At 51.4% G+C, this 127,300-nt stretch overlaps 7 protein-coding genes across 18 annotated transcripts; 5 read left to right on the plus strand and 2 right to left on the minus strand.

The window, feature by feature from the left end:
- The first annotated feature begins 15,940 nt into the window (after window positions 1-15,940).
- On the plus strand, window positions 15,941-24,916 carry Hdgf (heparin binding growth factor). 2 transcript variants are annotated; one of them, XM_076574389.1, is made up of 6 exons: window positions 15,941-16,277; window positions 21,916-21,992; window positions 22,132-22,270; window positions 22,870-23,049; window positions 23,289-23,515; window positions 23,715-24,916. In XM_076574389.1, the coding sequence occupies exons 1-6, from the start codon at window positions 16,191-16,193 to the stop codon at window positions 23,719-23,721; spliced, it is 717 nt and encodes a 238-aa protein (XP_076430504.1). In that variant the 5' UTR covers window positions 15,941-16,190; the 3' UTR covers window positions 23,722-24,916. The 2 variants fall into 2 exon arrangements, with proteins under 2 accessions (XP_076430504.1, XP_076430503.1); XM_076574388.1 differs by lacking the exon at window positions 15,941-16,277 and adding an exon at window positions 16,504-16,634.
- Window positions 24,917-28,260: 3,344 nt separating this feature from the next.
- Mrpl24 (mitochondrial ribosomal protein L24) lies at window positions 28,261-35,474 on the plus strand. Of its 2 annotated transcripts, none has more exons than XM_006976411.4 (6): window positions 28,261-28,412; window positions 33,814-34,042; window positions 34,120-34,215; window positions 34,401-34,504; window positions 34,930-35,060; window positions 35,249-35,474. In XM_006976411.4, the coding sequence occupies exons 2-6, from the start codon at window positions 33,863-33,865 to the stop codon at window positions 35,383-35,385; spliced, it is 648 nt and encodes a 215-aa protein (XP_006976473.1). In that variant the 5' UTR covers window positions 28,261-28,412; window positions 33,814-33,862; the 3' UTR covers window positions 35,386-35,474. The 2 variants fall into 2 exon arrangements, with proteins under 2 accessions (XP_006976473.1, XP_006976472.1); XM_006976410.4 differs by having other exon boundaries at window positions 28,407-28,549.
- A 395-nt stretch (window positions 35,475-35,869) lies between these two features.
- On the minus strand, window positions 35,870-46,422 carry Mettl25b (methyltransferase like 25B). 5 transcript variants are annotated; one of them, XM_006976409.4, is made up of 8 exons: window positions 46,081-46,422; window positions 41,266-41,390; window positions 40,905-41,097; window positions 40,406-40,468; window positions 40,071-40,214; window positions 38,834-39,318; window positions 37,567-37,751; window positions 35,870-36,157 (listed from the first exon to the last, which is right to left on the minus strand). In XM_006976409.4, exons 1-8 carry the CDS (start codon window positions 46,189-46,191, stop codon window positions 36,036-36,038), a joined length of 1,428 nt encoding a protein of 475 aa, XP_006976471.1. In that variant the 5' UTR covers window positions 46,192-46,422; the 3' UTR covers window positions 35,870-36,035. The 5 variants fall into 5 exon arrangements, with proteins under 5 accessions (XP_006976471.1, XP_015850781.1, XP_076430501.1 ...); XM_015995295.3 differs by having other exon boundaries at window positions 40,905-41,117; window positions 46,081-46,335; XM_076574386.1 differs by lacking the exon at window positions 46,081-46,422 and adding an exon at window positions 42,251-42,499 and having other exon boundaries at window positions 40,905-41,012.
- A 201-nt stretch (window positions 46,423-46,623) lies between these two features.
- Isg20l2 (interferon stimulated exonuclease gene 20 like 2) lies at window positions 46,624-55,805 on the plus strand. Of its 4 annotated transcripts, none has more exons than XM_006976408.4 (4): window positions 46,624-46,835; window positions 47,662-48,642; window positions 54,712-54,912; window positions 55,567-55,805. In XM_006976408.4, the coding sequence occupies exons 2-4, from the start codon at window positions 47,779-47,781 to the stop codon at window positions 55,678-55,680; spliced, it is 1,179 nt and encodes a 392-aa protein (XP_006976470.1). In that variant the 5' UTR covers window positions 46,624-46,835; window positions 47,662-47,778; the 3' UTR covers window positions 55,681-55,805. The 4 variants fall into 4 exon arrangements, with proteins under 4 accessions (XP_006976470.1, XP_006976469.1, XP_042135206.1 ...); XM_006976407.4 differs by having other exon boundaries at window positions 46,665-46,835; window positions 47,624-48,642; XM_042279272.2 differs by lacking the exon at window positions 46,624-46,835 and adding an exon at window positions 46,863-47,117.
- Window positions 55,806-68,499: 12,694 nt separating this feature from the next.
- Window positions 68,500-73,149, plus strand: Crabp2 (cellular retinoic acid binding protein 2). The gene is made up of 4 exons (XM_006976405.4): window positions 68,500-68,695; window positions 71,909-72,087; window positions 72,279-72,395; window positions 72,768-73,149. The coding sequence occupies exons 1-4, from the start codon at window positions 68,626-68,628 to the stop codon at window positions 72,816-72,818; spliced, it is 417 nt and encodes a 138-aa protein (XP_006976467.1). The 5' UTR covers window positions 68,500-68,625; the 3' UTR covers window positions 72,819-73,149.
- A 14,496-nt stretch (window positions 73,150-87,645) lies between these two features.
- Nes (nestin) lies at window positions 87,646-97,086 on the plus strand. The gene is made up of 4 exons (XM_076574390.1): window positions 87,646-88,564; window positions 89,567-89,691; window positions 91,498-91,571; window positions 91,798-97,086. The coding sequence occupies exons 1-4, from the start codon at window positions 87,779-87,781 to the stop codon at window positions 96,621-96,623; spliced, it is 5,811 nt and encodes a 1,936-aa protein (XP_076430505.1). The 5' UTR covers window positions 87,646-87,778; the 3' UTR covers window positions 96,624-97,086.
- Window positions 97,087-103,575: 6,489 nt separating this feature from the next.
- Window positions 103,576-116,615, minus strand: Bcan (brevican). 3 transcript variants are annotated; one of them, XM_042279276.2, is made up of 15 exons: window positions 116,446-116,615; window positions 115,957-116,058; window positions 114,109-114,207; window positions 113,350-113,721; window positions 112,916-113,090; window positions 112,530-112,657; window positions 111,852-112,145; window positions 110,387-110,605; window positions 109,099-109,692; window positions 106,755-106,862; window positions 106,264-106,422; window positions 105,152-105,234; window positions 104,751-104,895; window positions 104,317-104,507; window positions 103,576-104,028 (listed from the first exon to the last, which is right to left on the minus strand). In XM_042279276.2, exons 3-15 carry the CDS (start codon window positions 114,197-114,199, stop codon window positions 103,933-103,935), a joined length of 2,655 nt encoding a protein of 884 aa, XP_042135210.1. In that variant the 5' UTR covers window positions 114,200-114,207; window positions 115,957-116,058; window positions 116,446-116,615; the 3' UTR covers window positions 103,576-103,932. The 3 variants fall into 3 exon arrangements, with proteins under 3 accessions (XP_042135210.1, XP_006976465.1, XP_015850776.1); XM_006976403.4 differs by lacking the exon at window positions 115,957-116,058 and having other exon boundaries at window positions 116,446-116,610; XM_015995290.3 differs by lacking the exons at window positions 115,957-116,058; window positions 116,446-116,615 and adding an exon at window positions 114,562-115,173.
- Window positions 116,616-127,300: the final 10,685 nt, after the last annotated feature.

The raw sequence follows: 127,300 nt of genomic DNA on the forward strand, positions 1-127,300 counted from the left end.
CACGCGCTCTCTCTCTCTCTCTCTCTCTCTCTCTCTCTCTCTCTCTCTCTCTCACACACACACACACACACACACACACACACACACACACACACACACACAAATACAGAGCAGATTATGTTAGGGGCCTGCCCTCCTGCACATTTGCAGCTCGAGGTCTTGCATCTTAAGTCACCAGGGGGTGCTGGCGACTGCTTATGTGGCGTGGTCCCACAATCTGGGCCTTAAAAGCTGGATGCAGATCCCACGCTCTCTCTGCTCTCTGCTCTGCTCCCCTCTTCCCCAACCCCACCATCTTTCTCTCTCACCAGGCCTGGTCCCCTCTCCACCCACCCCTCTTTCCTCCTAATAAAGTTCTGAATACTGATACTGGGTTCTGTCGTGACCGTGACCGTGACCTTTCCACGCGGTAACCTGTGCAGCCACCAGTGCCAGTTATCATCCTTTCAGATTAGAGTGGCTCACGCTTGTAATCCCAGCACTGGGGAGGCTGAGCAGGGGGGATCATTCCTGATTTAGAGACCTGCCGGGCTACATACTAGGTTCCAGGACTATGAAGTGATTGACACATTGTCTGGCAAGGTGACGCCACAGGCAAAGGCACGTGCTGACGAGCCTTAGGACTTGAGTTCCGGAGTTGGACCCCACATGGCGAAAGGAAAGACTGACTCCTACAAGTCCACAAGTTGTCTTCTGTTTCTCACACGGGCGCCATGGCACACACATGTGAAATAAGTCAATACTGTACTCTGACCCAATAGCTTCCTACTGAGGATATGTGGGGTGGGGCCCAAAGTCTGGCTCTTCAAGAAATGTCTCAGTTGATTGCAAAGCAGGTATTCAGAAGATTATACTGAGAAACTGGACCATCAAGTTCTACCTCTCAGCTGATGTGGATTACACAATGCTGGCCTGTTTTTTGTTTGTTTGTTTGTTTGTTTGTTGTTTTTGAGACAGGGTTTCTCTGCGTAGCTTTGCGCCTTTCCTGGAACTCACTTGGTAGCCCAGGCTGGCCTCGAACTCGCAGAGCTCCGCCTGGCTCTGCCTCCTGAGTGCTGGGGTTAAGGGTGTGCACCACTGCTGCCTTCTAAGACCTGCTTTGAGATCCAGGCTCCTCAGCCTGATCATCTCTGGTGACCTGGGACCAATGTTTTTCTTCTCTCAGCCTCTCTCATTTTCCTCCTTTGGTTTTGTTTTGGTGGTGGCGGTTGTTTGTTTGTTTGTTTGAAACAGGGTCTCATCAGACAATGGTGGCCCACACCTTTAAACTCAAGAGGCAGAGGCATCTCTGTGAGTTCAAGGTCAGCCTGTCTATAGAGTGAGTTCCAGGACAGCCAGGGCTACCCAGAGACCCTGTCTTGAAAAAAAGAAGAGAAAGAAAAAGGAAGAGAGAAAGAAGGGGAGGAGGGAGGAAGAGAGGGAGGGAGGGAGGGAGGGAGGAAGGGAGGGAGGGAGGGAGGAAAGAAAGAAGGCAAGTGTTAGGATTAAAGGCATGTGCTACCATGCCTGGCTTCAACTTTGTTTTTATTTTTGCTTGTTAGTTTTTTTTTGGGGGGGGTATTTGTTTGTTTGTTTTTGTTGTTGTTTTTAGTTTGGTTTTTTTTTTTGAGACTTTTGAGACAGGTTTTCTCTGTGTAAGTGCCCTGGCTGTCCTGGAACTCACTCTGTAGACTAGGCTGGCCTCGAACTCACAGAGATCCGCCTGCCTTTGCCTCCTGAGTGCTGGGACTAAAGGCCTGTCCTTCAACTTTATTTTTTAATATTTGTGTGTGTGTGTGTGTGTGTGTGTGTGTGTGTGTGTGTGTGTGTGTGTATTTATATGAGGAAGTCAGAGGGGTGTCAGATTCTGTGGGTTAATCCTTCTGTACGCTGTAAATATGTATTACTCTCATTGGTTAATAATAAAGTTGATTGGCTAGCAAGGCAGGATAAAGTTAGGCTGGACAATCAAACTGGGGACTTGGAGGAAGAAGAATCAAGGCAGACGCCAGCAAACCGCCCAAGAAACAAGATGCTGGTAAAGCCATGAGCCACGTGGCAATACATAGATAAAGAAAAATGGGTTAATTTAAATGTAAGAGCTAGTTAGTAATAAGCCTGAGCCAAACATTCTATAATTAATATAAGCTTCCATGTATGTATTTGGGACCGGGCAGTCAGGACAAGAGAACTTCCATTTACATTCCGATTCCCTGGAGCTGGAGTGACCGCCAGTTGCAGGCTTCCTGATGTGTGTGCTGTGACTTGAACTTGGGTCCTCTGCAAGAACAGTATGTGCTCGCAACTACTGAGCCATCCCTTCAGCCTCTAATGTTGTATCCGGTGTGGGTTTACTGGGGTCCCTGGAAAAAGGCAGAGGCACTCTAAGGATGATTTTTTTAGCCGTTTCCAGCATCTGGTGGATTTGCCCCTGCCACTTTGCAAAGGGCCTTTTATTTATACAATTCCCACCTTTACAAGTCAATCTCTGTGGACCAAAACCTCTTACTTATGTTCCCCAGAGGCAAGGCCAATGCAAATTTTCAGTTCAGAGACATCTCAGTTTGAGTCCTCTTTAGGAAACTCTCAGGTGGCTCAGTAGTTAAAAGTACTGACCGTTCTTCCAGAGGACCCAGGTTCAATTCCCATCACCCACATGGCAGCTCACAACTCTCTGTAACTCCAGTTCCAGGGTACCAATGCCCATGGCACAATACCAATGCACATAAAATAAGAAATAAACTTTAGCTGGGTGGCGGCGGCGGCGGCGGCGGCGGCGGCGGCGGCACACGCCTTTAATCCCAGCACTCTGGAGGCAGAGGTAGGCGGATCTCTGTGAGTTCGAGGCCAGCCTGGTCTACAGAGCGAGACTCAGGAAAGGCGCAAAGCTACACAGAGAAACCCTGTCTCTAAAAACCAAAAAAAAAAAAAAAAAAAAAAAAATGTAGCAGATCAAAGCTAGGTGCTAACACTCCAGAATCAAACCAGCTTCAGAAATCTGCAGAACTCCACTAACACTCTTAAAAAATTGAAAAGATTTAAGAAAAGATTTAAACCTGCAAAGAGGCTTTTAGAAGAGGAGACACTCTGAAAAGTGGACAGTGAAACATCAGGAATGTGTTGAAGGTGACCGAGTGACACATTTAAAGAAAGCCATGCTGGTGGCAGGGAACACTAAGAAGCGAGCCCCTCCACACTGCAGAAACGCCCATATGTGTCCAGGACTGGTGCCATCAAGCGGCTCTTAAAAGGAATCGGAGAGAGGGGAACAAAGTGATGGTGGTGGCGCACACCTTTAATCCCAGCACTCGGGAGGCAGAGGCAGGCAGATCTCTGTGAGTTCGAGGCCAGCCTGGACTACAGAGCAAGTTCCAAGAAAGGCACAAAGCTACACAGGGAAACCCTGTCTTGGGGGAAAAAAAAAAAAAAAGGAAGAAAGAAAGAAAACAGAAACGTTCCAAGAGTGAGGTCCCAGTGTCACATGCTAGTGAACTCTAACCCCAGGAGAAATACAGTAGACAATTTCTTCTCCAAATTGGCAAAAATGAATGTTTCTTCAATAGGGAAACCCAGGCACCGTCAAGAGCAGGGCCATATAGATAGCAAGGCAAGTGAAGCAACATTCAGGGGCTGGGCTGGAGCCCTGGGATAGTGTACTTGCCTGAGATACAGACAGCCCAGGGTACCAGGCCCAGCATCAAAAACTAACTGAGCCAGGCGGTGATGGCGCACACCTTTAATCCCAGCACTCGGGAGGCAGAGGCAGGCGGATCTCTGTGAGTTCCAGGCCAGCCTGGTCTACAAAGTGAGTTCCAGGAAAGGCGCAAAACTACCCTGTCTCAAAAAAACCCAAAACAAAACAAAAAAAAAAAACAACCCTAAATAAACAGCAATATGTACACAAATACTGAAGCCTTCTCCCATATTTCTTCCAGAATACAAACTACCAGGACTTTATCCTCCAGAGAAAGTATTTTGAAAATCTCTGGAAAGTTTAGTCAACCTAAGAAAAAGAGCTTGGACACTCGGAATTCCCCTAGAAGCTTCCCAACCAGATTACCTTGACATAAATTTTTCAGTTGTCCAAGTAGGCTCATCCCATGGTGATATTTTGTTTGTGATCTAACAAATAAAGCTTGCCTGAAGATCAGAGTGCGGAGCTAAACCACTAGTTAGCCAGAGAGGCCAGGCAGTGGTGGCTCACACACCTTTAATCCCAGTTCTAGGTAGACAGATCTCTGTGAGTTCAAGGCCACCCTGGACTACACAAGATTGATCCAGTCTAAAAGAGAAACAAAGCCAGGCAGTGGTGGCTCACACCTTTGATCCCTTGAGATCTCATGCCTTTAATGTTATCACTAGGGAGGAGGAGACAGGAAGTGATATGGCTGCATAGAGAGAGGAATCTAAGGTGGGAGGAGACAGGAGCTCATCTCTCAGGCTGAGGATTCTGGAGTCACTGGCTGCTCTGCTTCTCTGATCTTTCAGCTTTCACCCTGGTATCTGATTCTGGGTTTTTACTAATAAGACCAATTAGAATTCATGCTACATCACCCCAGTCATCCCACCTCAGGAGACTGAGAGACAGGAGGATTGCTAGAACTTAGAGGCCAGCCTAGGTGCTGCATAGTGAGCTCCAGGCCAGCCTGGGCTCTATGAGACCCCATCTCAAAAAATTAAATAAACCTAAGGGGCAGGGATGCACTAGTTTGAAAGAGTGCTTACCTAACATACACAAAACCTTGGGTTCCACCCCCAGCACCAAACCAACCAAGCATGGTGGTGTATACCTGTAATCCCAACTCTCAGGAGGAAGGCGGGGAGACAGGATCAGAAGTGCAGAGTCATCCTCTTCTTGGCACGAAATCCAGGCCAGCTTGGGATACAGGACACACTGCTTTAAAAATAAAACCGAGCTTGGCATAGTGCTGCACGCCTTTAATCCCAGAACTCGGGAGGCCGAGACAGGTGGATCTCTGAATTCCAGGCTAGCCTGGTCTACAAGGAGAGTCCTAGGATGGGCAGGACTATGCAGAAAATCCTTGTGTTGGAAAAAAGAAAAACAACAGTCCAGCCTAAAATACCACATTAGGCCTCTACAGTTTAACTTCTCCATTGTGGAGTGGTAGGTAGGCCCAAGTGAGACCTTCTAAGATGTGACTGGGGAAAGGGCACTGCCTCTTCACAGACTGATGAGTGGGTTATCTTGAGAGTGAATTTGTCATACAAGCCAGTTTGACATCTGGGGATGTGCTCACTGTGGCAGCAAGAGGACCTGAAACCTGCATCCCTACCCACAGAAAGAGCCAGGCATGGCTGCAGATGCCTGCTTCCGCTACCCCAGTGCCGGTGAGTGGAGACAGGCAGGTCCAAGATTCCTAGAGCCAACCAGCCTAGGTAGTGGAAATGGCAAGCTTCGGGTTCAGTGTAAATCCCTGTCTCTAAAACTTAAGGTAAAGCCTGGAGAGAGGGTCCAGCTCTCACCATCCAATGTCTCTAACTCTGCCTCCAGGAGATCCAGGCACATGCATGCATGCATGCATGCATGACAGAGCATTCAAAATAAGAGTGAACATGAACAAACCAAGGTGGAAGGGACCAGAGAGACGACGCAGAGGGTAACAGCACTTGCTCTTCAAGAGGATCCGGGTTAGATTCCCAGCACCCACATAATGGTTCACAACCATCTGTAATTTCAGTTTTAGGGGGCCTGATAACCTCTCCTGACCTTCATGGGCACCAAACATGCATATGCTGCTCATACATGCTGGCAAAACCTTCACATATAAAATAAAATGAATAAATCTAATAATGACAACTATCACCGCCAACAACAAACTAAGGAGAGAGCAACAGATGAAGTCACCCGATGTCCTCTTTTGTCCCTCATGTATGTGCATGTGGGCACACACACACACCATTTTAATACTAACTCTTGAATGCTTGTTTGGGTTTTTTGTTTGGTTGGTTTGGTTTTTCTTTTTTCTTTTCTTTTCTTTTTTTTTTTTTTTTGACACAAACTTCTTAATTGCTACCTGATTATACAGACACAAGGAAACATAATGTCTAAGCTCTCTAGACTCATTAACAAAATAAAGACAATTCACCACTGGACATTTACTATGCAGATCCTAGGGACTGGAAATCCTTTCGGACGGGACAGGAACCTGTGTTGGCAATTTTTTTTTTTTGATTTTCAAGACAAGGTTTCTCTGTGTAAAAGCTCTGGATGTCCTGGAGTTTGCTCTGTGGACCAAGCTGGCCTTGAACTCACAGAGATCTGCCCGCCTCTGCCTCCTGAATCCTAGGATTAGAGGCAATGTGCCCTCACCACCTGGCCTTGAATACTTGTTTTTAAGCAGGATGATACGCCTTATCTTGAGAACTTTGGAATCACCAGGAAGGCCTTCACCAGCCCATGCCCCTTGACCATGGCTTAGGACCATGACCTAAAAATACCTTAAATTCTTTATCAATTACCCAGCCTGAAATATTCAGTTATACCAACAGAAAATAGATTTTGTTTATTTAATATTTTCACAGATCCCCCCTCCCCTCCCTCCTCCCACTCCTTAGCCTTCTCTCCCCAATACACCCCCATTCTCACCTTCTCCAAGGCAAGGCCTCCCATGGAGAGTCAGCAGAGCCTGATGCACTCAGTTGAGGCAGGTCCAATCCTCTCCCCCTGCACCAAGGCTATGTAAGGTGTCCCACCATAGGTAGTGGGCTCCAAAAAGCCCAATCATGCACCAGGGATGGATCCTGATCCCACTGTCAGGGGCCTCTTAAGCAGATCAAACTACACAACTGTCTTGCCTATGCAAAGGGCCTACCAAGCATCATTTTTAAAGAAGCAACTAACAGATATGCTTAGAAAAGGGTTAAATGCTGGGCTGGAGCTTAGCTTAAGAGACAGTACCTAAACCGGGCAGTGGTGGCGCACGCCTTTAATCCCAGCACTCGGGAGGCAGAGCCAGGCGGATCTCTGTGAGTTAGAGGCCAGCCTGGTCTACAGAGTGAGTTCCAGGAAAAGGCGCAAAGCTACACAGGGAAACCCTGTCTCGAAAAAACCAAAAAAAAAAAAAAAAAAAAGAGAGAGAGACAGTACCTAATCTATGGGAAATACTGGGTTCCAGGGGCCCCTCCCCCCCCCCCAAAAAAAATTGAACCATGAAGAGAAAGACCCAGAATTTAAAGAATACAGTCCACATGCTTTTGGGGAATATTACATTAACTGGGCAAAGATGTATTACATTTGTTTATGCTGCATTTGTTTAATAATGTAAAGATGTGGGTTAGGGATTTAGCTCAGTGGTAGGGCACTTGCCTAGCAAGCGCAAGGCCCTGGGTTCGATCCTCAGCTCAAAATAATAATAATAATAAAATGTTAAGATGTATTGCTTTGCCTGCCTAAAGCACCTGATTGGGATAATAAAAAGCTGAACAGCCTATAGCTAGGCAGTAAAGGGATAGGCAGGGCTGGTGGACAGAGAGAATAAAAAGGAAGAACCTAGTAGGCTCAAGAGGAGAGACTGAGGAAGAGAGAGAAAAGATGAGGGAGAAAAAGAGTTAGACACCTGGGGCCAGACAGACAGACAAGGAGTAGGACATACAGAATGAAAGAAAAGTAAAAGGCCCTGAGGCAAAACATAGATAAAGAGAAACTGGTTAATTTAAGTTATAAGAACTAGTGGGACAAGCCTAAGCTAAGGCCGAACATTCATAACTAATAAGTCTCCATGTCAGGATTTGGGGGCTGGCGGTCCAAGAAAGCCTGCTACAACATGCTATAAAGAAGTCGAAGGGAATCCCCAGGGCAATGGGGAGGGAGGCCGGAGGACAGCTAGTTCAAACGCAGTTTGAAGTAGGTTCGAATACGTCAGTGGCTTCAGAAAGGATAGGTGCAAGAACCAGAGTAGACGGGGTATCTGGTCTGTCTAAGTGTTTCTGGATTGAAATGGATCAGAGCCTGGAAAAGTGAGCAAGAGGAGAAGAAAAGGCTCTGGAAAAACAAAATGTCTATAAAGGACCAGGCATGGCTGTGCACTCAGGAGACTGAGACAGGTGAATCATAAATTCAAGACCAGGCTAGCCAAGGCTACACAGAGAAACCCTGTCTCAAAATAAGCAAACAAACAAACAAAAAAATAATATCTTCATGTCTATAACCACCTTCTTTGTCCTTGTATACTGCCAGTTTCCTATTTCTTTCTTTTTTTAAATTAAAGGTCCTGGGTTTCATCTCTAGTGATACATACATACATACATACATACATACATACATACATACATACATAAATGCAATAACAAGTAATATAAATTTTTAAAAATGCCAGGCAGTGGTGGCACATGCCTTTAATCCCAGCACTTGGGAGACAGGGGCAGGCAGATCTCTGTGAGTTTGAGACCAACCTGGTCTACAGAGTGAGTTCCAGGACAGGCTCCACAAAGAAGCCCTGTCTCCAAAAAACAAAAACAAATGTGTGTGTGTGTGTGTGTGTGTGTGTGTAGGTAGCTGTCATGTGTGGTCATATTTTATGTATGCTCTAACAAATAAAGCTTCCCTGAAGATCAGAGGGCAAAGCCAGGCACTTGTCAACTATAGAGGCCAGGTGGTGGTGGCACACACCTTTAATCCCCGTACTTAGGATCTCATGCCTTTGCTCCCAGTACTTAGGAGGCACACACCTTTGATCCCAGCACTAGGAGGTTGAGACAAGAGTGATACGGCTGGGAGGAGAAAGGAATATAAGGCGGGAGGGCACAGGAGCTCAGTCCTTTTCGGCTAAGGAGTTGGTGAGGTGAGAGGTGGCTGTGGCTTGTTCTTTTGTCTCTCTGATCTTTCAGCACTTACCCTGATATCTGTCTCTGGGTTTTTATTGACACCAATTAGGATTCGGGCTACCGTCATGGGTAAAAGATGATATTTGGAGAAAATCAGGAGCTTCCAAACCGGCCCACTGAGGTCAGGGTAAGGACAGAGTGTACCCAGGTGACTAGCAGAATGGAACTGAAGAGCATTCCATTTGTGCTCTTTATAGTTCTGGAAGCCAACTAACCCTTTCATCCTTTGTTTGTTTGTTTGAGACAAAGTTCTCACTATGAAGCCCTGGCTGGCCTGAAACTCACATTGTAGACCAGGCTGGCCTGGAACTCAGGAAGATCTACCTGCTTCTGCCTCTCAAGTGCTGGTGTTAAAGGTGTGCGCTACCACACCCTGCTGTCCCCTTCCATGGGATACCATGCTCCAGCACTGACCCAGGGCCTGCCATCCAGCAGGCCAAGAATAATTGTGGGAGGAATGAATTAATGACCAAGTGAATGAATAAAGCCCTTGAGCCCACGGGCAAAATGTGGTAACAGAAATGGCCTTTCAATACCCACCACTCCACCTGTCTTCAACAGAAACTACTTATCAGCCTTCTGCAGCAACACCAGACTTCTGGCCTGATGTCCAAAGAGGTTATCATCCTGGAGAGGGAGGAGGAGAACCCACCAGGGCTCAATATTATCACTCAGAAGGGGAGAGACAGTCCCTGTGCCTCTCACTTCCTGTCCCCAGGATCTCTACAACAACACCCTGTATGTAGCAGGCTTTCTTTCTTTCTTTCTTTCTTTCTTTCTTTCTTTCTTTTTCTTTCTTTCTTTCTTTCTTTCTTTTTTTTTGTAAAATAGAATTAGAAAAAAATTCAGGTTTTATTTAGAATGAATTTTGTAAGGATATTGTGCCTCACTTTTTTTTTTTCAATAATTGAGTAAAACCGAAATTTATTATAAGCCACAGTCGTCCTAGGGACCTCCATGCTGTATATATAGCCTCCATGGTTCTATGGGTTGTGGTCTGATTGTTCTTTATTTTATATCTAGAATCCACTTATGAGTGAGTACATACCATGACTGTCTTTCTGGGTTTGGGTTACCTCACTCAGGATGATTTTTTCTAGTTCCATCCATTTGCCGTAGCAGGCTTTCTTTTGGGCCACCAACCAGCTCCCAAGTCATGACATGGAGACTTATTGCTAGTTAGGAATGCTCAGCCTTAACTTGTGCTTGTCCCACTAGCTCTTATAACTTAAATTAACCTGTTTCTCTTTATCTATGTTCTGCCTTGGGGCTTTTACCTTTCTTTCACTCTGTATGTCCTACTCAGTGTCTGGCTGGTTGGTGGCTGCCTGGCCACCAACAGGCATCTATCTCCCTCTCCTCCCCCCTCGCTCCTCTTCTAGATCTCTTTCCTCAAAAGCCTAGATTCCTCCTCCTATTTATTCTCTCTGCCTGCCTATAGGAATGACCTCAAACCTTTCCTAGCTTAAAAGTAGAAAGGAAAATGGCAGGAAGTCTCACTCCTGAGAGGGAGAAGATGGATGGTAATAAATATTCACATCTACAGAATTGATGTTATCTAAAGGAAGTAAACCATTTAGTCCCAGTCGAGTGTGGCTGGGGAAGAACCTACAACAGAGACATGGTGTGAACCACTGCTACTAAGTGAACAGATGGCCTTCATATCATCACAGGAAGGAATCTCTTATGCACTGCTAAGAAGAAAAGAGGAAATGCAATGAATGTGCTGTAGTAAAAAAATGTGCAAAAGAGTTCAAGGCCACCCTGGTCTACAGAGCAAGTTCCAGAACAGCCAGAACTACACAGAGAAACCTTATCTCGAAAACAAAAGCAAAAAAACACAAACAAGAACAAATTTGCAAAAGAAACACACACACACACACACACACACACACACACACACACACACACACTGGTGGTGGTATTATATACCTTTAATCCCAGCACTCAGGAGGCAGAGGCAGGTGGATCTCTGTTAGTTCAAGGCCAGCCTGGTCTACAGAGCGAGATCCAGGACAGGCACCAAAACTACACAGAGAAACCCTATCTTGAAAAACAAACAACAACAACAACAAAAATGGATGGATAACATACAAATTGACATCAAGACAGTAGATTCTACCATGACCAAAGCCTTTTATTTGATTTTATTTTTTAGACAAGGTCTTACACTGTATAGCTCTGGCTGGCCTGGAACTTGCTCTGTAAACCAGAATAGCATTAAATGTACAGAAATCCACTTGCCTTTGCTGCTCCAGTGCTGAGATTAAAGGTATGACCACCATGCCTGGTTTGGGCCAAGAATGATGTCATCACCTAATCCCAGGGTCCCTTGAAACTATTGGTGCTGACTATGGTGATATCATTTATTTTATTGTTTTTGTTTTTTTGAGACAAGGTTTCTCTGTGTAGTTGAAGCCTATCCTGGAACTCACTCTGTAGCCCATGCTGGCCTTGAACTCACAGATCTGCCTCCCTGTGTCACCCAAGTGCTGGGATTAAAGGCATGTGCCACCACCACCTGGCCTCATATTTCTTTATTAGTTATTTAAAAAAAAATTTGTTGTTTGTTTTTGTTGTTGTTGTTATTTGATTTTTGTTGTTGTTTTGTTTTTCAAGACAGGGTTTCTCTCTGTAGCCATGGATGTCCTGGAACTCACAGAGATCCTCCTGTCTCTGCCCCCCAAGTGCTGAGATTAAAGACATAAACCACCACTGCCTGGCTAAGATTTTTTTTTTAAATGTGTACACGTGTTTTGTCTGTGCACCACATATATGTAGTGCCCCAGGAGTCTAGAAGACGGCTTCAGAATTCCTGGAACTAGAGTTACAGATGGTCATGAGCTGCCATGTGGGTGTTGGGAACTGAACTCAGGTCCTCTGAAAGAGCCAACAATGCTCTTAACCGCTGAACTATCTCTCCAGTCCTTTGTTAGACTTCTATAGGGTCTATCTTCTTCTTCTTCTTTTTTTTTTTTCCTTTTTGGTTTTTCGAGACAGGGTTTCCCTGTGTAGCTCTGGCTGTCCTGGAACTCACTCTGTAGACCAGGATGGCCTTGAACTCACAGAGATCCACCTGGCTCTGCCTCCCGAGTGCTGGGATTAAACGCGTGCGCCACCACTGCCCGGCCGATCTATCTTCTTAGAGACACAAAATACCTTAGACTCTCCCTGAGAACTCACTGAGAAGTTCAGCTTCTTCCATTGAAGCAGATGTTGATGCGTTAGTTTTCCAAAGCTCAAACATCTCCCTGGTCTATATTGCCATCTTTTCTGATACCTTTTTTGTTTTGTTTTGGGGATTTTATTTATTTTATTCATTTATTTTTATTTTAGTGCGTTTTGCACATATTTTATTTTGCCTTCAAGTGCATTTTTGTGAATGAGTCAAGTCCCCTGGAACCTGAGTTACAGACGGTTGTGAACCACCAGGTGGGTGCTGGCAATTGAACCCGGGTCCTCCAGAGGAGCAGCCAGTGCTCTTAACCACCGAGCCATCTCTCCAGCCCCGTTTTTAGGATTTATTTTTTATTTATGTGGTTGTGTATGTGTGTGTGCACATGTCCGTGCCGCACGTGCCTGCAGAAGTCAGAAGAGAGCACAGGTCCTGGGAACTGAACTCTTCGGCAAGAGCAAAACCAGTTTTTGATCGCTGACCCGTTTTTTCCCAGCCCCTTTTGTTTCTTCAAGTCAGGGTCTCATGCCTCTCAGGCTGGCCTCAAAAGTCTTTGTGGATGGCCTGGAACTTCTGATCCTCTGACCTCTACCATGGATATTCTATACCATTCCAGGCTTAGGAGGTTCGGGGGATCAAACCCAGGACCTCAGGTATGCTATGCACACACTCTACCAATCGGACTACATCCCCAGCCCTCTTTTACTTTTATACTAAAAAATTAAAAAAAAAAAAAAAAAAAAAAACAGGGTTGGGGATTTAGCTCAGTGGTAGAGTGCTTGCCTAGCAAGTGCAAGGCCCTGGGTTCGGTCCTCAGCTCTGGGGGAAAAAAAAAAGACCAAAAAAAAAAAAAAAAAAAAAAAAAAACCAAGAAATAACGGAAGTTTTATTACTTAGATATGTTCATTTTCCTTATTAGTGACCATAAACTTTGGACATGCTGTCACTTTAAGGAGGCTGGAAACAGGATCTCTACAGTTAGAATTAGTATGTGAGGACTTTTTTCTAACCTGTGATGGTCCTTGTCACAGGTTTGTTTATTTATAGATGAGGTCTTAACTGAAGGCCGGAGAAACCAAAAGGCTGGATACCCTGTCTCAGGTCCTCACTGCTTCAATGGTGGCAGAATGCAGGTGCGGCTGTGTATTAGAGCTTGTTAGAAATGTGCACACATCTGAAACCTGACAAGTTCAAATCTGCTCTTTAAGAAAATTCCCAGTCTCAAAGAACAACAGAAAGCCTGAATCCCCAAGGGTTCAGGCTTCTGCTCATGTTGTAACCGAGCCTGAGGTTCACGGCTTGCGGTAGGTTGGGCAGCTGGAGGGGTTGATCTAAGAACTTGGATATTAAATTGCAGCCAAAGCAGGGAAGGTTACTGCAACAAAGGGACATTGCTTGTGGCCTGCTGTCTCCACCAGGGAGAGGCCAAGGGGCTGACGCCATGACAATTTTTTCTTTGTTTTCATGTGTGGTGCTGAGGATCATGCCCAAGACTTCTTTCTCGATCTACCACTGAACTCTATCTAGTCTCAACCCCACCAAGGATTTAGAAGTCTTATTGACACCTTTCAACAAAGTGGAGAAAAGGGCAGAACCCTGAGTTTTAACTCAGTTGGAATGTGCATGATTTGAAAAGTTTAAAAACATGCAGAACTTCATACTAGTAGGACATGAAGGAAACTGTGGAATATTATTTATTTTATTTATTTACTTGTGTTTGTACATTTGTCTGTATGAGGGTGTCAGATCCCCTGCAAGAGGATTACAGACAGCAGCGAGCTGCCATGTGGGTGCTGGGAATTGAACCCAGGTCCTCTGGAAGAGCAGCCAGTGCTCTTAACCACTGCGTCACCTCTCCAGTCCCCGTGGAATATTACTTACCTGTGTAAAGGTGGGTTACTTTTGTTTATGCTGCATTTGTTTAACAATGTAAAGATGTATTGCTGTTTCACCTTGCCTGCTTGGGCTAATAAAAAGCTGAACAGCCAATAGCTAGGCAGAGAATAAATAGGAAGAGAAATCTAGGCTACAGGAGAAAGAGGAGAAAGAAGAACAGGCCCAGGGCAAGAAGTCAGGCATCTGTCAACCAGCCAGACATAGAGAGGGCAAGAAAGTAAGAAAAGGTAAAAAGCCCTGATGCAAAAGGTAGATAAAGAGAAACGGGTTAATTTAAGTTAAAAGAGCTTGCCAGAAATGTGCCTAAGCGAGGCCGAGCATTCAAAAATAGTAATAAGTCTCTGTGTTGTGATTTGGGAGCTGGTTGGTGGCCCAAAAGATAAAGCCTGGTACAGAAACCTGTTGACACTGGACTCACTCATGAATTTTTTTTTTTCCAACTCAGGGTTTCTCTGTGTAGTTTTAGAGCCTGTTTTGGAACTCACTCTGTAGACCAGACTGGCCTTGGACTCACAGAGATCCGCCTGCCTCTGCCTCCTGAGTGCTGGGATTAAAGGTGTGCGCCACCACCGCCAGGCTCATGAACCTTCTTTAAGAATTTGTGATTAGGGCAAGATAGATGACTAAGAAAGCTTGCTGCTCTTCCAGGAGATACAAGTTCAGTTCCCAGCAACCTTGTTAATGGGATCACGATAGCCTGCAACTCCAGCTCCAGAAGATCAGAAGCCCTCTTCTGCACACATGTGGCGTACATTCACAAACACAAATAAAAACTTAAAATCTCTTTAAAATGGACAGTAGGATGTATATCTTTAATTCCAGCACTCAGGAAGCAGAGGAAAGCTGATCTCTGTAAGTCCAGGCAAACCAGGGCTACCTAGTAAGACCTTGTCTCAGAAAATCCAAAACCAAACAACAAAGAAGCCATTCCACAAATAGAAATGTAATTACAACAAAAATCTTGTTTGGGTTGAGATCTGAGAACACATTTTGGGCCCATCGTTCCCATCACAATCTAAGAAGACAACCCAGGCCAAGCAGTGGTGGCTCAGGCCTTTAGGCATGCAGGTCTGAGTTCAAGGCCAGCCTAGTCTACAGAGTGAGTTCCAGGACAGCCAGGGCTACATGGAGAAACCCTGCCTCGAGCATTTCTCCCCCCAGCGCCCCTCCCCCCCCAAGAATATAATCCAGGACAGTATCCCAGAATTTGACAAAGTCATATTCATTCTCAAAGACACTGCTTTGGCAAAGCCCTCTCAGATTACCAGGATTATACATTTCCAAACTGGATTTAGTGGTATTCCACTGTCTTTTACCCTTTAGGACCTCCTCATTTTGGTGAGTTTAACTGGTGAAGTCCAGATCTTTGACTTGGCAGCCGCGTTGATTATTAGCATTTACTGCACCCCGAAAATGGCCACAATCTCTTGCACACCATGGGACTGGCAAATTTCAAACCTCTCCTCTACTGCGTCGGCTGACCTAGCAGGATTCGAACTCTTACACCCCCTGCCAACAGAAGCACGTGGAAGCCCAGGATGGACCCAACACTGCTGAGAGGTACCCACGCCTCTCGTCTTGGCCGTAAAGCCAGGGGCGCTGAGCAGATACGTGGGTTGGGACACGGCACTGGGTCGGGGCGGGGGGGGGGGGTGTGAGGTGGGGGACGACACTGCGCAACTAGGGCTACAGTAGGCCCCGCCCGGCCCTGGCTGGAAGCACCCCGCGGAGCCAGGGGAGGGGCACGTGCAGCCTGTCCAGCAGGCGCCCGCTCCTCGCCGCCTGGCACTCAAACCACCCACCCGCCCGCACACAAAGCCCGCTTGGCGAGCTCGGCGCTCGGCTCCTCCGGCCTGTGCCGCTGCGCTCCGCCCGCGGCTTCCAGGTTGGGCGCCCGGCCCGGGCAGGCAGCAGGCGTCGAGCGGCTGAGCGCATCGAACCGCCGCGGGCGGGAGCGCAAGGGGAGGAGTGGGCCGCGGGGTGGTGGTGGTGGGGGGGTGGGGTGGAGGAAGCGGCCTCGCGCCGAGGAGGGAGCAATTGAATTTCAAACACAAACAACCGCACGAGCGCGCCCCGGAGCCGAGCGGAGCCGAGCGTTTGCCCACCGCGCCCGCCCCGTCCGAAGCGGCGAGCGGGCGCAGACGCCGTGGCGGCTCCGGAGCTCGCGCCGGGGGCCACCCTCGAGGCGGGGGCCGCGCGAGGGCCGGAGCGCAGCGGCGCCACAACCGCCGCACGCGCAAACTTGGGCTCGCGCTTCCCGGCTCGGCGCGGAGCCCGGGGCGCCCGCGGCCCCGCCATGTCGCGATCCAACCGGCAGAAGGAGTACAAATGCGGGGACCTGGTGTTCGCCAAGATGAAGGGATACCCACACTGGCCGGCCCGGGTGAGCAGTGGGGGCCATCGCGGGCCCTGGTGCGGTTGCATAACGCTCGGGAGAGCACGGGCGCCCGGCGCCCGAGCGGGCGCAGCGGCAGGGGCATCGGGCCTGCTCGCCTGGTCGGCGCCCACCGCCGCTTACATAACGGAGGCGGCGGGGGCCGGCACCCGGCGGGCGGCGCCGCGTGCTCAGGCGGCCCGCAACCCTCCTCCCGGCCGAGGCTTTGGGCGCACGGTCGGGGAGCGGCCCGGTGATGGGTCGCCGCTTCGGCCGCGACTCCCAGCCCCTTCCGGGAGCCCCGTTGGAGCACCGAGTCTCCGTTGATAGTTGCCTCCAGTTCAGATCCCTCTGGCTGGGCAAACGGTTGTGAAGGGTCTCAGTCCACAGAGGGTTAAGTGGGGGGGCGGGGAGAGTAGAGCTGGCGTCTAGCAAACTTTCCTGGAGTATTTTGTAGGAAGTCTGGAGTTGGGAGGGTCGTGGAGGGAGTGGGGGAGACTTCAGATGGTCTGCCTGGCAGGGGTAACTCTCTACCACAACCCGTTAGCCCTCAGCCCTACGCGAACATCCCTCCATATGCCACCAGCTCAGATTTGGAACTGTAGGCAGCAGGGCCCCCCGTGTGCTTGGGACATGCAGTACAGATCACCTTAGTGAGGCGGGGGATTGTTGCGAGACGGAGTGGCCTCGGCATCCCACCCGTGAGCGTCTCCGGCCAAGAGGGCCGGTGTCAGCCATGTGGTGGTTGTAACCCGCCAACAGAAGGGCCTTCCCATTGCAGCACCTGGCCAGGTGGGAGGGTGGGGCCGAAAGCCCTGATGTGTTTATCATCTTTCCTCCAAGGAAAAGGTTAAGTGCGTGTGTGGGTGCTTCTGGCAACTTTTCAAAGTGAGTGTAGAGGGGCCCTTGGTACTGGGTGAGGGCATGACTCAGCCCCTTAGGGTGTGGGACTTGTGTAAAGTGAAATCTAGGGCAGAAAGACCTGAAGGAGGGGTCCCCGAGCAGGATTGCCTTAAGGCTTTGGCTTTTCCAGTATGGCTGACTGTTCATCTGGCTCGGTACTACTCTGAGCCTGGGAAGTTCCTCCATGCTCTCTTGGTTACTATTCAGGGTTTCGGGCCAAATGGATCATTGAGAAAACCCAAGTAGTCCTCCATACTCTGTCCCCCTCCCAAGGAGTGTGTCCAATCCCACTTGCCCCAGCTCCTTGCTCTCTGAAGCTTTCAATTGGGTCAAGTGAGGCCTGGCCTCTGGCTTGGGAGTGGAGTACAGAGAGAAGCCAGACTCTCCAGAGCGTTAGAAGGGCCTCAAGGGCCTGACTGAAGCTAGGCAGTGTGTGTGTCATGTGAACGCTCATGTACTTTACCCTGCACCCTGGGATCCACTGGGTTCTTGGCCCAGATGCCGAGGCATTAATGGTCAGGGCAAGCATTGAACCCAGGTCTCCACTGCTTCTCCTTGCTGGGGAGGAGACAAAGTTCAGTGGTAAGCCATGTCCGAAGAAGGAGAAATTGTTACGAAACGGGGATTTTGGGATCTTCTGGTATCTTACTCCCTGAGACCTATTGCCCCATGAGAGAGCCCCTCTGATTTCTGGTGGCCTTTGGATAGAAGACACCTTGGAGCAGAGATACCATCCATTTCTTTTCATTATGAACTTCTAGGACAGAAGGGGAGCACAGAGAGTCATTTTCTTTCTCTATTGAGGCCCGGATCTTTGAGATACAGTTGTGACTGGGTCTCAAAGAGATATGCACCCCAACACTTGGCCTGGCTTGGTTGTGACACTCAGGGGAGGGGTACACCCAGGCCTATCACCTCTCCAAGACATTCATTCTCCTTGGCTCCCAAAGGACAAAACCGAGTCTTTGTCTTCCCCACCCCCGACTCCTTAGAACCTGTCTTAGCTCTTCCTGAGTTGGAGTCTGAAGCCTGATGGCTGCCTGCTCCAGGGGGTGACCAGAATCTTCTGTCACGATGCAGGCCACCACGTGCACCTTGCTTCCTCAGTTGCTGCTTCTGGGGACTTCTGGGTGACTGAGAAAAGACTGAAAGAGCCCAGAGTTTGAGATTGAAGACATAGGGGCCACATGGTAGCAGGGCCTGGCTGGAAGACTGCGTTATGACCCCATCTTCCCTTCTTCCTGCCTAACTTCCTGAGGATCTGCAGGCACTTAACCAGGAACCACCCTAGCCCTGATCCCCCCCCCCTCACCCTGGGTGCCGTTCTCCGCTCTCCCAGTCCTGGAGAAGCAAGCTCCTGAGTAGCCTAGAGTCTCCCTCCGTTCTCCTGTCTCTTCCCTTTTCTGCCTTTGGGCTTGCCACACTTTCCAGCCCAATTGTCTGAGATGCCTGCTGTCCTGGACATTCTGGTTCCCCTAGGTCAAGTCAGCCAGGCCCTCCCTGGGTGTGGTGGTCAGCTGGTGTGTTCTTAGTTAGCTATGCTCTGCCTTCCTAAATGCCCGAGGGTCTTGGACCTGCTTGTGCTCTGAGCGCCGTGGGCATGGTGTTCTGTTCTCCCTGTCCTTCTGAACCCTGCAAATGGCTTCGAAGGCCTCTGACCCGGACTGAGTGGGATTTCTGATGCTTGGGGCCTGCCTGATGGAGGCGGGCAAATGCAGAGGAGTGGGCCGGAACGGTTAAGAAGTTTCAGAATCCTTCCAGTCGGCTAGAGGAGGAAGTGTGGTAGGGTCCTCAGCGTGGCTGGCCCCACCCTGACTGAAGTGAGGTAGGGTCCTCTGCATGTCTGGCCCCACCCTGACTGACTTGTCTTTGACTCACTGACTTTAGTCACAGTGTGGATATAAAGTCACCACCTGGGAGACAGATTCAGGACAGACTCAATAGCCTCCCTCACTGTGGAAGAACCGCCCTTCACATCCAAGTTCCAGAAAAGAGTTCCTTTGTAGCTGGAGGGGTGGGGGTGGGGGTGCCGCCCCTGAAGTGATTTCTCCTCTCTTGTGGGGGAGGAGGCTGGACATGCTGTTGAGCAGAAAGCACTCCATCCCCCAGCCCTACCTGTTACACCTACATAAAGTGGTTAGGGTTAAGGCTGGGGACTGAGCTCTTAAGGAAGAGGCCCATCCGTTCTCATTCCTCCACACCCAACCTTTATGTAGCTGGGAGTTGGCTGGACTGGTGGAGTTGGTACATCTCATTCCATCCAGTCTTGTTTCTGGGACTGGGCAGCTAGAGGCTTCCTGGGTCCCCTGCCCCACGATTTAGAGTCTGCCTCTTGTTCGCTCTCCTTGGGAAGCTGGGGTGTCCAGTTTCAGCCCGTTCTTGGGGAGAGCCTCGGGCCTCCTAACCCTTCCTCCATCCCTCTTTCTTTAGAGTCTCCTCTTCCCTTTCATTAACCGTGAGTTACCAGACTGGAAGCACAGTAATGCCCTGGCTTGGGTGTGGGCCCTTCTCCAGCACTAAAGCTTGGAAACACCCCCCCCCCCCCCTCCCCGGCTCCCTTCCGGGCATAGGTGTCAGGCCTTTGAGAGAGCCTTTGCTACCGTCATCCTTTGCTAGTCTCCTGGGATCTCTTAAGCCCTGGAGGGGCGCTCTCTCTCTCTCTTTCTCTCTCTCTTTTTTGGTTGTTGTTGTTAACCCCCTCTGAGAAGAGGGGACTGATATCCAGAGACAGGTATCCTGTCCAGCTCCTCCCCTGTCCCCACCCCTTAGAGCATGCGCCCCGCCCTGCCTCTCCCCCCACCCCCAGTCCTAGTTAGGTTTCACATACAGCCTAAAACCTGCGTGCCAGATTACGGGCCTGGGGGGTGGGGTGCGTGTTTAGTATCCCCTCCTCCCCAATCCTGGATGGAAGGCCTGGGGGGAGGGGTGGTCACATTCCTGGTTGCTGAGTGGCCTCCGGGGGAGGGGTTGAGTTGTCATAGTGATGGGGATCACGGTTGTGGGGGAACTGCATGCCTTTCCACCAGGTTCCCACACCCCAGCATCTCCTGATTGTTGGGCTGGGCCTAGTTTGAGTTGTGCCTTCCTAGGGGGAGGGGCTGGACCGAAGTCCCCAGAGGCCACGGGGCAAGGGGGAGGGGCCTAGCGGCCTAAAGACTTGCAAGTCTGGGGCAAGACGCTCTTCCGAGTCATGCCCACTCAGCTCTTTCTAGTCACTCAGCCTCCCCGTCTCCCTAGTGCTCCCACTTGCACCCTCTTCTCTAATCACTGCCTGTCCTGTCTCTTGGGTTTGGGTCTGCACCCCAGTCAACATGGCCACCTGGCCTCTGGGAGGAGGGCGGGCATCTGGGGTTGTTGCAAGGATTGCTGGGAGTTGTAGTCCCCTGTCCCAACAGCTTGGCTTGGCCTGCGCTTCCAAGACTTAATCTGAGACTGGCCAACGGTCCTCGCTTGATTTCAAACTTGACCTTAGACCTCAGCACTTACTGCCTTTACTGCAGAATGCAACCAGGATCATAGGGCAAGGGATCTCCTCAAGAAATTAGGCCGAGGTTGAAAAGATGTCTTGCTGATTAAGAGCACTGGCTGCTCTTCCATAAGGACCCGGGCTTCTATTCCCATCTGCACGGCAGCTCACAAAAACCTGTGCTTCAGTCTCAGGGGATCTGACACCCTTTTCTGGCGTCCTTAGGCATTCATGAGGTACACAGAAATAACATTTGGGGAAAACATACACAAAGACACACACACAGACACACACATGTATATATTTTGTTTTTTTTGAGACAGGGTTTCTCTGTCTTGGAACTCACTTTGTAGACCAGGTTGGCCTCAAACTCACAGAGTTCCCCCTGCCTCCATCTCCCAAGTGCTGGCATTAAAGGCGTGTGCCACCACTGCTGGGCAATAAATGATTTTTTTTAAAGAAAACTAGAGCTGGATGGTGGTAGCACAGATTTTTAATTCCAGCATTCTGGAGGCAGAGGCAGGTAGATCTCTGTTAGTTCGAGGCCAACCTGATCTACAGAGCTAGTTCCAGGACAGCCGTGGCTACACAAAGAAACTGTCTCAAAAACAAAACAAAAACCAAAAAAAGGAAGGTAATTGGGCTTGAATTCTGGTCCTTACTATAATGTGCCATGTTTTTCTTGGGAAGGACATTCTTTTCTGCACTCAGTCTCCCCATCTGTGAAAAAGGTTTGACTTATTTTGTTAGCTTTCAAAGTTTTCAGACTTATTTTAGCTGGCTTTCAAGGCCAGCTTGGTCTACAGAGTCAGTTATGTAACGGCCCGGGAGGAAGGGGGGGGATTCTGACTTTGTCATTGAGAAGAGGTGGGCTGTGATCATGAGAAAGCATTGGAAGAGCTGAGATGCTTTGATTGACATTTCATAATTGGAGGTGGGTATGCTGGCATGTTAGGAGTCGAGGTAGGAGGATCTTGAGTTGGAGGCCAGCCTGGGCTACATAGCAAGGCACTGTGTCAAAATATAAAAAGTGACAGTATCAGGCTTTGGCCAGGATTGGACACTGGAGAAGATGTTCTCTGGTGAAGGGGAGTGAAGCAGTCCTGGCTTAGGCTTTCCTGTCTAATTTCATTTGGACAAGTTGTACTATTAAGAATGTATTGCAAATTGGGTAATCTCTGAAGTCCGGTTGTGCCTGGCTTTATACAAATGTCACCTTGCCCCAGAATGAAGGCCTTGGGACTCCAGTTCACATTTTCTCTCCCTTCCTTGCCCTAGATTGATGAGATGCCTGAAGCTGCCGTGAAATCAACAGCCAACAAATACCAAGTCTTTTTCTTTGGGACCCACGAGACGTGAGTGAGGGGCCAGTGGGGGCAGGTGGGACACTGTGGGAACTCCATTTTGGGAAAGGGGGGCGACAGTTGTCCGTGTCTGGCGTTTAGCTTGGGAACAGCTTGGGGCTTGAGAGCACAGTCTCCTATCTCTCGCCAGGGCATTCCTGGGCCCCAAAGACCTCTTCCCTTACGAGGAATCCAAGGAGAAGTTTGGCAAGCCCAACAAGAGGAAAGGGTTCAGCGAGGGGCTCTGGGAGATCGAGAACAACCCTACCGTCAAGGCCTCTGGCTACCAGGTGAGCAGCGAGTTGCCCTCCACGCCCTGGAGAGCAGGTGTGTTGTGGGCTCCAGGAGCCTTGCCCACCGGCAACGCCTAGTCTTGAGAATCTCAGGGCCTTTGGGGTGGTGGAGCCGGGACATCTTGCCAGGGGGACCTGGGGGGTGCGGGGTGACTGGGAGTTAGGGGCCACTGTCAGTGGCTTTGAGGGCAAGAGTAGGATGGAGGCGGTAAGTAGGGTAAGCCTTTGTTGGGCCCATCATTAGGAAGAGGACATAGCCTTCCAAGAGGAGGTTCTCGTGAGCCGGGCAGGACAAGGCGGGAGGGCGGGGGGAGCGGGGGTCGTGGGGAACGGGTCCCAGATCCCTTTGGGAGAAGTTGACCCGAGGTTTTGCCTCCTGCTCCAGCCCTCCCCCCTCCTGCACAGAGCCCTGCCTGCCCGGCCTGTGGGTTAACCCCAGGGCTAATCCAACAGAGGTGGGTCTCAAAACACTTGTGAGACTGGGCACCTGGGTGGGGGTGGGGGAGAGGTGGGCAAAAGAAGGAGTGAGTGTCTAAGGGGGTGGTTGGGGGGGACTAGTCTCTGGTGCCACTCAGCCTCTGATGTCTCTGCCGCAGTCCTCCCAGAAAAAGAGTTGTGTGGAAGAGCCGGAGGCGGAAGTCCCGGAGGGTGACGGTGATAAGAAAGGCAATGCGGAGGGTAGCAGTGACGAGGAGGGGAAACTGGTCATCGATGAGCCGACCAAGGAGAAGAATGAGAAGGGGATGCTGAAGCGGAGGGCAGGGGACATGCTCGAGGTAACTGCCAGCAGGACGTGCCCTGCGGCACTCTGTGGCTCTGTCTTGGGGCCCCGAGTCTGAGGTATAAATCCAGCCCGCAGTTTCTGGGAATCCAGCTGAGAATGGGACACAGGCCTTCTGGGTAGCAGAGGGTAGCAGGACAGCATCACCCTGGGAAGAGGCATGTAGGCACAGGGAGGTTAGCTGTTGACCTCCTGTTTCTAGCCTCAGTTGATGTCCTCTGATAATCTGCCCAGGACTCCCCTAAACGTCCCAAGGAGTCAGGAGACCATGAGGAGGAGGATAAGGAGATGGCTACCTTGGAGGGTGAGAGGCCCCCACCAGTAGAGGTGGAGAAGAACAGCACCCCCTCTGAGCCAGACTCTGGCCGGGGACCTCCTCCAGAGGAAGAGGAGGAGGAGGAGGAGGAGGAGGCTGCTGCCAAGGAAGAGGCTGAAGCCCAGGGCATCAGAGATGATGAGAGGTGAGTGAGCTGCCTCGGCAGTGGGCTGGGAGGGCTCAGCCGCTGATGGAGAGGAGGAGGAGGAGGATGCAGAGAAGGGCCTGCAGTAGTCAGCCTTTCTGGAGGCCGGGTGGGCTCTCCCTGAAGACCTGCACTGGCTGGGGTAAGGCCAGGCCAAGGCCACACCATTAACCCTTCTCCCTCCAACCCTCCCCTGCAGCCTGTAGCCACCAATGTTTCAAGAGGAGCCCCTGCCCCGTTCCTGCTGCTGTCTGGGTGCTACTGGGGAACTGGCCATGGCCTGCAAACTGGGAACACTTTTCCCACCCACCCCACTCTCCTCCTTCACTCACTTTCTCGGTTTTTAAGCCCACCTCTGGAGATTGGCTTGGCCCTCCCCTCCAGGTCTCTGTACCCTAGGACCTGAGTCTGGGCCCTGGGCCCTGGGATGAGATGGGGCCATTCTATCTCCTTAGACTTGTCTCCTCGGGGTTGTGTCAGGGCCTGGGCTGCTATTTCCACCTCTTGACACCTCTGCCCTCCTGCAGGCATTCTAGACCTTTGGGCTGGGTTGGGGCAGGAGTGGGCTGATGGACTATGAACTTGAGTGTGGGTTCCTGGGGGGCGTCTCCTGAGATCCTGTCTCATGCTCCCACACCTATTTTCCCATCTGCCTAAATTCAAGCAAAGGGGACACTATGTGGGAGAGAGGCTCCCGTCCGTAAATCCTTGGTGATTTTGAGAGCATTTTTCTCCCTGACCCCAGGGTTCAAGGAATTGTAGTTTAACATCAAGACTTTGGAGTTTCCAAGTTGTTAGGGCCAAGGTCCTGGAGAGAGCTGATAATCTGAAGGGTTGACTCATCATTTGCATTGAGTAAATGTCTCTCTTTAGATCTCAGGTCAGAGGATGAGGTAACGTGGGGAGACCCTGCTGCCTTCTTCCCTCTTCCCATAATGCTCAAGGCCAGCCTCTAGTCAGATATATCACCCAGACATAAAGGAAAAGACACATTTTTTAGGAAATGTTTTTAATAAAAGAAAATTACAAAAAAGGAAAAAAAAAAAATCAACCAACCTGTTAATCCCCACCCTCTGTGTGCCCCCCACTGCTGACCCGGTTCTGAGGTGCACTGGGAGGTTCCCCTTGTGTTGGAGTTGATGACTCTTTGGAGCTGGGGCTTGCTGTTCTTCCAGAGTTGGTCCTCTGGTGGTGTCACACGTCCAGTTCGTAGCCCACTGAATACAGGGAAAAGTGCTCTCCCAGCCTCTTCGGGGCTTTCTGATGCCCCCTCCTTCTCTTGTCTCTACTCCTATCCCTCCCTTGGGCTCTGAAGAAAAATTGCTGACTGTAGCTTTGGAAGTGTAGCTCTGAGAACCATAGACAATTTGAGTTCTAGGAAAATAAAGCCGTTGATTACTATCCTGGATTCCGTCTGATTCTTTGGAGTGTCTGGATAACTGAAGAGGGAAGGGAAACAAGTGACCTCCTCCTCCTCCTCCTCGGGTTAAAGGAGGGACCTCATCTCCGTTCCCACACAAGGCTACAGAAACCACACCATCCAGTCTACCCTTGCAAGCATCTGGGGGGGTCTAAAACATTTTCACTAATTTTGTTAGGTATATTTTATGAGTGTTTTGCCCACATTTATATGTGTGTACCACCTGCAAGCCTGGTACCTGAGGAGGTCAGGAGAGGCCATTGGGTCTCTGGAACTAGAGTTAAGGGTGGTTGTAAGTCACTATGTGGGACCTGGCAACCAAACCCAAGTCCTTGGCAAGAACAAGAACAGCAGCTGCTTGTTGAGCCTTTTCTTCAGCAACTGGTCTAACATTTTGAGCCAGGTGTGATAGCACAAACCTGTATTCTCAGCAGTGGGAAGGCAGGAGGATCACACGTTCAGGGCCAGCCTGGGCTTTATGAAAAAGGCTGTGTCTGATGCCTCGCCCCCCCCCCCCCCCCCCCAGCCATTACACACAGAAAAAACACTGGCCTAAGAAATAGGTTTTAGGGCTGGAGAGATGGCTCAGCGGTTAAGAGCCCTGACTGCTCCAGAGGTCCTGAGTTCAATTCCCAGCAACCACATGGTGGCTCACAACCATCTGTCATGAGATCTGGCACCCTCTTCTGGTGTGCAGGTATGCACACAGGCAGAACACTGTATATATACATAATAAATCTTAAAAAACAACAAAACCCAAAAGCACAGTATATGGTAATTGGAGAGCTGGTTTAGCAGTTACAGAGCACTTGTTCTTGCAGAGGGCCTGGGTTCAGTTGCCAGCACCTACACTGGCCCAGAACCATCCATACCTTCAACTGCAAGGGGTCCTACACCCTTTGCTGACCTCCTGGGTACCAGGCACACGTGGTACATATACATGGAGGCAAAATATTCATAACATACATCTAAGTTTTTATTACATTTTACTTTGTGTGCCTCTGTGAAGATCAAAGGACAATTTTCAGGAATCAGTTTTTCTTTCCATCATGTGGGACCCAGGATTGAGCCCAGATCATCAGGCAGGTAGGTGCCTCTACCCACTGAGCTATCTGGCCAGCCCAATAAAGTCACCTGCAGGTGTGCAGCAAGCTCTAGACCAGCCTGGGGTATGATGACACATGAGAGCAGATGTAGCAGATGCTTGAGGACCTAGGTTCAATACCTTCCCAGTACTTCAAAAAAGAGAGATGGAGTGTCATGGAAGGTGTGTGACTTCTGTCTGAGACAGAGTCTCATGTAACCCAGGATACATACTATACAGCTGAGGATGACCTTAAACTGATCTCCCAAGTGTTGGGATTTCAGGTCTGCATAGCCATCCCTGGTTTTTGCTTTTGATATAGGGTCTCCCTATTGGTCTCAAACTCATGGTCCTTTTGCCTTAGTCTCTAAATTTAGTGCTGGGAAGAACTGAGTGTTTGGTGTGGTTCTAGAAATATCTTGGACCTTCAAGAGCAATTCAAAGTTTAGGGGGGAGTGAACTATTTAATGCTAGTTAGGTTGCTAGCCACATGTCAGCTTGTTTTAGCCAAGGCATGGTGGTACACAGCGCTGGAGCACAGGTGATCTCTGAGTTCAAGACCAGCCTACATGTACTACATGTTACTATGTATTTAGTCCCAGGACAGGCAGAGCTACATAGGAAGACTGTCTCAATAAATAATAAGACAAGGCAAGAATTGTGACTTTTAAAAAAATTATTTTATGTGTATGAGTGCTCCATTGACTTTATGCCAGAAGAGGGTATCAGATCCCACTAGAGATGGTTGTGAGTCACCATGTGGTTGCTGGGAATTCAACTCAGGACCTCTGGAAGGGCAGCCAGTGCTCTTAACCGCTGAGCCTGTTCTCTAGCCCATGACTTGATTTCAGAGTTCACTTGAAGGTCTACAGGTGGCTTGGCAGATTGCAGAGGATCCTGGTTCGGTTCCCAGACTCACATCAGGCAGCTCACAACCACCTGGAATTCCAGTTTCAGGGCTTCCAATACCTTCATCTTCTGGCCTTCATAGGCACTACCAGCACACATTTGGTACACATAAAATTATGAAGGCATTTGATGGTGGGGAACACCTGGCGGGTTTCTGAGTTCGAAACCAGCCTGGTCTATAGAGTTCAGAACAGCCAAGGCTACACAGAAACCTCGTCTCAAAAAATAAAATAAATTAAAATGAAGGCACATACGCATAAAAAACAATAAATATTTAGAAGAAAGAATAACTGGGGAGTGGGAGTGGAGATGTAGCTGATAAGAATACTCACTGAACATGCAGTAAGCCCTAGGAGTGGATTCAGTCTGGAGCACCATATACACCAGGCTTGATGCTAACTCCAGCAGCTGGGAAGAGAGGGCAGAAACTAGCAAGTTTGAAGTGAGCCTGGGCTACATGAGACACTATCTCAGCAAACAACAGTTGAGAAGACAAGACTCCAACTCCATCTTGCTGAGAGGCTGGTTTAGGGACAGGACAGGCCAGCTTGCCTTCATAAGTCACGGACATAGAATGATGAAACAGTAGGGGTGCCTTCTCAGAGATGAGGTGTGAGGTTAATGACACACATCTGATGCTGATGGCCTCAGGAATCCTTTCCTAGTTATACACATCCTAAGAACAAAGGCCATTTCTTCAGGCTCTTCTAGTCACTGATTAGTTCACTAACGAGGTTCCTGACATTACAAACTGGACAGGTTAGGGGATAGCCCATCCAAAGCTCTCAATCACCATCAGACTCACAGTAATGAAAAACATACTTGATCTGATCAGGGCAGGCAGGTGAGTGGTCAAAGAGCGAGCTGATCAGGACATCTGGTCTCAGTGCTAGGCTTTGCTAGGGATGCCTGCCAGTCCACTCACTGATGGTGGGAGGGCAGGTAGGTGGGAGGTGGACACGGTGGTAACCTCCCAGTATGCTCTACTTTATGTAGAATGATTAGCTCATCTAGTATCCGAAGGACCCACGATTATCCTTTCCTCTACAAAGGTGGGGCAGTTTTTTAATCTGCCCTGGTCCCTCAAGCAGCGAAGAGCCAGGACATAATGGCTGTAATCCCACCTAGAAATGAATCCCTTTGCTTTTACTCAGAACTCCTAACCACCTAGAAAATGGAGCCATGTTCTTTGTGAACTACAACTCCCAGTGGCCACCACGCAGAGCACTTACAGGAAAGTACCCAGCGAACCCGCCTATCTTTCGCCTTCAGTTCCCGACATGCTTCTCACCCTCGAGATTTCCTACTTTTGGCCAAATTTCCTGTTTTCAGGTCATTTTGTAGCGACGGAATACAGTTCCCAGCAAGCTGAGAGGCTCGCTGCGTTCTTGAGCGTCCGCTCTGCTATTAGACTACATCTCCCAGAAATCCAGTGGGCGGAGACGGCCAGAGCAGCACCCACGTGCTAAGAAAGATTGGGAAAGGTGAGCCCGCTGGTCGCCGGTGGTCCCCAGGAGGCGGATACTCGAAGGGACTTCCCTTTTCCTAGCCTTAAATTGGGGCGCAGTCCTCCTCCTTGGGTTTCTCTTTACTAGGAGGTTGGAGCTATCCTTGGATCTGGGTGAGTCTGACAGAGGAAGTCCTTGAGGCCTTGCCCCGAGTGCTTGCTTGGAGAAGAAAGCTCCCCCCGCGGAAGTGGCACTAGCATCCGGTGGTGTGGGGAGCCGAGGGAAACATGGAGGGGGGCGTGTCCGGGCCTGCTTTCTCCTCCCAGAGCCTCACTCAGGCCTGGAGGGACTGAACCAGCCTTAAGGATTTTTTGAGACACACACGCTCCGGTGAAGCTGCGTTAACTAGGACAAGGCAAGAAGCCGCCTTAGGCCTGTTCTTCGTGTTAGTGAACAGGATCTTAATGATACTTCCTGAGTACTTGTGAAGACCAAATACGTTGAAATTCTCAGTCAGTTTTGGACTTGCCAGGTCCTTAGATTCAGTGCGTTGGATCTGAATAGAAGTATTTAAGCCCTTGTGCTCCTCCAGCATCATGGATAACACTGGGCTTTCCCCCATCTCCTATCCTGAGATGTATAAAGAAGGGAGGAGTAGCCCACTTACACAAAAATTACTTGTCCATCATACGTGAGTCGCCAAGTTTGATGACCACACACACACACATAGCACACAGCACACAAAAACAGAAACCCAGTGACGAGCCCAAGAGCAATTTCATCGCTGCCCTTAGGCTTCTGTGAGATGCTGCTTAGCGTGGTACCAGGCTAGCAGCAGCAGCTATTTATAAAGCTCACTGCATGCTAGGTTAGCATTCTGCATTGAACCTTTTTACTTGGTTGTTTTGATTCAGATGGGTCGCACCTTGTAGCTCAGACTAGTCTGTAGGTACTGTATAGGGCAGGCTGGCCTTGAACGCATAGTAATCCTTATGCTTCTGACTCCCGAGGCATGAGTCATCACACTTAGCATTTTATTTTATTTTTGTTTGTTGAGACAGGGTCTCATTATGTAGTGTTAGCTGGCCCAGAACTCATTATATAGACCAGGTTGGCCTTGAACTCACTAAGATCTGCCACCCAAGTGCTGGGATAAAAGGTATGTCCTACTGCACTCATTGATTCTTTATTTTTAACTAATTTATTTTTTGGTTTTTCGAGACAGGGTTTCTTTGTATAACCTTGGCTGTCCTGGAACTCATTCTGTAGTCCAGGCTGGCCTCAAACTCACAGAAGGTCCACCTGCCTTTGCCTCCCGAGTGCTGGGATTAAAGGAGTGTGCCACCATTGCCTGGCATGTTGCATTCTTTTATGTTGCATTTGTTTAACTCTGTGAAGCTATGTTACTTTGTCTGTCTGAAACACCTGATTGGTCTAATAAAGAACTGAACAGCCAATAGCAAAGCAGGAGAAAGGATAGGCAGGGCTGGCAGGTAGAGAATAAAAGAAGAAATCTGGGAGAATGGAAGGAGCAAGAGAAGGAGAGGAGAACACTAGGGGCCAGCCAGCCAGCCATGGAGTAGGACACACAGAAGTAAGAGAAAGAAAAGTCCCAGAGGCAAAAGGTAGATGGGATAATTTAAATTAAGGAAAGCTGGCTAGAAATAAGCCAAGATGAGGCTGGGCATTTATAAGAAAGAATAGGCCTCTGTGTGATTTATTTGAGAGCTGTGTGGTAGGGCCTCCAAACAGCCAAAGAAAGAAGAGTTAAAAAAAAAAAAAAAACAACACTCCCATCTAATAAAATATTTAAAAGTTGGGAGCTAGAGAGATGGCTCAGAGGTTAAGAGCACTGGCTGCTCTTTCAGAGGTCCTGAGTTCAATTCCCAGCAACCACAGGGTGGCTCACAACCATGTATAGTGGGATTTGATGCCCTCTTCTGGCTTAAAGGTGTACATGCAGATAGAGCACTCAGATACATAAAATAAATCTTTAAAAAAAAATTTTTTAAATAATTAAAAGTCAAGGTTTTTCTATGTAGCCCAGCCTAGCCTCAAGCCTCAAACTTATGGTCTTTTTGCTCTTACTTACCAAGTGTTGCTATTACAGGTGTGCACTACCACATCTGGCTCTTTTTACCTTTTTTTTTTTGAGACAGGGTTTCTCCATGTAGTTTTGGTGGCTGTCCTGGATCTTGCTCTGTGGACCAGGCTGGCCTTGAACTCACAGAGATCCGCCTGAGTCTGCCTCCCAAGTGCTGGGATTAAAGGCATGCGCCACCACTGCCTGGCTTCATTTTACCATTTTTTTAAAATTGGATTTATTCATTTTTTTAAATGAGTGCTTTGGGTACATGTATGTATATGCATTACATGCATGCCTGATGCCTATAAAGGCCTGAAGAGGGCATTGGATCCTCTGGAACTAGGGTCACATGTGGTCATGAAACACCATGTGGGTTGCTGGGAATCAAATGCAGGTCCTCTAGAAGAGGAACATGTAGGTGGAATTTTCCTGTCCACAGCTGCTGTCAGATAATCACTCAGAGGCTTAATATAAAGTATAAATGCTTGGCTGATAGCTCAGGTGTGTTATTAGCTATTTAAATTAACCCATATTTCTTATCCATGCTTTGTCTTGTGGCTCATGGCTGGTTACCTCATTTTCTTCATATCCTGCTCCCTCGGCAGCTGAGTGGCATCTCCTCTGACTCCACCCCTCATCCCAGCAACCTCAGTTTGATTGTCCTAACTTTATCCTGTCTTGCTATAGGCCAATCAGCTTCTTTATTAACCAATGAGAGCAATACATATTCACAGTGTACAGAAGGATTATTCCACAGCAGGAACAAGTGTTCTTAAATGCTGAGCCGTCTCTTTAGCTCCCTTTTTTACTTTTTGAGACAGGGTCTCACCAAATTATTCAACGGGTGTTGCTGGAGGGCTTCTCTCCAGGTTCCACCAAGCCATGTAGTTCCACAATCCACGTACAAAATAATCACTCAGACGCTTATATTACTTATAAACTGTATGGCCGTGGCAGGCTTCTTGCTAACTGTTCTTATATCTTAAATTAACCCATTTCTATAAATCTATACCTTGCCACGTGGCTGGTGGCTTACCGGCATCTTGACATGCAGCTTCTCCTGGCGGTGGCTTCAGTGTCTCTCCTCCTTCCTGTTTCCCCAATTCTCCTCTCTCCTTGTCCCGCCTATACTTCCTGCCTGGTCACTGGCCATCAGTGTTTTATTTATATAGAATGATATCCACAGCACTTCCCCTTTTCTTCTTTTTTTAAAAAGGAAGGTTTTAACTTTAACATGGTAAAATTACATATAACAAAATTACCAAGCAAGAATTGCAGTTACAATATTAAAGAAGATATCCTATCTATCTTATATTTGTGAGTTTAAGGTTTTATATCTAACTTATCTTTTATCATAACTGAGGAAATTACAACTATCTAGTCTTTAACCACATCAAAGACCTGAGAAGGAACATAATGGTACCTGAGAAATGGTAGATGGATGCAAGCAACTTTCGGGAATCTTGCAAGAGTAGACCAAGACAGCTGGCAGCCTGGACAGTCACCTAATGTTTCTCAGCATTGTTGGTGCAAAATGGCTACAGGCCTAGAGTATCTGACAGACCATTTTCAGAAGCAGGAATTCTGACCCTGTCTTGGCAGAGTACAGTGGTCGCTTTCCTTGTGTCCCGCTTGTCCAGAAAGGACAGCATTGCATTTGTACTGTCAGCCATCAAGGCAAGGGCAGTTCTTTGCCCAGTAGGCCATTTTGTGCCAAGAAGACAAACTTCCAAATGGAGATGTCTTAGAAGCCCAACATTCTCTCGGGATCAAATTGGTGCAGCCAGGAGCAATTGTGTCTCACGTCAACAGAATTTTAAGTTATTTAAATGCCATATTCTCTAGGTCTATGAAGTGTTTGAAGATTACCTATCTATCTGAAATATATCTATGTATACCTAGAAGACTTAACTAACACGGCTACACAGTTAACAATAACAATTAGCCAAAAGCAGAACTACGAAACCAAAAAGCAAGGTTAGTACATTTAGAGACTTTCCCAGAACTCTGGACTTTGATAGATTAGGTTTTGGTTTTCATGTCAGACAGCTGGTGGTAGTGTCTGTGTGCTGAGTTTTATGGCCTGAACGGTACTTCCATCATGGAGTCAATGTGTGAAGGTCTGGGCCTGTCACTTAGGCCCACTGTAAGCTGTTCTTAGCCCTGCCACCACTGTTGGCCTTGCCTCGTGGCTGCTTGCCTTCGTGCTGTCCTGGTGCTCTCCTCCATTGCCCGATTCCCTCCTGCCCTGCTGTTCATGCATTCATTTAATAACTGTCTTAAGTGTATCTTAAGTGCCAAGCTCTCCTGAGATAGCGATTCAAGGAGCTAGATAGTGTGGCCCTTGGCCTCAGTGATTTTTTTTTTCTTTTTTTGTTTTTTGTTTTTTTGAAACAAGTTTCTCTGTGTAGCCCTGGCTGTCCTGAAACTTTCTCTGTAGACCAGGCTGGCCTCAAACTCAGAGATCCGCCTGCCTCTGCCTTCCCAGTGCTGGGATTAAAGGCATGGGCCCCCACCGCCTGGTGGCCTCAGTGAAGTCAGATATATGGAGTTTGAATAGAGACCCCCCACCCCATAGTAGCTCTATCACCATGGATAACACATGAACTCATTGTTTTCTCATCTGTAAAGATAACTTGTGAGAAGAGTCAGTGAGATGAAGTCCACTGCGCTAGAAAGTCGATACTTCAATAACATTCCCGGGTTGTGTATGGTGGTATACACTTTTAGTCCTGGTACTAGGAAAGGAGACAGAAGCAGATGGATTTGAGAGTTCAAGACCAGCCTGGTCTACATAGTGAGTTCTAGGTCAGCCAGAGCTACCTAGTGAGACCCTTTCCCAAAAAACAAACGAGGGACTGGAGAGATGGCTGAGTGGTTAAGAGCATGGATTGCTCTTCCAGAGGACCCGGGTTCATTCCCCAGCACCCACGTGGTGACTCACAACTGCCTGTAACTCCAGTTCCAAGGAACCTGATATCTTTTTCTTTTTCTTTTTCTTTTTTTTGGTTTTTTTTCTGAGACAGGGTTTCTCTTGTGTAGCTCTGCACCTTTCCTGGAACTCACTTAGTAGCCCAGGCTGGCCTTGAACTCACAGAGATCCGCCTGCCTCTGCCTCCCGAGTGCTGGGATTAAAGGCGTGCGCCGCCGCCGCCGCCGCCGCCGCCGCCGCCGCCGCCGCCGCCGCCGCCGCCGCCGCCGCCGCTGCCGCCGCCGCCCGGTGGAACCTGATATCTTCACACAGACATACATGCAGTCAAAACACCAATGCACATAAAACAAAAATAAATAAAAAAAAATAAAAGTTTCTCCCTTAGTTCGAATCTTCATTCTGTTTCTCTTGACTCATAGCTGACGGAGTTTTTGAGTCTTTCACTGCTGAGGTTTCTTACATCTAACCATGCGTCTTTCGGCCCTGCTGGCCTTGGCATCCAAAGCCACTCCCAGTCTCCACCACCGCTATGGGATGAACCGTCCAGGCTCCCTATCAGACAAGAGGAATCCCCAGTGGAGCAGGCGGCGCCCAATGGCAGTAGAGCCCATCTCTGAGGAAGACTGGCACCTGTTCTGTGGAGACATGGTGAGAACCTCAGGACAGAGCGACAGAAAGGTGGCTGGGCCACAGTTTCCTGCCCTTGTCCTCTCGTCTTCCTGCAGGTGGAGATCTTAGAAGGCAAGGACGCTGGGAAGCAGGGCAAAGTGGTTCAGGTCATTCGAGAGCAGAACTGTGTTGTCCTGGAGGGGCTGAACACGGTGAGTGGAAGGATGATGGAGAACTGAGACGTCTTCCCCATCTGTCCCCCTACGAGCAGCATGCAGAGACAGGAAACTGGCTGAGGGGCAGACTGTACAGCTGGGCTTGGGCTGAGTGTGCTTAGCAGTAGTAGGTAAATTCCCTCCTCACACATTGTTTTCTGATACTGCCTTCTCTTGGACAGCGTTTCCACTACATTGGCGGAACCAAGGATCACCCAGGGACCATGATCCCCAGTGAAGTTCCCCTGCTTCATAACCAGGTCAAGCTGGTGGACCCTGAGGACAGGCAAGCACAGAGGCCTCTGGTCAAGGGGCTTCTAACTCAAGTCCACACAGGTGTTGGGCAGACCCATTTATCACATGAGAATGGTGTGTTGGATATGCTGGAGCTCAGGGGGTCTGTTTCCTTTTTGGGGCAGTATGTGGGGATTTTGAGGCAGGGTGTAGCTCTGTGTAGCTCTGGCTGTCCTGGCACTCACTCTGTAGATCAGGCTGTCCTGGAACTCAGAGATCTGTCTGCCTCCTGAGTGCTGGGATTAAAGTATGCACCAGCACTGCTCAGTGAGGTCTGTTTCTTGCACACAATTCTGTCAGTAACCTGACAGAAACAAAGGTGGTAATCTAGTGTTCTCAGCCACTGCCTTCAGTTTTGGGTTGGAGGGTGGTACAGAGATCTGGCTCTAAGTTAGACTCATTTTTTCTATTTACCAGGAAACCCACTGAGATCCAGTGGAGATTTACTGAGGAAGGAGAGCGGGTTCGAGTCTCCACAAGATCTGGGAGAATTATCCCCAAACCTGAATTTCCTAGAGAAGATGGCATTGTCCCAGAAACATGGACTGGTAAGCTGGGGATGGGTAGGAAGAAGACAGGGATGTGAGGTGTGACAGGAAAAGGGAAGTTGGTGGGGCTAGGAATGTAGCTTGGTGGTAGAGCGCTTGCCTAGCAGTGTGCAAGGTCATGGGTTCTATCCCCAACACTGCAGGAAATAAACAGTTGGCAAACTCATCATTTCCTTCTGACTCGACAGATGGCCCCAAGGACACATCAGTGGAAGATGCTCTAGAAAGAACTTATGTGCCCCGGCTAAAGACACTAGAAGAAGAGGTGATGGAGGCAATGGGGATCCAGGAGACTCGAAGACACAAGAAGGTTTATTGGTATTGAGCCTGAGAGTGCTGCTTTTGCATACTCAGTCTTCACCTTGAGGGTGGGCAGGCCTCCTCCTCCAACACCAATAAAGAGCCCTGAGTGCAGCTGCTGGCCTGCCCCTCTTCCTTCCCCAAGTGCTCGCATTTTGGGGAGCCCAGGTATGGTGCAGCTTTTCTTCTCGTCAGGACAGACTGGGTAGATGGTAGCCTTCCCAGGACAGGTCCTGCAATGTTTAGGGGTAGAAACAGGGAGACCCCTTGTCCTTTTCCCTATTTACAGAACCAGGAGTTAAATCTTAAAAGTTTTTTTTTTGTTTTGTTTTGTTTTTTTGTTTTTTGTTTTTTGTTTTTTTGTTCTGGTTTTTCATGACAAGGTTTCTCTGTATAACAGCCCTGGCTGTCCTGGAATTCACTCTGTAGACCAGGCTGGCCTTGAACTCAGAGATCTGCCTGTCTCTGCCTCCCAAGTGCTGGAATTAAAGGCATATGCCACCACTGCCTGGCTTTAAAAGTTTTAATAAATAAAAATTACACAGAACATTACATATGAAGGGAGAAAGGGTATAAACCTGAAGTTTGCAGACAGCCAGAATCCCGCAGGACGCAGGCACTCGAAACAGTAAGATGTACTGACCACATTGGCACTCTGTGGTTCTGGACTATCAGCTAGCTGTCTTCAGTCTCAAGAACAGAGAAGGCCTGACCTAGGGGTGTCTTGGTAGCCACCAGAACCAGATTTCTGGGCGAGAGTTCAGGGCTGAAGATGGGCAAGAGCTCAGCATAGAAGCCTAGGAGAAAGTGAGAGTTAATTAGAAGGGAAACAAGTCAACCCAGGCCCTCCTGCCTATCCAATAGCACAGCTCCTTATTCCAAAGAGAACACGAGCTTGAGAGGTAGCTCATGTGCTTTCTCAATGCCTGGGACACTGGTGCTGGACAGGGTTCAGTGGTTAAGAATGCTTGCTGCTCTTCCACTGTACTTAAGTTTGCTTCCTAAGACCCACATTGGATGGCTCACAACTGCTTGCCACTCCAGTCCAGGGGATTAAACACCCCAAAGCATGAGGTGTGTGTACACACACACAAATCTTAAAACCAAAACCTGTGGTGATACATTGTGTACCCTAATAAACTTGCCTGAGGATCAGAGGAAAAGAGCCAGCAACTAGATTAGACATAGAAGTCAGGCAGTGGTGGCACACACCTTTAATCCAATCATTCAGGAAGGAAGAAATCCATTTGGATTTCTGTGAGTTCAAGGCCACACTGAGCTATATGAGATTGATCCATTATAGGAGAGAAACAGAACCATGTAGTGGTGGCACACACCTTTAATCCCAGCACTTGAGATCTCATGCCTTTGCTTGGGAAGCACACATGCCTTTAATCCCAGGAAGTAATATGGCAGGGCAGAGAAAGGTATATAAGGCGTGAGGAAACAGGAACTCACTCTCTTTAGGCTGAGGATTTTGTAGAGGTGAGAACTAGTGTGTAGTAGGAATCTTAAAAGTTCTTATTAATAAAATCAAACCTAAGGCGAGGTATTGGGGTCCATGCTGGTTGATCAGAGAGACAGAACAAGCCACAGCTATCTCACCTTGCCAATTCCTCAGCTGGTCCTGTTTCCTCAGACTGGAAGCTTCTGTGTCCTCATCCCAATGGCTCTCCGCTGAACTGCTGCTTAAAAGCCTGAAGCTTAACCAGCCAAATGCTTAACCAGCCAAATGCCTTCTAGTTTCTGGTCCTCACGCCTCATATACCTTTCTCCTTTCTACCATCACTTCCTGGGATTAAAGTCGTGTGTCACCATGCTTGGCTATTTCCAATGTGGCCTTGAACTCACAGAGATCCAGAGGGATTTCTATCTCTGGAATGCTAGGATTAAAGGTGTGAGTGCCACCATTTTCTAGCCTTTGTATCTAGTGGCTGTCTGTTCTCTGACCCCAGATAAATTTATTAGAGTACACAATATTTTGGGGAACACAATACCACCACACTAGTGGCTGGCTGTTCTGCTTCCCTGATCTTTCAGCTTTCACCCTGATATCTGGCTCTGGGTTTTTTAATAAAAAAACCATCTAAGATTCAAACAACAAAAACCAGTCTAGGGGGAAGGTGCTGCTAGGAATCCACATTTGTTAACAAATGCCCCCCTCACTAGGTGGTGTCCAGGCCCAGCAAACTAGATAAGGACTCACCTTGCTCTTGGAGATAGAGCAGCCGGTCTAGTAGAATCAGTGTCTCCACCAGTGGGGCCAGCAGGAGGGCCAAGCTGAAGAAGGCCACCACACGATTCTCTTGGGCCTGCTGGGCCCGAAGGGCAGCCAGATCCAGCGGCAGCTGAGGGTCCAGACCTACTCGCTGTAACCCTTGTTGCACGTATCTGTGGGACCAGCCATAATACAGTTAACTCTAGAAACTTCCATCCCCCACTCAAACTTTTGTCTCAAAGCTGATTCCTACTTTGATTTGCTTAAATAGGCATTTTATTTATTTTTATTTTTGGTTTTTCCAGACAGGGTTTCTCTGTGTAGTCTAGCTATCCTGGAACTTGCTCTGCAGACCAGGCTGGCCTCAAATTCAAGAGATCCACCTGCCTCTACTTTCCAAGTGCTAGAATTAAAGGCATGAGCTACTATGCCTACCTGTTTTGTGTTTTTTAGACATGGTCTCACTCTGTAGTCCAGGTTGTCTTCAAAATAAAATGGAAGTAGTCCTCATCCTTGACTCGAGAGCCAGAGTGCTGTGGTCACAGACATATGCCACTATACTCACTTAAATAATGTTTCTCAGGCTGTGAGTTACCTGTTCAATGGCAAACAGTCCCCAAATTTATTTTCATCTAGTCTTTTACAAGTTAGCCATATTTTTAGTAGTTATAAACTATTGGACTGATGTAATAGTTAGCTTAGTAATAGAAGTACTTGATTACCTAGCATGTACAAAGTCCTGGATTTGATGATTTCCAGAGCTTAAAAAAAAAAAAAAGAACTGTGCAACAGGCAGTGGTGCATGCCTTTAATCCCAGCACTCCGGAGACAGAGGCAGGTGGACCTCTGTGAGTTCGAGGCCAGCCTGGTCTACAGTTAGTTTCCAGGATAGCCAAGGATGTTACAGTGAAACCCTGTCTCAAAAAACCAAACAAAAAAAAAAAAAAAAAAAAAAAAAGAACTTGGGATAACCTTGACCTTCTGATTCTCCTGCCATGTCCCCAGTGCTAGGGTTACAGGTGGTCATCATCACCCTCAATTTATACAGTGCTGGGAATTGAACCTAGGCTCATGCATGCTAGACAAGTATTCTACCAACTGAGTTGCATTCCTAGCCCTAGGAGGACAATTTTTTTCAGAGGAATTTGGAGCAGTGCCCCTGGTTAGAGAAGTTCATGCCATTCCTCTGGGCTCACACATTTTCTTTGGCTGTGCTAACAAGTGGGGATAAGTGGGGAGCCTCCCCAGACCTCACTCTTCAATCTTGAGTTCGTGGGCCCTGGGGATTCCTTGCACGCCAGGCCTCCGAAGTTCAGGGCAGACATGTCGGATGACTGTCTCTAGTGCCGCACGGAAGCAGTGTGTTTGCAGGCCAGGGCTTGCTTTCTGTAGCCTCTCCGCGTAGTCCTCCAGGGCGTGGCAGGCCCCCTCCCGGAGCCTGTAGGGGAGTTCGTGGCCAGGCAGCCCAGCCACCCACTGACTCAGCGGGTAGCTGCCAGGGTCACTGAGTTTCATGTAGCAGCAGCCCACTGAGGCCAGGGCCACCACTTCAGAACAGCAGCAGAAGTGTTTCAGCAAGGCAACACTCAGATCCCCACAAGCATGGAGGCCTGTGAGTAGCAGGCGGGTACTACCCTGGCCTGGTGTCTCCAGAGGAAGCAGAAGCTCCTCACACAGGGCTGTGGAGCTGACCCACTGAACCACGTGGCGGGGGGAGTGGCGGGGGCCTCTTTGCACCACCTGTTGGGAGAGAAAAAAAAAAAGGCAGATGCAAAGTTGGGTGGCTATCCTCAGGCCACCAGAGTGACCCTGTCTTCTGAGTTATATGGGAGAGAAGCTGGGCACTAGAGAGCTAGACTGTGAACCACACGAGACCATCATTTCAGACTGAAGACTTTTCATTTTGCCTGTCATTTTTCTTTTTCTTTTGGGTAGGGTAGGGGTGACACTAGGTCTTTGCAGCTCTTTCTGACCTGGAGCTCATTATGTTAAACAAGCCAGCAAATCTGCATGAACCCTGTCCCTGCCTTCCCAGTGCCGGGATTACAGGCATGTACCACCATACCTAGCTCAGTTTCCCTTTCTCTTTTGGTGGTGCTGAGAATGGAACTCGGAGCGGGATGAATGCTTAGGCAACTGTCCTACCACTGAGCTGTATCCCAGCTCTTCTATTTCTTGTTGGTAATGAGTCTCACACCTACGTGTTAGTGATAGAGCTACTGGCACTGGGTTCCGTCCCTAGCACAGCCACTAATAACACCCATCTGGCCACATCAATAGTTTACCATGAGAACATACTGGTGTGGAAATCACTTATACAAACTAGAAATGCCTTGGAGATATGGGGATGCTTTGGGGAAGGGACAAAAAGTAGCAGAAATAAATCACGACCATCTCGAACTGAGAAACTTGGAAGTAGAAAGTGAGTTTTAATATGTAGTTCCCCCAAGCACAGGGCCCCTGCAGTGCAGGCTGCAAGAAGGGCAGCTTACCTTTGGGTGCTTCTTCTCCATTTTGTCTAGAGTCTGCAGAAGCTCCTGGTCTAGGTGCTGGGCTCTCTCTACCAGCCTCTGATTTCCTTCAAGGCTCTTAACCATCAGCCCCAGCCCGAGAGACATGAAACGGGAGAGATGGCCCTGGAGTCACGAGGGAGAACCACACTGTTCAGTGCCCCATTGACTGTCACCCTAGCAGTGGTGTAGACAACTGGGTCCCAGGCCCACCAAAGGCTTCCTTTCCCCCACCACTTCTCAGCACCTGCTTCCATGGGCATTCGGCCTGCTAATCTGCCTTCTCAAATAGATAATATGTTGAGAGTCTGGCTCACCTGGCCTGAGCCCACATCCACAACCTGGGTGCAGCCAGTGAGATCACTCAGCTTCTTCACCAACTGAAAGAAGAGGAAACAAAAGTCTCTTCTTGGCACTGACTCCTGAAGCCATAAGGATGGTAGATGAGCCAAGGGGACAGAAGGAAACACTGAGGGTGCCACAGAGACACGAGATGTCAAACCAGAATTGAGAATGATGGTAAGTGTCTAGCCTAGTCTGCTTGCTCCTTAAGTCAATGACTCAAGAGCAAGAACCCTGTGGGCTGTGAAACCAAAAACTGACTGAAGTGAACAGGGGTAAAACCGTCCCCCCCACAGCTGCCAGCCAACCCAGAAAACAGATAGGAAAGCCTCCCAGCACCAACAAGATGGGATCCTAGCGTGTCTGGAGGGAGGGGGACTTCTGCAGTCGCTGGTTCCTGCACATGCAGCAAGGGCCACGTGCCTTCCTCACCCACAGGTTCTCAGACAGCCCAGCCTCTAGCAATCTCCTCACCTCTCCCAGCCTCCGGATCTCATGCTGCTTCTTGGGCTTGACATGTTTCCGAAAAGGCGCGGTTAGTCGGGAGCTTTGGCTGGGGTTCTCCAGGAACTCTGATGGAGTCTGAAAGCCAGGTGTCCGGGTAAAGGCAAGGGCACAGGCTGTGGACTTCAGGGCCAGCAGGGTGAGTGGCCACACGGACCTGTACCTGAGATAGTCCAGCCCAGGCTGCCGGTGAATAGCCCACAATCACATTGTGAGTGTACAAGCTTATGACCTGGCAGCCCAGGAAGACCAATGAGACTGTCTACACAGGGCTCAACACACGGCTCAGTGCGCTCCTTCCCCAGCACAAGGCTCCTCTGCTTGCACATACCTGATCTCTTCCCCTTCCCTGGGCATCCCCAGCAGCAGGCTGGCCAGCTGTGGTGGGTTTAGTCCATCCAGCGCTTCTTGCCATGAGCTGGGGAGTGTGCTCCACAGGCTGTCGGTGAAAAATTCCTGCAGAAGGAGCCAAGCAGTCAGAAGAATTCTACTACTGTTCACATTTTCTCAGCCCCATCTCAACTCTCCGCCTCATCACTTTCTTTCTCTGGCACTAGTGCCCAAAACAACCAGATGCCACCAGGTCTGTCCTGTTCATCTACATCAGCTCAAGTCTGCCCCCAGCCTCCACTAGTGCCCAGGTGGTACAGAGACTGCATTCTGAACACACTTCTCATTCTCTTAATGTCCCCATTTACTTGGGTCTGCTTTCTCCATTCAGTTTCTTTTTTGGTTTGTTGGTTTCTTTTTTTGAGACAGGGTTTCTCTGTGTAGCTATGGGTGTCCTGGAACTTGTTCTATAGACCATATTGGCCTATGCCTCTGCCTCCTTGGGATTAAAGGTGTATGCCACCATACCTAACTTTTTTTTTTTTTTTTTTTTTTTAGACAGGGTCTTTCTATGTAGCCCTGGCTGTCCTGAAACCGAACTGTGTAGAAGGCTGGCCTAGAATCCAAGATCTGCCTCTGCCCCAAGGCATATACCACAATGCCTGGCTTGACCAATTTTTTTCACATCTGTATCCCTAGCATGATCAGTGACTGACACACAGCATTAACAAATAACCATTAAGTAACCTGCTATTTTATGATACAGACAGCTGTGTATTTTAACTCATTCATTTGTTCTTTTTAACTCTGGGGCTTTGGGGACCAGGCGTGGTGGTGAACACCAAAGAACCCCAGCACTCAGGTGGAGGAGGCAGGAATACCTCTGTGAGTTTAAGGTCATCCTGTTCTACATAGTGAGACTCCTTCTGGAAATAATCAACTAATTAAAAAACAATTTAAAAAGCCTTAGTTGTTAGAGAAGTTACCTGCCAGTGAATCAGACTCTGCTCTCCACAACCCGATAGCAAGAACACCTACCCTGTCTTCTGGCAAACAGCCTCCAGAAAATGGTCTGCAGCCTGGCATAATGGCACACACCTTTTCCCAGCAAGCAGGAGGCAGAGGTGGGAAGATCTTTGTGAGCTCAAGCTCAGCCTGGTCTATATAGTGTTCCGGGACAGCCAGATCAGGCCAGCCTGATCTACAAGGTTAGTTCCAGGATAGCTAGGGCTGTTGAAGAGAGAAACCCTGTCTTGAAAAACCAAACCAAACAAAAAAAAGAAAGGACGAACGAACAAAAAATAAACAAAACAACAACAAAGAGTGCTTGATAAGCATGCACGGGATCTTGGGTTCCATCTCCAGAATTGCAAACTAATGCAAATAATGATTTCAGCTAGCATAAATACTACATTCCACAAAACATTCATGTAAACTTTGTTAGAGAGCTGAGTGGACAACTACTGTAAACACCATAGAGGAAAAAAAAATGTGTACGCTAACACTTCAGTTCAGAGTTGTCAAGTAAAGAAAATACAAGCAAAAGTAAACACTCACACATATATTTTCACTATTCTGAAAACAGTTAAGCAAGCGTTTATTTACTTTGTTTAGTTCAGAGGATTTTTGAGACAGGTTTTACTCCGTAGCCCTCACTAGCCTGGGGCTCAAAGTGGTTCACCACCACAACCCCTTCAATTTCAAAAGTACTTTTATTATTAATTATGTGTTTTGTGTGATATTTTGATTGTGTTCTCACTAATAAAGCTTGCTTGGAATAAGAGGGCAGAGCTAGCCACTAGCTGACCATAGAGGTTTGGAGGACTGCAGACAGGAGACAGTAAGTGGTAAGGCAGGGCCGAGAGGATCTTGGATGGAAGAGGTAGGAAGGGACTGGCAGTCGCTTCTTGATCTTTCAGGTTCTCACCCCAATATTTGATTCTCGATTTTTATTGATCAATGCAGGTGTCCATGGAAACCAGAGGTATCAAATCCCCGGGAAGTGGGGTTTAAGGTGGCTGTGAGCCACCAGTTGTGCGGGTGCTGGGTACAGAACTGGTCCTCTGGAAAAGCAGTACACGTCTTTTTTTCTTTTTCTTTTTTTGGGTGGGGAGTTTCAAGACAGAGCTTCTTTGTGTAACAGTCCTGGCTGTCCTGGAACTCACTTTGTACACCAGGCTGACCTCAAACTCAGAGATCTACTTGCCTCTGCCTCCCGAGTGCTGTGATTAAGGGCTCGCAGATCAGCACAGTACATGCTTTTAACCACATCGCCATTTCTCTAGCCCTAGACAAGCATTTACTCAAAAGCAGCAGTTCTCAACCTGTGGTTTGAGACCTCTTTGGGGGTGGCATATTAGATATTTTGCATATCAGGTATTTACATTACGATTCCTAACAGTAGCAAAATTAGTTATAGAGCAGCAACAAAATAATTTTATGGTTGGGGGTCCCCACAACATGAGGAACTGTATGAAAGGGTCGCAGCATTAGGAAGGTTGAGAACCACTGTTCTAAAGTTACAGCTCCCCACCAACTAGCCTTGTAGGTGTTTTTCTGTGTGTGTGTGTGTGTGTGTATGTATGTATGTATGAATGTATGTACGTATGTACGTATGTGTGTGGGGGGCGGAATGAGAGGAGTCTTAACACTAGTTTCAGCTGGCTGCAAATCAAGGCAATTCACCTGCCTCTGTCTTTTGAGGGGTAGGATTACAGGCAGGTACCATTACGAAGGCCTGGCCTGCCTTTTTCTCTTTCTTTTTCTTTTCTTTTCTTTTTTTTTTTTTTTTAAGTAATATAGTCCAGTCCAGGCTGGTCTGGTACTTGTTTTGTGTGGTGATATGTTGTGTACCCTAATAAACTTGCCAGAGGAAAAAGAGCCAGCCACTAGATTAGACATAGAAGTCAGGCAGTGGTGGCACACACCTTTAATCCTATTACTCCCGAGGCAAAGCTCCATCTGGATCTCTGTGAGTTCGAGGCCACACTGGGCTACATGAGATTGATCCATTATAGGAAACAGAGCCAGGCAGTGGTGGCACACACCTTTAATGCCAGCACTTGAGATCTCATGCCTTTGCTTGGGAAGCACACATGCCTTTAATCCCAGGAAGTAATATGGCAGGGCAGAGAAAGGTATATAAGGTGTGAGGAGACAGGAACTCACTCTCTTTAGGCTAAGGATTTTGTAGAGGTGAGAACTAGTGGCTGGCTGTTCTGCTTCCCTGATCTTTCAGCTTTCACCCTGATATCTGGCTCTAGGTTTTTTATTAAAAGACCATCTAAGATTCGAACAACAGTTTTGTAGCCCAGGTGAACCTGGACTCCTGATTCTCCTGAATCTAGTTCTCAGGTGCTAGGATTACAAGTGGGTACCACATCTGGCCAAGCACTTCCTTTCACCAGTACACTATTTATTGCCATTTAGTGGAGGGACATTCCAGACAGCTCAAGGACTGCGGAGTTATCAGGGGGATGACAACAAAAGCTGATGGGGACAGAAGGGCAGCAGACACTAGGTCATGCAGCTAAGAGTTAAAGAATTAGTGTTCCATTAAAGCACCCAAGAAGCAAGGGGGGCTGGAGGAATAGCTCAGGAATTAAGAGCACTTGCTGCTCTTGCTGAGGACGAGGGCTTACAACCCAAGCTCCAGACCCAACACCCTATTCTGGCCTCACTGGGCACCCACACATATGTGCACATCAATAAAAATAAAATTAAAAAAATTAAAAAAGCGCCGGGCAGTGGTGGCCCACGCCTGTAATCCTGGCACTTGGGAGGCAAAGCCAGGCGATTCCCTGTGAGTTCAAGGCCAGCCTGGTCTACAGAGTGAGATCCAAGACAGACACCAAAGCTACACTGAGAAACCCTGTCTCGAAACAAACAAACAAACAAACAAACAAAATTAAAAAGCAAGGTTGTGACTTGCGGTGGTGGCACACACTGGCTGCTCTTCCAGAGGTCCCGGGTTCAATTCCCAGCACACACAGGACAGCTCACAACTGTCTGTAACTCCAGTTCCAGGGGATCTGACACCTTCACACCAATGCTCATAAAATACAGTTAAATAAATTAAACACACACACACACACAAACCCCAAACTCCACCTGACCCCCAAAAAAGAACAGGTTTCACAATGAGAAGTTCTATCTTTGGCTAGGTGTGGTGCCTCATTCTTGTAATCTCAGTAGTTAGGGGGCTGAAGCAGGAGGATCACTAAGGGTTCAGACTAGCCTGAAATAGAGTGAAACCCTGTGTCCAAAATAAAAGAGAGGGAGGAAAAAGGGGATGAATTTCGGATGCACTGGGAAGGTAGAGGCAAGACTAGGAATCAATGAATGAATGGCGGCTTGCGAAATTCTAATCTGGAGATGGTGACATTGACATGTTATCTCATTCCCCCCCCCCCCACGACCCTCCAGATAGAGACCAATTTTATAGTCTAGAAAACCAGGATAGGAATGAAAGGGTAAAGAAAGAATTCAATGTTAACAGTAGAGACAACACTCTAGTTCAATTCCGTCTAATATCAAAGCTCAACTGCTCGCTATACCACAAAACCAGAAATGTACTCAAAGCCAGAACATGTATGCTCTGGAACATCCCGTATGTTTCTCGTTAGGGTCCACGCAATTGCAGCACAGCCCAACAACTTGATTATTAGAAGGCTGGGGGAGGAATCATCTAGTCTTCAGCTTTCCTGGACAGGCTGAAATTCAGAAGAGCTGAAAGCTGTCTCCAGATCTCCTCTGTAGTAGCCTTCTAACCACCCCCGCCACCAGAGGCACCCGGTCCTCAGCCCAGTGGCCTCACAATGATGTAGGCGTCCAGGATGGAACGGTAGAGCGCTAGGACGCGGGTGAGGTTCACTGCCAGTTGCCTTCTCTCCTCATGCGAGAGGCCACGGGCCGAAACGCCGGGCATCCTGGGGACCGACTGGCGGAGCAAGGAGGGAGGAGGTGAGAAGGTCCACGGTCGGTACCACGAGGGCGGGAGACCCGGGCTGGACCGGGCAGGCCCAACGCGAAGCAAGTCCTCCGAGCTCGCCCGACAACGCCTCTTCCCCGCAGTCGCGTCGTCCAGGCTGAAAGCCTAAGGCTCACTTGTCAAAAGTCACGGCCTCCACGGGGCAAGGCCATTCGCGCGGAGGACGCCAGGGGCCCCGGTGACGTCACAGAGGCGCGCCCAGCACCGGCTCTCCGCCGGGCGCCCAGCGGCAGGTCCCGCCCTCCTTCCCGGAAGTGGGGCCACGGTTCCGGCGCGCGCTGCTCCCTCCGCTCTCCGCGGCCCACCACCTTCGAGTTGTTCCTCCACGGGGCCCGAGGGGCCGGGGAGCGCATCCCGCCCCCGCCCCCGCCCACGCCGCCGCCGCCGCCGCCGCCGCTGCCGCTGCTCACACACTCCGAGTCGCTGGCCTCGCTGCCTGAGGCGGGGGCGCTGCGGGCGCGTGTGCGCCGGCCGCCTTCGCGCTGCCACCCGCGCTCCTGCCGTCCCGGTATACGTCGGCGCGCGCCGGCGTCCGCATCCGGCTCCGGACGCCTGCGATCTTAGTGGGACCCAACCTGGAGGTAGGTGGGTGGGGCGGGGTGTTCGGGGGAACGGCCTGCACCGGCAGAGTGTGCGGGACAAGGTGGTCCGCCTGGATTCTTGAGTCTCCTCCACTCAGGTCCTTTGGTGATGTGTGGTGTCATCACCAAAGGTCCTTGCTATGGTTGCGGGGGTGGGGGGAGAAGGGGACGACACAGATGAGGTGCGTGAGCAGATCGCCCCCACGTGGAGCCGAGGAAGAGCAGGGCCTGGATTTGCTCTTCGTTTCTGGTGCCATCCTTCATTTCGGAGGACGCCTCTGGGTAATCCTCTTACCGATGGCAAACATACTTAGGAGTTTTCCTTCTCTGCTGTTTTACTTCTCTTCGCAACACCCTTGTTTTGACTTCATAGACTTGGCAGAGGTCGAACTCTGTGGGCTCCACAACCCCTTTTTACCCCCAGCCTCAGCATCTTCACTTTATGTTACTAGATTTATTATTTGTGTGAGTGCTTTGCCTGCGTGTGTGTGTGTGTGTGTGTGTGTGTGTGTGTGTATGTGTATATATATACCATGTAAGGGCCTGGTATCTGCAGAGATCAGAAGGCATCTGATCCCCCCAGAAGCTGGAGTTACGGATGTTGTGAGCTACCACATGCGTGCTGGGAACTGAACCCTGGGCCTCTGGAGAGTGGAAATATCCCTCTTAAGATCTACCCGAAGTTGAATTGTAGGGCTTCATTAGTATCTGGGCTTTGTGCTTGCAGTATATAACTTAAGCTTTCCAGAATTGGTCTTATCTTATTCCCTCCCCCTACCCTCCACCAGGCCTATGGTACAGGTATCAGGATTACTTTTGTCCCCAGGGCTAATTGCAGACCTCCACATGTTGGACTATGGGATTCCACAGAGAATGAGCTTCTCATCCGTCTTCCATTAGTAAGCCAGTCTTCCCAGCTGCCCTCCCACCATCCACTGTCCTCATGTCCACTATACTCCTGAATTTGGATTTTGGGGAACCTCCAAAAAAGGCATTTGGAGGAAATGCCAAGCACCAACGTTTTGTCAAGAAGCGACGGTTCTTAGAGCAGAGAGGATTTCTGAATAAAAAGAACCAACCTCCTAGCAAGGTGTCTAAGTTGCACTCGGAACCTCCACAGAAAGGGGAAACTTCTTCAAGAGTAGATGGCATTTTGAAGATCCTTCCATGCCCAAAGAAGAAGGAAGCAGCTGCCTCCAAGAGGGAGGCAGAGCAGTCCACAGACAAGAAAGCATCATTGTCTTGGCTGACCCCTGCTCCTTCAAAGAAGACTGATTCTGTCGTGGCTAAAATAGATTTGCTAGGGGAGTTTCAGAGTGCCCTTCCAAAGATTAAGAACCACCCATCTCACACTCAGAAGAGCTCCAAGAAGAAGCCCTTGAAGAAAAATGCTACAGAGAACTCCACCCAAGCTCATTCCGAGAGTAAGGACTCCAAGAAGCCCCCACAGAAGAGTGCTGCACAGAACTCCACTCAAGCTCATTCCGAGAATAAAGGCTCCAAGAAGTCCTCGAAGAAAAATGCTGCACAAAGCTCCACCCAAGCGCGTTCAGAGGATAAGTGCCTTAAAGTCTCCCAGAACTTGCCGGGGAAGATGGTGGCCCTGGACTGTGAAATGGTGGGCACAGGGCCCAAGGGGCGTGTTAGCTCCTTGGCTCGGTGCAGCATTGTGAACTACAATGGCGATGTGCTCTACGATGAGTACGTCCGCCCCCCCTGCCATATTGTGGACTACCGGACCAGATGGAGTGGCATCCGAAAGAGCCACATGGTGAACGCTACACCCTTTAAGATTGCGCGGAGTCAGGTGAGGAGCGCGGGCGGTCCCAGACGGGAGAGAGGGGTTGGGAGAGGACTTTCAGCAAGGGCTATTCTGGGGAGGTGTCAGGATTGTGAAGGAGGGAGAATGATGTCACATGAGTAAGAAGGGTACCTGTTGGAGTAAGGAATTGTTCTTCTGGTTGCTGTGACAGAGGAATTGAACAGGTGGATGTGTTTGCCAGTTTAAGGATACATTCCATCATGTACAGAAATCGAGGCAGAAGAGCAGGATGTGGCTACTGAGCAGTCAGGAAGCAGGGAGAAATGAATGCTGGTTCTCCGATTTTTTTTTAGTCAGCCTAGGACTCTGGCTAATGGAATGAATAGGTTATTTTTGTTTTGTTTTGCTTTACTATGGGTCTTCCCATGTCAGTTAACCCAACCTAAAAGCTCACAGACAACACTCAGAAAGTTGTCTTCTACATAATTCTAGGTCCTTTCAAGTAGACAGTTCTATCATGAGTTCACCCCTTGTCAATTTGGTGCCCAAACATGACCCTTATTAGCCATAACCTCCCATCCTCGGGCCTCAGGCTCATAGCCATCTCATAATACAAAATGGATTTAGGTCAACTTCAAAGTCTAGATAGTCTGTAACTGTCCAAACACTCTTCAAAAATAGGACAGAGTCTCTCTGAAACTTAGGCAGGCTCTTAACTGTGAGCCCCATCACATCCAAACACAAAGGCTGAGCATGGCGGAGCACACCTTTATTCCCAACACTTAGGACACAGAGATAGGTGGATCTTAGGATGTTCCGCCAGACCAGCTAGTTACGTGGTGAGACCCTGTCTCAAAAACAAATTTGGAGCTGGAGAGACAGCTCGTTGTGTATAGGGCTTGCTGCACAGGCATAAGGACTGAGTGTAGATTTCCTAGAACCTACCCATCTTAGGGTTTCTTGTCATAAAACACCATGACCAAAGGGACTTGAAGATTTCATCTTAAAGTTAGAGCTGGACTCAAGGCAGGAGCTGAAGCAGATTCCATAGAGGAATGCTACTTACTAGCTTCCTCCCTCCTGGTTTGCTCAGCCTGTCTTCTTACAACACCCAGGGTCACCTGCCTGGGGTGGCACCACCCCCAGCAGTCACCATAAAGGAAATGCACCACAGACTTGCCTATGTCTTGTGGAGGCATTTTCTCAAATAAGATTCCCTCTTCCCAGATACAAGTTGACATCAAACTAGTTGGCACAATCGACCTTGTCAGCTTGACACACAAGCACATCATCGTTAAATCAAAACCTTTCCTTTATTGTTGTCCCCAAGATGTCATATTAATATCAACGTCACAATATAAAACATATCCCAAACTTTAAAAGTTCAGTCTCGGGGGTGGGGTTGAAAAAAAAAAGTTCAGTCTCTTGCTGGGCAGTGGTGGCTCACACCTTTAATCCCAGCACTTGGGAGGCAGAGGCAGGCGGATCTCTCTGAGTTTGAGGCCAGCCTGGTCTACAGAGTGAGATCCAGGAAAGACGCAAAGCTACACAGAGAAACCTTGTCTCAAAAAAACTAAAAAAACAAAGTTCAGTCTCTTTAAAATATTTAAAGTCTCTTTAGAATTCCGGAGTTTCTCTAAGGTCTCATGACTATGGGTTCCTAAAAAATCAAAAACAAGTTTACTTTATTTCAAGAGGAAAGAGCCATGACAGTCACAATCAAAGGAAAACAAAGCTGAAATCCAGTGATATAAAGCTTAAGTGTCTATTCTGAGACTCAGTCTTCTAGGCTCCAAAAGGTGTATACGGACGTTGCCTGTCCTGACCACCTGGTCCCAAGTAACCGACTCAGAGGCTGAATATGGATTATAAATGCTTGGCTGACACCTTAGGTTTGTTACTAGCTGTTACATTAACCCATTTCTGTTAACCTATGTATTGCCATGTGACTTGTGGCTTTACCTGTCCTCTAGCTTGTCTTGCTTCCTGTGCAGCTGGCTGGCTGGCATCTCTTTGACTCTATTGACTCCACCCTTCTTCCCATCATTCTGTGTCAGGCTCTCTCCCCCAATCTCTTCTGCCCTGCTATTGGCCAATCACTTTTTATTTCTGTTTTTTTTTTTTTTTTTTTTTTTTTTTTAACAATGAGTATAATTCACAGCAAAAAGGCTTGCCACGGCACACACACAGCTTTTCTCCTAGCTCAGGCTGGTACCCCATCATTGCTGCTCCCCTTGGTGGTCATCCCATGGTACTAGCATCTCCAAAATGCTGGAGTCTCCACTTCAACTGAGCACCTTCACCAATAACCTCTCCTGGGCTTTCTTCAGAGACTGTGACCCTGCCATATGGTGCCAGGCCACAACTTCTGCCCATGATCCCTTCAATCTTGGGCCTTGTACTGCAGCTCACGCTGCACCTTCGCCAGTGCCTCTCCATGATCCCATCGTGACTTCAGAAGCAGTACCACATGGGTGACTCTTGTTAGCAAGTTTGACTGCCCACATGAGATACAGCCTTGGCCCGCTCTGGAACACAGCTTCTGTGTGCGGACCTTGGGGAAGTACTTGCCAGAAGAGTTCACCAGACTCCACCTTTCTTTCTTTTTCCTGTCTCTCGGATTTCCTGCCTGCCTCTGAGCTTCCTTGCGTGGACCAAACAGCTTATTTATTAACCACTGGGAACAACATATATTCACAGTGTCCGGAAAGACAGCCCGCAGCCATTCTTCTAGAGTAGTTACTTGTTGCTGTGACATAGTTTAAGGAAGAAAGGGTGTATTCTGGCTAACAGTTTGAAGGTTCAGTACATCATGGCAGAGGAGTGTGAGGCAGCTAGCTACTGCCTTTCGGGTGGGTTCTACCTCCATTAACTCAGTCTAGAAACCCCCTCCCTCACATACACGCCCAGAAGTGTGTGTCTCCATGATTCTAGATCTTGTCTAGATGAACCGTCATAGGAATGCTGAAGTCAGGAAGTTACAACTAGGTGGTGGAAGTCATTTTACCAGTTGAGATCCACTGTAAGTGTGTGGTGGAGTTGACCAAGAATTAAGAGCCACCGGGTGACAGAAGTGGGCAGACAGCAGGTGTGAGAGTTGCTTGGAGCAAGTGCTGAAAGTGTGGGTAGCAGGAGCAGAACTTTTACAAAAACAAAGTAAAAATGGGCTGGAGAGCTGGCTCTGAAGCTCAGAGCACTTGCTGCTCTTGCAGAGGACCTGGGTTCCATTTCCAGTACCTCTGTGGCCATTCATCTTTAAGTGTACTTCCAGTTCCAGGGATGCTCTTCTGGCCTCCTTGGGCATCAGCACACACATGGTGCACATACATACAAATTAAAAACAAAAACAACTTTTTAAAAGCTGAACTAGCCGGGCGTGGTGGCGCACGCCTTTAATCCCAGCACTTGGGAGGCAGAGGCAGGCGGATCTCTGTGAGTTCGAGGCCAGCCTGGGCTACCAAGTGAGCTCCAGGAAAGGCGCAAAGCTACACAGAGAAACCCTGTCTCGAAAAAACCAAAAAACCAAAAAAAAAAAAAAAAAAAAAAAAAAAAAAAAAAAAAAAAAAAGCTGAACTAGAGCACAATTGTGTTGGTTGAGGGGCATCCAGGTGGCCTGCAGTAAAAGACATAAAAGACTTGTAAGGGGGGTCCCATCCCTCCCTTAGCAGACCTCTCTCTCTAGCTTGAGCTAGAGCACAACTAATAATGAACAGGAGTGGAAGGTAGGGTGTCGGAAGTAAATGGAGAAAGTGAGAGGAGCCAGCTGGTCCTGGGCGGCCACCAGAGGGTACTCGTGATCCGCTTTGCAATTTGAAAGCTTTACTCTTTCCTTTCTCTAGACACAGTGCTAATGATTCTTTTTTTTTTTTTTTTTTTTGGTTTTTTGAGACAGGGTTTCTGTGTAGCTTTGCGCCTTTCCTGGATCTCGCTTTGGAGACCAGGCTGTCCTCAAACTCACAGAGATCCGCCTGGCTCTGCCTCCCGAGTGCTGGGATTAAAGACGTGCGCCACCACCGCCCAGCCTAATGATTCTTTTTTGGACAGGGTTTCATGTAGCCCAGGCTGGCCTCAAACTGGCTTTATAGTCAAGGATAACCTTGATCTTCTGATCCTCCTGCGTCTACCTCTTGAGTGCTAGGATGATAGGCACGTGCTACCACCCCTGGTTTACAGAGTGTGGAGTAGAACCCAAGGCTGTATACATGCTAGGCAAGCACTCTACCAGCTGAACCCTATCCCCAACCCCTCCAGTGAGTCTTTATAATGCCAGGCAGTGCACTGAAGGAGGTTTATCAAAGATGAAGTAGCTAGGTGTTTTTTAAAAAGGCAGGAAGTGCCAGGCAAATCCCAGCACTCAGAAGGCAAGGGCAGTAAATCTCTAAACTTGAGGCCAGCCTGGTCTACACAGTTGAGAACCTTTCTCAAAAATGAAAGAAAATAAGAAAAGCTGATACACATCCTGTCTACAGCTGAGCAGACATGTGGGAGATGTTTGGGTGGGTCTGACTGCAAATGGTCCCAGTTTCAGTAAGGGCAGGTGAGGGGTGGACAGGATGAAGGGTGGTAGGCTGTGGGTATAGTCACAAACAGCACCAGGGTGAAGACATACTATGTGGTTTTCATCACAAAACATTTCACCTGCCTAAGCTGGGGTTAGGAATCCAAGATGAGTCTAGATGTATCACTGAGTGGGCTCCCCTTGCAAACCGCAGCAGGACTATGGCTGTTATCAAGATCTCATTCTGAGTGTGGCCTTCAGAACCCATGCCCTCATACTTTTCAGTTTTTTGTTACTTTGTTTTTGTGGGTTTTTTGAGACAGGATTTCTCTGTATAACAACCTTGGCTGTCCTGGAACTTGTTTTGTAGACCAGGCTAGCCTTAAACTCAGAGAAATCTGCCAGTCTCTGCCTCCCTGAGTGCTGGGATTAAAGACAAAGACAGGTGTGCAGAAAACCCATCTGCAGCTTTACTCTTTAAGTGGTTATTGTTCTGTTTTTTTCTTAACTTTTTTTTCTAATTTATTTTGTGAAGATAGAGGTGTGTCATGATGTGCATGTAGGGGTCAGAGGGTAACTTGTGGAAGTTGGGTTCTCATTCCCATATAAGTTTCAGGGATCAAACTCAGATCATCAAGCTCAGTGACAAGAACCTTTACCTTCTGAGCCATCTCATTGGCCTTTCTCCCCCCTTCAGGCAGGGTCTCATATGTCCCAGGCTAACTTCGTATATCCCAGGCTAGCCTCAAGCTCACTACAGAGCCAAGGATGACCTTTAAGCTTCAGTTCTTACCTTCACCTACCAAGTATAGGGATTACAGGCCTGTGCCAACATGCCCAGTTATGGTAGTGCTGGGGTTCCAACCCAGAGTTGCACATATGCTAGGCAAGGGTTCTGAGCCACATCCCCAGATCCAACCCTTTTTTTGAGAGGGGATCTCACATAGCTCAGGCTATGCTGTAACTTTGTAACTTGTAGTTCACCTGCCTCAGCTTTCTGTGTGTTGGGATTGTAGGTTTATGCAACCTTGCCTAGTGATTAATTTTTTTATTTTTAATTATGTGTATATGTTTTTATACATGAATGCAGTGCCTTCAGAAACCAGAAGGGGGTGTCAAATCTTCTGAAACTGGGATCACAGGCAGTTGTGAGTCACCCTACATGGGTACCAGGAGCCAAACACTGGTCCTTTTGGACCAGTACACACTCTTACCTGCTTGGTCATCTCTTCAGCCTATGACAGCATCTTTAATGTGTGTGCCATCGAAGGCTGAAGGAAGCAACTAGGGATATAAGTCAGTGGTAGAGCATTTGCCTGGCGTATACAAAGCCTCAGGTTCTGGGGAGGGGGAGAGAATACTAAAGACCATTGTTGGGATGGAAATTAATAAACATGTAAGGAACCTCTGGTGATGTATATCCAAACATGATTACACAGAGCAGTTCTCTAGGGAAAGGAGGTGGATTTCTGAAGGGGGAACACTTGCGGAAGAGGGCATTTCAAGAATGGGGTGGGGGTGGGGTGGTATGTTGATGATGGCCATATTGGACCTTCAGGGTATAAGGAACTCCACCTTTAAATGTCCCTCTTATTACCCCCTTCTGCTCATTCCAGATCTTGAAGATCCTCTCAGGAAAGGTAGTGGTAGGGCATGCCATCCACAATGACTACAAAGCCCTGCAGTACTTTCATCCCAAGTCTCTCACCCGAGACACTTCCCAGATACCGCTCCTCAACCGGAAGGCTGGCTGCCCAGAGAATGTCACTCTGTCACTGAAGCATCTCACCAAGAAGCTGCTGAGTCGGGACATCCAGGTAACTTCTCTCCAAGTGCCCCCACTACACACACAGTTCAGGACCCACTAGTCTGTCTGTAAGGAGAAGTAATGATTCCTGTGTACTTCATAGACTGTACCAGATGGCACAGTGGGAAAAGAAGACCACTCAAGCATTTCACATGTTCAGCAGTCAAGGACAGTGGCCACAGAATACAGAATACATGTCACACAGAGAACATTTAAGAACCAAGACTCAAAAGGCCTGTCTTTGACCTGAAATTCCTGCCTCTGCAAAACTTAAGAAATATATGATACATATACATTGCCTCAGAAGTGAGTGTATTAGCAGGGTGGTGGTGGTGCACACCTTTGATCCCAGCATTATGGAGGCAGAGGCAGGCGGATCTCTGTTCAAAGTCTACAAAGCGAGTTCCAGGACAGCCAGGACTGTTACACAGAGAAACCCCGTCTCAACAAAACAGAACAAAAAGAAAGAAGTGAGTGTATTGGACAGTAGCAGGCTGGCTGAGAGTTGGACCTCAGATGTGATAAGCAGTAGGGCCCAACAGAGTTCTGACTACAGCTCAAACTATAGAAGAAAATATGGGGTGGCTAGCAGTCATGGGGTTCCGGAGTTGGCTGGGAAAAGAAGAAATAGTTCTTGTTTTCTTCATGTTCTTTTCCCCTTTAGGCTGGACAAAGTGGACATTCCTCAGTGGAAGATGCCCAAGCCACCATGGAGCTGTACAAGTTGGTTGAAGTTGAATGGGAACAGCACCTGGCCCAGAATCCTCCAGAAAATTAGCTGTCCCGGGGAGACACGTGCAGTAGACCACTGCACAACTCTGCCAGCTGCACAGCTGTAGAGGCTGGCATTGTTGGGGAGGGGCTTGACCAGAGACTCGATACCCATTGAATTCTCATCCCAGCTCTTGTGGTCGCTGTGTGGTTAAGTGTCCCATGGAAGGGGAAGAAAGCCGTATGTTAAACCCCATCTCTAGGCCAGGCAGGTGGCCAGGTCTGTAATCCCAGATACTTGGGAGGTTGAGACAGGTTACAAACTTAAGGTTGGCCTGGCCTGCAGAATTAGTTCAAGGCCAGTGAGACCCTGTCCTAACATAAAAAGAGGGCCAGGAGGAGAGCGCAGTGCTAGAGCACTTCCTAGCATGCACAAGCCCAAGGTTCAGTGTCCAGTAGTGGGGTGGGGGAGGATGGAAAGAATGGAACACAACATGAATTAGAGACTGTTTACTTTTTAATAGTGCTAACCACATGTCCCAGGGTGCTTGTGCCAGTCAGCTTTCTGGACTTCGAGGAAGCAAGGCACACCAGGGAATACAGATTCCCACATTACCTTATCAGTGGGACACATAACATAGATGTGTCTCCCTTTGGTGGGGCTTTGGGTAAAGTTGTTTGTTGTGTTGCCAAGGTTGGCCTCAAAACACTTGTGCTCAAATGACTCCTTCCTCAGCCCCACGAGTAACTGGGACTACCGGTGTGTGTTCACCACTGTGCCTGGTTCTTTGAATTTTATGTTTTTTATTATAAAGTAATTAATAGTATCCTTTCACTTCCAGAAGTGTCCTGATTAGAGGTGGGCATGGTGATCTGTAAATCCAGGACTCTGGAGTTCAGGGCAGGGAAATCAAAAGTTCAAGGCCAGTCTGAATACATAGAGAGGCTCTGGCTCATAGAAGTAGAAAAGAAAAGGGACAGATTGTGTGGCTGGTTGCTGAATTGTATAGCCACATTATATAGCACAGAATAAGAGTTTACTTCATTTACGTTCTGTTTAGTTTACAAAGAATTTACCTTGTTTTAAGTCTTTCAATCTTTCACCTTGCAAATGAAGCCTTTTAAAAATTCAAATGATTCTTTTTATGATTTTTTATAATAGAAAACTAGTGTTCTTTTTTCCATAAAGATTATTTTTATTGTATTTATGTGTATGTGTTGCAGGCTTTCTTGGACTGCCAACCAGCTCCCAAATCAAGACACAGAGACTTATTAGATTATCAATGGTCAGCCTTAGTTTATGCTTGTCTCAGTAGCTCTTATAACTTAATTTAACCTGTTTCTCTTCATCTTTGTTTTGCCTTTTTGTTTTGTTTTTGTTTGTTTGTTTGTTTTCTGAGACAGGGTTTCTCTGTGTAGTTTTGGTGCCTGTCCTGGATCTTGCTCTGTGGACCAGGATGGCCTCAAACTCACAGAAATCCTCTTGTCTCTGTCTCCTGAGTTCTGGGATTAAAGGCGTGTGCCACCGCTGCCTGGTGCCTTGGGGCTTTATTTTAACCTTTCATTCTTTTTTTTTTTTTTTCTTTTTCTTTTTTTGGTTTTTTGAGACAGGGTTTCTCTGTGTAGCTTTGCACCTTTCCTGGAACTCACTTTGTAGACCAGGCTGGCTTCGAACTCACAGAGATCCGCTTGCCTCTGCCTCCCGAGTGCTGGGATTAAAGTTAACCTTTCATTCTGTCCTGCTTTCCTGCTTCCTCCATGTCTGGCTTGCTGGTGGCTGCCTGGCTTCCTGGCTCCAGACGTCACCCTCTTTCTCCTTCATTCTGTCTTTCTCTCTCTGCCCACCAGCCATGCTTTTCCTCTTCTGCCTAGCTATTGGCCATTCAGCCTTTTATTAGACCAATCAGGTGCCTTGGGCAGGCAAGGTGAAACAACACATCTTTACATAGTTAAACAAATGCAACATAAACAAATGTAACACATCTTTACTTAGCTAAACACTCTATTCCACAAGATGTATGTTCGTGCTTTCTGGGGCTGGGAGAGGGTGTCAGAGCTACATAGTGAGACTTGTCTCAAAAACAAACAAACAGACTTCTGGAACTGAAGTTATAAGCATTGTAAGTTTCTGGAAAATGGGTGCTGGAAATCAAGCTTGGGTCCTCTGGAAAGGGCCATCTCTCCAGCTCATGTGGATTCATTTTGGCTTCATATTAAATAACATCATAGGGTGTTAACTACACAAGGGCTGTAGAGGATTTCCAGACTCTCTGGATGGCTCTCGCTGGAGACATTATTTGTTGGATGATCTGAAGCTTTGGTAAGCCTTTGTGACACAAACAGCATTTTGTCTTTCCCCTCACAATTCAACAATCACATCTGAAGTGACACTCTCAGCCATGTGGGCACCCTCAGATAGAAGGTGTGTGTCCAGGGGAGTGAGGTGGAGTGAGTCTGGGCGTAAGGGAGGGACAGAGTTGGGGAGGAAGGTGCTTGGTGACGCTAGCCTGGCAGCTGCGACAGCTCTTAGTGGTGCACACCTTCTTCTCCAAAAGGTGAGTCGTGGGTCTGTCCTGTACTGTCCCCACTCTTCAGAGCCGCCAGTTCATTTTACCATTGAATTGTTTGTGGCAGTGAAATTACTTTGATTCTTAGAGTTTTAACAGTTTTTGCCCCAAATCTTGAGTTCTAATCTTGATTTTTTTTTTAAAGGGGTGGTATTTGTAGATACAGTAAGACTGTAGTTTTCTTTTCTTTTCTTTTTTTTTTTTTTTAAAGATTTATTTATTATGTATACAGCATATATGACTGCAGGTCAGAAGAGGGCACCAGATCTCATTATAGATGGTTGTGAGCCACCATGTGGTTGCTGGGAATTGAACTCAGGACCTCTGTAAGAGCAGTCAGTGCTCTTAACCTCTGAGCCATCTCTCCAGCCCAAGACTGTAGTTTTCAATGAGAGCTTTACTGTGCCATGGACTATACTGAGCCCTTGAGGTACACCATGTCACTCTTAAGCTGGATGGGGGTTTTTGGTTAGTTGTTTATGTGTATGTGTGTTTTGCCTACATGTATGTCTGCACTACTTGTGTGCCTGGTGCCCATGGAGGCCATTAGAGTGTATCAGATCCTCTGGAACTGGGTTCACAGATCGTTGTGAGTTGTCATGTGGATGCTGGGAATCAAACACAGGTCCTCTGCAAGAACAGCCAGTGCTCTTAACTGCTGGGCCATTGCTCCAGCCCTTCAAGGTGGTATTCTAACCGTTGAGGAGAATGAGGTTAACCAAGAAGGTAAGAAATCTTTCTTTGGCCAAGTGTTAAAGGTTGGCAGCATTGGCACCCAGATTTGCTGAGTAGGCCTCAAGGCCCTGCCCTTCATTAGCATCTGAGTGGTATCTGGCAGGACATAAGTTCTACCACTCAGATCCTTGCCCAGGGTCTGTTCTGTACCAGGCAGTGTGCTAGACACTGGAAATGGTATTGTCTTTGGCTGAAAAGAGCCAGGAAATCTCGGTGCACCACACATTTGCTGTCCAGAGCCAAGATTTAATGCAGGTTAGTAATATATGAAAGGTCTGTGGTTCTGGATGACAATGCCGGCTGCTGTATGGAAGCTGGATTGGGGAAGGTGAGTGTCTGGAGAGAGGAGCATGTGAGTGCCACAGTAGGTGACAGCGACTGGGCCAGGAGGAGGACAGATGCACCAAGGTGCAGTGACCAGTGGAGGGTGTGAGGAAGTAGGCTTGAGGGAAATGAGGTGCGCATTCCCTGGCTCCCTGAGCGGCCTAAAGATAGGCAGGTGGTTCGATCAGACAAGTTCAGCAGATTAGCGACCCGCAGCTGAAAACTGAAGTTTTGAGCCAGCATTGCAGAACTGTTTTGGTGGCTCCTGTCTGTAATCCCAGCACTCAAGAGGCAGAGGTGGGAAGATCGCAAGATTTGAGGTTTTGAGACAGGTCTCTGTAGTCCTGGCTTGACTGGAACTCACGTAGACGTAGCTGCCTTAAAACTCTTAAGAGGATGCCTCTGCTGGGATTGAAGGCTCCTGACCTCCCAAAAGGAAATCTTAAAGAAAAAAAAAACCAAAACCAAACAAACAAACAAGCCAGGTGTGGCGGCACATGCCTTGCTTCTTAAAAACAAACACATCGTCTCCAAGGCCTCTGTACTGACCACCTATCTGGCAGTCTTCCTTTGGATCTTTATAGAACTTGTATGTACACAATACACATGCACATATAATCTTAGCACTTGGGAGGCAGATGCAGGCAGGTCCTTGTGAGTTTAAGACCAGTGTGGTCTACATAGTTCCAGGCTAGCCCAGGGTTACATAGACCCCATCTTTAAAAACGTGTGTGTGTGTGTGTGTGTGTGTGTGTGTGTGTGTGTGTGTGTGTGTGTGTGTGTGTATAGATTTGGGGTGACGTGTGAGATGACTTGGCAGTTACAGGTACTTGCTGCTCTTATAAAGGATTCAAGTTCGGTTCCTAGCACCCATATCTGGCAGCCCACAGCCTTCAGTAACTAGTGCAGGGAATCCAGCACCCTCTTTAAGCACCTGCACACACGTGCATGTACACATACAGATGCACACAAATGCATGGGGGCAGGGAAGCATCTGTCATTTGTAGCAGTTTGGTTACCTCAGTTCTGAGCACTCTAGGACTCAGACTGAGAATGGCAGATGCTGAACTGTACTGTTTTAACACAGACCTGTAGTCCCAACTATTCCAAGGTCTGCCTGGCTACAGGGAATGAGCTAGAGGAGAGAGGAAGAGAAATCCAGACTCCAGCTAAAGTGAGCACATGAGAATCCTGTTTGTGAGTCAGAAGATCCTGAAGTACTTGTAGTCAAAGGGGATAAATGGTATGAAGAAAAGAGGATGGATGTGTGCACTACACACAATGCTATGTGCATTTGTCGTAGGAAGAGCTTTTGGAGATGGTGGCATTTATGCAGACCTGAAAGGTAAGAGGAAGCCAGTTATACAGATCCAAAGGAAGACTGCCAGATAAGTGATAGGTGTGGAGACCTTGGAGCAGATGCATGCTTGTGCGTTTAAGGAGCAGTCTAGGGGACTTGCATGCCTGGAGCAGAATCGGCTAGGAAGGAAAGGGTAGGTGGTCAGAAGGGGGGAGGTCATAAGCAGATAGCAGGGCCTTGCTGTCCCTTAGGAGGATTTGAAGTTTTACACCGCATCAAATGGGAAACCACAGTAGGATCTAGAGCAGAGGAATGATACAGATTAGTGTTGGATTACCCGTAGCTGCTGTGAGGGAGGATGAGGACAGAGTCGGTGTAGAATCTTGCTATAACCTGGGAGAGACATCTGGTCCCATGGCAGTGGAGTTGCTGAGAGGTGGCCAGATTTGGGTAAGTTCAACTTTAGGCAAGTGTTGAACTTCAGTGTGATGGATGGTGAGCAACTGTTGAAGTCGAGGCTTACATCTCTGGCTTTTCAACCCTCTTCAGGCCCCTGTTCCTGTTCTGCCAGTGAACACTGAGTGCCTCTGCCCAGAGAGTGTGGACCCAAGCAGGTATGGTCAAGGTTAGAGGCTGACTACAGACACTCTGGGCAGTCATCAGGGCAGAGAGTAAATGGGCAAGTGAGATCTAGTGTCACTGCTAGGGAAAGCTGAGCATTTCCATGGGGGCTGCGGATCCAGACTCACTGTCACGGTGACCCAGGCCTGAAGAACTGCACGGGTTTTAGAGAAACCCCCACCTCTTACCCTCCTATCACTTAGCATGCTGGGGGCTTCCCGGTTTTCTCTTTTTCTTTCTATGTATGACATCCCATCTTATTAGAGACATTGTCAACCCCACCCAGTCTCAGAGCTGTTCCCATGCAGAGGGATCAGTATACGCCACCTGTCCTGTAGTTTTTCTTGCTTTATTTCTGTCTGTGGCCAAGATTTTCAGGAGGTCTCCCCCATCAGTCAGACCTGATCTCTAACCTTGAAGAAAGACAGCCTTTCATTTCCTGTGGAAACAAAAAAATGTAACTTCTCCCCCAATGCAGTACAGTTTCTGAATTTCATTTTGCATTCCATATGAAACAACTGCTTCCTTAAATCTTCTCAAATCTAACATTTCTACAGGATTCCAATGAACTTTTACATAATCTTGAGGGTTCCTATTATCTGGCGGTTGTTCTTGTATGATAACTGATGTATTAAGGTTGGTGTTCTAATAACCTTAGGCCACTACTCTTCAATTTCATAATGTAATGTTGCAGTAGGTTCTACTCTAAATTCCTCTGTGTGTGAATATTTTTCTTGTTTTCATTAGTAGGTCTTTCTAAGACTTGTATCTTTTTTTAAAGATTTATTTATTTATTATGTATACAGTGTTCTGCCTGCATGTATGCCTGCAGACCAGAAGAGGGCACCAGATCTCATTACAGATGGTTGTGAGCCACCATGTGGTTGCTGGGAATTGAACTCAGGACCTCTGGAAGAGCAGCCAGTGCTCTTAGCTGCTGAGCCACCTCTGCAGCCCTAAGGCTTGTTTCTTATCAAATTATCATATTTGGCAGTTATCAAACTACCTTTTTAAGGAGAAAATATTAATTACCAAACTGATAGTAATTACAGTAGACATTGTATCAACCCCAGCTAGGTCATTTATCCCCTTGTTCACACTTTCCGTCACACCATCCGTAGTAGCACTATACAGGGTCCTAGCACCCTGCACTGTGATGGTCCCCATTCTTAACTTGGGAAAAATCTGTCCTAAAGGATTTCCCAGGTATCTCACCAAATCTGCTGATATCTCCAAGAGTCCTGGCAAGTGGTAGCCACCTGCTGTGAATGCTCTTACAGAAAGGCCCAGACTGCAACTGCCTGAGCCAGCTGGCGTTGACCCCTCCATCTGTGTGGTTGTGCCAACACTGGAGCACCAGAATGCTGTTTTACCTCATCTCAGCGATGCGCTTTAAACTACTCACAGACCCGCTGCTCAGGCCATAGTCTAGAGGGATTCTGCTCCCCCAGACAATGGCTCTGTTGCTGCCGCCAGTGGTAGCTTTAACTAAGTCTGTATCGTTGTAATAAAACTCGAGATTCAAAGACTAGGGTGTAAACCTGTGAGCTCAGAGAGTTAGAGTAGCCACTGGCTGACTCTCTTTCTCTTTGCTGCTGTCCCCGGAAGCCTCTCCTTCAAAACCACTCCAACTAATAAACCCACCTGTGCTCCTCCCTGTTACTTCCTGTCAGCTAGTTAACCCTGCCTCTCTGAGCCCAGGTTAATTTTATTTAATCAACACAATGCAACACATCTTTACGTAGTTAAACAAATGCAGCATAAACAAATGTAGCACATCTTTGCCTAGTTAAACAAATATTCCACAACAGAATTCTGCTCAGTTGGTGTCTCAGTTTATTACTGCTATGATGGAACACCATGGCCAAAAGCAAATTGGGGAGGAAAGGGTTCATTTGGCTCACACTTCTATGTCCATAGTCGGTCACTGAAGGAAGTCAGGACAGGAACTCAAACAGGACAGGAACCTGGAAGCAGGAGCTGATGCAGAAGCCATGGAGGGTACTGCTTACTGGCTTGCTCTCCATGGCTTGCTCGGGCTGCTTATTTTGTTTTGTTCTGTTTTTCGAGACAGGATTTCTCTGTAGCCCTGACTGTCCTGAAACTCCCTCTGTAGATTAGACTGGCCTTGAACTTGGAAATCTGCCTGCTTCTGCCTTCCAAGCTTGGATCAAAGGCATTCGCCACCACTGCCTGGCCACAGCCTGCTTTTTAATAGAACCCAGGGCCACCAGCCCAGGCTTGGCCCCTATCAATCACTAATTAAGAAAATGCTCTAAGGGCTAGCCTACAGCCCAATCTTATGGAGGCATTTTCTCAGTTGGGCTCTCTCCTCTTGGATGACTCCAGCCTGTGTCAAGTTGCCATAAAATTAGCCTGGACAGTTGGTTACTTATTTGTAAATAGAGGCACCAGATCGTAACTCAAAAGAGGCAGAAGGCAGGCGTGTCGTGATCTGGCTGCTGGGGAGGGAACTGGAGCCCACACCCAGAGAATCCAGCCTGGCTGCCCTGTACCGGGCTAGCTGGCAGAGTAGGTAGCAAGGTGTCCCTGTGAACCCTGGCCCTAGGACATCTCTGGCTCTAAGCCAGCTGCTGGTGTCGTGGGAAGACCCACCGCTGACAACCCAGATCATTGGGAAGCAAGCTACCAGGGTTGGGGAGGTGTGAGACCAAGGTCATGAGACAGTTAACAGGGAGACTGGCAGCTAGGAAATCCAGGAAATACTGGCCTCTTTGATTCCCCAGGGACATGTTCTTGCCAATCCCCAAGTTCCAAAGCTCCCACTTAGATGGCCCAGGTTAGTAGGGGAGTGGCAGGCAGGAGAAAGTTGGGTATATCATTTGGACAGCTGCTAGGCTAACAAGTTTACAGGCCTCAGGCCAATGCCCTCTGGGAGTGAGGCAGCCTGGGTCCCTGACAGACCAGATGAGTTAGGGATTTGAGGTGGTTCTGAGGCAGTTTAGCTTTTTCTCTGACAGCTGGCATTTCCAAAGCTGGTACCCACAGGGAGGAAAATCAGAACTTGCCACTTCATACATCTTTTTCATTTATGTGTTGACTTCATGTCTATTGTGCATAAATGCCTGGTACCCAGGAAGACCACAAGAGGGCATCAGATCCACTGGAACTAGAGTTAAAAAGGATTGTGAGCCACCAAGTGGGTGCTAGGAATCAAATCCAGGTCATCCGGAAGAACAGGACACGTGCTTTACCCACTGAACCATCTCCATGCCCAGACTAAAGCCCTGTGAGCTGCTTATCTGCTGGTTCAAGAGGACAAGGGTGGGAGGCGGAGCCCAGCATCCGGGCTGCTTGCCTCCATCTCATCTTCCTACAGGAACCAGATTATCTCGGAGGTATGGGGGAATGGAGGGGTGGCTAGGTCCCAGCTCTTTTTCTGTCTCCTACTTTGGGGGGCAGCAAAGGCTGTACTAGGGAAGTGACTGGATTGGGATTCTCTAGGCCCAGTGCCCTGGGCAAAGTGGCAGAGTTGGAGGAGGCTGGGCTGTTCGGAGCTGTGTGTCCTCTTCGGAACAGGCCACTTCCCCACTTGCCCTGCCTGTTGAACTTGCCCGTGGCTGTAGCCCCATCCTTTCTTCCCTGGCTGCAGGACAGTGTTAGTGGCAGATGGATACAGTACTAGGAACCAGACCATAGAGCCAACCCAAGTGTAACTGCAGGTCAGTCTCCATGCAAGGGACTGAGACTCAGTCTGGACACGTCCTCAGCCAGTGCATCCCTACCCCACCCTCCTGTCTTCCTGGCTCAGCCAGCCCAGCCCAGCCCAGCCCTGAGGAGAGCGTTGGCAGCTGGAGCTGGGAAAAGCATGGCAGAGCCAAGAACAACAGAGGCCCCGCCTAGATGCTGCACAGACCCTCTTCTGGCTTGGGGTAGCCCCTCCTCCTGCCTGGGTCCTTGCTGTTGTTTCCTCAGCTCCTATGCTGGCCCCCTGGCCCTCCTTGCCTAACTTTGCCAGACCCCAGGCTGGCCCTGCAGGTCATTGCATCCTCTGTCTTTGGGTGGAGCCTCCCCTTAACATGGGGTTTCTCAGGGTCCTCTCTCCTCCTTTCCTAGTTCTCAGAGTTCCCCCCAGCACCCAAATGTTTCTGGGAGATGAGTTGCTTCCTTCCTAGGTCCCCGACCGTCTTTCAGCTCTGAGGCTCTACTGCCCTCCATTCTGCCACAATGACAGCCTGGGTCCCTAAGCCAGGGAGACAGAAGGCACAAGAGTCGTCTCTGCATGGAGGACTCTAATGGAACCGAGGGTGCAAGGGCTCAGGAGACCCGAGGCTAACCAAGCACAGCTTCTCTTCCGGCGCAGAGCCCCCCCCCCCCCCACCTCTGGACAAGTGTCCAGCCCAGCCTGGCTGACTTTCCCTTGGGAAGTCCAGGTCGACAAACACCGACCCAGGAGAGTCAGTAACACTGCCCTGAGTGCAGTCCTCCACCAGGACTGACCTTGGCCCAGAGTCTTCGTAGTCCTGGTGGGGGTGAGTGTGGGCATTTAGTGACTTTCCTATCCCCCAGTCAACCCTGGCCTCTTCCATGATGGAAGCCTCCGGGAAGGGGTGTAGAGGGCAGGAGTGTCTCCTTTTCCAAGTCCCATACTGCAGCCCTCCAGCGCACAATCTGCCCTACCTACACTTGTTCGCTTCCATCTCAGCCCCTCCCTGTCCTCTGCTCCAAGCCTGAGACCACCTTCCTTCTAGCAGCGCAATGGACGAACAAAGCACCAGAATGTCCCTCCGCTCTCCTGAGCTTGTCTGTTTGTTCCCCGCTCCACCCTCAGCTTGCCTCTGCTTCCCTGTTGTGTCTCCAAACTCCTGATGGGACAGGGAGCCCCAGGAGGGGTGTGATCATGGAGTGGGGTCACGGGGCAGAGCTGCAGCAGATTTGGTTCTAATTGAAAGGCCAGAGGCACCGGGAAATTCCTTTCCTTATTGATCCCAGTGGGAAATTAAAGCCAGTAGTTGGGCATGGAACGCTTATTGGCTGCAGCTCCTCAGCTCTGGGGCCCTAGCCCCTGCCCCTTGCGGGTTGCATCCCCCCATCCACGCCTGCTAGCCCTCCTAGCGCTTTCCAGGCCCCGTCCCTCTGTCTCCTCTTCCCAGCTGCTCACCTAAACACCCGGCTATTCCCCTGGAAGAAAGGGCTGCTGCAGGCTGAACCCCCCAGCCCGAATCAGTCGGTATATTGCCACCACCCTCGCTCTCCTTCGGCAAAGTCGGGGTGCCTGGAGCTCTGGCCCTAAGCTGCCAAACCACAAACACATCTGGAAAGAATTCCCCGCCCAGTCCCACTTCCCTTTGTCTTACTTCTGTCTCTGGAAATCCCAGCCAGTTGCTAGGGGAGGGGGTGGTGGGGATGAAGAGTAGGGAGTGGGCCCAGGGCTCCACTCCCACCCGGGGGTGGGGGGCCTCCTTCCAGACTCTAGCCTCTGTGGGACTGTCCACCTGCCCTGTGTTCCTCGGAGCTGCCATCCCAGGCCTAGGCTAGGTGTCTTCATCCTGGTGACCGGCTGTGAGGTCCCCAAGGCTCCTGGAAAGAGGGCTTGCCTTGTTGCCCTTTTCTCTTGCACGAGGGGGAATGCCACCCGAGTCTGGAGCCGTGGAGATGGACACAATGACCGGCAGAAGAGGCAGGGACACTAGGGAGGACAGCTGGCGCCTTGTTCCCTCCTCAGGCCTTTCCTCATTTCTTGGGCTATAAGCTGGATTTCACTGTCAGAACCCAAAATCCCCTCATTGTACCCACAGCAAGGCGACGCTGGGGTGGAGAGTGGGGGCGCTCCAACCTGTACTCAGAGCGCTACCCAGGGTCCCCTTTTCTCCCCACCTCTGCAGCAGTCTGCGGTGAAACTGGTGCCCTTTCTTCCAGAAGCCTATACCCCCCCGTGTCGTCCCCTCCACCCCCAGTGAGCTCTCCCTTTTAAAATCTGGAGTCTTAGACTCAGGCCAAAGTGTTTCACTCCCTTCCGGGTAGTGATGGATGCGCGGGGGTGGGGTGGGGTGGGGGATGGGGGCGGTCCAGAAGCCCTTATGAGAGGCAACCTCCCTCCCTCAACCTCTCAAGTTTTCCACACCCCATTATCCGGGGATTGCCTCGACCTAGGCCCGACTCGCATGACACTGGCCTGGCGCTGAGGTTAATCCTCCAGGCCCTGTCCACAGCTACAATTGGATTCCCACCAAAGCCTGCCAGTCCCGGTTCACCCGCCGGGTCTAACCTTGGCCACGCTGACCAGGAGGGGCCAGGCAGGGACCTTGTTTGAGATCCTGTGGGGGGATACAGGGAGGATCCCGGGAGGCTGGTGGAGGACTCCGAGGCAAGGGTGAGCACTTCCCGCTCCCGCACCGAACAGCGTTGTCTCTGGCCTCGGGTCCCCCGCGTGCCTCCAGGCCCCGCATGCCCTTTCTGCTTCCTGATCTCTTCTAGGTCCTTCCACTAGGGCTTCACCCACTTAATAACCACCCTCAGAGGGGCCAGGCCCGCCTCACTTTCAGCTCAAGATGGGGGTATCTCACATCCAGACCCACCCCCTCCCCGCGCAGCCAGCCTTCCCCCAACCCCAATGGCATCATGGCGCACAGGGGGGCTCCACGTCCGCCTCCGCCTCCTTGTGGCCCAGGGGGCCTGGGAAGCGGAGCCACAGAGAAAGCTCCTTAATAAAGAGTCGTGTCAAGTGATTGGCTGTGACCTCTGCCCTCCTAGCCTCGCGCTCGGGGGCTCCAGCTTAACCCTTCGTTGTCCGTCCAGTGCTTGGGGAGGAATGAATGAGTTGCCTTGTGCTCACTTAAGGCGTCCCCAGGTACTGCTCGAACCCAGAGCTGAGTCGGGGTGGAGGCCAGAGCAGCACCTTCCAGTCACCCAAAGGAACGCCTGAATTCCAAGGATCCAGTGGGGTCCGAATTCGACAGCCAGTTGCCGGGCCCCAGATCCTGCTCGAGTGGGGTCTCCAGATGCCTGTCTGGCGCCGAGCTGTCCAGGGCACCGAGTTTGGTAGCGGGCTAGTAGGAACTGGCGAGACGGGACCTGTGTTCGCTCTGTAGGCCGTGAGACCGGAGCATCCATGACCAGGCAAGGCGTGCCCTGTTCTTGCCAGAGGCACAAACCCTGTGCTTGCCTCCTGACGCTTCCCCGTCCGCCTACTGATGCGGGAGAAGGGTATCTTGGCCCTTAGAGAACCCTAGACCCACCCACAGTTGTAGAAACAGGCGGGATTCGGAATGGATGGGGGTGAGGTGGCCACAGCGCAGGGCCCCCAGGTGGGGTAGAAGGCGGGGCGGGGGCGGGGCCGCCTCATGCACCAGCTGGGTATAAAAGCCAAGAGCGCCGGCGCCCAGCGGCTTTTGCAATTGTCCTCCACGCGGCTCGGACCCGGGTGGGAGGATTAATTCTGCAAAGGGCGCAGCGTCCAGGGCTCCAGCTGAGGATCTAAAGAGAAAGCCACCTCGCTGCCACCATGCCTAACTTTTCTGGCAACTGGAAGATCATCCGATCGGAAAACTTTGAGGAATTGCTCAAAGCTCTGGGTAAGGAGGTTTTCGAGGGCTGGGAGGGGGCAAGAAGAGCGCTGGAGTCCTTGGAGCCGAGGGAGCCGAAGGCCATAAAGAAAAGGAGGCCGAATCAGGGGGTAGGTGCCTGGGAGTCTGCATCCCAGAAGAGGGGCGTGCCAGATTCCCTGGGTCCTGGGGCATCAGGGCCCGGACTCTTAAATCCTACTTTCTGAGGCTGGGCGCCCACCAGTGCCAGCTTCAACAGTGACTCAGAGCCTGTGAATCAAGTAGAAACCAGAAGCACAAGGTTAGTCTGGGGGGTGGAGGGGGGTGGCTAGCCTCGGCGCCTTGACCTGCTGACCAGCGAGGGCACCTGGCTCAGCTCTGAGAATCCAGGATCCAAGCAGGGAGCCCTAGGAGACATTCCGAGCTCTTTCCACGTACCCTAACAGTAACCCAATCCCTGCGACAGGTCCATTACCCCCCAACACTTGGCTCCGCCCACCAGGTGGTCCACCGCTTCAGCTCCCGGACCCTCCCCCACTTGCGCTTTCCACTCTGTTCTCCCCACCACCCTACCCCTTGCCTGTGAGACAAATATTTTCCTACAGCAAGCGGCTCCAAAGCCCTCAAATCGCTCTGGACAATTACCACTTTCTTAGATTTCAACAAATGTCCTCGTGTGAAACACCAATCCCCGTTTCCGAAAGTCCCTCCTAGTCAGGGACCAGCTGCGCCCAGCCCGCCCAACTGGGCTGTTAGCCACAAGGGTGCGAACCCAGAATCCACCCAGACGGCCCTGCGGACCTTCCCTGTCCACCTCCTGCTGCCCTCCAGGGTGGGGCTGGCCTAAGGGTATAGGAGAGACAGCTGAGGAGAGGTGGAGTTAGCCCCCTGCCCCCCAGGGAATGGGAACAGCTCCAGAACCTAAGGGTCAGCATGCCTTCCGTTTCTGGACTGGAGAGGAACCTCGGTTGGCCTGGGAAGCAGGGGATACCCTCGGAAGAGCCGGGGACTACCCGAGAGTGAGTCTGGAAGGGAAAGGAATGTAGTGAGGGCAGTAGGGCCTCCGTTCTCATCTTTCCGTGCTCTTAGTTCTTTGTGTCAGCTAAACCGCAATGATTCTTAGAGTCATACCCATTTTTCTCGCTCCTCCCTTGCTGAAATTAAAGATCAAAGGATAGAAATTTTCTTTTCTGAAAATCTATTGCCATTTCCTCCCCCATTTGCTCTGAATTCTGGACACTTCCCCTGGTGGATGTGGGAGCCTGGCGTCACCCCCAGGTTCCAGCTGGAGCGAAAGGCCCAACCCTATTATCTGTCCTCAGAATGTTTGTCTTCCCTGCAGGGTCTCTTAGAGCCACGCGACTTTCTAGGGGGCAGATTGAAAACAGACCTGTTACACAAACTGCCCTGTGTCAGCCAAGGTCATCTGGGCCAGGCCCCCAGCTCCGCAGGCACCCAGGACTAGGTGGAGGGAGTTGTCTTCTGAACCCAACCTCTGCAGACTTCTCAGTCCTGTTCAAGGGTCCATGTTGAGGAGGAGGCTCCAGGCTCGCCATGATAGTCAGGGCCAACAGAGCAGGTCTTTTTGTTGAGACTGGGTGAGTCAGCCTTGGGCCTGAGTGTAGAGTCAGTTTTCTTCCCAGGAGGTGGGGGTGGGGGCAAGGGCAGTTTGAGTGTCTTGCCCCCTGGTGTGCCTTTAGAGGGTTGGTTCTCCTTCACTAACAGGCTTGGAGCGGTAGGGGGAGGGCCTCATGTTGGTGCCCCTACCTTCTGGTTGTACCAGCAGAAGGGTGTTCTCCATCCACACGGGCCTCTTCGTAACTGGGGGCAGGGAAGGGAAAGTGTGTGAGGACACAGACTCTGAATACACAGAGGTGAGGTGGGGAGGCCTAGAGGATCTTGGGGCTTGAGACATCAGAGCGAGGGAGGGGACAGTACCCTTTTCTTCCCCTTTCCTCTTCTCAGGACAGCAGAGAATTCCTCTGAAGGAGACCTGGGGATATTACAGGAGCCCCAGAGGGCAGTTTGGTGCAGGGAACTTTGTCCAAACCTAGTTTTGGCTTTTTTTTCATTTGCATATGTTATGTACAAGAAATAATGGGCTTCACTATGTTCTTGCTCTTCCTTCCTTCCTTCCTTCCTTCCTTCCTTCCTTCCTTCCTTCCTTCCTTCCTTCCTCATTTTTCTTGAGACAGGGTTTCTCTCTATAGCCTTGGCTGTCCTCTTGCTCTGGAGACCAGGCTGGCTTCAAAATCTAAGATCAGGCCTGGCGGCGGTGGCGCACACCTTTAATCCCAGTACTCGGGAGGCAGAGCCAGGCAGATCTCTGTGAGTTCGAGGCCAGCCTGCTCTACAGAGAGAGATATCCAGGACAGGCACCAAAACTACAAAGAGAAACCCTGTCTCGGGGAAAAAAAAAAACCCTCCGAGCTCCACCTTCCTCTGCCTCCCAAGTGCTGGGATCAAAGGTGTGCCCCATCACGCCTTGGTCTTGGCTTTTTCATTTGATTTGCTTTTATCTACGATAATGTTTTCAGAAAACATGAAGGTGTACTTGACCTTGTGTATCTTAAGTTCTTAGACACGGAGCCATAGGACGCTTTGAGGAAGCTCTATCTCCATTTGAGGACCCGGAAGCTGGAAAAGGTTAAGCTCTCTGCTCAGGCCCACTCAGCCTGGAGCGGGGAGTATCCCAGCTTCTGGAACTTACTCCCCCCCCCCCCCAGCCTCTGGCTTTCTGTAGAGAGAAGAATCTTCCTCAGCTGAGCATCGGCTCCTCACTTTTGGGAGGGGCAGAGATAGTGCAAATGAGGACCTAACCTCATGCCAAACAGGGTAGATACCTGGGTCAGAGAGGACAGTGACCTGGTCTCCCCTGCAAGTGGGAAAAGCTGATAAGCCTACCTCAGCAGGTCTCGAGCCCAGTGGTGAAAGGGCACAGTGAGGTAAACTGAATGGGGGAAGCTTCCTCTAAGGATGCTAGGAGTGGGTGGCTGGGACTTGGTGAGTCCTGTCCACTACTGGCCATAGCCCAGGTAGTATGCTCTGCCCCTCCCCCTCTCTGTCTCTTCTCCCTCAACCTATAGTCTGTTTCACCACTGCCACCCTTATCACCATCCCCACCCCCAACACCTACCCCCCCCCACACTAACACCACCACCACCACCACCACCACCAACTGGGCGAGGCTGCTCCAGCTGTCTCTCGGCAGGGTGTGACAGGGCCAATCCTCTCTCCCTGCAGGGGTGAATGTGATGCTGAGGAAGATCGCTGTGGCTGCAGCATCCAAGCCAACAGTAGAGATCAAACAGGAGGATGACTCTTTCTACATCAAAACCTCCACCACTGTTCGAACCACGGAGATTAACTTCAAGATTGGGGAGGAATTTGAGGAGCAGACTGTGGATGGGAGACCCTGTAAGGTGAGGAACAGGGCGGGTCCCTTCCTGTCACAGCACCTCCTTGCCATGCTTCTGTGTCCAGTTTCCCTAGACTCTCTACTCTCGCGAAGGAGTTCCTAGGAAGGTGCTGGAAAGGGGTCTAGCTCGTCTCCCTTTCGTTTGCATCGGCCCTTACTGTGAGCCCAACTCATGTGGCCTCTGGTCTCTTGCAGAGCTTGGTAAAATGGGAGAGTGAAAACAAAATGGTGTGTGAGCAGAGGCTTCTGAAGGGAGAGGGCCCCAAGACCTCCTGGACCAGAGAACTGACCAATGATGGAGAGCTGATCCTGGTGAGCCCTGCCCCATCCAGTCCCCTGGAAGACCCCTGCTCCTTCGGCCTTCTCTGCCAGGCTCCAGCAGGTTCAAAAGCAGCTGTGGCCATTCTCCTCGGCCTCCTGATGGGGCTGTTGGAAATGCTAACCCTTTTTGTGCCACGAAGTTGTGCCCAGAGGAGCCCACAGTTTTCCAGCGGGCTATCCCTGACTGCCTCTGGACCCCAGGAGGAAGTGGGTTTCTGCTTGCCCCCTAGCAATGATGCCCAGGCAGTCTTGCATTTGCTCTTGCCTGTTTGGGCTTAGAAGTAAAGCAGTCTACCTCTCAACCGTCCCTTTTAAGGCCAAGGTGCCAGGTGCCTCACCAACTGACTACTTCTATCCTTCTAGACCATGACAGCAGATGACGTCGTGTGCACCAGGGTCTACGTCCGAGAGTGAGTGCCTGCGGGTCCAAGAACGGCCACAGACTCCTTCCCCTCCCCCACAGCCACTCAGCCCCCTCCCCTGTCTGTCTACAAACTAGCTCTCCCCTTATTCCCGAGGATCGCTGCTTCCTCCAGGGCCTCTTGTTCTTTGCCTTCTCTATGCCAGAGAGGAACAGACTACAATAGCCCAGAACCCCTCCCGCCATCTCATGCCCCTCCCCAGGTTAGCAGCTCCATACCAGAGTCCTTCTTCCCGGAGGAGACTGTCTCTCTGGTCTCTACTCTTTATCCTTGTAGTCTGTATGGTTTAGAATATTTATTTGTTAATTTTATTAAAATGTTTGAAAAAAAAAAAAAAAAGTAAGCTCCTGTGGCTCCCTGGGCAGTGGTAGACAAGTTTAGCCTGGTCTGAAATGCAATGGGAGACGGTACCGTCCCTGCAGGTCAGCCATGTCCAGGGCGCCTCCTTTGGTTGCCGTGAGTGTCTCCTCTGTGCTCTTCCCCAGCCCTGGTCCCCTAATCAGAGTGCTGGGTTCTAGGGAGCTGACTCCACTCTCTCCACCTGTTTTCCATTGTGTCGACATGGCTTCCCACATGGTTCCAGATGAGCCCAGTCACACCCACAGGCTGACCTTGCTCCTGCCTAGGTCTCTCAGAGAACGTTCTCCTGCCAGCCAGCACCTGCATCTGCCATTGTCCGTCCTCCACACCTCCAGATCTCCCACATGCCCTTTCTGCTCCTGGCTTCACTCAGGTGTTCCAAGGTGTGACCACAGGCAAGTTACTCAAACATCTTTGGGCCTTTTCTGTTTTTAAAACTCAAAACTGTTTTAAAGCATGGTGGTTGATACCTTTAATCCTAGCATGTGGGAGGCTGAAGCAGTCAGTGAGTTCAAAGCCAGCCTCGCTACAGTGTGACTCCTGTCTCAAAAGACAGGACTGAGCCTGGCTAGTTCAGTTGGTAGACCATGAGACTCTTAACCTCAGGGTCATGAGTTCGAGCCCCATGTTGGATGCCAGGTATAACGAGAAATCCATGGGAGTCTGCTTAAAGGGTAAAAGGAATTTATTAGGAAAGAAAACTCACTAAACAGAATAGGAGAATCGGGCTGTACTTCAAGGTCATAGGTAGAACAGATATCCACTACAATAACAGGGCTTCGGAGATGGCTCAGTGGATAAGTGTTTGCTATGCAAGATCGAGTGCCCAGGTTTGGATCCTTAGAACTCACACTGTGGTATAGCTGGATGTGGTAAAGCTGGATGTGGTAGCAGTCTTCCAGGGAGGTAGGAGGCAGAGACAAAGAGTCCCTGGAGGCTCGTGGGCTAGTCTGGTGGACAGAGTGATGAACAACAAGAGAACCTGCTTCAAACAAAGTGGAAGGCAGGACCTAACACCTGAGGCTGGCCTTTGACCTCCACTTATGTCACGGTATGTGTCTATCTTCACACACACACACACACACACACACACACACACACACACACTACCACCACTACCACCACCACCATCAACAAAGACAAGAACAGCTTAGGGCTGGACATAGCTTGCCTAGTGCTATGAGTGCTTGCCTAGTATGTACAAGGCCCCGGGTTCAATCCCCAGTGCTAGGGGTAAAATAATCACAAAGTTCGGGCTGGGGTTGTAGTTTAGTGGCAGACCACTTGTCTCATATGTACAAGGCCTGGAGTTCCATCCCACCACCACAAAAAAAAAAAAAAAAAAACCAACCCCACAAACTCACACACTGTTTGGCTTACATACTAGTAAATTCTCCCTGGGTCTAGCTTCAGGTGTAGCTGGGTCCAAAGTCCCAAAGATGGTCACTGTTTCTCCTTGTCCCTCTGTCATGCTCCTCTCTTGAGTTTTTGCAGTGTCCACATTCAACTTTGTCCCACAGATACTTTTCCCCCGTCAAAATGAGCTTCCGAGGCAGCCACACTCACAAAGTCACAGCCTGGGACACACGGACAGGAAACACGCTCTCCCTGGGCCCACCTCTCCACATCCAAACCATGATTAGGGTCTGATTAGACTGCAGGACCATCCTGGGACTAGTCGATAGCCACAGGGCACAGGGTCTAGTGATGGATCAAAGCTGGATCTTGAGTCACAGGTGGCCAAAGAACAGGCAGACACTGATCATTCATTCCTCAGAAACCCAAAGGTGGTAAGGAAGTGTTTTCAATGAACAAGGTCACTATGATCCCAGTTTCTAATCCACAAAGCAGTGTTTATAAACCTCTCAAGGTGTTAAAGAAAATCTCATTATGCACATAGCACTTAGCAATAGGAAGCTTCCCCTGCCCCCCCCCAAAAAAAAACAGTAATAAATGATGGTTTAGAGCTGGGCTATGTGGTGCTGGAGGGGGAGGCAGAAAGATCAGGAGTTTGGAGCCAGCCTGGGCGGCATGAGACTCTGCCTCAACAAAACTAAACCACAAATGATGAGTTCCGCTGGGCTTAATGATGCACACCGGAGTTCCCAGCATGTGGAGAGCTAAGGCAGAAGGGATGACTGCAAGACCGAGGCCACCCTGCTCTGCATGGGGAAACTTGGCTCAAAAGCACCGGGGTTGGGGTGGGGGGTGGGGGGAGCCAGGCGTGTTGGTCTACACCTTTTAATCCCAATGCTTGGGAGGCAGAGGCAGGCGGACCTCTGTGAGTTCGAGGCCAGCAGTCTACATAGGGAGTTCCAGAGGGACAAAGAAAGGCCTCATCTCAAAACAACAAAAAACTTTCCAGAACAAAAGAGGGCTAAAGAGACAGATAGCTCAACAGGTAAAAAGCAATTGCTGTGAAAACCTGACAGCCTGAGTTTGGTCCCTGGAACCTGGAGTGGAAGAATCAACTCCTGAGTGTCGTCTTCTGACCTTCACGTGTGTGCCATGGCAGGTACAAACCCTCACTCACACATCACACGCCATAATAATAAATAAACCAAAAACAGTGCTCACTTGGACAGCACATAGCCAAAACTGTAATGAAGCATACCATATTTTTCAGAACACCAAAAGAGTTGGGGGTTTCTTTTTCTTCTTTTTTTTTTTTTCCGAGACAGGGTTTCTCTGTGTAGTTTTGGTGCCTGTCCTGGAACTCAATCTGTAGACCAGGCTGGCCTCGAACTCACAGAGATCCGCCTGGCTCTGCTTCCCGAGTGCAGGGATTAAAGGTGTGTGCCCCTGCCCCGCTGAGTTGGGGGTTTCTACTTCTCCAATTCACTACACTGTTCTAGGGCAATCTTCAAAACCTGTTATTTCAGTAACTCTATGTGAAAAATTAGCAAGGGGTTGGATGGATGTAGGACAGTGACATTTATGTTCAGCATGTACAAAGCCCAGGTGTCCATTACCAGCACAGAAACAAAAACAAATAAAACAAAAATGACCTTAGCTACCTTTTTCATGTCCAAAATGAAATATAAACTGGTATTAGATGACCTTCAAGTGGCCCCTACCCTTTCTGCATTTAGCTCCTTCAAGAAGGCTTGCAATCTTTACCGTAAGCCCTCAATGAGTCTCCCTAGCTTGGCTCTGGGTAGTGCAAGAGCCTTTTCCTCAGTCAGTGTTGCCATTGGAATGCTCCGTTACTTCCTTTCCTAGACGGTCAGGGTGATTTGAGGCCAGGTCACCAAAGGGGATTGGGGTGTTTTATTGGGCTCCTAGGAGGAACTGGGTTAGAGAAATGGGGGAGTAATTGAAGAGCCAGCAGGAGGCTGGTACAAGGTGTGCATCCAAGGTAGAAAAAGTATGTCAGAAGCTGTGGATTCTCTCTGCAGATGGGAGGAATTGGGAGGGGGGGGGTGTTGAGGAGGGCCTTGGGACACCTGACTTCGGTTTTCTCACAAATGGAAAAAAATTCTGTTGAGGACTGACTGAAGAAAGGGTCTTTCTCAGCACTCAGGAGGCAGAGGCAGGGGGATCTCTGTGAGTTCAAGGCCAGCCTGGTCTATAGCTCAAGTTTCAGGACAGCCAGAGCTTTACAGAGAAACCTTGTCTTGAAAAACATAAACAAACAAACAAATAATAAATAGGATCTTTCTCCCACTGGTTTCTTGCTGGAATCCACGACTCAGCTCCAAGCCTTGGTTTCTTTCTTTCTACCTTGTCTGTTCCCAGCCTTCAACGTGGCCTCTACTCTGCCTGCCCCTGGTCCTGGGGGCTGGAGCTCAGTGCATTTGAGCTCCTCAGAGTCACAGACTTCCTGGGAGCGCTGAGGTTTGTCCCTCTGTTCACAGCCAGGGTGACAGGGAAGTTATAGTCCTGGTTAGGGTGATGGGGGCAGGGTGTTCCCACCTGACTCAACTGTGAGAAGGTTGCTCCAGCTTCCCGCCCTGCAGCAGCTGGGGCAGCCCAGCAGGGCCTCTTTCCCACCTTACCTGAGTAAGTCTTCCTTACTCAACAGTGCTGCTGGGAGCAAGGGCCTCGAAGGTCCCCACCTCCCACCTCCCTGAGATTCTGCACTGTCTCTGTCTCTGTAGATAGAGCCTTTTCTCTCTGGAACCCAAATTTCTAAGAGTTTAGCCACAGGAGGCCCAAGCCTCCAAGACAGCAGAGTGCCTCAGACAAAATGACATCCAGGAAGCCAGAAGGAAAAACAGCAGAGACCAGGGAAAGGGGCCCTGTGTGAAGATGGGGTAGGAATGCTGCCTGGCACTGGCGGAGTCTTTATCTATACCTTAGGCGAGAAGTAGAGACAACCCTACTCATCTCTGCCCTCCAAGAGACAGGAGCTGGGAGTTAGGGGAAGGCCCATTAAATGACAAAATGTAGAGAGCGTGGACGCAGATGAAGAGACCAGGGAAGCTCCAGAACGGGGCTCAGTGACCTCTGAGGTCCCAGCACCGGACAGCACCAGACACCAATACCACCGTGTCTGGTGTTGATGGCCAAGGTAGAGGAGCCTGCGGGTAGGAGAGCCCGAGTCACGGAGTCACGAGAAAGAAAAAGTGGCAGGGTGGAGGAAGTCCGGGGAGAATAGTGCACAACACACACGCACGCACGCACGCACGCACACACACACAACCTGGAAAGAGAGGCAGAAAACAAAGAGGAAGAAAAAGACAAAGAATAAGAGAGAAAACTGGCCAGGGAGCTGAGGGCAAGGCAGGCGATCGGGACCCCAGAGGGCTGAGATTTTCCAGAGGGGCAGGCGAGGGAAGAAAGGGCCAGGCCCTATGACCCCAGGGCCTAACAAAGAGCTTATGGCACTTACTGGCCAAGATGGATGGGCCTGGATGCCAGGGCCTTTGTGGTAGAGAAGAAAGGAAACCGCTCTAAGGAGGTCCTTGGAGGGGTGGGGTGGGGGTGGGGGTGTGTCCCAGACCCTTTCCTTCCCTGAAGGAGCTTCAGCGTTGGTGAGAATTGGGGAATGGGCTGAGTCCAACCAGGTGTTTCTCCAGGCTGGGCCATCTGTCCTGCTTGGGCAGGACAGGGGACAGGGTAGAGGGTGTGACCACAGCGAAAGTGATTCAGTTATAGGCCAGGAGGGGCAAACACGGCAGAGAGAGAGGCCCCTGCAGAGGCTACTGAAGCTGTCCCGGGGACCAGCGAGGGTGCCCTGGACAGGTCTTCTCGCCCTCCTTCGGGCCTGGCACTGCCCTCCTGACCTCTTGGCTTCCTCTTGCTGTTCCCTGTTGGCTCTGCTAGTCGAGAAACCAGTTCTGTTCCTGCCGGGATAAGGATCTTAGCAGGCTCTTTCCAGGCCACTGCAGAGACCTGTCAGGTCAACAGCACCTGTGACAGCACCCACAGCTCTGAGCACTCCACCACACCTCCACCCAAGCCCCGTCCCACCTACTTCCGCTAGCCACAGCGGCCTCTCCGACTTCACTTTCCCTCAGTGCCCTGCTTCTAACTCCATGCCCCGGAAGGAAGGACCTCCTGCTGTCTACCCGGTCTCTTCCTGGAACCCATCTGCTCTTCAGAGCAGGTGGAAAAGGCAGAGCCCTCCCTTGGCTTTTCCTTGAGTGCCCAGAAACCAGGCACTGCTTCTGGCTAGCCCCGTTCCTCAGCTGCCCGAACCCCTTTGTCCCTCCCCCAGCTCCCCATAGGTGCTCTAATCAAGTGCCCCCCCCCTTAGCAGGGAGCCCCTCGAATAGGCCTGACGGGTTGACCTCACTTAACCCCAGCCCTCCTGGGCTCCTCTGAGCTATCATTCATTTCTCAGGACACCCTGGCCTCTTTCTTATCCTTTGGAACAGCAGCCTCTCACTCCTCAGGGAAAAGACTGAAAGGTCAACCCTAGTTTCTTCTTCCTCATCACAATTTTCCCAACCCTTGACTTTGTCAGGGACACCCTGAAACCTCAGGTCCCTCCTTGTTCCTTTCCCAACTTCCCTTAGGGGTCTGGCCATGTTGGGGGGCGGTGTGCTACAGCAGCAGATAGAGAATTGCTCTGGAGGCATCTGGGGGTGTAGGTGTTAAGCAGTGACTAGCCTGGTCCCATCTCCACCCCTTGAGGTAAGCCAGTGTGTCAGGCTAGGCTGGGAATCCAGCTGGTGACTCAGGCCCCAGCAGCCCAGAGCTGAGCTGTCGTCCCTGGGCTGATCCTGTTCCCAGCAGTGGGGTCACAGAACCAGAGAACAGAGTCCCAGAGGAAAGGGGTCCCAGGATAGTGCCTTCCCTTTATGCGAGAGAAAACCAAAAGCAAGAACGCAGCCCGTGTGTGGGGTCACTCAGATGTCAGGGAGAGCCTGGGTCACGTGGGTGATATTACATGGTTCAGGACAAACCAGCCTGGTTCCAAAGATGGTAGTGACACCTCCCCCCCATCTTCTTCTTCCCCTTCAACAAGGGGAAGGCTTTTTGGGGGTGGAAGGGCATGTTGGTCATCCCCAGGTCCTTTCCACTCTCAGCAAGTCCCTGACTGGGTGCCATACCTCATAGTCCTTCCAAGCTCAAGTGGGAATCACCAAGCTGATGATTCAGGAGGGATTTGGTGAGGCAAAAACCACCTTTCCCTGCCCTTGCCTGGGAAGGACCACTGGGGAAGACTAGCCTAGATGCTCTGTGGGCAGAGTGGACATCTGCTGACTCGACTTTCCCCTCTTCCTGCGAGGCAATGGCTCCCGAGGGCCTGGTAAGGACATCCACTCAAGTTCCTGCCTCCCCCTCTCCCAGGGGCCCCAGGGGCCTGCACCGTGGTGCTGTTGAACGGAGAGCCCCGTCTCTACTCTGCCAGCCTATGCTGGGCTCCCGGTGCCCTGCTTCCCTGACTCCCGCTCTGCGCCTTCTTCACAGCGGCGGATGGAGGCTAAATCTTTCGGTGAGACCGACCCTCAGTCACCTTTGTCAGCCCAGACTCCGACTCTCCGAGCTCAGCGAGCACTGAACTGTGGAAAGAGATGGAGAGGCCAGTCAGGCCCAGCGCCCCGTCTTGGGGGCAAGGACAAGTCCCCCAACTCAGCCGATGCCTAGGACTTCCCAACTTTTTTGGAATTTCCGAAAAAGTTCAAGTCCTTCCTAAAGGCTAACTTCAGCTCCAAGGTTCAGCTCCTCGGCGGCGGGATGAGCCGCGGAGGGCCGGGAAGAAAGGCGGGCAGACAGGCAGATATTTTCTCCACCACTTTCCCCGTTTCTCTTTGTCTTCTCTTTCCCAGCCCTACTCTTTACTTAATCCCCCATTCAATTCACTGCTCCTGGCAGGGAGCCAGCATTGTTCCTGCCGCCTCTGGTCTTCCCTCCTCCTTCCCACCCCGCGGTGGGGACCCACAGCAGCCCCGGAGGGTTAGGGCACGGTCCCCACTGCTGGCCCCGCCCGGGCCTGGAAAGTTGAGAGTTTGGGTTTCTCGGGGCCCCACTGATTCCGAATGCCATTAGCTCGGGCGGTAACTAGAACGCCCCCCTCTCGCAGCTGCTCGGCACCCAGCGTCCCTCCGGTCTCCTAGCTGCTTGAGCTCGGCTGCAGGCCGGCCGAGTGAGCCAGCGGGCTCGGGGTGGGCGGGGCCCGGGCTGCAGGCCCAGAGCCCTCGGCTCATCCCCGCTAACCGCCGGCGTCTTTCTGCAGCCCCCACTCTTGCTGGGGTCTAAAGCTCGCTCTGAGCATTGCCCAGGGCGGGAGCAGGACCGAGAATCGGGGATCTCCAGCCTCCTGGCGAGACCGCTGCGTGCTCCCTGAACCGATCTCCAAACAGGCTTCTCCCTCCCTCTGGTGGCAGCTTTCTAAAGCACAGCCGATTTTTTTTTTTTTTTTTTTAATTTGATAGTATACAAAGAAGTAGGTTTCACGGTGAGATTCTGACACGTATATATGGTTCTGCTTTGTTCTTATTTGTCCCCCACCCCCACTGCTCTCCTCCCTCTTACCAGTCTAACTTCATTAGCTTGAGAGATGCCTGGGAGTTCACTAAAGCACTCTTCCCGGTGTGTCTGGGAGGAGGTGCCGTCCAAACAGCTGGGGGCTAGATGTAGCCCTGGCTGTCTTGGAACTCACAGAGAACCTGTCTCAAAATACAAACAACAAACAAACCAACAAACCCAACAACAAACAAACAGAGAGGGCTGTATCAACACCTGCCTCCTTGGTTAAGAGCACTGGCTGCTCTTCCAGAAGACCTGGGTTGGATTCTCAGCATCCACATGGCGACTCAGAACCATCTGTAACTCCAGTTCCAGGGCATCGAATGCCTTCTTCTGGCCTCTTCAGACACCAGGCATGCTTATAGTTCACAGACATACACGCAGGCAAAACACTCATGCACATAAAAAAATTACATACACACACACACACATACACACACACACACACACACACACACACACACACACACACACACACACAATGATATAGGTCCACCCACACAGGAAGGATGGAGTTTCGTGCTCAGTCAGCTTCCTTCTCCCTCCCATTCTGTCCCATGTAGCCCCAAGCCTCTTTCTTGTATGACGCCTCCTCCCAGACACACCTGGAAGAGTGCTTTAGTGAACTCCCAGGTATCTCTCAAGCTAATGAAGTTAAGGAAGAGGACTGGTAAGAGGGAGGAGAGCAGTGTGTGTGTGTGTGTGTGTGTGTGTGTGTGTGTGTGTGTGTGTGACAAATAAGAACAAAGTGTAATGGTATACATGTGTCAAAAATCTCACAATGGAACCTATTTGTTTGTTTACTAACAAAGTAAAAAAGGCCAACTGGGTAGGAGAATTAAGAGCCCCGGCTGCTCTTCCTGGGTTCTATTCCCAGCACCCCATATGGTGGCTAGCTCACAATTATCTACAACTCAAATGCCAGGAGCTCTGACACCCTCTTCTGACATCCAGGAAGACAGAAGGGTCGGGTCCCCTGGAACTGGAGTTACAGGTGGTTGCGAGCTGCCACGTGGGTGCTGAAAACCAAATTCAGGTCGTCCACAAGAGCAGTAAGTGCTCCTACCAGCCAGCCTCCTCTCCAGGCCCCCAGCCCTATGTTTTGAGGTGAAGAGGTTGGAGCACTGAGGACAAGATAAACTCATACTGGGTTCAGACTTCTCTGCCCACTGCCTGCAATAATGCTCGGCTGTTTTGCTTTCTCCTGTCCCATGATGCCATCCTTGGCACATTTCAGAAATTTCTGGACACTTCGGGATATAGAAAAGTAATGTCGGGTGGTTTAGCACGTGACAGCCCTAGAGCTAGAAACACAAAGAACAAACAGCCTCACTCTCCAATCCCATGCAGAAGCACTTTCAGAGCCAGGTGTGGTGTGCACACTTGTAATTCCAGCACTAGGAAGGCTGAGGCAGGAGGATGGTGAGTTTGTCTCAAAAATGAAACAAACAAGAGACAGTTCTTCTGTATTTGCTAGCCAAGGCTTGGACCCAGGGAAAGAAGAGATGGCAGGGTGGATGCTGGGTTCCTTCCCCCCTCCCCCCACCGCCCGCCCGTCCGCCTTTTTCCTGCAGAGGGGTGGTTGCAGTCCTCCTGGGGTGGCCCATGCTCCACAGCCTTCTCTCCTGGGGTGCCTTCCCTGTTCGGTGAGGCCCAGGGGGGCAGGGAAACAAGCCTGTGTGCCCTTGAGTCCTCCAGACAGGCCTGCCCCAGAGATTGCCTACTCTCTTTGGAGGAGGCATCACCCTCTGGGAAGGTGTGGAAAGCAATAGCTGGCCTGTCTTAGACCCAGCGGTCACTCTGGGCTCCAGCGCCACTGCTATGGTCCCTTTGTCCGGGGTGGCACTGCCCTCTGTGGGCTGGCCCCTCCCACATCAACCATTAACCAAGAAAATGTGGACTGGGCATGGTGGCACACACTTTAAATCCTAGCATGCGGGAGATAGAGGCAGTTGAATCCTGGTCTATATAAGGAGTTCCAGCTCAACCAAGGCTATACAGCAAGATCCTGTCTCAAAAACAAAACAAGGAAGAGAAATTGCCCCCACAGACTTGCCTACAGGCCAACCCAATCCAATGGAGGCAATTCCTCAATCCTAAAATGACCCTTAGCTTGTGTCAGTTTAACCAAACCAAACCCAAACAACAAACAAATCCCCCGAACAAACAAACAATGTAACCAAGACTGTCTCTATGGTACTTGGGGCCATTATATTAGGTCTGGAGCTTAGTCACAGCCCTGAGACTCACTGGATTCAGAGTCATTAAGCATTATTCCAAGTTCCCTCCAGCTCATCTTCATCTGGGATGAAACCAACCCATTCAGACCCTTCCTTACAGTGTCCACAACAATGCTCAGCGTGAAGAGAATGTCAGCATCTCTGTGTGGGTATCTTATATAATGTATTCTCTTTCTTCCCGTGTAAGATGGGATCAAGCTTGTGGACTCCTACAACCTCCAGCTCTTCCCGGAGCTGCTCATCTCTCTCTTCCCCTTTGCTTTTCCTCTCTTTTGCTGTTGACTTTTAAAAACTAAAGCAAAATTTTACATTTGTCTCAATTAAATACCATCTGGGAGTCCGCAAGACGGCTCAGTTGAGTACAGGAGCCTGCTGCCAAGCTGGATGACCTGAGTTTAAGCTCTGGAACCCACACGGTGGGAGGAGGGCCCACCCTGCAAATTGTCCTCTGACCTCCACATGCACGGTGTAGCACATGTGTGCACACCTGCACACACGCCCACAAGATAAATTAAAATGTAATATGAACTTTATGTTTAAGTACCATCTATTGCTATTTATTGACTTGTCTCCCTAGTGGCCTGGGATGGCTCTGGGCTGTCACTGTGCAGCCCAGGTTGTCCTTGAATTATTATTATTTTCTTTTTATGGTTTTTCGAGACAGGGTTTCTCTGTGTGTAGCCCTGGCTGTTGTAGAACTTGTTTTATAGACCAGGTTGGCCTCAAATTCAGAGAGATCCACCTGCCTCTGTCTGAGTGCACCACCATGCCTGGTTAAAAGTGTGGGATTTTACTGTGGTTGGTGTATTTATTTTACAAGTGTCTTGCCTATATCTATCTATATCTATATCTATCTATGTATCTATGTATCTATGTATCTATCTATCTATCTATGTATATGTACCATGTGCATGTCTGGTCCTCTTGGAGGTCAGAAAAGGGTGCTGGATCCTCTGCAACTGGGTTCTGGGAACTGAACCTGGGTCCTCTGGAAGAGTAGCCAATGCTCTTAACTGCTGAGCCATCTCTCCAGCCATAGTTTTGACCTCCTGACCTCCTGACTGAACCCTTTGTGGACTGGGATTACAGATGGATTCCCAGGCCTAGCTCGTTTCCCTCCCACTCTGTCAAGATCTCTGGGTTTTTTCATGATATGTAGATCTGATAAACACGGTTTCTACTTGACTCGAGGCTGAAATAAAAACAGTTAGCACGGGCGAGTGCTTGCCCAGCATGCATGAAGCACTGGTTTAGGCCCCAGCACCGCAAAGTGAAAACCCTCCCCTGCCCCCTTCAATAGTCAGGGACGAGAACAGGCCCCTTTCTGGGTTGCCCATAGAGCCCTTGGCTTGCTCTGGAATCTCTGTCACTGTTTGCCTGTCTTGTCTCCATCGATTGCTGCCTTTCTCTGTCTGTCTGTCTGTCTGTCTGTCTCTCGTTCTCTGCCTCTCTCGATCTCCATTTTTCTCTGTAGTCTCTGCCTCTCTCTCTCTCTCTCAATGGCTGCTGACCTGTTTTGTACTTCCCCACTGTAGAGGTATGTGGTCTCTATGCTGAAGTCTCAGGGAATAGTAATTATTTCTTTAACTATGTAAAAGTGTGTTACATTTGTTTGTGATGCATTTGTTTAACAATATAAAGATGTGTTGCATTTGTTTTACCTTGCCTGCCTAAGGCACCTGATTGGTCTAATAAAAAGCTGAATGGGGGGTGGGGCTGGAGAGATGGCTCAGCAGTTAAGAGCACTGTCTGCTCTACCAGAGGACACAGGTTCAATTCCCAGCACCCACATGGCAGCTCACCGCAGTCTGTAACTCCAGTTCCAGGGTACCTAACACCCTCACCCAGGCATACATGCAGGCATAACACCAATGTATATTAAAAAAAAAAAAGCTGCCGGGCGGTGGTGGCGCACGCCTTTAATCCCAGCACTCGGGAGGCAGAGCCAGGCGGATCTCTGTGAGTTCGAGGCCAGCCTGGGCTACCAAGTGAGCTCCAGGAAAGGCGCAAAGCTATGCAGAGAAACCCTGTCTCGAAAAACCAAAGAAAAAAAAAAAAAAAAAAAAAGCTGAGTGCCCAATAGCTAGGCAGAGGAGGGAGAGGTGGGTCTGGTGGGCACAGAGAATAAGTAGGAGGAGGAATCTAGGCTTGAAAAAAAAGAGAGGGAGATGCCCAGGGCCAGCCAGCCAGGCAGCCAGCAGTCAGAGTAGGATATACAGAATGAAAGAATGGTTAAAAAAACAAACAAACAACAACAACAACAACAAACCCAAGGCAAAATGTAGATGAAGAAAACAGGTTAATTTAAGTTAAAGAAAAAAAAGCTAGCCAGAAACAAACGTAAGCTAAGGCTGAGCATTCATAACTAATAATAAATCTCCGTGTCATGATTTGGGAGCTGGTTAGTGGCCCAAAAGAAAGCCTGTTACATAAAGAGTTAAGTCTTGGCTGAACATTTGATACTTCAGGACCGTGTGGAACATCTTCAGCATTTTCAGAGTTGATCTATACTTTGATTTAAAAAATATTTATTATTATTTTTAAAGATTTATTTATTATGTATACAACATTCTGCCTCCATGTATCCTTGCACGCCAGAAGAAGGAACCAGATCTCATTATAGATGGCTGTGAGCTACCATGTGGGTGCTGGGAATTGATCTCAGGACTTCTGGAAGAACAGTCAGTGCTCTTAACTTCTGAGCCATCTCTCCAGCCCCTTACTATTATTTCTTATGTGTATATGTCTGTGCATTGGTATGTACACGTTTGTGTGAATGCATGCAGAAGTCAAAGGGCTTTGACACCCTTGAAGCTGGATGTGGGTGCTGGGAACTGAATTTGAGTCCTCTGGAAGAGCAACAAGTATGATCTCGCTATGTAGATCAGGCTGCCCTCAAACTCAGAGATCTGCCTGCTTCTGTCTCCTAAGTGCTGAGATTAAAGGTGTGTGCCACCAAACTGGCCTCATTGAATGAGTTTTGATAAAACTCAAGTCAATAACTTCAATAACTCAAACAGCTATTTTTTTAAAAAATTATTTACATTTCTTATTTTGTGTGTGTATGTACAGGAACATACATGCCACAGTATGCATGTGAAGGCCAGAGGACAACTTGTGGGAGTCAGTTCTTGTCTCACTCTCCTCACCCACAGGTCCTGAACATCATGGCAGGGGACATGGCAGCAGGCTGGCTGGCATGGCACTGAAGCAGTAGCTGAGGGCACGCATCTCAATCCACAGGCACAAGGCAGAGAGAGGCAGCTAACTTCAATTTCTTTCAAAGCCCGCCCCCAGTGACACACCTCCTCCAACAAGACCACACCTCCTAATCCTTCTCAAACAGGTCCACCAAGTGGGGGACCAAGCGTTCAAACATTGGAGCCTAAGGGTCCCTTGTAATTAAGTTCATTATCTTCATTCCCTTCTTCTCCAGACTTCATTGTTAGCCACCAGGGGGCACCCCTGAGAGCTTTGTAACTTCCTAACGGAGTAAATGACAATTATAGGAACGACAAACGACAAAAAACTTTCTTGAACCTATGATGTCTCTTGCCATTCCCCTTTTCCTGATGCAGGGGGAGGCAACAGGACGTCCCTGTGTGGGTGCGAACCGGGCATTGTGTCTGTTAACATGAGCGGGGCTGGCAGGGCAGGGGGTGCTGGCGCAGGTAGCTGGGGGAGGCTAAGGCAGGAGGATCTCCACGATTTCCAGAGCAGCCTCATCCACATAGACCGACCATCTTAAGAAAAAGAGAAACAGGGTGTGTGTGTGTCTGTGGCCCAGCCTGGCCTCAATCCTGCTTTAGCTCCCGGAGCACTGGGAGGCTTCTCCTGGTACCAGGGGGTTCTTCCTGCTCTGGGGTGTGTCTCTCTGCAATGTGGCCTCCCTCGGGGGTGAGTATTCACTGTTTTACACAAAACACTGCATTGTCTGTTTTTTTTTTTTCTTCCCAACAATTCATGAGGTTTCCAACACCAAGTCTTTTTGTAGATGAGAAGCTGCGTCTCAAAGGATTTGAGTAATGGGTGTGTAGAGAAAGGAGGTCCGCAAGCCCAGTTCTGTGCATCTTAGGGTGTTCAAGGGGGGTCTGGCTGTTCCTCAAGCCTCCTCAGAAAAATCACTGGCGTCGGACAGGATCTCTCCGGGGTCGGGCTGCCTCTTTGGTTCCACTCTCCTGCACCCCAACGAATCAGGGACTCGGGCTGCATGTTGCACTGATCCCTAAAGGGTTAAGGCCTGGGTGCCGCCCCCTTTCCCGCCCGGCTGGCGGGAGTATGAATACCCTCGCTCCAGCTCCCTGCTGGAGTCGTCCGCTTCCGCTGGGTCACGGTCGCCGCCGCTACTTTTTCTCTCCCTTTAAAGCTCCGAAGGCCGCTCCCTTCTCCCGTGCTGCACGTCCTCCCGCCCTCGGTGGGCCAGACCAGCGACATGGAGGGTTGCGTCGGGGAGGAATCTTTCCAGCTGTGGGAGCTCAATCGACGCCTGGAGGCTTACCTGACCCGGGTCAAGACGCTGGAGGAGCAGAACCAGCTGCTCAGCGCCGAGCTTGGGGGACTCCGGGCGCAGTCCGGGGATGCCTCCTGGCGGGCCCGAGCCGACGACGAGCTGGCAGCCCTGCGGGTCCTCGTCGACCAGCGCTGGCGGGAGAAGCACGAGGCTGAGGTGCAGCGCGACAACCTTGCTGAAGAGCTGGAGGGCGTGGCGGGCCGGTGCCAGCAGATGCGGCTCGCCCGGGAGCGGACCAGCGAGGAGGCGGCCTGCAGCCGGCGCACGCTCGAGGCAGAGAAGAGTGCGCAGGGCTGGCTGAGCAGCCGGGCGGCGGAGTTGGAGCGCGAGTTAGAGGCTCTGCGGGCGGCGCACGAGGAAGAGCGAGCGCATCTGAACGCGCAGGCGGCCTGTGCGCCACGCCGGCTCCCCGCGCCTCCCCGAGGACCCCCGGCGCGGGCCCCCGAGGTGGAGGAGCTGGCCCGACGGCTCGGCGAAGCGTGGCGCGGGGCGGTGCGCGATTACCAGGAGCGCGTGGCTCACATGGAGAGCTCGCTGGGCCAGGCCCGCGAGCGGCTGGGCCGAGCCGTGCGGGGCGCTCGGGAGGGTCGCCTAGAGCTGCAGCAGCTGCAGGCTGAACGCGACGGCCTCCAGGAGCGCAGAGAGGCGCTGGAACAGAGGCTGGAGGGTCGCTGGCAGGACCGGCTGCAGGCCACTGAAAAGTTCCAGGTGAGGTGGCCACCGACCCCGAGTGAGACCAGGTTCTAGAAAGTGCTTAGGAGGCCAAGAGACCTTCGGGAAGGGAGTGGGACAAGGGCAAGGGCAGCTGTATTCTGGAGCCCCTGCCCAGAACACACAGCCCTAGACTTTCCCGTCCAGGCAGGGAGGATGGAATTCTGAGACCTCGTGGCACAGCCCACTTGGAAGGCTCGAAGGCCAAGACCCACTGTAGCGGCTCATCGCTCTTTGAATGGCAACTTCCCTTTAGGATGGCTCCCTGCGTCCTTCCCTATGCTATTGTCAATCAGAGGGTTCCGAGCACATGCTCCCTCATGCGCCAGAAGGTCCCTAGCAACCAAGGTGAAAGGAGGCGGGGTGAGCCACCACTGACCACCAGCCTCTCTCGGTGTCGCGACTTCTCCGCTCCCTGGAACACATTCCAGAGGCCCGGGGCACCCTCCCCTCGTACTGCACAGATGTGACCAACAGCTGAGAAAACAGCCTCTTGCCTGGCCCAGACAGAAGTCCCAACATGGCCACCTTCCCACTCCTCTTGGAGGAGAAAGATTCCAGAACACGTGGGCAGTGGAAGAACCAGGCTTGCTATGAGGAGCGGGGGGGTGGGGGGGTGGGGGGGGGGTGGGGGGGGTGGGGGGGACAGGGAGGACCCAGCTGCTTTCCTTCCAAACCGACTCCTGAAAAATTGTTTTTTCCTTGTTTCCGCTTTACCCCTCTCCTCCTCTCTGTAACCCATCTCCTCCTCCCACGGGAGCTGGATTGTCAACAACATGTGCTACCGTTTGGTCAACATCCTCAGGAGAAGCCTGGTCTAGGAGAGGCTAGAGTGTCCCCCTGAGCTTCTCTGGGGATCCAGTCCAGTGCTCTGGGCCGGGAGGATGTAGGTAGAGGAACAGGAATCTGCCCTACAGAGAAGTCCTCAGGGCAGAAAGGAGGGTCAGGGCCCAAGGGGGAGGCCGCCCCTTCTACTCACTCCTCTGGCTTGCTTTGCAGCTGGCTGTGGAAGCCCTGGAGCAGGAGAAGCAGGGCCTACAGAGCCAGATCGCTCAGATCCTGGAAGGTGGGCAGCAACTGGCGCACCTCAAGATGTCCCTTAGTCTGGAGGTGGCTACATACAGGTACGCAGCAGATGCACACCCCGGGCTGAGTCCTTGCCTGAAGGGTTCGGGAACGTGGCTTTGGTCTTTCTCTGTGACCCTCAGCTGTTGCTTTATGAAAATATTTATGTGTATTTGTGTGTATGCAACATGTGCGCCGGTGTCCTAAGAGACCAGAAGTGGGCATTGGGTCCCCTGGAGCTGGAGTTCCAGGTGGTTGTGAGCAGGCTCCACGTTGATGCTGTGAACCAACCTCCTGTCTTTGTAAGACAGCAAGCACTCTTACTGCTGAACCATCTGTCCAGCCCTCAGATTCACTTAAACTTTTTAAGTTCTATCTATCTATCTATCTATCTATCTATCTATCTATCTATCTATCTATCTATCTATCTATCTGACTGTAATGGAGGCTTATGAGTCCCAGGGATCAAACAGGCTGTTGTCAGGCTTGATGTCGGGTACTTTGCCCACTGAGCCATCTCCCCAGCCACCTCAGCTGTCACGGTCACACCTAGACTTCCACCTGAGCCCACCTGCTGCCCCTGGAGCTCAGGACCAGATGAGGTAGCGATGTTTAAAGAGACAGCTCCGTCTTCAGGGAGGGAACTGGAGGGCACAGGCGTCTGCATCCGCCTTCTCTCAAAGACAAGCCATAACTACAGTTTCTGTGCTAACATATCCTGGGGATACCTGGGCAGTCTCAGAAAAGAGACCTCGCAGGTGTGCCTGATCATGCAGACCTGCCATCTGACCTAGCCTCAGCTGCATCTAGGGTAAGAGCCGGGCTCCTAGCCTTTGGCTTCCTTTCAAGCCCCTGACCTCACCCAACTTCCTGCCCCCCCCACACACTTTTTAGATTGCCTTGGGAAGGCTGAGCGCAATGGCTCTGACAGTATAGCCTCTCTATGTGTCTCTTGTGGGAAAAGACCCCATCTGGGAGCCCCGCTGCTGAGGGCTGGGGCTATCACTCCAGACCACGGGGCCAGGGCAGGATGTCTCCCTTCCCCAGAACCCACTGGCAGAGTGGCAGGGCGTGAGACAGGTCTAGGAGAGGCGGTGGAGGCAGGCGATGGAAAGCCAGTGAGTCTTCAAGAAGGGCTGGAGGCACAAGGCAGGATGCTGCAGGACAGAGGAGACGATGCTCAGACGTCATGGACAGCAGCTCGGAATCTCTTGGGAATTGATTTCTCCTCCAGTCAGCTCCGCAGGCTACGGAGGCAGGGGCATGAATCTAAAGACCTCTGCCCTGAAGAGTTTGAGATCCTAAGATGAGGGTCTTAGTCCCAGTCGGCCCTCTGAGAGGAAGGTTCCAGGCAGCTCAGAGGAATGTAACCACCGGTGTTGGAGGTCCGAAGAGGGTTTGCAGAGGGGGAGCAGAATTCATTTGCTTTTGTCTGTCACCCGCTCTGGGGACAGAGGAGGGAGCCATCCCATGGGAACAGCCGGAGAATTCCCACTTCCCCTTAGGAGCCCCCCTTCTCAAGCCCTCCAGATGGTGGTGTGGACAAAAGGCAATAATTAGCATGAGAATCGGCCTCCCTCCCAGAGGATGAGGTCATCGGCCTTGGCCTTGGGTGGGGAGGCGGAGACTGATCTGAGGAGGCCGATCTAAGCCTTAGCAATTCACTTGGCCCAGTGTCTGACTGTGGGAATCTGCATGTGGGGTCTCCCCGTGTCTCAAATATGGCTGTGACCAAGTATATAATATCTGTGGGTATACGGCTGTGTGGCTTTTGTAGGACAATGGTCATAGTAGAGAGTGAGCCTGCAGGGTCAGGACGTGCCACCTCATCTGGGGCTGACCCCCTTTCTCCCCCTCCCCACCAGGACTCTGCTGGAGGCTGAGAATTCCCGGTTGCAGACACCTGGCCGAAGTTCCCAGGCTTCCCTTGGCTTTCAGGGTAAGAGGCGGAGCCAGCTGCTCCTGGAAGCTCCACCCTTTTACTCTTGGAAGATCTTTCCTAAGCCGCCCCAATCCAGGTCTTCGCTGCATGGCTCCAACTGTACTGATGTGCCCAGTCTAGCCAGTGGGGGTCGGACAACGGCTGGTGCACTCTGGCCAGTGTGAGGGCTGCTCTACGGTGAGGTCAGGACGTACTTACAGCGTTTCTTACTCTGCTTTTCCAGACCCCAAGCTGAAGCTGCATTTCCTTGGGATACCGGAGGACCAGCACCTGGGATCTGTGATCCCTGCCCTCAGCCCAACACCCCTGCCTTCCCCCTTGCCCGGTACCCTGGAGACGCCCGTGACAGCCTTTCTGAAGACCCAGGAATTCCTTCAGGCCCGAACCCCCACCTTGGCCAGCACCCCCATCCCAGCCATGGCCGAGGCTCCCTGTCCTACAAAAGCAGAGGTCAGAGCCCAAGATGCCCCTCTTTCCCTGCTCCAGACACAGGGTGGGGAGCAACAGGGTCCAGAGCCTCTCTGGGCTGAAGCCGCAGGGTCTGTTTCTACTGGTGTCCTCCCAGAGCTAGAGGAGCCTGGGAGCAAGCAGCCTGGCCACTTCCCCGAGGATCCAGCCTCCTCAGTCCCATCCCTCACTCTTCATCACCCTGTTTTAGAGGCTAAAGATGGAGAACCCAGTGAGTCTAGAGTGTCTAGCATATTCCAGGAAGATGAAGGGCAAATCTGGGAGGTAGTAGAGAAAGAAGCTGCCATAGAAGTAAAATTAGAGAGCAGCTTGGCGCAGGAAACACAAGAAGACGGTCTGGACATGGAAGAAATCCAGGATTCCCAGGGTCCTTTGCAAAAGGAAACCCTGGAGGCTCTAGGAGAGGAGACACTGATGTCTCGGAAAATCCAGAGCCATGAGACACCAGGGAAGGAGAATAGCAGTTCTCTGAGGTCTATAGACGCGAACCTCGGAACACTAAAAAACCCAGAAAAAGAAAAACAAACACTACTGAAGTCTTTAGAAGAAAAGGATGTAGAGGAAGACAAAACTCTAGAAAAGGAGGTTCCTGAACTGTCTAAGCCTTTAGGAAAAGAAGACCCAAGAGTCGAGGAGCAAGAGTTAATGTCTCTTGAAGGTACATTAGAGACAGTTTCATTTACAGGAAAGGAAAATCACGAAGTGGCGAGGTCTTCAGATGAGGAGAACTTAGAGTCATTGACAGCTTTGAAAAAGGAGAGCCAGCATCCACTGGGATATCCAGAAGAAGAGGACCAGAGGGTTGAGAGGCTGATAGAAAAGGAGTGTCTGGAGTCCCTGAGGTCTCTAGACAAGGAGGACCAGGAGGCATATAGACCTCTGGAGAAAGAGAACCAGGAGCCGCTCAAGTTTGTAGAAGAAGAGGACCAGATGGTTGAGAGGCTGATAGAAAAGGAGTGTCTGGAGTCTCTGAGGTCTCTAGATGAGGAGGACCAGGAGACATATAGACCTCTGGAGAATGAGAACCAGGAGCTGCTCAAGTCTGTAGAAGAAGAGGACCAGATGGTTGAGAGGCTGATAGAAAAGGAGTGTCTGGAGTCCCTCAGGTCTCTAGATGAGGAGGACCAGGAGACATATAGACCTCTGGAGAAAGAGAACCAGGAGCTGCTCAAGTCTGTAGAAGAAGAGGACCAGATGGTTGAGAAGCTGATAGAAAAGGAGTGTCTGGAGTCTCTGAGGTCTCTAGATGAGGAGGACCAGGAGACATATAGACCTCTGGAGAAAGAGAACCAGGAGCCGCTCAAGTTTGTAGAAGAAGAGGACCAGATGGTTGAGAGGCTGATAGAAAAGGAGTGTCTAGAGTCCCTGAGGTCTCTAGATGAGGAGGACCAGGAGACAGATAGACCTCTGGAGAAAGAGAATCAGGAGCTGCTCAAGTCTGTAGAAGAAGAGGACCAGATGGTTGAGAGGCTGATAGAAAAGGAGTGTCTGGAGTCCCTCAGGTCTCTAGATGAGGAGGACCAGAGGACTGTAAAACCTCTAGAAAGAGAGAATCAGGAATCTCTGAGGTCCTTTGATGAAAACCAGGAGACTGTTATACCACTAGAAAGTGAAAAGCCACTGAAATCTCTAGAAGAAGAAGAGGAGCAGAGAATTGTGAAACCTCTAGAAAAAGTGAGCCAGGGCTCCATGGGGTCTCTAGAAAAAGAGAATGTAGAGCTCCTGAGGTCTCTAGAAGACAATGACCAGATGACTGGGGGCCTGTTAAAAGAAGAGACTCAGGAGTCCTTGTGGTCTCCTGAAGAAAGAAACCAGGAGACCCAGGATCCACAGAGGTCTCTAGAAGAGGAGGACCAGAGGATTATGAATCATCTAGAAAAAGACAACCGGGGGTTCCTGGGGTCTCTAGAAGAAGAAGAGCAGGTGGTCAAGGGATCTCTAGGAAGGGAGAACCATGAACCACTGAGTTGTGTAGAAAAAGAGGACTGGACGACTGAGAGCCTGCTAGACCAAGGAAGTCAGGACTCAGGGAAGTCTCTTGAAGATGAGAATCACGAGACCTTTAGAGCCCTGAAAGAAGAGAATCCAGAGTCCCTGCAACCTCTTGAAGAACAGGACCAAGAGATACAGAGGTCTCTCCAACAAGAGACTCAGCAGGCACTGAGGTCTGTAGGGGATGACCAGATGGCAGTGAGACCACCAGAAAAGGTGGGTCCAGAGTTTGACCAGGAAATAGCTAGAGCTCTTGAAAACCAGGACCAAGAGTCCCTGGTGTCACTGGAAGAAAGAAGTGTGGAGGCAGTGAAGTCTTCAGAAACAGAGGACCTAGACCCACTGAAGAACGCAACAGGGGACCTGGAAATAATGAGCTCTATTGATGCTCAAGAGCCGTTGTGGTCTACAGAAGTGTCTAGAGAGTCAACGCAACCTCTAGAAAATGAAATTCAAGAACGGCTTGAGTATGTGGATGGGCACCAAAAGACCCTGAGACCCCTTGAAGGGGAGGCTCAAGACCTGAGCTCTCTGGGCAAGTGGGACCTAGAGGCTGTGGAATCTCCAGAAGGGATGGAGGAGGGTAGGCAACAGCTGCAAGTGGAAGCGTGCCTAGAGATGGAGGAGCACCAAGAGTCACTGAGGTCTCTGGAAGAGGTGGGGCAGGAGCTGCCTGGGTCTGGAGATCCACAAAGGTGGGAGGATGTGGTGGTGGAGAACGGAGCAGCGGAGCAGGACCCACCCCTAGGGAGGACGGGAGTGGAAAGTGAGGATGAGGCAGAGCTGCCCCTGAGTGGGCAAGATGGGAAAGAAGATGCTGCTGAGGAGAGGGAGAGGCAGTTAGATGTCACTCCAGGGGAGGCCTGGGGCCTGGGGAGCTGTGCCCCCACAGAGCAGAGGGTTGACCTGGAGGGACAACCAGAGCAGATGGGGGCCCTAGAGGTCCCGGTAGCTCAGGGAATGGCAGAGGCGACAGAGCCCCTGCTGCAAGATGAGGATGGAGCCCAAGCAGGTGGACACGATTCCATAGAGGCTACCCTGGGCTCAGGGGTGGCTACCAGAGCTGCACTGGAGCTAGAGCAGGACGTGGTAGGGTTAGAGGAGCCAAGGCATCTGGCCAGGGGGGAGGCCATTCACCCATCCCTGGGGGAGGAAAGTGTGGAGGCAAAGGTAGCTCAGGACTTTGAAGAACCTGAAAAAGAACCAAAGGAGGTGGGTGCTGTGGAGTCAGAGATCTTTGAATTGCCCAAGACCAGTGACGCTCTGGAATCCAAAGGCTGCCAGGAGTCAGAGCCTGTGGTGAGCTGGGGAGTAGAGGAGGCCTCGGTGGGGACCTCAGACCATGAGGGCAGTGACGCCCCTCAGCCCAGGCCCTCAGAGACAGAGGAAGATGGGGGTACCCAGGCAACACTGGCACCCCCTGGTCCCTGTTCACCCATCCCAGCTCTGGAAGATGCCTGTGAGCTGCAGCCCCAGGCTGAGGGGATCCAGGAAGCGGGGTGGCAGCTAGAAGGTGTGTCAGAAGTACTGGGAAAGGTAGAAGATGAGCAAGAGTTTGGTATTGGGGAGACCCCTGAGGGCCTCCAGGATTGGGAGGACAGCAGAGAGGAAAGTGAGGCTGATGCATTAGGGGAAACTCTCCCTGACTCTACTCCCCTGGGCCTCTACCTGAGGTCCCCTACCTCCCCAAAGTGGGACCTGGATGGAGAGCCGAGGCTCTCCCCTCAAGGGGAGGCCGGGAAGGAAGGCTGGGATCCTGCTGTCCTGACTTCCCAGGGCCTCAGCAACCCACCAGGGGAAGAGGAGCAAGGCCAGGACTCCGATCTGTCTTCTGAGGAGTTTGAGGACCTGGGGACTGAGGCCTCTCTTCTTCCAGGGGTCCCCCAGGAGGCGGCAGATCATCTGGGCCAGGTGCCCCCAGTCCTGGAGCCTGAATGCTGGGACCAGGGTGGGGAGTCTGATGGGTTTGCCGATGAGGAAGAGAGTGGGGAGGAGGGAGAGGAGGAGGGAGAGCATGAGGGAGGGGCTGAGTCAGGGCCTCAGTGGTGGGGGCCAGGGCCCTCTGGTGGAGGCTTCAAGGTCCAGGATACCACCCAAAGGGGGGACCTCCGGGAACATGAGTCTGTGGGTGTCAGCGGTCCCTGGGATGATGGCCTGAGAGGTGCTACAGCTAATATCTCCGTGGCTGCCCTGGAAACTGAGTCTCAGGACAGTGCTGAGCCTTCTGGGTCAGAGGGGTCTGAGTCTGTTTCCTCAGAGGGGGAGGATCAAGTCCCTGACCATTTGGATGCACCCCAAGAGGTGACTAGCATGGTGCCAGGGGCAGGAGATACCTTTGCTATTGGTGGCCAGGGCCCCAGCTTGGAGTCAGAACATGTGAATGGGAGGATGGAGAACGGGTTAGAGCAGGCTGAGGAGCAGGGAGTCCTGGATGGGGGCCAGGATCAAGGACTCCTTTTACAGGAACAGGAAGGGGGTACCCTAAAGGCTCCTTTGGTAGGGTCCCCTGTACATCTAGACCCAAGCCATTCCCTGGAGTTCCCTCTGAGTGGAGTAGATGGAGATTCCTGGTCCTCAGGGGAAGACTAGAGGTTGTTCCTCTGGCACTGAGGACTAATGGTGTGTGTGTGGGTGGGGGGTCCCTTCCTGACCGGGGCCAGCATCCTCAGCTTTGATGGCTTGATCTGCGGGGTCTGTCCTGGACAGGTGCGGCTGGCTGAGGGAGATGAGATCCTGTCAGGGCCATCCGCTTGGACTGTCCTGAAGGCTCACGTCAGCCGAGCCCCTGTAGTTCTAGGCCCCCTTTCTTCTTCTGCATCTCACCTGCTGGAAGAAGCCTGGATTCAGAGCTTTCCCGTGGGGCTGCTCTGGCCAGGTCTTGCTAGTCCTGCCTGTCTGCAGCAGTACCATCCATCCCCACAAGGTCTGTGGTCTGGCCTATGCCCAGAGGAGGTGAGGGCAGCAATGATGACTGACCCCTCCCCTCATCTCAGCCTGCTGAGATCTTGTTCTGCTCCTCCTCGTTTGAATAAAGTTGTATCCCTCCCCACAACGTCTGGCTGCTTCCTTCGAGCTTTCCGGGAGTCCTCCTGGTTGAGAATCGATGGAGTGGAGGGGCTGCCTCTGGGGAAGGCCAGGTTGTCATCTCCACCCACAGCACTGATTACAGGGCCCTCCCCACCGGATGTCCTCCTGACTAGCCCCTCAGTGTCTCCAGCGTAATTAGCCCCCTGGTTCCCAAATCTAAACAGTTGTCTAGCCTGTGATGACCGACTGGGTTGGCGTTGGGGAGGGAGGAGAGCGGCCTGGCCACTTTAGTCCAGCTGTGCAGCCTCAGGTCAGCAGTTTCTCCGAAGTTCAGACCCATCCACACATGAGGGGAAGCTGGATTGCCCTATGCCCTGGGTGGCCTCCTGAGGCTGGGAGAAGAGGAGAGAGACCAGGGGAAGTCTCTGCGGTCCTCAAAGGAGGTCCCTCGTGGCATTTTCCTCACCTGCTGAAGCAGGAGATGGGGAAGAAAGGTTAGCAGGCCAGGGGAACGTGAGGGAGCTCTCCAGGTGAGAGCGTGGAGTGTGTCACGCACTAGGAGTAGCAGGTTCTGCCCGTAGGCTTCTCTCTCAACATCTGTGCAGGGCAGGGGGCACCCACAGCCCTCCAAGTTGGGATACCCAGATAGAAAGTATCTGCCAGTGATGCTCCACCGGTGGGGAGGAAGACAGGTGCCCAGGTCTAGATACCACGACGGGGATGGCACTGGCTGGCCCCCATGAACGCCATCACAAGCCCAGAGCAGGCTCCTTCTCTCCTTGGGATCCAGAGTTCCCAAGGAGGGTAGACCAAGGCTGTCCTGGCCAGCTGGCACTGTGGGCTCCTCTGTGCACACCCTTCCTTCACATCTATGTTCTGGTTCCGGGGCCGTTTCATCCACACCCTTGGCCCCCGGGGGTCCAGGATCCTGATTCTCCCACCCCACCCTCCTGGCAGCCCAAGCCTCCGCTCTCTCTTTCCTGTACACTAATAACAAGGTTCTCTTGTCTGGTTTGCCAGCCGACAGGCAGAGTCCAGCATGTTGGCATCAGGCAGGCAGAGCCTGCCCCTCTAACGGGACAAGACATCCTGTGCTTTCTCTCCAGGCCCTTGGGTACCACGGCTTGGGTTAACACCAAGGACAGAGCTAAGCCAACTAGCCCTGCCCTCTACCAGATCCCCATCGTGGACCCTCACAAGCTTGTGGTCCTCTGCAGTTATCCCAGCTTGCCACTGATAACTCTACACAGGGGTCAGGATGTGAGTGAGAAGCGAGGACTTCCCTAAGCGGGTATATCTCTACAGCAGGAGGCATGGGCTGTCTCCAAGCCACAGGAAAGGCAAGAGCTGGACAGAGACAGGGACACCCTGGTTGTGACCATCAGCGTGGTTGTCATTTTACTGACCCTCTCTCTACACAGTGCAGACTCTGAAAATACCCACAACATACAACACAGCTCCAGGCACAGGAAGCTTGAGCAGCTCCTGAGCAAAGGCTGCCAGGGTGAAACTGTCTCTGGAGACAGATGTGTGCTGGGTAGGGCACAGAGCCGGGCAGGGCAGGCTACCCTGAGTGCTGGAGAGAATACTGGGGTGTGTGTGGGGAAACGGTGGTACCTAGGACAGAAGAGATCTGGGACACTGGGAGACAGGAAGCAGGTGGAGTGGTGGGAAGGGAAGAGGCTGGGGAGAAGGCTTGGGGAGACTGTAGGCAGCCCTGGCCGTGGGCAAAGTCCTCAGCAAGAAGCCAGGAAGCAGGGACTCTTCCTCAGAGAAATGGATGTTGCTGAAGGTTTGTGCACAGGAGCCCCCCCCCCCCCCCCCCCCCCCGCCAGGACTTCCGTTTCCTGAGAACAGGCCGAGCTGGGACAGGAGGGAGCCTGCCCCTGGTACAGGTGCAGGCCAAGGTGCAGGAGAGGACATGGAGAGATGGGGGAGAGAGTGAAGTCTCAGGAGCAGCGGGGGAGACCAGGAGCACTAGTCTGCTGGTGACCCAGGGCTGCGTGCACACACTGGACGTGTGCTGCCACTTTCCAAGACAGACGGGCTTGGGATAGGGCAGAGGGTACGCTCGGGACCCAGGACTCAGGAGAGAGGACCAAGTAGGGACCAGAGTTGGAATCTTAGCAGAGCTTGAATAGAGTGAGGAGAGGCCCACAGAGACCCTGGGAACTCCCAGAAGGCCGACTAAGTAGCCCAAGAGGACAAAAACAGGGTAAGAACGTTACAGTGCTTCAGGGGGCAAGGACTGGTTGGTGCCGGAAGTCCCTGAGGACAGAGTGAATGAGTGACAGAAGGACACACTTCTAAGGGTGGAGTCCCCACAGAAGGGGATGAGGAGGGGGCAAGAGATGAAACATTCCCCAACACACACACACAGCATGAGACAGGGGGAGGTTATTCTGGGGCCTCCTCTGGTAAATATAGCCTCTGAGCTGGCCGGAGACAGGCTTGTTGGGGGGGGGGGTGTCGGGCGGAGGTGGCTTCCTCAGTTTGTTTGGGGCACTTCCTTATAAGGCTGTGCAGGCTGAGGCGCCTCCAAGGGTGAGGTCAGGGGCAGAGGCTCCCTCCAGCCCAGCCTGATGCTGTCCCTGGAGCTGCGGGAGTCTCAAAGGAAATCCAAGTCCAGGCTTTGTGTTCCAGCCAAAGGCGCTCTGAGTGTGGCTTCTTAAAGCGCTCCCTCCGCCTGCCCGCTGTGAGCACCCATCCTGGGTGGGGCTCTCAGAAGGTGATCTTGAGCCCCTGGACCCCCAGAGCCTGGGCTTTTCACCTGGAAGGTACTGGGTGAACCGAACCCTTCCTTGAGGCTCCAGATCGTTCTGACATGAATGACATCACCCTCGACCTCCAGTGCTGGAATCACTGGGTCAAAGAATCGGCATCCATTCATTGTCTGAAAGAAAATCCCCCTCTTCATTCCTGTCCTGCCCACGGCCCACACCCCAGCCTCACCCTGGGCCACCAGCTGCTGCCACCTGACCTGTGCTGCGGCAGCTGCTGTCAATGATGCCATCCTCTCTGGTGGGGGATGAAGGAATGTGATTTCATTTTGTCTGGAATGTGCTGTCTGTACTTCCCCGGGAAGGCGAGCCCACCCAGCCCAGAAAACCCGACTGGACTCTGGCTCAGGGACAGGCAGGCTCCCTAGTGAGTTCCTGTTGTACCCCATCCCACCTCTCAGGGGAGGGTTAAATTCTCGGATGGGTAACCGCCACAGGATGGTTGGAAGTTAGGCTTGAGTCCTCCTGGGAGGAGGAGGAAGAAGAGTGATTTCTCCCTAGTACAGGTCCCTGAGCCCACAGGGCCACCTTAGGACCACACTAGAGCACGCTGCTGTAGAACCATGGACGTAGCCTGGCTCAGGGGCCGAGGACCTCAGCAGTCTGCATTGGTGTTTCTTCTTCTAGGGTCCCTGCTTCCTTCACCCTGAACCCCCTCGCCACCCCACCTTCTGACTCCACAATCCAGCGCCTGGCTGCATCTCAGGAGTGGCAGACCTGCCTCTTGTCCCAGCCCTCTCCAGGCCTGGTGCCCGGGTGCTCCAATGCCAACGTGCATCTTGTAGCCTAACTGCCATTCTGCATGCCCTGCCCCAAAAGGATGGCCCCAGGTGTCTGGACCCCAGGTCCCAACACCCCCTTCTTCCCTCTTAGCGTCTCCTCCTTCAGTCCTGATGAACTCCCCTCCCCCAGCTCCCTCCTCCCTCCCGACCCTTAGGACTCAGCTGTGGCTCCAGAAATAAACTGAGGCAGGTGCCAGGAGGCCTCTGTCGAGGAACCCCCTCCCTGCAGCTGTGGGCTCAGCTGCTCATAATCCGTTGGCCCTGGGCCCCAGGAAGGGTGCCTCCTCAGGAGATCTGGGTTAGCCCTGGGCTCCTCCTGGGTTCTCCGGGGCCCTTTGTCCTCATTAATGAACGCCTCCCTCACCGCTCAGGGGTCCCTTCAACCCTCCCGCCTCTTCATCTCAGCCCTCCAGAGTCGCTCTGTCTCTCCAGGATTGCTCTGAGTTCCAGGCACCTTAGGGGACCTCAGCTGTCTGTAATGGGGAAACTGAGGTATAGCGTGATACATCTTGTCAATGATGTAGTGTCTCCAGATGCCCCTTGGGGTCAGCAGAACTTGGGCCAGGGAGCTTTGGGCTGCCTCACATTGAGTATTAAATAGGAGTAGAATTTAATTCCAGTCTTAAGTGGCCATCAGTCTTCTCTCTATTAACAATCAACTTAAACACCAAGACAGAACCAACTGGGTACCCAGAGGCTCAGGGTTCACCCACTTAGCCTGTCATGTGAGCCATTGGCTTAGTGGGATGCTGTCCACCAGCTTCTCTTTCCCGCCTTTCCTCAGCCTCTGCCCAGGAGGAAGCTAGCTATTTTGCAGCAAGCCAAATAGAAGTCAGACCTCAGGAAAGACCCCCATCTGGGGAAGGGAGAGCTGCTTGCATCATGCCCTGAGAGAGGGGGCACCTGGCAGGCACTGTGAGTCAGGATCTGACTACAGTGCCTGAAAAAGATCTCTGACAGGCTGGGCATTTTTAGAAGTCTTCAGGAACTGCTAAGTCACTGTGGACACCAGGACAATGGGACCCTTTCTCTCCCCATGCAGGAGTCAGGCCCACAGACAAAGGCCCCCAGTGAGGTTGAGACAGTCCTGTAGGAGGCAAGGGTATGGTGAGCAACAGGGTCAGAGTGTGTCGGAGCCTCCAGGGGCAGCAGGAACCTGGCAGAAAGCCAAATCACAGGCTCCAAGGCCCTGGGCAATGCTCAAGCCCCTACCTGTGATCCAGGGTGGGTCTCTCTTTTCCAATGCCTCCTAAACCCCGGGACAAGACACCCCGTTGGGAACCCCACTCTACTCATATGTGAAGGAGGCTGAGTGCTGGGCCACACAGTCAGGGTCCCGATAGTGTGGCAGAGGTGACTGGGGGTGTCGCCCTACTCCATCTCTCCAAAAAGGTATGCGGGTGCTCCATACGGGGCCTCTTTCTGAGGCACAGAGTAGCTACCTTCTGTGCAGGGCACTGCTGAGTCATCCTGGGACACCCCCCTCTCCCCCCCTTCCCCAGGAAGCACAGCTTAGCCAGGCCCAAGCTTCCTGTTTGCTGCTCTGCCAGAGAAGCCCGGCAGGTGGTGGAGAATTCTTGTTCTAGTCCTCTATCTACTTCTGGAACTCTCCTTGTCCACCGAGCAGAGAAGATGGAGCCGTGCCATGGGAGACCGGAGGAGCACTTTGGGGAGAGGGTTGGGAAGCCCCCGGTGCCACAAATCCACCGTAGTATCTAGACTTTGTCTCAATGAGCTCTGAACCCGAAGGACAGACAGACACTGCCCCCTCTCCAGCCTGCTCCTTTTCAGGATCCATCCTCAAAGGTCACCCAGGTCATCCATTCACAGTTCCAGCTAAATGCCTCACCAGCCTCCGTCAGGCATTGCATGTGCAACCACAGGCCAATACAGGATAAAGCAGGGTCCACTCCAGCCCCAGCCTCAATCTCTCCCCTATAGCACCATAAGAACCAGTTTGTACTCTTGGGCCATTCTGGGCTGGCTGTGTGGGTAGGCAGATGAGACCAGGCCAGGAGAAAGGAAGGTGATAAGCTCTGAGAAATCGGTGCTTTCTCAAAGAAGGGCCAGGAGAGCCCCAGGTCCTCAGCACTACCTTCCCAAGACCCTCAGGAAAGAACCAAGAGTCGCCAGGTAGATTAATGGGCATAAGGATTGTGTCCACAGGACACTCAATGCTGAGTGAGCCAGGTGTGAGGATCTGCAGCCATAACTTGTCTTCATCAGGACGGGCACTCCAGCCAAGGCAAGGCTGCACTGAGGAGTCCACGGAGCTCTGGCTGGTTCAGACACCACCGGTCATCCACTTCCTAGCCTGCAGTGACCTCATCACTTCAGCCTCCGCTGACTCAGCCCGGGCCAGGCCAGTCTGGCCGGCCGGAAGTTCTGCTCCCCCCCCCCCGCCCGCCCCCCACTCAACTGCTCCTCACTTCCAAGAGTCCCCACATGACAGAAAGGCCACGCCGCCGCCTGGTGGCCTTTTGGCCTCTCTCTGGTCTCGGTCCATCACGTCGTCTAGAATCACATACCTGTATCCGCTGCGCCCTCTACTGGTCACAGCCTGTGAGAGCCTTGGCGTGGCGGAGGACACTGGTCCTTCTTACCTTGTTTTTTAAAATTTCCATCCTCCTGCTTCTCCGTCCATCACCCAGCCTTCCCTTCATCACTGCGGTTCCTGGAGGCACTCTCTGAAGCTCAGAATGAAGCCACCAGGAGGCCCCCTCTCCCCAAACCGGACTCTTCATTCCGCTGATGTCCCCATGCAGGCAGTGATGAATCCTCAACTGGCTGGGCAACTCTTTTGCACCAGACACTGCTCTATCCACCACCTTCTTGGTGACTTCTCTGACCCTTTTGCAAGCTAATAATTTCAGCGGCCCTACTCACACCTACCCTTGGAGGTTCTGCCCAGCACTGTCTGTCCACACTCACACGGAAGCATCACACTTGTTTGGGTTCAAACAGCTTTATTCCCATCTGGTTTTGCTGGCACTCCATCCTGAAAACACTTTGAAAATTAAGAATGAGTAGCACAGTGTCCCCTGGAGAAACTGAGGGACAAGGAGGCAGCTGACATAAGAGAGAAGTTGAGGCACTTAGGGACTTACCCATTGTCCTGAGGGTAAAACCTGAGGGCCGGGTATAATAGAGAGGGCCTAGGCTGGGTGCAGCCATCCAAGTGTTTTCCCAGGGACCCCTTCTGGCACTGCCCAGCCCCACCCCTCTCACGCCACTCCCTGTTACAGGAAGTGGACAGGCAGCTGAAGAGACAGGGCAGTGCTGGGGGCAGCAGTATTCCAGGCCGGCTCCCTAAAGACTGGATGGAGGTGTCAACAGTGCCTTCCTGTGCCTTGGGAGCCGTCCTTGTGGTCCTCCTGGGGTGTCCGCTGAGCGCAGAGCGCGGGCCTAGGGAAGACACACATCCTCACCCTCCACACTGGGCTCTCCCTTAGTCTCCTCAGTACCCTGAGTCCTCGATTTAACTCCCGACCTCATCAAAAGAGGTCTTAGGGGCCCAAGAGTGGTTGCATGTTCTCAGCCACCTGCACCTAAGGGGTCTCCAGATCTCCAGCCCACTGCCTTCTGTTGGCCTCAGAGAGAGGCAGTGGCCACTCCAAGCTCACACTGTCAGTGAATGACAGGCAGAGTGACCAAGTAGCTGGTGGCCCCCACCCGCTCCCTCTTGTCACTCACCGGCCTTCGGGGCACACAGGAAATCTGAGGGGCCTCCCAGAGCCCGTTCTCCTGGCAGCGGATCAAAGGCAGGTTGCGCTGGGCCAGCCCCTCTCGGCACCGATATCGTAGTACGGTGTCCACCGCGTAGCGCAGCCGAGGACGACCAAATATTTGAGCCAGGGGCAGCTGTGGCGGAGGCCCACAGGACACTGCAAGAGGCGCACAGTTAGAAGTGGGAGCCTGGCTTGTGGGTGATGGCTCCCAGAAACTTGATGGGGAGGGAAGGAGTGGCCATGACTGACAAGAAAAATTAGGGGTTTCTGAGCGGGCCAATGTAATGTGTCACCCTCCCGCAGTCTGGGGTACCCCCTGACGGGCTCTTCTGGGTAGCTTTGCCCTCTCTCCTTTTGTAAGCGGCAGATCCAGCCACCCTTCCCCTTGCCAGCCCTCACCAAGCCCCATCTTGCAGGTGTAGGAGAGGTGGTAGTTGCAAGGCACATCACTCCACTGTCCCTGGTCATGCCACACCATGACCACACAGTTCTCCCCAGACAGGAAGTAGCTGTCAGGCTGCCCAGGGTTCCAGTTTTCATAGAGCTGGGAAGGGGGAGTGGAGGAGGTGGTGAGAAGCTTAAACCCCAGAAGTACCAGGAGGAATGGATGGCCTCCAAGAACTGGAGGGAGGGCTTGGGGGTACCCGGGGGGATGTGGGAGGGCAGGGGTCTGGTGACTGGGACAGGGGCTTTGCAGGAAAGAGGAGACAGAGACAAGAAAAGAAGGGGTCCAGGGGAAAGATGGGGGCAGAAGGGCGTCCAGGAAGTGACCCAGCCGACATTGCAGTAAGAGTCCTCACCAGAGGGGCACCATCGGACCACAAGAAGTCACCCTCGATGGTCCGGTCATTGAGCCCAATCCACTGGTACTCCCGGTAGCGATCTGGGGAGAAGAACCAGAGATGCAGTGGGCAGTAAGCCCTGTGTGCCCAGGCAGTGACTGACCCTGTAGGGAGTCCATCCAAAAACTTGCTCCCTAAGTCTTGCTGGCTTGTGGCTGCTGGCTCAGGAACAGGCTCCTCTACCAGGAGAGCAGCACCACCAACAGACGGTCGGTCTCCATCCCTCTTTTCTCTCTTTTTCCCCAGGTAAGATATTTATATTTAATGCCATAAAGACTCCCTAAATTCTTTTCTTTTGAAGGTTTTTAATTTTTATTTATTTATTTATTTTTGGTTTTTTGAGACAGGGTTTCTCTGTGTAGTTTTTTGTGCCTTTCCTAGAACTCACTTTGTAGACCAGGCTGGCCTCAAACTCACAGAGATCCGCCTGCCTCTGCCTCTCGAGTGCTGGGATAAAAGGTGTGCGCCACCACCGCCCGGATTAATTTTTAATTTTATGTATATGGGTATTTCATCTGCATAAATGTCTGTGTATCACTTGTGTACAATGTCCTCAGAGGCCAGAGGGCTTCAGAGTCCCCGGGACTAGATGGTTGTGAGCTGTCCTGTGACGGCTGGGAATCGAACCCTGGATCCTTCAGGAAAGCAGCCAGGGCTCTTAACCTACTACGTCACCTCTCTAGCCTGTCTCCCTGGCTTCTTAAGTAACCTCCACACCCCACAGAAGCCAGGGCATGCAGGTGGAGAATAGCACTTGGGGAGGGAAAGAGGAGAGCAAACCTTGTTACCACAGAGTTAGGGAAGCAGAGGCACTAGGAAACGGGGAGCCCGGCAGTCTAGGCAGCCCGGCAAATGTAGGACATGTTGCCCAATCACCCCACAGCACGCCTCCCAGTGAGTGAGAGGCAGAAGGAGTGAGGGAAGGGAGAGAGAGAGGGAGGGAGGGAGAGAGGGAGGGAGGGAGGGAGGGAGGGAGAGGAGTGGGGACGGAGGGAGAAAGGAGTGGGGGCGGGGAGGAGTGAGGAGTGGGCTAGGTGCGGAGCATGCGCCGGAAGCCGGGCTCCACCCACCGTTGACGAAGTCCTGCTCCTCTGGGGTGCAGATGCTGGTCAGATGCGCACCTAGTGCTCGGCACTGACTTTCTGCCTCCTCCCAGCTCCTCCGCGTGGAAAAGTGCTTGTAGCAGGCACCCTGGAAGGCTTCCCAGCCAGGGCTGCAGAAGTGGAGGCCTGGGGCACAGGGGGAGGGAGCGTTTTAGGCTGCCAGGTCTCAGATTGGCTTCTTCAGCTGGCCGGCTAGCAGCAGGAGGGAGGGCTTAGAGCCACCCTAGTGCGTCCCAGGAGCCCTCGGCGGTGCTTGGGCAGTGGCTGGGTCAGCTGGCTCATCAGCCCTGGCCTGTGCAGTCCTCCATGCTGGAGAAGAGTCTACCCGCCTCCCTGCCCCGGAGGCAGGCCAGTGAGAGTGAGGCCCAAACCAGTGACCTCCCTCCACCTTGGGAACTAGTACATTGGGGTAGGGTCCAGCCTTGCGACCTGCCTCCGCGCCCCTCAAACACACTCACCAACATCGCACAGGTCCCCCCCATAGCCTGGCAAACAGAGGCAGCGGAAACCCTCCTTCTCCTCCAAGCACGTCCCACCATTGTGGCAGGGGCTGGGAATACAGTCACCTGACGGGGAGAGAAGTGAAGTGGAGGGGCATGAGGGTGATGCTGGGCAGAGCTCTCCAGAAGGGGGCTTCAGGGCCCCCCAGCCCAGACACCTTCCAGAGCAGGGAGGTAACAGAGCTGGCCCTTGCTGGAGCCCACCCCCTAGTTCTGGGCTTCTCTCCTCACTCTAACCGGCTCATCCTTGCAGAAGGCCATCATGCTCCCACCAGTGTGAGCCCCGGATCAGCTGACGGGAAGAAGAAAGGGGAGAAGCCCTGGGCTGTCAGTCAGTTATGAGGCCTGGATTCCTGCCAGTCTCGGGCCGGGCTACCCGCCTTCCAGCCTTCTCTCTGGGCCCTGCCTAGATGCTGGAGGAGCTGCCAGCATCTGCTCCATTCCGGTCTAGAAGACCAGAGAGAGTGGCTTCTTTAACCAGCAGTGTGGACCAGGTCCCTCCGAACTATTCCCACCAGCAGCCACAAGGCCCGTAATGCTTCGTGCTGGCACGGGCAGGGGTGGGGGGGAGGAGAAGCTGAGCTAATTTGCTGGATGACCTAGCTAAGATAGGCTGGACCAATCAGCCTTCCGAGCATCCCTTCCTCACTTCCTCCACCAACAGTCTCCCCAGTGAGGTGAAGCCTGGTGTCAGGTGATGAAGTGAGAGTCCTGAGCTCCTGGAAGGCCTCATCGTTTCTGTTCCTCCGCTTCCTGGGCAGCCCTCTAACCTTGGGAGAGACACTCCTAAGCTCCGTCCTCGGTCCCCCTGCTCACTAAGGCATAAGTTCCACTCTGGCTGTGGGCTACTGGGCCTGGACCTTGGCTGGGCAGTGTGGGGTGAAGGGACTCCTTTTGGGGTCTCCTTCCTCCTTTTGCACCCCACTGAGCCAGACAGCATTTCTTTCCCACCTCCAACATAGCAGGCATGGGGCCTCTGGCTCCCTCTATGGGTAGGGCTGATACTGCAGAAATCCCCTTCTCACTACATCCCCTCCAGGGCCAGCGGGCAGAAAAGGTCACAGCTGAAATGGGTGAGCTGATGATGACATGGGGGTGCTCCTCCACTTGGGCCATGGAGGAGCGGTGAGAACCGGGGAGGACTCAGCCTTGGCTGAGGGCTTCTGACGGGAACCTCCGGCTTCTGGGCCGGAAGGGTCCTCTCAGACGGTGGAAGCCAGCTCCTTTCCTCCCATCCCCCGCCCCCCCTCCATGCGAGACAGATCCTTGGTGTTGAAGAGCATGAACCCATTTCTCCTGGGGTTGGGGGTGGTCATTAGTGCAGGGTTAGTGCAGGAGGCGGGCACTGGGCACAGGGGGCAGCAGTACTGTCTCTTAGTGGACACCGGAAGGAAGATAGTGTGCGTAAACCTTGGGAAGCCGGAGAACTGGGCCCACGCAGGACCTGCCCGGGTAGGTACCACCCCACACCCTGGCTGGGTGGGCTTCTTCTGTAGGTGACAGGGGACTCCCTTGGGGGATGTGTACAGTCAAGTCTGGGGTCTCAGTAGTATGAGGGGAAGTGTAGATGGCCCGAGGAGAGACAGAGGGGACAGCAAGGGGCCGCTGCCCTGTGGGAAGAGCAAGGATGCTGGCTGAAGAAGAGTGGCGAAGAGACACATGGAGAGACACAGAGGGATGGAGAGGGTATACATGGGACCAGAGATTCCCGATTCAGACTCAGTTGTGAGCAGAGAAGACAGCTGGAAATGGACAGGGTGTCAACGGTGGGTACAAAGCACTTTAATAGAGATTTATTTCCAAGGCTTGTTTTCCACGAAACAGTCAAAAAAATTACTTCACAGAAGTAGTGGCTTAAGGCTCTTTGGGCTGAATATTCTGGTCCCCAGAGGCGAGGGGCAGGTATGGTCTCTCAGGCTTCCCGGAATCGCTGAGAGGTGATTAAAGGGATGGGACAAAGGGTACAGGGGGAGGGGGACAGCAGATGACAGGCCTGGCTTCAGAGGGTGTGATGGGTGGTGAGGGCACAGGGAAGAGGCGTGAGGACATTCTGTGTGGCCAGTGAGATGTGAGCTACAGCAGAGAGCCCACGGGTCAGTAGTGGGGCTTGGGTAGCGGAGAGGAACAGAGGACGGGTTGGAAGTGCAAGATGGGACACCCAAGTCTGGAGATCCACAAGGATGAGAGCAAAGGACCAGAGGGTCCGGGGAGAAGGCGGATTAAAGGCCTACATGTCAGGTGGCCCAGAGCTGGAGAAGGAGCAAAAGGAAGAATGGGGGCATCGAGCCTTCGGCAGAATTACCTGATGAGGGAGCCACCGCCACTCCGCCTCGGCTGGCACTGTCGGTGGGCAGGACTGGCTGGGCCTGCACTGAGGTCCCTGCCAGAACAGTTCTTCCAGACTTCTCTCCTGAGGGGGTCTCCAGCTCCCTGGCACCCTCAGGGGCCCACGTGGCTGGAAGCAGGGAAGGGCCATCCTCCAAGCTGGAGCTCCCTGCCTCCTCACTCTCTCGAGGGACCCCAGAGAGCTCGGGGCTCCCAGTTTCCCCCACTGCTTCTCTTGCCCCATCTGGAGTGGATGTGAGACTTCCCTCCCTTGGAGGGAGTAAAGTCTCTGCAGGTGGTCCACGGACCCTGGGAGGCCTGGGAGAAGGTGATGCACCCAGCTGCAGAACATCCCCGTCCCCGGCTGGTGGGGACACCTGGGAGAGTGACTGCTCTGTTTCCAAGCCAGTGGGGAGAGGGCTGCTGAGTTCCCTGGGCCACACCCACAGGTCCTCCGGCTCCTTCTCCTCCTCCAGAGCCTCTGTGTCTTTGTATCTTTCTTCTTCCTCCAGGGCTACGGCTTCCTCTTCCGAGGACACGGTCGGTGGTGCACTGGATTGGGTTTCCGATTCTGACCACAGCAAAACAGTTCAGCACCAGGGACAGCACCCCCCAGAGCAAGCTGGGGAAGGGTGGGGCCTGGAGAAGGGTGGGGCCTGGGGGAGGGAGGGCACCTGGGAGACCTGGGAGAGAGGTGTCCTTGGTGCACTGTCTGCTGGGAAGAACTCTGACCCCGGGCTACATTGTGAGGCACACTCTGGAGGGGTCTGCAAGCTGCCTCTAGCTCGGGCAGACAAGGACGTTGCATTTCCCAGTCTTATCTATCTGGGGGTAGGTAAAGAATGTATTTCCTGCCGGGCGGTGGTGGCGCACGCCTTTAATCCCAGCACTCGGGAGGCAGAGCCAGGCGGATCTCTGTGAGTTCGAGGCCAGCCTGGGCTACCAAGTGAGCTCCAGGAAAGGCGCAAAGCTACACAGAGAAACCCTGTCTCGAAAAACCAAAAAAAAAAAAAAAAAAAAAAAAAAGAATGTATTTCCTTCCCTGACAGCACCCGATAAACACATGCTTCTCTAGCTGCAGAGAACTGGAGGTGGAATTTACTTGGATACCACGTTTGTGAGAGGGAAAGGAACGATGCCTTGTGTGGTGGAGCTGCTGAGAAAGGTCGGGCCAGAATTATGGCAGCTGTGACCCCAGCATCCACCTGGGCTTGCCCTCCTGCCCCCAACTTCTCTCAGGTGGTTAGAATCCAAGGTGAAGTTACCTAGAAGAATCCTAGGGGCCTCTGATGGGTCTTCTGGGGAGGAGCTGCCTCCTCCCCCATCCTCCATGATGGGAATGGAGTAGATGGCCCCACGGGACTCGCTCTCCACTTCCCGAGGCAATTGAAGTTCCTCCAGTTTCTCTGTCACGGTGACAATGGCCTCTAGTCCATCAGAGGCTGGGCTGGAGGCCTCAGAGAAGGCAGAGGGCTGGGCAGAGTCTGCGGCAAGAGGAAAAGGCCAATGGAGAGCTAAGTAGGCAGCTGAGTCCTTTCAGGGCATGGCCTGCATTTGAGGCAACAGGCCCTGGAACATGCTTCATCCTTCCACAGCTTCTCACAGGGGGCCCAAGGGCACCCTGGAACGTCATCACTCCTTTCTTGGGTACTAATGGGGTGCCTGCTAGTTTTCAGCCAAGCATTTTCTGGGTAGGGTATAGAGAATGCTGGGAAAAGCCCATCCTGAGAAAACAGACATCGGCAATAAACACATTAAATACACAATAAAAGGAACACTTGAGACGTTATAAGACAAAGTGGGGGCTCATTTTCCTTCAGAGGGGTCTGGAACGTCGGAACGAGCTGCTCCCCGAAGTGAGGGAACACAGAGTGGGTGGATGGAGCAGCCGCTGTACTTTGTAGCATGAGTCTGGGTTGAGAAGGGTACGGACTCCATCCCCCAGGCACATCACTGTCTGGGGAGCTTGGAGCTCACTAAGGCAACGGGAAAAAGGGAGGGAGCACCTTCTGCGTGCTCTGCTCAGTGGCTTAGGATGGATGAACTGCCTTGTCCCCTGGGGAAGGAACACAGGGCAGAGAGCCAATGTCTCCAAAGCAGAATTGGGCTCAGAGGACCCCAGAGGGCTGTCTCCCGGCCAGGACAGACAGGATTGTGTGTCCCTGGCCCTCTGACCTGTTCCAGTGAGCTTTGCTCCATCCCACTCCAGACCAGCAAAGCTGCATCCCCGCTGCCTGTCCTCCATCTTCTCTCCCCGCCCCTCCCCACTGATGTCTCTTACTGTTTCCTTCAGGACAGAGTGCTTAGCTCAGAACCTCCATACCCAGCTGACTTCCAGGTACCACCCTCTGTCCACTCATCAGCATCCCATGTTGAAAGACCTGACACCCGTAAGCTGTAGGGTCTGGGGCACACTCAGGAGCTCCTGGGGGCTTGTGGCTCACTGAAGAACTGGGACAGTTGGTTCGTGGGTGGGAAAGAGTCTCAGCCACCTGTGCTGGCCAATATGCTGACAGAGATGTGGGGACTGAGGCAACTCTGGAACTGGCGGGAACCGGTACAGACTACTGAGGGGGAGGCAGGTGAAATGATGCAGAGGACACAGGGAAGATGCCCAGACCCTAGACGACAAGCTGAGCACCATTAAGACCCCTGTGGGCAAATGACCAAGAAGATGGTGAAGGCGAGGATAGACTTACAGGCCTGGCGCCCGCGTCTGAGGCCACTCACCTCGGAAGCAGTAGACATTGAAGCGGTTCTGCTTGCTGGGGAAGCCGGTCTGGTTGGGGAAGAGGAAGAGGGTCTTGACTCCCGGCAGACCCCCACCACAGCGTTGGCTGGGAGTGACGATGGGGTAGCGCACGCTGCCATCAGCCAGCCAGCCGGGGCTGCATCGGTCCAGGCCACCATTCCAGGCTGCATACAGCTGGCCTGTACTGGCAATCTGTGCACCCCGTTCCAGACAGTAGTCCCGAGCCTCCTCCCATGTCAGCTTGCCGGGAGGGGCGCCTAGAAACAGTTCTCCTGAGTGAGAAGAGGAGCTGGGTCATCAGGCAGTCGGCAGGCCTTCCACCCTGGACTCTTACAGGTTCCTAGGCAAGCTCATTCCTGACTTGGGGTCACCTTGCCCACCTGACAGTATTAAGGTCTGCATGAAACCCAAGATGAAAACAGTGTGTAGAGGAGCCTGACCCCAGTTCCTCACTCTATCTAGGGTCTGGCAACACCGCCACTCACCCCCAGATGGCAGCTACCTGTCAGGTTGGCTCATGGACTTGCTTCTGGGACAGTGTTTGGAAGAGTACATCAACTGCCTGCCTATTCCGCCCTTAGACACATGAAGTCTACTGGAGGACCCAGAAGAAACCAGGGGCCTTGTTGCAGAAAGGGCTTCTCACTCTCAATCACCATTTAGGTCCTCGGCATAACAGTAGACATCGTAGAGATCCTCAGGACCCACCACTCCGTAGTTTCGGACTCCAGGGTAGCCGTCCATGTCTCCATAGCAGGCCTCCCGTGGGTTCTGGATGGGGTACCTAAGAGAGAGGAAGAGCCTAAGGACTGGTGTCTTCCCCCAGGAGGCTGTCCCATATCAACCCCACTGCTGTGTGACAAGTGGAGATGGGGATGTCAGGATGCAGGAAAGGAAAGTACGCCCCAGGCAGGGCTTCATCCACTTTCCTCGGGCCAATTTTCTTCCCAGAGGCAGGGAGCCCTAGGGAACCTCAGTGGAGGGTGGAGCAAGCACCCGGATATGAATGATCAAGGGCCCCTGGTCCACACCCCCAGCCCACCTCACAGTCTGGTCGGACAGCCAGCCGGCATCACACTGCTCATAGCCGCCGAGGTAGGCAGCATAGAGCTGCTCAGGGGTGGCGATCTGGGCACCTATGCGAGCACAGGCTTCCTGGGCTCCAGCAAAGGAGAAGGCATAGCGGGCAGAGCCCTCTCGGTAGAGGAAGACGACCCCTGAGGAGCAGAGAGGACTCCTGAGACTGACGATCAACAGCACACTGACCTCCCTCCCTGTCACTCCCTGTTCACAAAAGGCCAAGTCCGATTGTGCTCACTCTAGGGCTTGCGGGACTGTTTCCCGCCCTCCTTTTCCCATTCAGCTTGTGCCTTTCACGTGCAAGGTTTGCTAAGCCTTCTCACACTCAGCTCCCTGCGGGGCCAGAGTCCTTTTCCTCCCTCTCTGGAGGGTCCTCACTCCACTCTGTCTTCTCACCTTTGACCTTGACCTCCACAGCGTCACTGCTGTCGTCGATACCGTGCTGGACCTCGCAGCGATAGACCCCGGAGTCATTGGGCCGCAGCTCGCTCAGCACCAGAGACACATCAGTGAGCGATGCGGGGTAGGCGGGCAGCGCCACTCTGAACCTGTAGGCTTCGTTTACCTTAACCCGCAGACCGCGCGCCACCAGCACCTCCGCCTCCCGGTCCCCAGACAGAAAGGTCCACTTGACCCGGGGAAAGCCCGGCGCGGCCCGGCGGCTGGTCAGCGGCCGCAGGTGGTGGACGTGGCATGGGATGGTCAGGGCGCCGCCCAGCACGCCCCGCAGCTGCGCGGTGCCAATGCGCACGCGGAAGGCTCGGTCCTCTGTGGACAGGGGTCAAAGCCCGCTGCAGCCAGACGCAGGACGCAGTGCGCCTGTGCGCGTGGCTCCAAGCCCCGCCCCCCAGGACCAACCCGCTTAGGGTGCCTTCGCCCAGCTCTGGATGCTGAGCCCTGCCCAGGGTCCTGAATCGGATCCTGCCCCTCTTAGCCTCTAGCCTTCGGGCCCTTTGCAGCCCTGACTCCAAGACTCCCCCACCTTCTAGGGTCCCCACCTCATCCCTATTGGCGCCAACCCTTGCCCACAGAGCTTCCACGTCTGTCTCCTTCCCGGTACCCGGGCTGGAAGCAGGTGGCTGGGGTTGAACTGAGACGGCTTTCTGTCCTAGGGGAGATGCTGCAGAGACAACGGTCCTCTGGAGGGTTGCTCACCTGAGCTGTCCTCTTTCAGATCGTCAGCTAGGGCTGCAGGGGCCTGGGTCAGTACCAGGGCTGCCAGCAGGGACAGAAGCAGTGGGATCATGCTGCAAACTGATGGAAGAAGTTGAGGAGGAAAGATGAAAGGTGCGGTTAGACTTCAGGATGGACTTCCTCTGGCTCTCTGTCACTCCATATGGGTAGCATATACCAGAATCACCACTAACTCTGTTTCTGATCCCATCTCCTCAGTACCAAGAGGTGTCCCCAGTCAACTCATTGTGTGACCTAAGCCAAGGTCCTTACATCGCTGAGCCTCTGTTTTCTCAATTGTAAAGAAAAAAAGCACCATCATTACTACCTTATGCATTTTGATGTGGCCATGTGCTTTGAGTGATCTGCCTGTCTTTCTATCTGCCTATCTAGCTGCCATTTATATATAGGTATCATTATCTATTATCTACTTACCCAACTATAATCTACAGCAGAAAGCACCCTGTGCACATGCCAGCACCAGACACAGAGTAGATGCCCAGTGAACGCTAATAACGCAATGATGAGTGGCACTGTGCAACCGGCTCTCTGTACACTGGAGTTCCAGATCTGTGCATCCAAGCAGCCATCCGTCAAACATTCAGAGAAAAAGAGTCTGTACTGAACACATACAGATTCTTTGTCACTGTTCCCTAAACAGCATATATGCACTTGGAAATTATAAGCCACCTAGAGACGGGTTCCTGTGTGTGAAAGACGTGCGTAGGTGGGGTGCGAAGATGGCATTCTGTGTGAGAGGCCTGAGCACCTGCAGGTTCAGGCAGCCCCGGGGGCTGGCGAGCCAAACCCACAGATCCATGGCGTGGGGTTGGGAGCACAGCTGTGGTCCCACTTTCCCCTGCCCTCAGGGGCCGACCCTAAGCCTCCTTCCGCAACGGTAAAGCCCAGACTTCCCTGCCCAGCCATTCCTCCTCCAGGAGGGCCTCCTAGACTGAACCCAGATACTGCAGCCTCTCCTGCTTCCTCCCCACAAGGACTTGTAAGGAAGCTTCCCTGGTGCCCAACATCCTCTGCCCCCTCCATCCCTCCTACTCTGCTCCCAGTCATTCCCCTGGGCCTGGCACGGGCTTTCCCACCGGATCTCCTGGCTCAGAAGCCAGCTGGGACAAAGACCCTGTCCCTGCCAGTCTGGCCTCTCTCCAGTGGCTCCTTCCCCCACCCATCTTTTGTGAAAGCCTACAACTTGGAGTGTACTGGAGAAGGGTACAGGGAGAGGCCAAACCCCCACCCCCCTGCCCTGGCCATCAGCTCTGGAAGCAGCTTCTCTTTCTGAGGATCTCAGTGCATTTACACTCTCAGGGAAAAGGGAGGTGGATGCCCAGAGAGGGCTAGCGCTAACTCTGGGCCACCAGCAGAGTCAAATCTGGAGCCGTTGTGCCCCCAGGAAGGAAACGAACACGCTCTTTAAGAGCCAGAGTTGGGAGAACACGAGGACCCAGGTCTGCATGGCTGATGATACAGCAGGGATCTAAGTTAAGAGGTCAGGCAAGATTTCCTTCGGATTATACTTATCTTCACTGGCCGCCTCTCTCACTCCTAGCCCTCACTCGCTCTGCCTAAGTGCTGGGAAATTTCCTCCCCTCAGGTCCTCCCAGGTCTTCCCAGGCCAGACTCCCCTGCTAACCACCGCCGTGGTCCTCACTCTTGGTTGGGCTGTGTGAGCTGTAACTAGGGTTATCGCTGGGAAGCAAGAAGGGACCCGGGGCGTTCAGAGGTGGGGGGGGGTTGCTGGAGAGGTCAGGCTGGTCCACTCCTCGGTGGGAGCAGGAGCTACTCCCACGCCCGGGCCCCGTGGCCACCCCCTTTTACCTGTGTTGGGACAGCAGGGGACGAGAGAGGAAGCCTGAGGTCAGAGGATCCGACTGCCTTGGGACACGAGTTTCCGACCCGAGTGGCTCGAGCGCTCGGACCCTTCCCGGAGGAAGACGACAGAGACGCTACGCTAGCTCAGCAGCCCCCTACCTCCGGCCAGGGCATCCTCGGCTGCTGCGCAGCTCGCCCACTGGCTCCTGCAGGCTGCGCGGCGGAGGCAGGGAACGAGGGGCCGCGAGGCTTGGAGCGCCGAAGCCGGGACAGTGCCCTGTACGCCTGCCCTAGGAGAGGCGCCGCCGACCGCGCCCTCGGGTGCGCGGGGACCCCAGGAAGCCGAGGCGGGCGACCCTCCCCGTCGCCCACAGCAGTCAGGCCCGCGGCCCGCCCTCGCCTACGCCCGGATCCTCAGGCTCAGAGAGGTCAAGAAACTTGCCCAAGGTCACGCAGCAAGTAAGCGGGCCGCCCGGGCCGGGCCTCCGCACTCACCTTGCGAGGTCCCCACCGCACACCGCGCGTCCCGCAGCCGCCGCCGCCGCCGAGACTGCGGCGCAATGCGCGGGCGCGAGCAGGGCCGGGCGCGCGGGACGCAGAAGGGGGCGCCAGCCCGCCGGGCGCCGCACAAAACCCCCTTTCTTCCCACGCGCCCCGCCTTCCGCGCCGTCCCCGACTCCGGCCGCCCCCGCGGGGGGCTCTGCGCGGTCACGGGACCCGCCGCCTTCTCTGCGCCGGTTCCGGGCGGCAGCGGCCAGAGCGAGGACAAGCGAAGTAGGACAAGGTTCCGCGGACGGGAGCCCAGGACTTGCCGCGGGGAGGGCAGATGGGGCGGGGAGGGAGCGACGGAGGGCGCGGTGGCGACGCAAGGAGGCGAGTGGGAACGCCGGAGGGACTTCCCGTGGGTCCGGGGGAGGAGGACCGACTCAAACTTCGTAGCGCAGAGGATGGAGGGGTGATGGGAGCTTTGACTCGGGAAAGAGGGCACCGCCGGGTGAAACTGGGAAGCCGTTTTCTGAGGCCAGAGGAGGTGCTGACCGCAGCCTCCCCACCCTCCCACCCCCCCCCCCCGATTGAGGAAGCTTTGGTTGGACTGGGCTCCCTTGCAGATGTTGGCTGGGCGGAGGTGGGACAGCAGAACGACGGGTTAGCCAGCATAAGTCCAGAAAGTCTGGGGCGTCAGTGGCCCCGTGAGTGGACGCTCCTGATGGAGCAGGCATCATTAGGTTGCAAAAACCCACGGGCAGAGGAGAGCCTGCTAGCCCCGGTTGGGCTGCCCAGTGTGTAGCCTGGTGCCCGGGGGGTGGGCCTTGAGGGCTGCCAGCTGCCCGCCCCCACTTTGCCCGCTGCTTCTCCCTGCTTTCCCAGGCTCTCCACTTTCTCCTCTCCCGCCTGGGACTCCAGGCAAAGCCTTGGCATCAACTTGAGGCGACTCAGCCAGATCCCTGCCCCTCAGTCCTCTGGACGCCAGCAAGGCCAGGGTGGGGGCCTTGGCCTCATCATCTCCAGATCCCCAGATGCACCCTGGGCACCTGCGACACCTTAACCCCCAACCCAGGGAACGTCGGGACAGTTTCCCAACCATGCCCCACCCCCATGCTGCGGACTTAGTTCCCAAAACGCCTTCAGAACCTCTAAAAAAACAAAGTCCTCTCCAAACCCTTAAAAGTTTCAAGAGAGGATTCCAGCTCTTGCCGCCCACTGTAGGGACAGGACAGAAGGACCTTGGAACCAGAGCAGAATCACGCGGGGAGACAAATGCCAAGCAGTGGCACCCAAAAGGAAGGCGACAGAGTGGGGCTCCTGAGGAAGCTGGGCAGGAGGTCTTCGTTTATTCATTCCAAAGCCAGCTATGGACCCGGCCCTGTTTGGGGTTCTAAGACGGGTGGAGTCATCAGTCCGGAAGGACTCCGAGGCTCTGGGGGCCAGGGTGACATCTGCGTGGCTCATCAACGCGATGGCTACATAGGGCTGGAGGTCCACGGAGGTGGGGTTGAGGGGTGCGATGGGGTGGGTGGAAGGGGGCGGGGCTAGGAAACCAAGGTGCTGCAACCCAGTCTAGTTGGTGTCTCAGATATAACACAGTCTTTGCCTGGGAAATCCTGACTGTGACCAGGGAAGACAGGGAAAGAGCCACCCCTCAACATTCCCGTGTCCCCGCGCCTGCGCTCACAGTTACCAGTGCACACATCTTGGTGCCTGGGGAGAGCAGGAGCTCCTGAGGCAGGGCAGGTTAGAGACTGCTGTAGGCAGATTCCTGGGGCCTGGGGAAGCCAGAAGAGCAGAGGGACACCCTGGCCTCTGAACCTCGCTCTCCTGCTTCTGGGCTACAAGCCCACCCACACCCAGCAGGGCTCCAGCACACATGTGGGATCTTTTCTACATCACCCACACCCTGACCAAGGTCTGTCCCAACCATTCTGACTAGGGGCTGAGAAGCCCACTGTGGGCTGGGCCTTTGTGAGGGAGCCCTTTCCAGAAAGCGGGCATCCTGAAGGCCTCCTTTGTTGCCAGCTGGGGATATTTACATTGAGGTCTATCCAGACTCGACTCTAACCACTGCCCATAAGTACCTTCCCTCCGATTTTGAAGTCTGGCATCTTGACTCATAGCCAAAGGACGCTGTCCATTTCCATCCTCCATCCGAGGGGCAACTGGACCCATGCCTGCTCTGTGCGGGCCCTTTAGATCTTAGACATGGGTCCTGGTACTGGAAGCCAGCAGAGCCAGCGTTCCTGCACAAACCTGTGTCCTAGCAACAGGGTGCCACGGTTCACATAGCCTCAGGGGTCTTCAGGATGAGAAATGGTTATGTGCAACGTCACAGGGGTTGGCTGCTTGAACCAGAAGCTGCTGGCCATGGACTGCTTACTGCACAAGGGCCCGGGGCAAGGAGGGAGGAGGAGAGGCGAGCTAGGAGGAGGCCAGGCCTCCCTGTCCCCACACGGGGCAGCTGGCTGTCTCCCAGCCTGCCCTGGAGATTTTCCGGGCTCTCTTGAAGAACCTGTGATCTCCTTCCACTTCCACACGCCAACAGCCCCCACAGAGGCCAAAGCTGTGGCCCGAGGTGCGAACCCAAGCTGTCCCCAAAGCTCCTGACTTCCAAGCACCCTCTCCAGTGCTGGCTCTTGCTGGGTGCCCATCTGAAGTGGCCACTGGGAGGGCTGTAGAGACTTGCCCCCTCTCCTGCATTCAGGCAGCCCCCCTCAGGGCCCAGACACCTGGCTTCGTGGCTGGGAGGGGCTGAGTACTGGCACAGCTGTGCTCGGAGAATGGGGGCTTTGATAGCCTCAGAAGGGGGTCAGGAAGTACAGGACCAGCTTAGAAACGCCAGGGAATGGCTCTGAGAGATGCTGCAGCTGTGGGGGAGCTGGAGCCGCCGGGGGTTGGGTCTGCAGCATCTAGCCACCATGCTAGCCACCAAGGGTTCCCTGCTGCGCCACTCCGGAGTGATGCTGGGGCATGCACCTTCTCCCCGAGCCTCTGTTTCTTCACATGTGAGATGGTGCCGGCACCTTGTCGAGTGGTCTTGATGTTGGAGTGTAGCAAGCTCTTTTGGACTGCCAGTCCCCAAATCACGACATGGAGAGGACTCATTACTAGTTACATGCTCAGCCTTGTGTGTGTCCCACCAGCTCTTATAACTTAATTTAACTGTTTCTCTTCACCTATGTTTTGCCTTGGGTTTATTTTTTTTTAACCCTTCGTTCTGTGTGTCCTACTTTCCTGCTTTCTCTGTGGCTGCCTGCCTGGCTGGTTCCTGGTCTCTCTCTCTCTCTCTCTCTCTCTCTGTCTCTCTCTGTCTCTCTCTGTCTCTCTCTCTCTCTGTCTGTCTGTCTCTCTCTCTCTCTCTCTCTCTCTCTCTCTCTCTCTCTCTCTCTCTCTCTCTCCTACTTATTCTTTCTGCCTGCCAGCACTGCCTATCCCTCTACTGCCTAGCTATCGGCCATTCAGCTTTTTATTAGACCAATCAGGTGCATTAGGTGGGCAATGTAAAACCAATGCAACACATCTTTATAATAATTAAACAAACGCAGCATAAACAAATGTAACACATCTTTACATAGTTAAACAAATGCAGCATAAACAGATGCAACACATTTTTACATAGTCAAACACAGCATAAAAAATGCAACCTATCTTTACAAAGTTAAACAAATATTCTACTCGGCAACATTGGATCATGCACGTATGGTAATATTGTATCCCCAAATATATTGTGCACCCTAATAAACTTATCTGGGGCCAGAGACTAGAACAGCCACTAGATAGACATAGAGTCCAGAAAATGGTGGCACACACACCTTTAATCCTAGCATTCTGGACCAGAGATCCATTCGGATCTGTGTGATTCCTTTTCTTTTTTTTTTGGTTTTTCGAGACAGGGTTTCTCTGTGTAGCTTTGCGCCTTTCCTGAAACTCACTTGGTAGTCCAGGCTGGCCTTGAACTCACAGAGATCCGCCTGGCTCTGCCTCCCGAGTGCTGGGATTAGAGGCGTGCGCCACCACCGCCCGGCTTGGATCTCTGTGATTTCAAGGCCACCCTGGAAACAGCCAGGCATGATAGCACACACCTTTAATCTCAGGAAGTGATGGCAGGAAGCAGAAAGGTATATAAGACATGAAAACCAGGAACTAGAACCTTTTTAAGCTTTTAGCATTTAGCAGCAGTTCAGCTGAGATCCATTTGGATGAGGACTCAGAGGCTTCCAGTTTGAAGAAAAACAAGATCAGCTGAGGAATTATCAAGGTGAGGTTAGCTGTGGCTTGTTCTGCTTCTCTGATCTTTCAGTGTTCACCCCAATACCTGGCTCCTGGTTTGTTTTTATTAATAAAACCTTTTAAGATTCATGCTATATAGCCCTACACTTGACTGTGGACAGGATGTCACGTTCTTATGTGACAGTCACATCAGTCCCATTTCAGGACACTCACTGAGTAGGAGGGAAGAAACAGCCAACCTCTGTGCCCACGTCAGGGCATGCAGTTTGGACCCACGAACAGAGTCACCAATGGTGGCGGTTCTGGTTCCAGAGACCCTGATGGAACTCCTCAGCAGTACTGTGCCCCCACAGGCTGCTTCTCTGCTCCATGTTGGGAGTTTGGCCCTCCTCAGAATGCCAGGCCTTGAGACTCGCCAGCTATGTTGGGGCACGCTGATTAATATGGGTTTCTTGACCCGGAAAGGAACAGTGTGCGCTCACAAGTGCGTATCTTGACCCACGTTTGCCTGTCCTGACCAAGCACCTTGGCCAGCACCACTGTGTCCAGGGCACAGAGGAAATGATGTGCCCCCGCCAGCTCCGTTAGATCGTGGCCTCTGAGCAAGGGAATTAACTTTACAGCGGAGGCGATGCCCACAGGGCCACACTGTCCCTTCAAGCACCTGGAGCTGCCAGCCCAGGATACCTGTAGTCTTTTTCTTTCTCTCTCTCTCCATCCTTCCCTCTCTCCCTCCTTTTGCCCTCTCTTTCATGTATGTACATGTTCATGTGTGTGTTGCTCAAATTCGTTCCCAGGGGAGACATATACAATACCTCATAAGGTCCCCATGACAACCTGAGGTTCAATTCTACCAAAGTTCATTCTTGGGGAGCCAATGAGTTCATTGGATTTACTTATAGAGCACAAGTGAGGGGCAACTTATGGGAGTGTGGGTGCTTCCTCCCTACCAAAGGGCAGGCCAGAAAGTCGTTAATCAGCAGGGGTGGTGACTTTCCTGTAGCTACAGAGATCAGAGATCAAGCCTCATCCCCTCTGGCCCCTCCCCAGGCCACCTACAGCACAGTTAAGACAAAATAGCATACAATAGGTGGTGTGGAGAGGCTGGAAGTCAGGTGGGGATCTCCCGACCCTCGACACTCCCCCCCTTACATGGGGATGTAAACAGTCAACAAGCCCAGCAAGTGGGCACAGCTGAACCCCTGAGGATGTTGTTTGGCTCAGAGGACAGTCACGTGCAGCAGTGTGCATGCATGTTTACATATATGGGTGCATATGTGTGCATGCGTGGAAGTGAGAGGTCAGGGTTGAGTGTCTTCTTCATCTACTTCCCTCCACCTTATTTTTCAGATAGGCTTTGTTGGGCCAGTCAGGATGGCACACGCCTTTAATTCCAGCACTTGGGAGCAGGGGTGGGCAGAGGCAAGTATGTCTCTGGGAACTGGAGGCCAGCCTGGGAGTTCCAGGACAGCCAGAGCTACACAGTGGAGAGAGCCTGTCTCAGAAACAAAACAAAACGAACAAACAAAAGAGAGTGACTTAGGCTTTGTCACTTAACCGAGAGCGAGCGAGGCTGGCGGCCCATGAGCCCTAAGGACTTTTCCTGTCATCTCCTCCTTGACAGGATCCCAGAAACTCACGGCTACACCTGGCTTTTATATAGGTGCCGAAGATCCGAACTCACGTCCCCATGCTTGTGTGTGACCACTTTGCTGACCGAGTCACCTCCCCACACCAACCCTCCTCCCTTCCATCTCTCCAGACCTTTCTCCTTTCCTGTTTTTCCCTTTTGAGGCAGGAGTTCCTCCCTGTGTAGCCCACCCAGAGGATCCCTATGAGTTTGGGGCGAGCCTGGCTTGCACAGACAGTCCCAGACCAGCTTGGGCTGCGTAGAGAGACTCTGTCTCAAAAATGAATAAACAAATAAGAAATTGCATCAGGCCGCCACCTTGAAGCATCAGGGACAAGACAGATGGAGTCAGCATGAGGCTCGAAGGATCCAGCAGGGCTATGACCCGTGTCCTTCAGCGCTTACTCTCATGAGAAGTCTCGATGCCATCTGGGAGGCTTTGCTCTGGTCTGGGTACTGGTCTGGGTCAAGGGCAAGGCAGAACTGCTAGATTAACACTCCAGGAAGGTGGCTGCCGTCCACAGGGGGCCTGCCAGGTTGTGGCTGACTTCCTTTGCTGTGGAGAAAGGATTTTCGGTGGAATTATCCAGTCTCCCTCACCCCCCATTTTTTCGAGACAGGGTTTCTCTGGGTAACAGCCCTGGCTGTCCTGGAACTCACTTTGTAGACCAGGCTGGCCTCAACTTAAACTCACAAAGATCCACCTGCCTCTGCCTCTTGAGTGCTGGGATTAAGGATGTGCACCACCACGCCTGGCACTGGATGTCATTTCTTGCACAACTATATAAACATATATTTTAACGTGTATGGGTGCTTTGCCTTCATGCACCATGTGTAGTAACTTCTAAGACCAGAAGAGGGCGGCAGAGCCCCTGCAACTGGAGGTGCATACGGTTTTGAGTCACCTTGTGGGTTCTTGGACTAGAACCTATGTCCTCTGAAAGAGCAGCTATCACTCTTAAACTCTAAGGCAGTGGTTCCCAACCTTCCTAGTGCTGCGACCCTTTAATACCAGCTCCTCGGTTGTGGTGACCCCCTAACCCTAAAATTATTTCATTGCTACTTCAGAACTGTAATTTTGCTCCTGCTATGAATTGTAATGTAAATATCTGATATTCAGGATATCTGATATGTGACCCCATGAAGGGTCATGACCCACAGGTTGAGAGACACTATCTCTGAGCAATCTGTCTCTAGCCCCACAAAACATGTTTAATTTCAGCTAAAGGTCTTGGGATAGCAAAGTGGGAAAAATCTCAGGGTATCCTTTTGAGGGACAGGGAAGGAAGAGGCAGCTGCCACACACAGAGGAGGAGGCGTGGTGACCACAGAGGAAGAGGCGGCGATGCTGCCCCAGAGAGGCACCTCTGCTCATTTGGAGTCTGACTTCTGTGGTTCCAAGCCAAGTCTGTGGTCATTTGAGAAGCCACAAGAGCCTTTCAATGGGGCACTTCATAAAGAATAGGTCAGCCAGCATCCCCAGCGTTACTGGTCGGTCTCAGAATCACAGAGAACAGCTATCATAGTGTGCCTCCCAGTGCAGCAAAAGAGAAACTCACAGTGTCATTTATAGATTATTCCTGGGGAAAAGGAGAATGGGATTTAATCAAACATCTAAATATAGTTACAGGGGACAGAGGAGGGTGCCACATGACATTGTAAGGACACTCGGCTAAATCTAGAATGTGGAAATTTGAGGGGGAAATGGCCCAGTTTTGTTCTTCTTTTTTTTTTCTCTTCCCTTTCATCTCTGGTGTGGTATGTAATTGTGTGTACACATGTGTGTATGCACTCATGAATGCATGTAGGGGTCAGAGATCCATGTGGGGCATCTTCCTCTATTGCCCCCTTATTTCTTTGAGACAGGGCCTCTCATTAAGCTGGAGCCACCAGTTTGGCCTGACTAGCCCCAGGGAGCCCCAGGGAGCCTCGTGTCTCCACTCCCACAGATTTGTACCATCACATTCATGTAATAGGAGGTTTCTCAGGTCCCACCAAGCCCCCGCAGTCCCATGGCCCACTAATAGAATAATCACTCAGAAGCTTATATTAATTATAACTGCTCAGCCATTAGCTCAGGCTTATTACTGACTAGCTCTTACACTTAAATTAACCCATAATTCTTATCTATGTTTAGCCACGTGGCTTGGTACCTTTTCTCAGTTCTGCCTTGTCATCTTGCTTCCTTTGTGTCTGGCTGGTGACTCCTGACTCAGTCTTTCCTCTGTTCAGAATTTTCCTCTTCTGCTCACCCAGCCTGTATTTCCTGCCTGGTTACTGGCCAATCAGCATTTTATTTATCAACCAACCAGAGCAACACATATTCATAGCATACGGAATGACATCCCACAGCACTTCCCCTTTTCTTTCTTTTCTTTTCTTTTCTTTCTTTTTTTTTTTTTTTTTTTTGATTTTTTGAGACAGCATTTCTCTGTGTAGTTTTGCACCTTTCCTGGGACTCACTTGGTAGCCCAGGCTGGCCTCGAACTCACAGAGATCCACCTGCCTCTGCCTCCTGAGTGCTGGGATTAAAGGCGTGCGCCACCACCGCTCGGCCCTCTTTTATTTTTCCCCCCTTTTCTTTCTAATCAAAAAGGAAGGTTTTAACTTTAACATAGTAAAATTACTTATAATAGAACAGTTATCGGCCGGGCGGTGGTGGCGCACACCTTTAATCCCAGCACTCGGGAGGCAGAGGCAGGTGGATCTCTGTGAGTTCGAGGCCAACCTGGACTACAGCGTGAGTTCCAGGAAAGGCGCAAAGCTACACAGAGAAACCCTGTCTCAAAAAAACAAAAAACAAACAAACAAACAAAAAAAAATAGAACAGTTATCAAGCAAGAATTACAGTTACAATATCTAGTCTATTTGTATTTTGTAAAATTAAAGAAAATATTCTATCATCTATCCTATATTTGTGAGTCTAAAATTTCATATCTAATTTATTTTTTATCATAACCAAGGAAAATTATAACTCTTTAGTCTTCAACTATATCAAAATCCTCAGAAAGATATAATATTACCTAAGTAAACAGGGCATTGTAAGCAACTGCCAAAAATCTAGAATGACAGAGACAGCTGTCTGCCTGGACAGTCATCCAAAGTTCCTCTGCAACGTTGGGGCATCCATCTTCAGCCTATAGGCCAGCTTCTCTCTGTGTCCTGCAGAATGTCTGGCAGTTTCTTCTGCGAAGCAGGGAACTGAAGGACCATCTCACCTTGCAAAGTTCAGTGGTCACCTTACTATGGGTCTTGTATGTCCAGTTTATACAACATTTTGTCAAGCAGTCCAGGCAAGAACAGTTTCCTGCCCAAATGGCTAACTTTTGCCATGAAGATAAACTCCATGTGGAGTGTCTTTGGTGCCCATCATCTTCTTTGAAATAATTGGTGCTGCCAGGAGCAGACATGTCTCATTGTCCAGAAAAGTCTGTTTTTAAAAAATTTTAAGGAATCCGTGGCTGATATGTAAAATTAAATTAATTATAAAATTTAAAAAAATTTTAAATGCATATTCTGTAGGTCTTTGAAGTGTTTGAAGATTATCTACCTAATTGAATTATCCCTATGTATACCTAGAAAGCTTAACATGACTACAAGTTTGACTATCATAGAAGACTAATTGTTAATCTGTATTTCTTAATTATCTATTACAATTTCAACTGAGCTGCACAAACATAATACCTTAAACAAGAGTAGAAATGTACATACAGTATAACAAAATTAACTTTAAATTTGTATCAATAAACTAAAATCTATAGCAATTTAAAACAAGTTGCTCTTTAAAAGTAGATTCAATAATTTACACTTTTATTCTATCATATCTATATAATATCCTCCTTTTTTCTTTTAGAAAGATATTGACTATGGCCAATAACAATTTGTAACCAATCTCTAACAAAGACAAATATCTATAATCCATTTTTTGGGAATATGGGTGTAGTGTTTTAGGCTACTTCCTGCTGATTGTGGACGCTGGTAGTCTTATAGGGATCCTGAGAAAATTTTAGATAATGGTCAAGTCCTGGGAAGATTGGCTATAACCTTTGTTGATAGGTACCATCTGTTAAAGTTCAGGAGGTCTGGCTTGATCAAATCTGATCCATCTTAACCTGGAACAAATCCATAGTCTCTTGCTTCCTGTGGAAACAAAAGCAGAGCCTCCTTTCCAAAGAAACATATCCTTAAATCCAAATTTTGAAATCAAGATACATTTAAATATATATATATATATATATATATATATATATATATATTGATTTAACTCAGCAGCCTTTACAATCAAATATCTTTCTGCAGCTAAAAATCCCAAAGACCATGCAATCCAGATTCTCTGTGTAATATCTATCTTTATGTGGCTTATTTTTATATTACTTTTACTGTCTCTTTAGAGACTTTACTTTTTAAAACGTTCTATTTCTTTATATAACTGTCTTTTCCTCTCTCTTCCAAGCCTACGTGCATTTTTACATATAATGTAAGCCATTTAGGGGTTTATTTAATCTTAATCTATCTTTTTGTGAATCTATTGCTTTAAACTGCAGAATGACTAGGACTGAAATGGCAGCTTTGGCTGCTGGCTCCACCCACCTCAGCTTTCCAACATGGTGGAACTGTGTTTACCTCCAGCTCTGGGAACCATGCTCACTTAAGACTCTGGGAAGCAGTGGGTCTATGCTTCCACCTAGTAGCATGTAGCCCAAAAACCTTTCTCTCTCTTTTTTTCTCTTCTTGTCTGTACTAGCAAAAGCTATATCCACCATGTACCATGCTATGTAGCTTGCAGACACCACTGTGTACAGTGGCAGGAATCCACCACGCTGCACTCAAGCCCATACGCTGTGGACCCACCATACAGTAGCTCAGGTCCGCTGCAGCTTTATTTATCAACCAGTTGGAACAACACATGTTCACAACACACAAAAACAACATCCCACACAGCACACTCAGCTTTCATGTGGGTGTTGGGGATCAAGACTTGGGTCCTCTGAGCCATCT

Source organism: Peromyscus maniculatus, chromosome 6 (assembly GCF_049852395.1).
Source record: "Peromyscus maniculatus bairdii isolate BWxNUB_F1_BW_parent chromosome 6, HU_Pman_BW_mat_3.1, whole genome shotgun sequence".
NCBI lineage: Eukaryota > Metazoa > Chordata > Mammalia > Rodentia > Cricetidae > Peromyscus > Peromyscus maniculatus.

Excerpts from the sequence above, each read along its gene's own strand:
- Hdgf (XM_076574389.1), top strand. The coding sequence starts at position 16,191 with ATGTCGCGATCCAACCGGCAGAAGGAGTACAAATGCGGGGACCTGGTG. Across the intron at positions 21,993-22,131 it reads TTCTTTGGGACCCACGAGAC|GGCATTCCTGGGCCCCAAAG; the intron begins GTGAGTGAGGGG and ends ATCTCTCGCCAG. Across the intron at positions 23,050-23,288 it reads GGGCAGGGGACATGCTCGAG|GACTCCCCTAAACGTCCCAA; the intron begins GTAACTGCCAGC and ends TAATCTGCCCAG.
- Mrpl24 (XM_006976411.4), top strand. The coding sequence starts at position 33,863 with ATGCGTCTTTCGGCCCTGCTGGCCTTGGCATCCAAAGCCACTCCCAGT. Across the intron at positions 34,216-34,400 it reads TCCTGGAGGGGCTGAACACG|CGTTTCCACTACATTGGCGG; the intron begins GTGAGTGGAAGG and ends TCTCTTGGACAG. Across the intron at positions 34,505-34,929 it reads CTGGTGGACCCTGAGGACAG|GAAACCCACTGAGATCCAGT; the intron begins GCAAGCACAGAG and ends TCTATTTACCAG.
- Mettl25b (XM_076574385.1), bottom strand. The coding sequence starts at position 42,350 with ATGCCAGGCTGCAGACCATTTTCTGGAGGCTGTTTGCCAGAAGACAGG. Across the intron at positions 41,391-42,250 it reads AGAGTCTGATTCACTGGCAG|GAATTTTTCACCGACAGCCT; the intron begins GTAACTTCTCTA and ends CTCCTTCTGCAG. Across the intron at positions 40,215-40,405 it reads TGGATGTGGGCTCAGGCCAG|GGCCATCTCTCCCGTTTCAT; the intron begins GTGAGCCAGACT and ends TCGTGACTCCAG.
- Isg20l2 (XM_006976408.4), top strand. The coding sequence starts at position 47,779 with ATGTCCACTATACTCCTGAATTTGGATTTTGGGGAACCTCCAAAAAAG. Across the intron at positions 48,643-54,711 it reads TTAAGATTGCGCGGAGTCAG|ATCTTGAAGATCCTCTCAGG; the intron begins GTGAGGAGCGCG and ends TGCTCATTCCAG. Across the intron at positions 54,913-55,566 it reads TGCTGAGTCGGGACATCCAG|GCTGGACAAAGTGGACATTC; the intron begins GTAACTTCTCTC and ends TTTCCCCTTTAG.
- Crabp2 (XM_006976405.4), top strand. The coding sequence starts at position 68,626 with ATGCCTAACTTTTCTGGCAACTGGAAGATCATCCGATCGGAAAACTTT. Across the intron at positions 68,696-71,908 it reads GGAATTGCTCAAAGCTCTGG|GGGTGAATGTGATGCTGAGG; the intron begins GTAAGGAGGTTT and ends CTCTCCCTGCAG. Across the intron at positions 72,396-72,767 it reads ATGATGGAGAGCTGATCCTG|ACCATGACAGCAGATGACGT; the intron begins GTGAGCCCTGCC and ends CTATCCTTCTAG.
- Nes (XM_076574390.1), top strand. The coding sequence starts at position 87,779 with ATGGAGGGTTGCGTCGGGGAGGAATCTTTCCAGCTGTGGGAGCTCAAT. Across the intron at positions 88,565-89,566 it reads AGGCCACTGAAAAGTTCCAG|CTGGCTGTGGAAGCCCTGGA; the intron begins GTGAGGTGGCCA and ends CTTGCTTTGCAG. Across the intron at positions 91,572-91,797 it reads GGCTTCCCTTGGCTTTCAGG|ACCCCAAGCTGAAGCTGCAT; the intron begins GTAAGAGGCGGA and ends CTGCTTTTCCAG.
- Bcan (XM_042279276.2), bottom strand. The coding sequence starts at position 114,199 with ATGATCCCACTGCTTCTGTCCCTGCTGGCAGCCCTGGTACTGACCCAG. Across the intron at positions 110,606-111,851 it reads CAATGTCTACTGCTTCCGAG|ACTCTGCCCAGCCCTCTGCC; the intron begins GTGAGTGGCCTC and ends CTCTTGCCGCAG. Across the intron at positions 104,029-104,316 it reads CCTGTGTGCCCCGAAGGCCG|GCCCGCGCTCTGCGCTCAGC; the intron begins GTGAGTGACAAG and ends TGTCTTCCCTAG.